Source organism: Bufo gargarizans, chromosome 1 (assembly GCF_014858855.1).
Source record: "Bufo gargarizans isolate SCDJY-AF-19 chromosome 1, ASM1485885v1, whole genome shotgun sequence".
Classification (NCBI taxonomy): Eukaryota; Metazoa; Chordata; class Amphibia; order Anura; family Bufonidae; genus Bufo; species Bufo gargarizans.
Genome location: NC_058080.1, coordinates 577,411,913 through 577,556,091, shown reverse-complemented (window position 1 = coordinate 577,556,091; position 144,179 = coordinate 577,411,913). Strand labels below are relative to the sequence as shown.

Genomic DNA, 144,179 nt, shown 5'->3' with positions numbered 1-144,179 from the left:
CCCCTTCCACAGCGCTTTGGGGGAGAGCCAACTCAGTGCCGAGGTTTCCTTAACCAGGTGGGCATTTATTTCGAGTTGCTGCCACATGCCTTTCCTACTGAGAGATCAAAGGTGGGCTTCTTGATCTCGCTGCTCTCGGACAAGGCCTTGGCCTGGGCCAGCCCTTTATGGGAGAACAACAATCCGGTGGTTGCCGAGTTTTCCGGTTTTGTTGCTTCTCTTCGGAAGGTATTCGATGTGCCGGCTCGTGCTGCCTCTGCTGCGAAGCTCCTTATGTCCATCAGACAGGGTTCACGATCCGTAGCTGAATACGCCATTGAGTTTCGTACCCTGGCAGCAGAGGTGGGCTGGAATAATGAGGCTCTGGTCGCTGCTTTCTCTCATGGTCTCTCGGATGCCTTGAAGGATGAGGTTGCAGCTAAGGACCTACCAGTGGAGCTCGAGTCTCTTATTTCTTTCCTGATTTTGATTGACACCAGACTCAGGGAGAGACCTTCCTTTAAGGAGAGCCTGCGGAGGTCTCCTAACAGATTGGCGCCTACGTTTGCTGTCCCACCCGTGCCTCCCTCTCCTCCCACGCCTCCTGGGGATGAATTGTCTGGGGGTGAACCCATGCAGCGGGGGTTTGCTCGCCTGTCCGAGGGGGAGAGGGCACTCCGGAGACGCGAGGGCCGATGCATGTACTGTGGTCTCGGTGGGCATTTTCGGTTGGCATGTCCGAACCGTCCGGGAGAACGCTCGCACCTGAGGTCCTGTCGGGGGCAGATCTTGGGTGGAGTCTCCTCGTCCCAGGTTTCCCGTGTTGACAAACCACTGATCACGGTTGTCCTCTCCTGGGTCGGGGGCTCGGTGACGACCCAGGCGTTGGTGGACTCTGGTGCTGGTGGTTTGTTCATTGATAGAGTGTTCGTTGCCGCCAATTCCATTCCTCTGCAGCCTCGAGGTTCCCCACTGGCTCTTGAGGCGATAGACGGCAGACCCCTTCTGCCGCCACACGTGACTCATGAGACCCTTCCAGTGGGGATAGCCATTGGTGCCGTTCACAGAGAGTCGGTCTGTCTCCAGGTTATTTCGTCTCCACACTACTCGGTGGTCTTGGGGTACCCCTGGCTCCAGAAGCATAATCCGACTTTCGATTGGAGATCGGTCGAGATCCTCTCGTGGTCACCGCAGTGTGGGGTTAGTTGCATCCATGGGCCTGTCAAGTTGCTGTGTACCTCCTCGGACTCTCTGTTGCCTCCTGAATACGAAGAGTACCGGGATGTATTCGATAAGGTGCGCGCGGTTGCCCTACCTCCGCACCGCCCATACGATTGTGCCATAGAGTTACAATCCGGTGCCGTTCCTCCTCGTGGCAAAGTCTATCCACTGTCGGTAGCGGAGAATGAGGCCATGGAGGAGTACGTGAGGGAGGCGCTTTCACGCGGACACATTCGCAAATCCTCGTCCCCGGCAGGGGCTGGATTTTTCTTTGTGAAAAAGAAGGGCGGTGAGTTGAGGCCTTGCATCGATTACAGGGGTCTCAATCGCATCACAATCAAGAACGCTTACCCGATACCCTTGATTTCCGAGCTGTTTGATCGCCTCAAAGGGGCCACGGTCTTTACCAAACTCGACCTGAGGGCGGCATATAACCTGGTAAGGATCAAGGCGGGCGATGAGTGGAAGACCGCGTTTAACACCAGGACCGATCATTATGAATCCTTGGTTATGCCCTTTGGGTTGTGCAATGCGCCCGCAGTCTTCCAGGAATTCATCAACGATCTTTTCCGTGACCTGTTGCAGCAGTGTGTGGTGGTCTATTTGGATGACATCTTGGTATATTCTGAATCCATGGAGGCCCACATTATGGATGTCAGACGAGTGTTGCAACGGTTACGAGAGAACAGGCTGTTCGGTAAGCTTGAGAAATGCGAATTTCACCGATCCCAGGTAACCTTCTTAGGTTACATCATTTCCGCTGAGGGGTTCTCCATGGATCCTGAGAAGGTTTCGGCTGTCTTACAGTGGCCCCAGCCCAGTGGTCTCCGTGCCCTGCAGCGCTTTTTGGGCTTCGCCAATTATTATCGGAAGTTCATCAGGGACTTTTCCATGCTAGCCAAGCCTCTCACGGATCTGACCAGGAAGGGCAGTAATTTCCAGGTCTGGCCGCTCGAGGCCATCCGAGCTTTTGAGGCTCTAAAGTCCGCCTTTGTGTCGGCTCCGATTCTGTCGCATCCCAACCCTGGGTTGCCCTTTGTCCTCGAGGTGGACGCGTCTGAGACGGGAGTAGGCGCCCTTCTGTCTCAGCGTAGAACACCAGAGGGTCCTCTGCTTCCCTGTGGGTTTTACTCCCGGAAACTGTCTTCCGCGGAGTGCAACTATCAGATTGGTGACAGGGAGTTATTGGTCATCGTGCAGGCCCTTAAAGAATGGAGGCACTTGCTCGAGGGCTCGGTGGTTCCGGTTCTCATCCTGACGGACCACAAGAATCTGACCTACCTTTCTGAGGCCAAGAGATTGACACCACGTCAGGCCAGATGGGCTCTGTTCTTGTCACGTTTTAATTACGTGGTCTCCTACCTACCCGGTTCCAAGAACATCAGAGCGGATGCCTTATCACGGCAGTACTCCGAGCTGTCCGGGGAGGAGTCGATTCCGACTTCGGACATACCTCCGAATCAGATCCTGGCCGCCATTCGCACCAGCCTGACCTCTCCCCTGGGTGAGCAGATTTTGGCGGCTCAATCTGGTGCTCCCTCTGGGAGACCCAACGGCAGGTGTTTTGTGCCTGAGGAGTTGCGCACTCGGTTGTTGCGAACCTACCATAACTCCAAGGCCGCGGGGCATCCTGGAAAGAACCAGCTGTCCTGGGCTGTTTCACGTCTGTTCTGGTGGCCTTCTCTACGTTCCGACATCGCCGCATATGTAGCGGCATGCTCCGTTTGTGCCCAGAGTAAGTCCCCTCGGCACCTTCCGTTGGGCCTTTTGCAACCCATAGCCACCGGGGAGCGCCCATGGTCACACCTGGGGATAGATTTCATTGTGGACCTCCCTGCATCCCGAGGCCATACGGTCATTCTCATGATTGTGGACCGGTTTTCCAAAATGTGCCACTGTGTTCCTCTCAAGAAGTTACCCTCTGCACAAGAGTTGGCCACGATTTTCGCCAGGGAGGTCTTCCGGTTGCACGGTTTGCCCAAGGAGATTGTGTCGGATCGGAGGAGTCAGTTTGTGTCCAGGTTCTGGCGCGCCTTTTGCTCCCAGTTGGGGATTCATCTCTCTTTCTCCTCGGCCTACCACCCTCAGTCCAATGGGGCCGCAGAACGATCTAATCAGGCCTTGGAGCAATTCCTTCGTTGCTATGTCTCCGATCACCAAGACAATTGGGTTGACCTCCTGCCTTGGGCTGAGTTTGCCAGGAACACGGCGGTGAACTCTTCCTCTGGGACGTCTCCCTTCATGGCCAATTATGGGTTCCAACCTGCCGTGTTACCGGAGGTATTCTCTCCCCAGGATACTCTGGCTGTGGAGGATCACCTTTCCGTCCTACGTGCTTCTTGGGTACAGATCCAGAGGTCCCTTGAGGTCTCTGCGCAGCGCCAGAGACTCCAGGCTGATCGCAGACGAGCGCCCGCTCCTTCCTACCAGGTCGGAGACCGTGTATGGTTGTCCACCCGCAACCTCAACCTTCGAGTGCCCACTCCCAAGCTGGCGCCTCGCTTTGTTGGTCCCTTCCGAGTGCTTCGCAGGGTAAACCCGGTAGCCTATGCCCTTGCGCTTCCTCCTGGCATGCGGATCTCCAACGTGTTTCATGTCTCCCTGTTGAAGCCGTTGGTGTGTAATCGTTTCACTTCCTCGGTTCCTCGGCCCCGTCCGGTCCAAGTGGGCAATCATGAGGAATATGAGGTGAGCAATATCCTGGACTCACGCCTGGTCCGCGGTCGGTTGCAGTTTTTGGTCCATTGGCGTGGTTATGGTCCAGAGGAGCGTTCCTGGGTTCCCTCCGCAGATGTCCATGCTCCTGCTTTGCTCCGAGCCTTCCACGCACGCTTCCCTCAGAAACCGTTCCTTACTCCGCGGAGGAGGGGCCCTTGAGGGGGAGGTACTGTCATGGTCTTACCTTCGTTTGACATGTGCTTGCGGCCATCTTGGTTTCTGGGTTTCTTGTAGCCTCCCACCCTGCGGCTTCTCCTTCCCACTGGGAGGAGCTGGATGCCCAGCTCATATATATAGAAGGTCTGTGGCTTCAGTTCCTTGCTTGGTCCTCCTGTGTTCACATGCTTCTAAGACTGCTGCTGCTTGTGGTTCCTGATCCTGGCCTCGTCTGACTACCCCGTTGGTTCCTGATCCTGGCTTCGTCTGACTACCCCGTTGGTTCCTGATCCTGGCTTCGTCTGACTACCCCGTTGGTTCCTGATCCTGGCTTCGTCTGACCACCCTCCTGGTTCCTGACCTCTGTCTACGCAAGACCCTGCTTCGGTTTAGCCATCCGTTTGGACTTTTGCTACGGCTTGATTTCCAATAAAGCCTTCTTATTTCCACTCATCTCTGTTGTACGTCTGGTTCATGGTTCCATGACACACATACCTGGGTCTGCAGTCAGGTGAAGGTCTGAGCTGAACGCCAACAGTAAAGATGACATCTTTTTAATGTCTTGCAAACTTTGTAGAACTATTTACATTCAGATTTATAATTGTTTTTAGTGTGAAAATTTGCATTTTTTCTCTTTCACCAGCCCTTTGAAATTCGGTACAAAGGGAGTGACTGCCATTCGAACACACTGGTGCAAATGCTCATCTGTGATCTGAGTGCGGTATCTGTTCTTCACCAGATTCATAGTGGAGAATGCAGATTCACAAGTGTATGTAGAACCAAACATAGTAAGGACATGGATTGCTATTTTTTGTATAAGTGGATATTTAGCTGGAATAACCAGTTTTGTCCAGAAGAAAACGGGGTCACAATCATTCAACTGAACTTATAAAACAGCATCTTCTTGCAGATCAATTAGCTCCATCTGCAGGGTAGCAGAATTTGCCCAGGTAAAAGCATGATGGGCCTCAGTAGCAAAACACTCAATGTTTTTTTTTACCAGATATGGATTTTTAATACATAGCAAAACTTCTTGGCCAATTGTGAAGTCTTGAAAGCGACTTTTAAAATTGTCAATTAGGCCTTGCATGAAGTCCCCATGGTTGGAGAATACACTTTCTTTGGTATTTTCTTGTTGGCTATATTCATCAAGCTTTGGAAAATGAAGCAAGTTCTCTTTTAGATCACTCTGAAAAACCTCTAATTTCTTCTGAAAAGCCCTCACTGCTTCCACAAGGTCAAAAATAGTTAGATTTTTGCCTTGTAGTTTTATATTTAAAGCATTTAAATTACTTGTAATATCTGCCAGGAAAGCAACGATTTCCATTTTGTCTTTGTTACTCATAAATGTCAAAAATGCTTTTGCTTTTTCTGTCTTCTGTTCAGCTAAAAACTTTTCCAGCTCTTTCTAAATACTCCAAAAGCGTTCTAAAACTCTGCCCTTACTAAGCCAACTTACATTGTTGTGGACAAGTAGATCACTGAAGGCAGCATTGACTTTAGTTAAAAATTCTTTCAGCAGACGATGTTGAAGTGCTGAAGAGGCCCAGAGAAAATTAATCAGCTTCATAACATTTTCCATGACATTTGCATATTTTTCTCCAAGGTTAGCACACAAGATAGACTGGTGTATTATACAATGGTAAGAAATCAAACTAGGATTGAGCACTTTCAAGCGTGGCACCAACCCTTTCTCGTTTCCTACCATAGCAGGAGCTCCATCCGTTACAACTGAAATAACTGAATTCAAGTTAATGTCCCTTTTCTTCAGCATTTCTGTAATTGCTCCATAAAGATCTTCACCTCTTGTGTGAGCATGGAGGGCAGTCATGCCAAGTAGATCTTCACAAAAATCTTTTTGTGTGTCGTCATAAAATCTAACAAATACCATGAGCTGGGCATTATCAGTTGCATCACATGATTCATCCACAGCTAATGAAATGCAAACTGCCTTTTTCATTTTCACCTCAAGCTGGGAGAGCAGATCTTCTGAAATTATTTCAGTTCGGCGTGCTGCCGTGGAATCAGACAAGGGAATTTGTTTGATTTTTCCTTGAAATTCTTCTTTCTGTTTACCCTCAAACATGGCGTCTACAACTTCAACCATATATTCTTTAACAATCTCTGCATCTGAAAATGTTTTTTTGTGTCTTCCTAAAATCCAAGCAACCCTCAGTGATGATTCAGTTGTTTTTTCCTGCTGGGACATTGAACTTTGTGGATAATTCTGTTCAAAACTTTTATGTTTTGTTTCATACTGTCGTTTTACATTACTACTTTTTATAAGGGCCACTGTTTCGTTGCATATTAAACACATTGGCTTTGGGTTGGCAACATTCATAAGAATGAAACAATATTTCGCAGTCCATTCATCTTTGAAATCTCAATTTTCTGAGTCTACTTTCTTTTTTTTGATGTGCTAGCCATGGCTTATTATATTGTGTTTGTAACAGTGAACAAATGTGGTGTCTATCTTGCCTGGGGCAGTGATGTATGGCTGGAGGATACCAGTCTCCTCGGCCAGAGTGTGGCTTGACTGGTAGGGCAATGCTTGGCTCAACTAGGCAACAATTGTTGTCTCCTACAGACCTGCTGCTAGATTTTCAAGTTGTTTCCTGAGCTGTCTTGTCTCTGTTGCTCCCCCTGGCAGCACTCTGATACTCCCCCTAGCAGCACTCTGATACTCCCCCTAGCAGCACTCTGATACTCCCCCTAGCAGCACTGTGCTACTCTGAAACTTTCCTGCTCCTTCTGTTGGTGTTCTATCTTAGGCTACATTCTCTCCCTCATAAGCCTAGGGCTGGATGATATGACCTAAAAATAAAATGTTGATGACCTTTAAATATTGCAACAGAATGAGATAATAGTACACTAAGGTCCCCATTAAAAATACACACTTGCTTATAATGGTTTTTATTTTTGGTTTGCGAATCCTATGGATTTCACGTGTTTTTCACAAATGTTTTAATTTATTTATATGTTCTTACATTTTTATTACAACGGATATGTCAAAAATTTCAAAAAGTATGATTTGGAGCATACTGCATTTTAAACATCTCCAAATGAACCAAATAAAAAAAGGTTATCCGGTTTCAGAAAGTATCCGGACAACACTGAAGATTAGCCTGAATAAAGAATAGAATGGTACTTACCCTGGAACTCTAGAACTGCCGCTCAAGTTTTCCAATCTGGGTTCTGTTTTCTCAGCTGCGATGGTGATGTCATGTCCATAACATGTGATCACTGCAGCCAAGCTGGCCTCTTGGCTGCAGCGGTCACTTGTGAAGTTGCTGTTGCACCCAAGTAAACAGAGCCTAGTAGGGAGAACCAGAACAGCAGTGCTGGATTTTCTAGGTAGGTACTGCTCTGTTCTTTATTGCATCCTATTCCTAAGTGTTGTCTGGTTTCTTATTCAAACTGAACAGCCCATTTAACCACCTCCGGACCGCCTAACGCAGATGTGCGGTCCGGAGGTGGCAGCCCTGCGCAGAGTCACGCATATATGCGTCATCTCACGAGGGCCGGGATTTCCTGTGAACGCGCGCACACAGGCGCGCGCGCTCACAGGAACGGAAGGTAAGCGAGTGGATCTCCAGCCTGCCAGCGGCGATCGCTCGCTGGCAGGCTGGAGATCCGAATTTTTTAACCCCTAACAGGTATATTAGACGCTGTTTTTATAACAGCGTCTAATATACCTCCTACCTGGTCCTCTGGTGGTCCCTTTTGTTAGGATCGACCACCAGAGGACACAGGTAGGTCAGTAAAGTCGCACCAAACACTACACTACACCCCCCCGTCACTTATTAACCCTTTATGAACCCCTGATCACCCATGATCACCCCATATAAACTCCCTGATCACCCCCCTGTCATTGATCACCCCCCTGTCATTGATCACCCCCCTGTCAGGCTCCGTTCAGACGTCCGTATGATTTTTACGGATCCACGGATACATGGATCGGATCCGCAAAACACATGCGGACGTCTGAATGGAGCCTTACAGGGGGGTGATCAATGACAGGCGGGTGATCACCCATATACACTCCCTGATCACCCCCTGTCATTGATCACCCCCCTGTCATTGATCACCCCCCTGTAAGGCTCCATTCAGACGTCCGTATGATTTTTACGGATCCATGGATACATGGATCGGATCCGCAAAACACATGCGGAGGTCTGAATGGAGCCTTACAGGGGGGTGATCAATGACAGGCGGGTGATCACCCATATACACTCCCTGATCACCCCCTGTCATTGATCACCCCCCTGTCATTGATCACCCCCTGTAAGGCTCCATTCAGACATCCGCATGATTTTTACGGATACATGGATCGGATCCGCAAAACACATGCGGACGTCTGAATGGAGCCTTACAGGGGGGTGATCAATGACAGGCGGGTGATCACCCATACACACTCCCTGATCACCCCCCTGTCATTGATCACCCCCTGTAAGGCTCCATTCAGACGTCCGCATGTGTTTTGCGGATCCGATCCATGTATCCATGGATCCGTAAAAATCATACGGACATCTGAATGGAGCCTTACAGGGGGGGTGATCAGTGTCAGGGGGGTGATCACCCTGATCACCCCCTGTCATTGATAACCCCCCTGTAAGGCTCCATTCAGACGTCCGCATGTGCTTTGCGGATCCGATCCATGTATCCATGGATCCGTAAAAATCATACGGACGTCTGAATGGAGCCTTACAGGGGGGGTGATCAGTGACAGGGGGGTGATCACCCTGATCACCCCCTGTCATTGATAACCCCCCTGTAAGGCTCCATTCAGACGTCCGCATGTGTTTTGCGGATCCGATCCATGTATCCGTAAAAATCATACGGACGTCTGAATGGAGCCTTACAGGGGGGTGATCAATGACAGGGGGGTGATCAGGGAGTCTATATGGGTGATCACCCCCCTGTCATTGATCACCCCCCTGTCATTGATCACCCCCCTGTAAGGCTCCATTCAGACGTCCGCATGTGTTTTGCGGATCCGATCCATGGATCCGTAAAAATTATACGGACGTCTGAATGGAGCCTTACCAGGGGGGTGATCAATGACAGGGGGGTGATCCGGGAGTCTATATGGGTGATCACCCCCCTGTCATTGATCACCCCGCTGTCATTGATCACCCCCCTGTCATTGATCACCCCCCTGTCATTGATCACCCCCCCCCCCCCCCCCCCCTGTAAGGCTCCATTCAGACATTTTTTTGGCACAAGTTAGCGGAAATTTTTTGTTTGTTTTTGTTTTTTCTTACTAAGTCTCATATTCCACTAACTTGTGTCAAAAAATAAAATCTCACATGAACTCACCATACCCCTCACGGAATCCAAATGCGTAAACATTTTTAGACATTTATATTCCAGACTTCTTCTCACGCTTTAGGGCCCCTAAAAAGCCAGGGCAGTATAAATACCCCACATGTGACCCCATTTTGGAAAGAAGACGCCCCAAGGTATTCCGTGAGGGGCATGGCGAGTCCATGAAAGATTGAAATTTTTGTCCTAAGTTAGCGGAAAGTGAGACTTTGTGAGAAAAAAACAAAAAAAATCAATATCCGCTAACTTATGCAAAAAAAAATATAATTTCTAGGAACTCGCCAGGCCCCTCATTGAATACCTTGGGGTGTCTTCTTTCCAAAGTGGGGTCACATGTGGGGTATTTATACTGCCCTGGCTTTTTAGGGGCCCGAAAGTGTGAGAAGAAGTCTGGGATCCAAATGTCTAAAAATGCCCTCCTAAAAGGAATTTGGGCCCCTTTGCGCATCTAGGCTGCAAAAAAGTGTCACACATCTGGTATCGCCGTACTCAGGAGAAGTTGGGCAATGTGTTTTGGGGTGTCATTTTACATATACCCATGCTGGGTGAGAAAAATATCTTGGTCAAATGCCAACTTTGTATAAAAAAATGGGAAAAGTTATCTTTTGCCAAGATATTTCTCTCACCCAGCATGGTTATATGTAAAATGACACCCCAAAACACATTCCCCAACTTCTCCTGAGTACGGCGATACCAGATGTGTGACACTATTTTGCAGCCAAGGTGGGCAAAGGGGCACATATTCCAAAGTGCACCTTTCGGATTTCGCAGGCCATTTTTTACACATTTTGATTGCAAGGTACTTCTTACACATTTGGGCCCCTAAATTGCCAGGGCAGTATAACTACGCCACAAGTGACCCCATTTTGGAAAGAAGACACCCCAAGGTATTCCGTGAGGGGCACGGCGAGTTCCTAGAATTTTTTATTTTTTGTCACAAGTTAGCGGAAAATGATGATTTTTCTTTTTTTTTCTTTTTTCCTTACAAAGTCTCATATTCCACTAACTTGCGACAAAAAAATAAAAATTCTAGGAACTCGCCGTGCCCCTCACGGAATACCTTGGGGTGTCTTCTTTCCAAAATGGGGTCACTTGTGGCGTAGTTATACTGCCCTGGCAATTTAGGGGCTCAAATGTGTAAGAAGTACCTTGCAATCAAAATGTGTAAAAAATGGACTGCGAAATCCGAAAGGTGCACTTTGGAATATGTGCCCCTTTGCCCACCTTGGCTGCAAAAAAGTGTCACACATCTGGTATCGCCATACTCAGGAGAAGTTGGGGAATGTGTTTTGGGGTGTCATTTTACATATACCCATGCTGGGTGAGAAAAATATCTTGGTCAAATGCCAACTTTGTATAAAAAAATTGGAAAAGTTGTCTTTTGCCAAGATATTTCTCTCACCCAGCATGGGTATATGTAAAATGACACCCCAAAACACATTCCCCAACTTCTCCTGAGTACGGCGATACCAGATGTGTGACACTTTTTTGCAGCCAAGGTGGGAAAAGGGGCACATATTCCAAAGTGCACCTTTCGGATTTCACCGGTCATTTTTTACACATTTCGATTGCAAAGTTCTTCTCACACATTTGGGCCCCTAAATTGCCAGGGCAGTATAACTACCCCACAAGTGACCCCATTTTGGAAAGAAGACACCCCAAGGTATTCCGTGAGGGGCATGGCTCGTTCCTAGAATTTTTTATTTTTTGTCGCAAGTTAGTGGAATATGAGACTTTGTAAGAAAAAAATAAAAATAAAAAATCATCATCATTTTCCGCTAACTTGTGACAAAAAATAAAAAGTTCTATGAACTCACTATGCCCATCAGCGAATACCTTAGGGTGTCTACTTTCCGAAATGGGGTCATTTGTGGGGTTTTTCTACTGTCTGGGCATTGTAGAACCTCAGGAATCATGACAGGTGCTCAGAAAGTCAGAGCTGCTTCAAAAAGCGGAAATTCACATTTTTGTACCATAGTTTGTAAACGCTATAACTTTTACCCAAACCATTTTTTTTTGCCCAAAGACATGTAGAACTATAAATTTAGCGAAAAATGTATATATGGATGTCGTTTTTTTTTGCAAAATTTTACAGCTGAAAGTGAAAAATGTCATTTTTTTGCAAAAAAATCGTTACATTTCGATTAATAACAAAAAAAGTAAAAATGTCAGCAGCAATAAAATACCACCAAATGAAAGCTCTATTAGTGAGAAGAAAAGGAGGTAAAATTCATTTGGGTGGTAAGTTGCATGACCGAGCGATAAACGGTGAAAGGAGTGTAGTGCCGAAGTGTAAAAAGTGCTCTGGTCATGAAGGGGGTTTCAGCTAGCGGGGCTGAAGTGGTTAATGGCCAGACACTTTTTTGTGATTTAGCGATTTTTATTTTTTTATTTTTACATGACTCAATTTTCTGTGACACTTTCTATGTTATTAAGTTTTATCACAGATTTTTTTTTTCTGCAGGGGGGGGGGAGACCAAATAATTTTTTATGTCTTTTAGAGTATTTTCACACCTGTGGCATGGCTATCCGGCAGGCTGTTCTGGCAGGTGAATAGCCCGCCGGATCCACCATGCCGCAAGTGCCCGTGTGCTGCCGCTCCGTCCCCATTGACTGTAATAGAGGCAGGGGGCGGAGCTACGGCAAAGCATGGCCAGAGATTGCTGGACTAAAAGTCCTGCATGTCCAACTTTTTAGTGTGGCGATCACTGCCGAGCTGCGCCATAGCTCCAGAGCGGCAGCACAGCAGTGCACGGGTAATTGCGGCATGGCGGATCCGGCGGATAGCCATGCCGATGGTGTGAAAGTACCCTTAGCTTGCAATCTGACACTAACAGTGCTTTAACACGCCAGATTTTGTGCCAGAAAATTTAGCGACTGAAAATCAGTTCCATTCATTTCAATGGGGCGGCAAGCACATGGATTTTTCCATGACTTCAGGTGGAACTGGTTTTCAGTCACGGAATTTTCTGCCACAAAATCTGCAACTTGTGTAGGTGCCCTATAATACATAATTAAAATAGGTTCCCTATTCTGTGTTGGTCATTTTGATATTTATGTAGTCTTGTGTGAATGGGGAGGATGTTTATTAAAGTTTTGGGGAATTTTTAGTTTTACTTTGTATGTGGTTCGACATGGTGCAGATTAGGTCAATTTCTGCACCTAAAGCAGAGTGTAAATGAAATTTGAGTAATCTAATTTACACTCTGGTGGTACTGTATTACGCTGTGGCTTATATGTATGAAAATCTGTGAGGAAAAAAACGCACTTAGGGTGCTTTCACACTTGCGTTGTGAGGATCCGGCAGGCTGTTCCGTCCCGCTGGATCCGTCACACCGCATGACAACTGAAAGCATTTGTAGACTGATCCGGCTTGCGGATCCATCTACAAATGCATTGCAAGTGCGGATCCGTCTCTCCTTTTACAGTTTTAAAGGTCTGTGCATGCGCAGACTGGATGGACGGATCCGTCCTTCAGTCTTTTCTTAATGCCGGATCCGGCGTTCAGTCATGTGTTCTGGCATTTCAGGACGGAGATAAAACCGCACCTTGCTGCGGTATTATTTCCGTCCTGGAATGTCAAAAAGACTGAACTGAAGACATCCTGATGCATCCTGAACGGATTGCTCTCCATTCAGAATGCGTGGGGATAATCCTAATCAGTTTCTTTCCGGCATAGAGACCCGAGGACAGATCTCTACGCCGGAAAAGAAAAACGCCAGTGTGAAAGTACCCTAAGGCCTCTTTCACATTGGCGTTTTTTTGTGAGGATCCGGCGTGCACTTCCGTCGCCGGAAATGCCCGCCGTATCTGTCACAACGCCACACACCTGAAAGCATTTGAAGACTGATCAGTCTTAAAAATGCTTTCAGTGTTACCATGGCAGCCAGGACGCTACTAAAGTCCCGGCTGCCATGGTAAAGTAGTGGGGAGCTGGGGGCGTGACCAACTTCCGGTATGAGCGCACGCTTCTGAGCGCCGCTCCGAGACCCGATTACAATCCTCATCCATCCTGATTTCTAAATAGCCGCAATCATAGAGTGGCAAGTGCAGAAACGGAGGGGGACCACTAGGAGAAGCAAAATGAGCCCAAGCAAGGCACAGGCAGCGGCGGAACGGCTCCGTGAATTCGCTAGAGCCGAGACTCAACATGGCGCTGCGTCTCCATCTACCCAGCGCGCGCATGTGACACGCGGTAATCCGGCCCTGCAACAGGATCCTCAGAGTGAGGAAGAAGCTGAGCTTTCACCTAAAGAAGCCCATGAGCAGCTCATGACAGCGATCTCTATGTGCCAGACCTCCCTTACCAGCAAAATTGAGGAGGTAAAGGTGGATGTAGGGCTCCTGAGGCATGATGTGCAGCAGCTGCGGGAAAGAGCGAGACAGACTGAGCACAGGGTGTCAGAGCTGGAAGACATCACCCGGCCGATGCAGGTCAAGCTGTCTGATCTGGAGCAGAAAGTACAGCTGTGGCAGCAAAAATGCGATGATTTGGAGAATAGATCCAGACGAAATAACGTCCGAATCTTGGGCCTTCCGGAACGGGCTGAAGGAATGGATCCTGCATCTTTCATGGAACATTGGTTCAAGACCACATTTCCTGGGGCAGCGTTCTCAGCAACATACGCGGTGGAGAGGGCCCATAGGGTCCCGGCGAGACCTCCCCCACCGGAGGCTCCCCCCAGACCTTTGCTGGCCAGGCTCTTGAACTGGAAGGACAGGGATCTGCTCCTTACCTTGGCTAGAACTGCACAGAACTTATCGTATAACAACTCCAGGATTTCGCTATTCCCTGATTTTTCGGCGGAGTTACAGAAAAAAAGATCCACCTTTGTGGCGGTCAAGAGGAAGCTACGCAAGCTGAATATCCAGTACTCCATGTCATACCCAGCGCGGCTCCGGGTTGTAGACGGCGGGAAATCCTTATTTTTCACGGACCCGAGGGAAGCCGATGAATGGATAGCCAGCAGACCGAGATAGTGATCTGAGGAACTTTGGGATTCTTACTACACTAACCTACTCTGAGTGGACTCGTGCAGGACTTTAATTTGTTTCTAGTTGGACTTCGCTCGCAGGAACACTCCATTGGTATCGTATGATCATCATGGTTTTCTTCTTAGGATATGCGGAGTGTTATGTACCCTGAAATGTTTTTTTGTTTTTCCTGCACTTGTGTTAGTTGGTATCTTGCTATTTAGTCTATATAGCCACGGGTCTCACCCGGCGATTACCTGCACTGGGTTAACATCTAGGTACACCATGCAGGTCCCCGTATACACGGTCACGAATGTTGCAGGCCTTGTGCCTGCTTTACATTTGATGTTACTGACATCTAGTTGTTACGTTATTTTTCTGTGTTTGTTCTGGTGGTATGCTATTATTCCCTGGGAATGTATGACGCAGATGTATGGAGTGGATGGCAGTGAGTGGGGCCCCGAGATTCTGTTTAGGGACACATTACTTATGATATCCATGGGATTCCAGATAGCATGGCGGGACTAACAGTTATGTCATGGAATGTGAGGGGTTTGGGCGGGCCTAGGAAGAGATTAGCGGTGTTTTCACATGTGCGTCGGCTAGCCCCACACATTCTGGGTTTGCAGGAGACCCACTTAACATTGGAGACGGGCAACAGAGTAAAGAAGTCATGGGTCCAGTGGAGCGCCAACGCATATGGGAACTCATACTCGAGAGGGGTGGCGGTCTTAGTACACAGTAGTCTACGATGGGAAATGCAGAGGCTCGTGGAGGACCCAGACGGTCGGTACATTTTTGTGCATGCGTATGTTAATTGCACCCCGTACGTCATCATTAATGTGTACAATCCCCCACCGGCCAGTGTGTCTGTCCTGCAGGCTGTGGTGAGCTTTGTGGTGCAGTATCCGAATGTCAGGCTGATCTGTATGGGGGACTTTAATATGCTAATGGATCCGGAGCTGGACCGTTTTCGGGGCCAGGCGGGAAGTATGGGGCCCGTTAGCTCAACTTCGGCACTCCTGAAAGTGGCCACTGAAATGGGCTGGCTGGACCTCTGGCGGGAGAGGCATCCCCTAGCGGTGCAGTACTCTTGCTTCACCCCGTCTAGAGGTGCCTTATCTAGGATAGATTACATCATGGGTAATGCACTAACCCTTACTGAACTGGAGAGCATTGAGTACTGTCCGCAGGGTCCCTCGGATCACGCCCCACTGTTGGCAAAGTTCTTGTTGTTGGATGGCCGGGAGAGAGGGAACAAGATGCGCATACATCCCTTCTGGCTCACCCTGATAGGGCCTAATGATCGGATTCCGGATCAACTCCGTATGTTTTTTGAGGTGCAGGGTGACACATCAGACGAACTACTAATCTGGGAAACGTTAAAAGCTTACTTACGGGGCTGTATTAAATTATCCATAGCTTATATTAAAAGGGAGTCCCACCGCAGGGAGGTAGAACTGCAGGAGACTTGTAAGGTAGCAGAAACTGCCTTTATTGGAGATCCCTCTGAGGCTAACAGGGTAGACTGGCTTCTTAAAGGGAGACAGTACATGCAACATCTGCAGGAAAAGAGTGACCGGAAACTTTTCTTTCTTAAACAGCAGTCTTTTGAACAGGGAGGCCAGGCAGGTAAGCTTTTGGCACATATTGCTCGGAATAATTCCTCAGCCCCCCCTGTCCTACGTATAAGAGGGTCGGACGGTGAGATAAAGGAAAGGTCACCTGACATTCTTGCTAGATTCCAGGAATTCTATCAAGAATTATATAGTTCGGTGTCACGATATTCATCCCAGGAACTCACGACATATTTACAGGAGGTGACGCATCCCCAATTAAGTGCTGAGGATAGGGAATCGCTTGAGAGAGATTTTACTTTGGAGGAAATACAGGATGCTATGCGAGGTCTAAATACTGGGAAAGCTCCCGGGCCGGATGGCATCCCGATCGAGGTGTACAATAGGTATGGTGACATTTTGGCCCCTAGAATGAGGAGTATGCTGCAGGCAGCTAAGTCTCAACAGAAACTGCCGGACTCCTTTTATGACGCCACCATTGTAATCATCTTGAAGCCGGATAAGGACCCCTTAGATTGTGGCTCATATAGGCCCATATCCTTGCTAAACCTAGATTATAAGGTTCTTACGAAAATGATTGCCAATAGATTGAATAGGGTCGTTGCCTCTATTGTACACCAGGATCAATCTGGATTCATACCCGGGAGGTCCACATCCAATAACATCAGGAGGGCGCAAGTTATAACGCAGATTGGGAGAGCTCTAGAACAGCCATGGGTCCTTGCTTCCTTGGACACGGCCAAGGCCTTTGATTCGGTGGAATGGCCGTATCTGCTGGAAGCGCTGAAATGCTTTGGCTTTGGTCCAGTATTTGCCCAGTGGGTACGAATGATATATAGACAGCCTAAAGCGAATATACTCGTGAATGGCTCGCACTCAGGTAGTTTTGGTCTGGGTAGAGGCACAAGACAAGGTTGCCCTCTGTCACCCCTTCTCTTTGCAGTCGCAATAGAACATTTAGCACTTCGACTGAGGCAGGATGGGGTCTACAGAGGAATATCCTTGGGGGATAGAGAGGACAGAGTCGGGTTATACGCTGACGACCTGATCCTTTTTATGGATAAAGCGGAGCAGTCGTTACCCAGGGCGATTGAGTTAATTGAAACTTTTGGCCGGTTCTCTGGATTGCATATTAATTGGACCAAGTCGGCCCTGATGCCCCTTCGGCCTGAGGGATGGCCAGCGACATATCACAATCTCCCTGTTGTGGATAGGTTTAAATACTTAGGTATTATAATAACTAGGGATCCTCCCTCAGCTTACGCTTTGAACATAGAGCCCTTAACTTTGTTTTTCACGAAGAAATTTGCAGCGTGGCGGTCTCTCCCTATCTCCCTGATGGGACGTCTGAACCTCATAAAGATGGTCCTTCTACCCAAAGCCTTATATTTATTGGAACATGCTAGTACGACTATCCCGAGACGGTTCTTTGACCGCCTCCACTCTATGATGTCCGTTTTTTATTTGGGGTAGGGCTAGAAGGAAGCTGGCGCTGCGCACTCTTCAGAGACCCAAGTTGCAGGGGGGTGCGGCGCTCCCGGACCTGTTCATGTACTTCCTAGCGGGTCAACTACGCTATCTAGCCTCCTGGGTTTCTTCGCAGCCTCTCCCCAATGCGGAATTCTATCTGCAGGACTTTCTCCAGCTACACTCCTTATGGCCGGTGCTGGAAGATATTAACCTTTTCCACGGTAAAACCCTCTTACTACATAGGCTGGCCCATCAGGTTTGGGAGGCAGCTAAATTGAAGGTATACTCTGATCTACCGGACGCAATACCCCTATGGGGAAACCCTATGTTTCCGCATTTGAGTAGTCATGACGGAGCTGCGATGTGGAGGGATCATGGGGTACTGACCCTGGGAGACTTATATGAGGGAGAATCCCTGAGGTCCTTTACTCAAATGCAGGATAAATATGGAATCCCGAGACACATGTTTTTTAGGTTTCTGAAGATCAGACACGCTCTCTCCGCACAGTTCGGAAGAGGATCTAGAAAGATTTCCAATTACCCGCTGATTGGAGTGCTATCCACACAAGGTCCCAGAGGACTCATATCGGCTATCTATACGCACCTCATAACCACGAAGATGATTGCCTCCCCTCTGGGTGTAGAGGACAAATGGAGGCTTAGCATCCCGTCCCTTTCTGAGACTGAATGGGCCGAGGCGCTGGCAGCTCCCACAAGAGTTTCCCCCTCGGTTAATAATAAGATGATACAGCTACATGTACTTCATAGGAGCTACCTCACACCGAGCAGGCTATTTCGAATGGGTAGGATGCAGAATGACTACTGCTTAAGATGTCAACAGCCCAATGCTAACTTCTGGCATATGATGTGGGAATGTAGAGCGATACAATGCTTTTGGAGGGATGTGACGGCCTTATTGTCTAACTTAGTGCCAGGTACTGTTCCTCTATGTCCCAAGATGTGCCTGTTGGGAGTTATTGATGAGGAGATGTGGTCTCATCACCACAGGATATTCCTGGAGGAAACTCTATTTCTGGCCAGGAAGGCGATAGCTCTTAGGTGGATGGCCGATAGGATGACTAATGTTAACCACTGGAAGCGGGTGGTGAACCAGATTATTCCTCTGGAGAAAGTGGTCTACATTCATAGGGGATGCCCCCAGAAATTTGAGAAAGTGTGGGGGGAGTGGTGCGCGTCCGCTAGTACGCTGAACTCTCGATAGCCTCTTATTTACGTTTAGCTATGCAGGCCTTGCTGGGAAATGTAGGTCTTCTCTGTAATTGCTTTATTATGCGTATATACCTTTTTTTTTCTCCTTTGATCTTAATTGCCATATATGATGTTGTCCCTGACATGAATGGTGGGAAATCATTTTCAGATTGGGGAATGGTGTCTGCCACGCAACCCTGCTGCGTCCAGGGGAAATAATTTTTGGGTTTATGTACCACGGAATGTTTGTTTCCTTTTGTTTGTTTAACGTCAACTTGCACGTTGACACTGTATACTCGCAATATTGACTTTATGGTCCGGTCAAACTGTCATGTATGACAATATTGCAACTTTATACTTCAATAAAACGAGTTAAAAAAAAAAAAAAAAGTAGTGGGGAGCTGGGGGAGAAGATACTTACCGTCTGTGCCGCTCCCGGGGTGCTCCAGAATTACGTCACAGCGCCCCTACGTCGCACGGATCACGTGATCCATGCGATCATGTGATCCATGCGCGTGGGGCACTCTGATGTTATAGTGGAGCGCCCCGGGTAAGTCCCAGAATTAGTAATGGCCACATTAGTGCCCCAGTAAGAATAATGTCCCCATTAGTGCACCCAGTAAGAGTAATGCCCCCATTAGTGCCCCCTTCTCTGCTTTTGCAAAAAAATAAAAATAAATTAGCATTCACCTGGCTGCGGTGAACATTCGCTGCTGACTGCAAGCTCAGGACCGGTGCTCCAACGTGATGACGTCTTGTATGTCCTGTCCTGAGCTTCTAGTCAGGGGGTGTTCTCCACAGCGTGAGCAAATGGAGGTGGAGGTACCGTTGTTTTTTTTTTTTTACTAGCACAAGTAGTGGGGGGGGGGGGTAAAGCCTGTACTAATGGGCTTTCCATGATGGAAGCGCTCATTAGTAAGGGTACTTTCACACTTGCAGCAGGACGGATCTGACAGGCTGCTCACCCTGTCAGATCCATCTTGCCACTACTTCGCCGTGCCGCTGCTCTGTGCCCATAGACTATAATGGGGATGGGGGCAGAGCTACGGCGCAGCACGGTGAGAGGCCGCCAGACTAAAAGTACTACATGTCCGACTTTTTCGTCTGGCGGCCTCACGCCGTGCACTGCCATGCTGCGCCGTAGCTCCACTCCCACTATAGTCAATGGGGAGTGGCAGTCCGGCGAAATAGCGGCAGGACGGATCTGACAGGGTGAACAGCCTGTCGGATCCGTCCTGCCGCAAGTGTGAAAGTAGCCTAACAGTCCTTACAGGAAAATTCTGGCACCGGCAAGGGAACTAAAATACCAGCCTTGCTGGTGAACTACTGGCCTGGTGGCAACCCAAGCCATAGAACAGACATATGATAGTTTTGTTCCGCATCCAATTTCATTATTGGGGGATTGGATGCGGACCCCTTAATTACAATGGGGCCACAAGAGATGCAGACAGCACACTGTGTGCTGTCTGCATCTTTTTCCGCTCCATTGAAACTAAGGGGTCCGCATCCAATGCCCCAATAATGGGAATTGGATGCGGAACAAAACTATCATGGTTTGATGGGGCTTAATCACTTTATTTAATCAGGTTACCTAAAGAAGATGTCCCAGGAGAGGGAACACGACACTGACTGGAGTCCTTTCCTGCAGTCAGTGACGTGTTCCCGCCTCTCTGTAGCCCTCTCCACGCCCCCCTTCCTTCCCAAATGGGACATTTATTTCATTGGTGGCAGTGGTGATGTCCCTCCCCTCTCCAGCAGCACGTAAGTGTTCTTTGGAGCTTGAAGCTCCCTTACGTGCTGCCGCTACTGCAGGAGAAAAGGGACCTGTGAGCGCACTGAGGGAGAAAGCTCCCTCCATGTGCAGGTGTCGGATGAAAGCGCTGGTGCCTGCATGTGGAGGGAGCCGTCTCTCACTGCGCCCCTGGGAAGGAGGAAGTGCGCCGGTAAGCTCCTCCTCCTGCACGTACCAGAGTGTGCAGGAGAGGAGGAGCGCTACATGTAGAGGGAGCCCTGTCTCACTGCGCTCAGCGCTCTGGGAGTGGGACAGGAGGAAGTGCGCCGGTAAGCTCCTCCTCCTGCACGGTACAGTGTGCAGGAGAGGAGGAGCGCTCTGAAGGATGGCCGGGGTCTGGACAACTGGAGGCCGCGGTCCGTATTTGGACCGCGGTCCGCCAGTTGAGTACCCCTGCCATAGACTATCATTATACAAATTGTCGCGCAACAAATGTTGCAGTGTAGTTGTGCCCTATCTGTCGCGCGACACATGTCGTCGTGTAGACCTAGCCTTAGTGATTGTGAGCCAAAACTAGCAGTGAAGCCTACTCAGAGATGAGGTATAGTAGATCTGCACCTGTTCTGTGCTTTTGACCTGCACCTGGTTTTGGCTCACAGTAACTGATGGAAATAAGGGTACTTTCACACTAGCGGTTTTCTTTTCCGGCACAGAGTTTCGTCAAAAGGGCTCAATGCCAGAAAAGAACTGATCAGTTTTATCCTAATGCATTCTGAATTGAGAGCATTCCGTTCAGGATGCATCAGGGTGTCTTCAGTTCAGTCGTTTTGACTAACCAGGCAAAAGATAGAACCGCAGCATGCTACGATTTTATCTCCGGCCCAAAAAACTGAAGACTTGCCTGAATTTCCATAGGAATGTATTAGTGCCAGATCCGGCATTCAAAATACCGGAATGCCGGATCCATCCTTCCGGTCTGCGCAGACCGAAAAAAAAAGGTGAAAAAAAAATAAATGCCGGATGACACCAGAAAGACGGATCTGGCATTTCAATGCAATTTTCTAACTGATCAGGCATTTTTAAGACTGATCAGGATCCTGATTACAATTGGATTAGTAGAACTACAGGTAACAGCACTCTGCTAGTCAATTGCACAAAGATATAAGCAAACACTGAAAGAATAAATACTTGGTGGTCATACTTACTGCAAATGCAGCTAGAAGCTCTTTGCAAATATAATTAATCAAAAATATTTCGGGCCCATCTACCAGTCGACAAGGTAGCTTCTAATCAGATGGGTCCTACTCTAACATACCTCTCCTGGGCTTACAGCCTACAATCTGGGCAAAGTAGTACCAAGCTGTATCCTACGCTTGCCTCTCCCAGGTTGTGAGCCTGCAGTATGGGCTGAGTAGAATACAGCTGTACAAGCTATCTAATTAAAAGCATATGGTAAATGGGCTGGTGGTGCACGGTTCAATCTCACCACCAGGGGGAGCCACCCCCCTAGTTGCAGTGACAATGTTGTCGACTGGTAGATGGGCCCGAAATATTTTTGATCAATTATATTCGCAAAGAGCTTCTAGCTGCATTTGCAGTAAGTATGACCACCAAGTATTTATTCTTTCAGTGTTTGCTTATATCTTTGTGCAATTGACTAGCAGAGTGCTGTTACCTGTAGTTCTACTAATCCAATTGTGTTTCAGCCAAGGTAGCGTGCACCTGCCTTCTCATATTCACTTATTATGGAGGTGCTGGTTCGTTTATTTTTCTTCCCCAGGATCCTGATCAGTCTTACAAATGCCATCAGTTGGCATACGTTTTGCTGGATCCGGCAGGCAGTTCCCGCGACAGAACTGCTTGTCGGATCACTCTGCCGCAAGTAGCCCAACAGCCTTAGGCCTCCTGCACACAAATGTGTGGCCCCGTGGCCGTGCTGCAGCGGATCACGGACCCATTCACTTTAATGGGTCTGCGATCCGCAAAAAGATAGAACATGGCTTTTGTAAAAAACTGAAGTACGGGACGAAACCCCACAGAAGCACTCCGTAGTGCTTCCGTGGGTTTCCATTACGTGCTTCCGTTTCGCATATCCAGATTTGCGGACCCATTGAAGTGAATGGTTCCGCATCCGTGATGCGAAATGCCCATGGAACGGCGCCCGTGTATTGCGGATCTTTCACACAGGCATCCCGGAATTGCTCCGGATGTGTCCCAAGTGCATTGCAGAAAACCTGTACGAGTAGGCACGCAATTGCAGTCAGTTTTGACTGCAATTGCGTTCAGATGTTCAGTTTTTTTTACGTGAGTGCAATGTGTTTTGCACGCACATGAGAAAAAAACTGAATGTGGTACCCAGACCCAAACCCGGACTTCTTCACTGAAGTTTGGGGTTCCATTCATTTTATTATTTTCCCTTATAACATGGTTATAAAGGAAAATAGCATTCTTAATACAGAATTCTTACAAAAATGTTGCTTAAGGGGTTAAAAAATTAAAAATAACTCGCCTCATCCTCGTGTTTGCGCAGCCAGCATAGTCTTTCAGGACCTGCAAAAGGACCTTTGATGACATAATCACGCTCACCACGTGGTGACGTCAGAGCAGGTCCTGCTGAATGAAGATAGAAGGATCTTCTATCCTCATTCAGAAGGACCTGCGCTGACGTCACTGCGCTCGCCACATGGTGAGCGCGATTACATCAAAGGTCCTTTGGCAGGTCCTGCAAGAAGAAGAAAGAAGACTATGCCGGCTGCGTGATTAAGTGGATGAGGTGAGTTATTTATTATTATTATTATTAAAGGGGTTATCCGAGTTATTTTTTTGTTCTTTCTATGTTCCTAACTAAGCAAATGTAACAGCTTTCCAATTCACTCACTTTATCTCCAGTGACTGGTTTCTCAGATTTCACTGAGGGTCACATGACCTGTGATGTCAGCTTCTCTCCCTGCTATGATAAAGGTCGTTTACAGAGCCGTCATTGTGCTGGCCACGCCCCCTTCACTGCCGTCTACTCTCTGCTAGGATTCTTAACCCCGTCAGCTGCACAGCTCTGCAGGCAAGGACAATTCTGGGCACTGGAGCTGATATACTAGAGAGAGCATTACACAAGAAGGTAGGGGGAAGTGTCATGGTCTTACCTCCTTGCTGTTCCCTTCGTTTGACATGTGCTGGCGGCCATCTTGGTTTCTGGGTTTTCTTGTAGCCTCCCACCCTGCGGCTCCTCCTTCCCACTGGGAGGAGCTGGATGCCCAGCTCATATATATAGGAGGTCTGTGGCTTCAGTTCCTTGCTTGGTCCTCCTGTGTTCACATGCTTCCAAGACTGCTGCTGCTTCTGGTTCCTGATCCTGGCCTCGTCTGACTACCCCGTTGGTTCCTGATTCCGGCTTCGTCTGACTACCCCGTTGGTTCCTGATTCCGGCTTCGTCTGACTACCCCGTTGGTTCCTGATTCCGGCTTCGTCTGACTACCCCGTTGGTTCCTGTTCCTGGCTTCGTCTGACTACCCTTCTGGTTCCTGACCTCTGTCTCCGCAAGACCCTGCTTCGGTTTAGCCATCCGTTCGGACTTTGCTTACGGCTTGCTCTTCAATAAAACCTTCTTATTTTCCACTTATCTCTTGTTGTACGTCTGGTTCATGGTTCCATGACATTAGGACCAAGCCATGAATTCTGACGGTACAGGGCCACCCTCGCTACCTACGCTGGTTGCCAGACTTGATCAGCAGGATCACCTGTTGGGTCGGTTCGCTGTGGCGTTGCAAACCCTGCTTGAACGCACAGCTCATTTAGCTTCCGTTGCCGATGGGTCGGTTGTCGCTCCTGGGCCCGCTCCTACTGCCGCTCCGGTTGTTGCGCCAGAGTCTACCCTGACACCTGTTGCTGCGCCTGTGGTGTTTCAGGGTATGACCGGTTCTGCCCCCCTTCCACAGCGCTTTGGGGGAGAGCCAACTCAGTGCCGAGGTTTCCTTAACCAGGTGGGCATTTACTTCGAGTTGCTGCCACATGCCTTTCCTACTGAGAGATCAAGGGTGGGCTTCTTGATCTCGCTGCTCTCGGACAAGGCCTTGGCCTGGGCCAGCCCTTTATGGGAGAACAACAATCCGGTGGTTGCCGAGTTTTCCGGTTTTGTTGCTTCTCTTCGGAAGGTATTCGATGTGCCGGCTCGTGCTGCCTCTGCTGCGAAGCTCCTTATGTCCATCAGACAGGGTTCACGATCCGTAGCTGAATACGCCATTGAGTTTCGTACCCTGGCAGCAGAGGTGGGCTGGAATAATGAGGCTCTGGTCGCTGCTTTCTCTCATGGTCTCTCGGATGCCTTGAAGGATGAGGTTGCAGCTAAGGACCTACCAGTGGAGCTCGAGTCTCTTATTTCTTTCCTGATTTTGATTGACACCAGACTCAGGGAGAGACCTTCCTTTAAGGAGAGCCTGCGGAGGTCTCCTAACAGATTGGCGCCTACGTTTGCTGTCCCACCCGTGCCTCCCTCTCCTCCCACGCCTCCTGGGGATGACTTGTCTGGGGGTGAACCCATGCAGCTGGGGTTTGCTCGCCTGTCTGAGGGGGAGAGGGTACTCCGGAGACGCGAGGGCCGATGCATGTACTGTGGTCTCGGTGGGCATTTTCGGTTGGCATGTCCGAACCGTCCGGGAGAACGCTCGCACCTGAGGTCCTGTCGGGGGCAGATCTTGGGTGGAGTCTCCTCGTCCCCGGTTTCCCGTGTTGACAAACCACTGATCACGGTTGTCCTCTCCTGGGTCGGGGGCTCGGTGACGACCCAGGCGTTGGTGGACTCTGGTGCTGGTGGTTTGTTCATTGATAGAGTGTTCGTTGCCGCCAATTCCATTCCTCTGCAGCCTCGAGGTTCCCCACTGGCTCTTGAGGCGATAGACGGCAGACCCCTTCTGCCGCCACACGTGACTCATGAGACCCTTCCAGTGGGGATAGCCATTGGTGCCGTTCACAGAGAGTCGGTCTGTCTCCAGGTTATTTCGTCTCCACACTACTCGGTGGTCTTGGGGTACCCCTGGCTCCAGAAGCATAATCCGACTTTCGATTGGAGATCGGTCGAGATCCTCTCGTGGTCACCGCAGTGTGGGGCTAGTTGCATCCATGGGCCTGTCAAGTTGCTGTGTACTTCCTCGGACTCTCTGTTGCCTCCTGAATACGAAGAGTACCGGGATGTATTCGATAAGGTGCGCGCGGTTGCCCTACCTCCGCACCGCCCATACGATTGTGCCATAGAGTTACAATCCGGTGCCGTTCCTCCTCGTGGCAAAGTCTATCCACTGTCGGTAGCGGAGAATGAGGCCATGGAGGAGTACGTGAGGGAGGCGCTTTCACGCGGACACATTCGCAAATCCTCGTCCCCGGCAGGGGCTGGATTTTTCTTTGTGAAAAAGAAGGGCGGCGAGTTGAGGCCTTGCATCGATTACAGGGGTCTCAATCGCATCACGATCAAGAACGCTTACCCGATACCCTTGATTTCCGAGCTGTTCGATCGCCTCAAAGGGGCCACGGTCTTTACCAAACTCGACCTGAGGGCGGCATATAACCTGGTAAGGATCAAGGCGGGCGATGAGTGGAAGACCGCGTTTAACACCAGGACCGGTCATTATGAATCCTTGGTTATGCCCTTTGGGTTGTGCAATGCGCCCGCAGTCTTCCAGGAATTCATCAACGATGTTTTCCGTGACCTGTTGCAGCAGTGTGTGGTGGTCTATTTGGATGACATCTTGGTATATTCTGCATCCATGGAGGCCCACATTCTGGATGTCAGACGAGTGTTGCAACGCTTACGAGAGAACAAGCTGTTCGGTAAGCTTGAGAAATGCGAATTTCACCGATCCCAGGTAACCTTCTTAGGTTACATCATTTCCGCTGAGGGGTTCTCCATGGATCCTGAGTAGGTTTCGGCTGTCTTACAGTGGCCCCAGCCCAGTGGGCTTCGTGCCCTGCAGCGCTTTTTGGGCTTCGCCAATTATTATCGGAAGTTCATCAGGGACTTTTCCATGCTAGCCAAGCCTCTCACGGATCTGACCAGGAAGGGCAGTAATCCTCAGGTCTGGCCGCTCGAGGCCATCCGAGCTTTTGAGGCTCTAAAGTCCGCCTTTGTGTCGGCTCCGATTCTGTCGCATCCCAACCCTGGGTTGCCTTTTGTCCTCGAGGTGGACGCGTCTGAGACGGGAGTAGGCGCCCTCCTGTCTCAGCGTAGAACACCAGAGGGTCCTCTGCTTCCTTGTGGGTTTTACTCCCGGAAACTGTCTTCCGCGGAGTGCAACTATCAGATTGGTGACAGGGAGTTATTGGCCATCGTGCAGGCCCTTAAAGAATGGAGGCACTTGCTCGAGGGCTCGGTGGTTCCGGTTCTCATCCTGACGGACCACAAGAATCTGACCTACCTCTCTGAGGCCAAGAGATTGACACCACGTCAGGCCAGATGGGCTCTGTTCTTGTCACGTTTTAATTACGTGGTCTCCTACCTACCCGGCTCCAAGAACATCAGAGCGGATGCCTTATCACGGCAGTACTCCGAGCTATCCGGGGAGGAGTCGATTCCGACTACGGTCATACCCCCGAATCAGATCCTGGCCGCTATTCGCACCAGCCTGACTTCTCCTCTGGGTGAGCAGATTTTGGCGGCTCAATCTGGTGCTCCCTCTGGGAGACCCAACGGCAGATGTTTTGTGCCTGAGGAGTTGCGCACTCGGTTGTTGCGAACCTACCATAACTCCAAGGCCGCGGGGCACCCTGGAAAGAATCAGCTGTCCTGGGCGGTTTCACGTCTGTTCTGGTGGCCTTCTCTACGTTCCGACATCGCCGCATATGTAGCGGCATGCTCCGTTTGTGCCCAGAGTAAGTCCCCTCGGCACCTTCCGTTGGGCCTTTTGCAACCCATAGCCACCGGGGAGCGTCCATGGTCACACCTGGGGATGGATTTCACCTGGGGATGGATTCTCCCTGCATCCCGAGGCCATACGGTCATTCTCATGATTGTGGATCGGTTTTCCAAAATGTGCCACTGTGTTCCTCTCAAGAAGTTACCCTCTGCACAAGAGTTGGCCTCGATTTTTGCCAGGGAGGTCTTCCGGTTGCACGGTTTGCCCAAGGAGATTGTGTCGGATCGGGGGAGTCAGTTTGTGTCCAGGTTCTGGCGCGCCTTTTGCTCCCAGTTGGGGATTCATCTCTCTTTCTCCTCGGCCTACCACCCTCAGTCCAATGGGGCCGCAGAACGATCCAATCAGGCCTTGGAGCAATTCCTTCGTTGCTATGTCTCCGATCACCAAGACAATTGGGTTGACCTCCTGCCTTGGGCTGAGTTTGCCAGGAACACGGCGGTGAACTCTTCCTCTGGGACGTCTCCCTTCATGGCCAATTATGGGTTCCAACCTGCCGTGTTACCGGAGGTATTCTCTCCCCAGGATATTCCGGCTGTGGAGGATCACCTTTCCGTCCTACGTGCTTCTTGGGTACGGATCCAGAGGTCCCTTGAGGTCTCTGCGCAGCGCCAGAAACTCCAGGCTGATCGCAGACGAGCGCCCGCTCCTTCCTACCAGGTCGGAGACCGCGTATGGTTGTCCACCCGCAACCTCAACCTTCGAGTGCCCACTCCCAAGCTGGCGCCTCGCTTTGTTGGTCCCTTCCGAGTGCTTCGCAGGGTAAACCCGGTAGCCTATGCCCTTGCGCTTCCTCCTGGCATGCGGATCTCCAACGTGTTTCATGTCTCCCTGTTGAAGCCACTGGTGTGTAATCGTTTCACTTCCTCGATTCCTCGGCCTCGTCCGGTCCAAGTGGGCAATCGTGAGGAGTATGAGGTGAGCAATATCCTGGACTCACGCCTGGTCCGCGGCCGGGTGCAGTTTTTGGTCCATTGGCGTGGTTATGGTCCAGAGGAGCGTTCCTGGGTTCCCTCCGCAGATGTCCATGCTCCTGTCTTGCTCCGAGCCTTCCACGCACGCTTCCCTCAGAAACCGTTCCTTACTCCGCGGAGGAGGGGCCCTTGAGGGGGAGGTACTGTCATGGTCTTACCTCCTTGCTGTTCCCTTCGTTTGACATGTGCTGGCGGCCATCTTGGTTTCTGGGTTTTCTTGTAGCCTCCCACCCTGCGGCTCCTCCTTCCCACTGGGAGGAGCTGGATGCCCAGCTCATATATATAGGAGGTCTGTGGCTTCAGTTCCTTGCTTGGTCCTCCTGTGTTCACATGCTTCCAAGACTGCTGCTGCTTCTGGTTCCTGATCCTGGCCTCGTCTGACTACCCCGTTGGTTCCTGATTCCGGCTTCGTCTGACTACCCCGTTGGTTCCTGATTCCGGCTTCGTCTGACTACCCCGTTGGTTCCTGATTCCGGCTTCGTCTGACTACCCCGTTGGTTCCTGTTCCTGGCTTCGTCTGACTACCCTTCTGGTTCCTGACCTCTGTCTCCGCAAGACCCTGCTTCGGTTTAGCCATCCGTTCGGACTTTGCTTACGGCTTGCTCTTCAATAAAACCTTCTTATTTTCCACTTATCTCTTGTTGTACGTCTGGTTCATGGTTCCATGACAGGAAGATCCTGTGTGTATTAGCAGTGTCATTATACAGGTGGGACATGTAGTTATACACATACAACATGCTGCAGAGTCTCCCTGCACTCAGGGCAGCTCTTGTATCCACTCCCTTAGCAGTGTCATTATACAGCTGGGACTTGTAGTCCTACACATACAACATACTGCAGAGTCTCCCAGCAGGCAGACATGTCACTCAGGGCAGCTCTTGTATCCACTCCCTTACCAGTGTCATTATACAGCTGGGACTTATAGTCCTACACATACAACATGCTGCGGAGTCTCCCAGCAGGCAGACATGTCACTCATGGCGGTACTTGTATTCACTCCCTTAGCAGAGTGGGGGAGGGGCAGAGAATTTATTGCATGTAAACAAAGGCCCAGAAAAAAACCAGGGAAATGAGGAAAAATATATATATTTTTTGCATAAAACTTGCTTAGCTCAGTTATATATCAGATTTTCAGTGCTATATTATTTTTTTTCATAACTCGGACAACCCCTTTAAGAGCGCGGTGACGTCAGCGCAGGTCCTGCTGAAAGAAGATAGAAGGTGGTGAGCGCGATTACGTCAAAGGTCCTTTTGCAGATCCTGAAAAAAGATGATGCTGGCTGCGCCAACAAGTGGATGAGGTGAGTAATTTTTTACCCTTCAAGCAACATTTTAGTAAGCATTCTGTATTAATAATGCTACTGTTTTCCTTTATAACCATGTTAAAAGGGAAAATACAGTAACTTGACTTTTATCAAGTTACTATCATCTCCTAGCAACCATGCGTGAAAAATCGCATTGCATCTGCACTTGCTTGCGGATGCTATACGATTTTCACGCATCCCTATTCACTTCTATGGGGCCTGCGTTGCGCGAAAAACGATGAATATAGAACATGCTGCGATTTTCACGCAACGCACAAGTAATGATTGGTAAATCACCGCTCATCTCAAAAGCCCCATTGAAGTGAATGGGTCCGGATTCAGTGCGGGTGCAATGAGTTCACCTCACGCATTGCACACGCGTGGAATTCTCGTCTGTGTGAAAGGGGCCTTAAGGTACTTTCACACTGGAGTTAAACTTTTCCTGATCAGTTTTATCCTAATGCATTCTGAATGCACAGCAATCCGTTCAGTATCCATAAGGATGTCTTCCGTTCAGTCACTGCGTGGTTTTTGGACGGAGAAGATACCGCAGCATGCTGCAGTATTTTCTCCATCCAAAGTCTAAGACACTTGCCGGCATTATTTTTCATTGAAATGCATTAATGCCGGATGCGGCCCCAAGTGTTCTGGAAAAACTGATCCGGTTTTGCGGTCTGCGCAGACCTTTAAAAATGTGAAAAAGATAAATACCGGATCCATTTTTCCGGATGACAACCGGAGAGACGGATCCGCATGTGGTTCCGTCTACAAATGGTATCCGTTTGCATACAGATTGCCAGTTCCGGCAGGCAGTTCTAGCGACGAACTGCCTGCCAGAATCCAACAACGCAAGTGTGAAAGTACACTTAAAAAAGTTGGGGGTAAAAAAATTATTAAATAATAAAAAAAAAACACCCAGAGGTCCATCATGCTCAACTTTTGAGAATATACATAGTAACATAGTACATAAGGCCGAAAAAAGACATTTGTCCATCCAGTTCGGGGAGTTTAGGGGAATAAAAAAATCCTTCCCGACTCCAATCAGAGTAACTCCCTGGAACAACGACCCCTCTCTAGTAGCTATAGCCTGTAATATTATTACACTACAGAAATACATCCAGGCCCCTCTTGAATTCCTTTATTGTACTCACCATCACCACCTCCTCAGGCAGAGAGTTCCATAGTCTCACTGCTCTTACCGTAAAGAATCCTCTTCTATGTTTGTGTACAAACCTTCTTTCCTCCAGACGCAGAGGATGTCCCCTTGTCACAGTCCTGGGGATAAATAGATGATGGGATAGATCTCTGTACTGACCCCTGATATATTTATACATAGTAATTAGATCTCCCCTCAGTTGTCTTTTTTTTAAAGTGAATAACCCTAATTTTGATAATCTTTCAGGGTACTGTAGTTGCCCTCCTCTGGACCCTCTCCAGCTCTGCTATGTCTGCCTTGTTCACAGGAGCCCAGAACTGTACACAGTATTCCATGTGTGGTCTGACTAGTGATTTGTAAAGTGGTAGGACTATGTTCTTATCACGGGCATCTATCCCCCTTTTGATGCAACCCATTATCTTATTGGCCTTGGCAGCAGCTGCCTGACACTGTTTTTTGCAGCTTAGTTTGCTGTTTATTAAAATTCCTAGATCCTTTTCCATGTCAGTGTTACCGAGTGTTTTACCATTTAGTATGTACAGGTGACTTGCATTATTCCTTCCCATGTGCATAACTTTACTCTTGTCAGTGTTAAACCTCATCTGCCACTTATCTGCCCAAGCCTCCAATCTATCCAGATCCCTCTGTAGTAGTATACTGTCCTCTTCAGTGTTAATTACTTTACACAGTTTAGTGTCCTCTGCGAAAATTTATATTTTACTATGCAAGCCTTCTACAAGATCATTAATAAATATATTGAAGAGAATAGGGCCTAATACTGACCTCTGAGGTACCCCACCAGTGACAGTGACCCAATCTGAGTGTGTACTGTTAATAACCACCCTCTGTTTTATATCACTCAGCCAGTTTTTTTACCCACATACAGACATTTTCTCCCAGTCCGAGCATTGTCATTTTATATACCAAAGTCCAGATATATACGCCGGAAAAAAATATTTAACAGCTTTGCTTTCTCCTCGTCGCTCTCTGCGACTCTCCCCTCATTACTCTTTAAAGGGCCGACACCTTCAGATTTATACTTTTTAACATTTATATAATTAAAGAACATTTTAGGGTTAGTTTTACTCTCTTTGGCAATTAATCTCTCGGTCTCTAGTTTGGCCGCTTTTATTAGTTTTTTTACATGTTCTCTTTTTTTTTCTTACAGTTTTTAAGTGCTTCCGTGCAACCCTCCTGTTTTAGTGATTTATATGCTTTCTTTTCGTCATTTATTGCTTTCTTTACAGTTCTATTAATCCACATTGGTTTCTTTTTGTTCCTTAACCTTTTATTCCCATACGGTATGTACCTCTCACAATTAGATTTTAGGATGCTTTTAAAGATAAGGAGATTTTTGTATAACTTACCAGTAAAATCTCTTTCTCTCTCTTCAGTGGGGGACACAGGAACCGTGGGTATAGCTATGTCCTCTAGGAGGTGTTGACACTAGTAAAAGCTGTTAGCTCCTCCCCCGGAAGCTATACCCCCTCCAGCCTGGAGAGAGAGCTTCAGTTTGTGTACAAGCAGTAGGAGAAGACACAGACCCATGGAAGCAAGTGTCCCTGCAGGCATCAAGAACTGTCGCCTGCAAGACCACGCGACCCAAGCAGCGACCGCCGATGCATAAGTATGCACCAGGTAATTTTATGTGAACATGTGTAAGGAGGACCAGTAGCCGCCTTACACAACTGTGCAGCCGAAGCGCGATTCCTCCGAGCCCAAGAAAACGCCCACCGCTGTGGTGGAGTGAGCCGTGACACCTAAGGGCGGAACCCTGCTCCGGCGAGGTATGCTTCAGCACTTGCAGACCGAATCCAATGTGCAATCGCTACCTTGGAGGCCGCCAATCCCTAGCGAGGACCCTCCGGATAAAAAAAGGGGTTCAGTACGCCGGAAGGGACTAGAGGCTGCCAATAATGATTAGAGCTCTGACAATATCCAATAATGTAACTCCCTTCCGTAGGGTGTGAAGGAGAGGGACAGTGAAGGAAAGACAATTTCTTCATTAATATGGAAGTCCGAGACCACTTTCGGGAGAAGGAAGGGGCTGGAGGACCGCCTTATCCTTATGAACAACCAGGGAGGGGATTTTGCAAGAGAGCACCCCCAACTTAGACACCCGTCTAATGGATGTGATAGCCACAAGAAAAACTACCTACTAGGACAGGAGCCACAAGGGCTCAAGGGGAGAAAACTGGAACGCTGAGAGAACTATATTCAGATCCCAAGGCAGTAAGGACGGTACGTAGGAACCGTATATGCCACTCCCTGAAGGAAGGTTTCCATAGGCACCAGGGAACGCTGGAAGCTGCCCTAGGACATAAGCGTCAACACCTGACCCATCAAGGAACAAAGGACTAAACTAAGGTCCAATTCTGATTGTAGAAAGGATAGGACCGTAGGGAGAGGAAAAAAAAACACAGAGGGAGGGGATGTCCTGGCTTTCACAGAAGCCCAGAAAGGACCTCCAGGTAACATAATAGATCCTGGGCAATACATGCTTCCTGGCCTGAATCATAGTGTGGATGACATCCACCAAAAACCCTTTCCATGTCAGAATGGCGGTGTCAATAGCCACGCCGTCATCTAAATGCTGATGTAAGACCGGACCTTGTGAAAGGAGGTCGACTCTGAGTGGCAGTGACCAAGGGACGTCTCCTAGAAGGAGAACGAGGTCTGCGTACCACGTGCGACGGGGGTCAATCCGGAGAGACTAGGATTTGTTAGAATGTCCTCCATCCTGGTCCTCCGTAGAACCCTGGGAAGGAGGGAAAGAAAACACGTAGGGAGGGAGAACTCCCCGCCAGGAAGAAATCAGGGCGTCCACGTTGCATGCTTCCGGAACTCTGGAGAGAAAGGTTGGAAGCTTTCGTGTACAGTCGTGGCCAAAAGTTTTGAGAATGACACAAATATTAGTTTTCACCAAGTTTGCTGCTAAACTGCTTTTAGATCTTTGTTTCAGTTGTTTCTGTGATGTAGTGAAATATAATTACACACACTTCATACGTTTCAAAGGCTTTTATCGACAATTACATGACATTTATGCAAAGAGTCAGTATTTGCAGTGTTGGCCCTTCTTTTTCAGGACCCCTGCAATTCGACTGGGCATGCTCTCAATCAACTTCTGGGCCAATTCCTGACTGATAGCAACCCATTCTTTCATAATCACTTCTTGGAGTTTGTCAGAATTAGTGGGTTTTTGTTTGTCCACCCGCCTCTTGAAGATTGACCACAAGTTCTCAATGGGATTAAGATCTGGGGAGTTTCCTGGCCATGGACCCAAAATGTCAACGTTTTGGCCCCCGAGCCACTTAGTTATCACTTTTGCCTTATGGCACGGTGCTCCATCGTGCTGGATAATGCATTGTTCTTCACCAAACTGTTGTTGGATTGTTGCTGTTGGAGGGTGTTTTGGTACCATTCTTTATTCATGGCTGTGTTTTTGGGCAAAATTGTGAGTGAGCCCACTCCCTTGGATGAGAAGCAACCCCACACATGAATGGTCTCAGGATGCTTTACTGTTGGCATGACACAGGACTGATGGTAGCGCTCACCTTTTCTTCTCCGGACAAGCCTTTTTCCTGATGCCCCAAACAATCTGAAAGAGGCTTCATTGGAGAATATGACTTTGCCCCAGTCCTCAGCAGTCCATTCACCATATTTTCTGCAGAAGATCAATCTGTCCCTTTTGGGAGAGAAGTGGCTTCTTTGCTGCCCTTCTTGACACCAGGCCATCTTCCAAAAGTCTTCGCCTCACTGTTTGTGCAGATGCGCTCACACCTGCCGCCATTCCTGAGCAAGCTCTGCACTGGTGGCACTCCGATCCCGCAGCTGAATCCTCTTTAGGAGACAATCCTGGCGCTTGCTGGACTTTCTTGGACGCCCTGAAGCCTTCTTAACAAGAATTGAACCTCTTTCCTTGAAGTTCTTGATGATCCTATAAATTGTTGATTGGGGTGCAATCTTAGTAGCCACAATATCCTTGCCTGTGAAGCCATTTTTATGCAACGCAATGATGGCTGCACACGTTTCTTTGCAGGTCACCATGGTTAACAATGGAAGAACAATGATTTCAAGCATCACCCTCCTTTTAACAGGTCAAGTCTGCCATGTTAACCCAATCAGCCTGACATAATGATCTCCAGCCTTGTGCTCGTCAACATTCTCACCTGAGTTAACAAGACGATTACTGAATTGATCTCAGCAGGTCCTTTAATGACAGCAATGAAATGCAGTGGAAAGGTTTTTTTGGGATTAAGTAAATTTTTATGGCAAAGAAGGACTATGCAATTCATCTGATCACTCTTCATAACATTTTGGAGTATATGCAAATTGCTATTATAAAAACTTAAGCAGCAACTTTTCCAATTTCCTATATTTATGTAATTCTCAAAACTTTTGGCCATGACTGTAGATACCGTTAGCACACCCGGACCAATGGAAGAGTCCCTGTAGAAGGAGGGATGTGGAGGGCGCCACAGCCCACCAGTTGGGACCAGAGCGTGCCTGGAATGGAAGGCCACCAAACGAATACCCTGTGCAATCCAGATGAGGGAAGGCAGTAACATAGTAACTACCAAGGCATGCGGGGTGGCTAAGAACCATTAGCCAGAGAGGAAAAGACAGGAGAAGAATAGGCTAGGTCTAAGCCCATTCCCCGTCTGAGACCGGCGCCTAACAGAAGTAGCCAAGGATTAAGTGGCTGTGCAAAAAACTCTGCCTGAGGAGGAAGCCAGGCAAGGGGAGTCACACTGTATTGCTAGCCCCATACCTGAGCAGGAGGGGGCCACCCGCAGAGGCCACCGAATTCAGTGCTAAAAAGAGTCCACCGCCTGATGAAAGAGCTGTGCAGTAAGAACCCAAGTATGTAATGGTAACGCAATACCGCTCCCACAGTAGTAGCCAGCGCTTTCACAGTCAGCGCAAAACTGAGGGGGAGGCCTAAGACTATCCGTAGAAGCCACGTACCATACTGCCCCAGTTAAGTAGAGCGAACCTTAAAAACTCTACCTGGAAGGGCGCTGAACAGGCGCAACTGCCAAGCTAGCGCCAGGGTAGGACCCCTAACTGAGGGGAATGTCACACTGCAGCAACCACGAACTCGAGCATTAGTTAAAAGCTGCACCTGTGGAGGAGAACAAGCTGTAGCAGCTAAACTTAGAGTGCCAGCATCACCACTTTCCCAAAGAAGGAGTGGTGGATAGAGAATAGAGTCAGTGAACACTCGACTCGCTGGAACGTACTCACCATATACAGGTCCTTCTAGCATATTGTGATAAAGTACATTATTTTCTGTAATGTACTGATAAACATTAGACTTTCATATATTTTAGATTCATTAAACACCAACTGAAGTAGTTCAAGCCTTTTATTGTTTTAATATTGATGATTTTGGCATACAGCTCATGAAAACCCAAATTTCCTATCTCAAAAAATTTGCATATTTCATCCGACCAATAAAAGAAAAGTGTTTTTAACACAAAAAAAGTCAACCTTCAAATAATTATGTTCAGTTATGCACTCAATACTTGGTCGGGAATCCTTTTGCAGAAATCACTGCTTCAATGCGGCGTGGCATGGAGGCAATCAGCCTGTGGCACTGCTGAGGTGTTATGGAGGCCCAGGATGCTTCGATAGCGGCCTTAAGCTCATCCACAGTGTTGGGTCTTGCGTCTCTCAACTTTCTCTTCCCAATATCCCACAGATTCTCTATGGGGTTCAGGTCAGGAGAGTTGGCAGGCCAATTGAGCACAGTAATACCATGGTCAGTAAACCATTTACCAGTGGTTTTGGCACTGTGAGCAGGTGCCAGGTCGTGCTGAAAAATGAAATCTTCATCTCCATAAAGCTTTTCAGCAGATGGAAGCATGAAGTGCTCCAAAATCTCCTGATAGCTAGCTGCATTGACCCTGCCCTTGATAAAACATAGTGGACCAACACCAGCAGCTGACATGGCACCCCAGACCATCACTGACTGTGGGTACTTGACACTGGACTTCAGGCGTTTTGGCATTTCCCTCTCCCCAGTCTTCCTCCAGACTCTGGCACCTTGATTTCCGAATGACATGCAACAGTCCAGTGCTGCTCCTCTGTAGCCCAGGACAGGCACTTCTGCCGCTGTTTCTGGTTCAAAAGTGGCTTGACCTGGGGAATGCGGCACCTGTAGCCCATTTCCTGCACACGCCTGTACACGGTGGCTCTGGATGTTTCTACTCCAGACTCAGTCCACTGCTTCCGCAGGTCCCCCAAGGTCTGGAATCGGTCCTTCTCCACAATCTTCCTCAGGGTCCGGTCACCTCTTCTCGTTGTGCAGTGTTTTCTGCCACACTTTTTCCTTCCCACAGACTTCCCACTGAGGTGCCTTGATACAGCACTCTGGGAACAGCCTATTCGTTCAGAAATTTCTTTCTGTGTCTTACCCTTGCTTGAGGGTGTCAATGATGGCCTTCTGGACAGCAGTCAGGTCGGCAGTCTTACCCATGATTGCGGTTTTGAGTAATGAACCAGGCTGGGAGTTTTTAAAAGCCTCAGGAATCTTTTGCAGGTGTTTAGAGTTAATTAGTTGATTCAGATGATTATGTTAATAGCTCGTTTAGAGAACCTTTTCATGATATACAAATTTTTTGAGATAGGAATTTTGGGTTTTCATGAGCTGTATGCCAAAATCATCAATATTAAAACAATAAAAGGTTTGAACTACTTCAGTTGGTGAGTAATGAATCTAAAATATATGAAAGTCTAATGTTTATCAGTACATTACAGAAAATAATGAACTTTATCATAATATGCTAATTTTTTTAGAAGGACCTGTATGTGCAATGGTGTACGCACTACGTATTGATGCGGATCATATCATGACCGACTGTAACAATGGAGGCCCATGGAGATGAGGGGTCTCTAGGACACATAAGTGATGCTAGGTAACCCCCTGCCCAAAACCAGCACCAAAAGGAAAAGGATACAATGAGGACTAGCCACCGTATCCACTGGCGGCACCCATATACCACTAGAGAGAGTAGCAGGCACCCACGGGTACTGACCGTTGCCACACCCACTTGTGAACTAAGCGAAGGCACCTAGAGCCGTGGCGCAGTTGAATTGCAGCATCCGAAGATGCTTAGATACTCCCCTGCTAGTGCATCACTTGTGGAAGGGGGAAATGCAACACTCCGCCTATGGAAGGATAGCGCAACAGTCGGACCGTATCCAATGGTGGTGCAGTTACCCTACCTATGGAAGGTGGAATGCATACAGCAAGTACCTAAGCCAGTGGTAGGGAAAATATTACACCTATGAAGTGGGTTAATGCCCATGGCGAGAACTAGTGCATGTGGCGAGTCCTGTACCCAAGTGGGAGTGCAATTAATGCACCTAAGTTAGGGGGTAATGTACACAGCACACATTGTAGCCAGTGATAATGGCATCGTGCCACCTAAGGAAGGGGCTAATGCATACGGCAGGTACTGAACCCAGTGGAGATGCAATTCCGCCATCTACAGAAGGGGGAAATCATACATCCGGCACTGAAACCGGTGTTACTATACTTTGTCCCCTGCCTCAAGGAAAGTACTGCATCCCGAAGTAGTGCATATATTCTGCCTATGGAAGGGCAACCAGTACCGCTGGCCACCGTAGACGCAATCTTGGGAGATTGCTTCAGATTCATGTCAGGGTCTGAATCAGTGATTCTTCCCCGCAGCCGACCCCCCCAGGTCGGAGGGTGTGTCTAAGCGTGATCCAGGGAGGAAGGGTGGGGTTACGAGGAGAAATTTGTGCTGTGGTTCGCACACGCATAGGTCTACCCCTCAGAATCTCACCCTTGGCAGTTGCAGACTGCGCAGCTGGGGACTCATCAACCAAATGACCCAGGGGGTGAAATGGGAATTCTAGAGGTCTGTCCACCGGATCGCGCAGGCAGTGCATTATCAAACGACTCCAGAGGGTGGAGAATTATCAACCAAACGACCCGGGAGGGTGGATTGGGAAGGTCAGAGGTCCTTAATTGAACAGCACCGGCGGAGAATTATCAACCAAACAACCCCAGAGGGTGGACTGGGAAGTTCCAGCGGGCCCCCGATAGATTGCGCAGCTGGGGAATTATCAACCAAACGACCCAGGGGGTGGATTGGGAATGTCAGAGGTCCCTTATCGAATGCGCTGGTGGAGAAGTATCAACCAAACGACCCAGGAGGGTGGATTGGGAATTCCAGAAGCTCTCCACTGTATTGCAGAGGTGGGGAATTATCTAACGGCCCCCAGAGGACGGATTAGAATCCTTCAGAGGTCCTTAACTGAACTGAATTGCGCAGGTGGAAATTATCAACCAAACGACCCAAAGGGTGGATTGGTAATACTTCAGCTGTCCTCCACAGGATCTGCAAAGGTGGAGAATTATCAACCAAATGGCCCCGGAGGGCGGATTGGGAACTATGAGAGGTCCTTCTTGTCAGATATGACACGGGCTCAGCGTGATACCACCAGACAGGGTGGTCCTGCGGTAGTGAGGGCAGAGGGGGGGGACCCGTATGGCGCACATTTTTTATTTTATAACTAAGATGCCAGCCTCAAGCGGACAAGAGGCAGGAAGGGGTTAAGTTTTTCCACATTACAAAACTAGAGTAGATCCCCAGATATGCCGGCCTAAGAGGTGACTGGGCAGAGAGGGTTAAGGCCAGTTGAGGACTGAGGGCGGAGCTCAGCATGTTTCTGGGGAGGGGGGGGGGGGGGAGTAGGGCAGGAAGAATTTGCGCCATAGAGGGCCCCCCCCTCCTCTCCAGGGGACAAAGTTTGAGAACCAAGCCCCTGCGCACAGCCGATGATTTCTGCATGCTAGCCCCTGGATCGGCCAGCCACAGAGAACAGAGCAGCGGGCGAATACAACGGACGGGGGCTGCACCCCGCGGGCCAGGTAAACAATATTGCGGCAGTTAACCCCCTCCAGAAAGGGGTGGCAATGAGGTAGGTGCAGCAATAGTGAACTCCCTTCCGTATGTGGAAGAATTGCTGACGGGGAGCAGGAGCCTCCTGCGCTCCCTCTGCATGTGCGCTCCGGATGGCGGTATTATTTCCCGGCTTGGAGGACAGAGGAGGGAAAAAACGGAATTAGACTTACCGGTAATTCAGTTTCCATGAAATCACCATGACGGCCACACAGGAGATTGACCCATGACCTCTGTGGGGGCAGGAAACAGAAGAGGTTAAATTGCCCCCTCCCACCACCACACCTCAGTGTTTCAAAGATATCAAGTGCCAGAACAAAAATTATTAGTATTTCCCAGATTACTTCTGAAGAACCTTTCGACCAAAGGAGAGGCCAGAAGTTCCAGATAAATCCAAGCGGTAATGTCTCACAAATGTGTGAATGCTAGACCAGGAGGCAGCCCTGCATATATCATCCAGGGAAGCCCCTGCTCTTTTAGCAAAAGTAGTGGAGACAGCTCTGGTAGAATGTGTCCGAATATTGGATGGAGGATCCAGATTTTGATTTCTATAGCATAGGGTAATGGTGTCTTTTATCCATCTTGCAATGGAGGATTTTGAGACCTTGGATCCCTTATTTTTCCCAGCAAACTGGACAAGCAGGCTGTCGGATTTTCTGAAATCTTTAGTGGCATCTAAATATTTAAGGACTGTACATCTAACATCAAGGGAATGAAATTTATTTTCCTCTTGATCCTTAGGATTGTTGAAGAAGGATAGAAGAAAGATCTCTTGGCCTCTGTTGCGGTCTGAGGCTACCTTTGGCAGGAAACCTGGGTCTAATTTTAGCACAATTTTATCCTCAGTGATGGAAAGGTATGGTTCACGAATAGAGAGCTTGAATCTCTCCTAGTCTTTTAGCGGAGGTAATTGCTATAAGGAAGGCGGTCTTAAATGAAAGTGACTTAATTGAACAGTTCTCCAACGGTTCGAACAGGGAACGCATAAGGTACCAGATTCAAGTCCTAGGTCGGGGTGCGAGATCTTAAGGTGGGTCTAAGTCTACGGGCAGCTCTTATAAACCGCTTAATCCATCTATGGTCTGCCAGGTTGGTATCAAAGAGGGCGCTTAATGCGGAAATCTGAACTTTTAAGGTAGATGGAGAGAGACCTAGTTCGAGCCAATTTTGTAGAAACTCCAGAATCTTTTGAATGTTAGGCCCTTCAAGGTTTGGATTCTTTTCACCTGACCATGAGCAGAACCTTTTCCAGATTTTCAAATATATCGCAGATGTCTCCTTTTTCCTGGAGCATCTTAAGCTGGCTATGACTTTGTCCGACAGGCCCTGAGACTTTAAGATGGAGACCTCAGGATCCAGGCAATGAGTTTCAGGAATTCCGGGTGAGGATGTCCCCTCTGAATGGGAGTCTCACCGGGTCGTCTACTGCCAGTCTCAGGAGCGGAGCAAACCAACTCCTCTTGGGCCAGAACGGGGTGATCAATATCACTGTGGTTCTTCCTTCCAGTATCTTCTGAATGACCCTCGGGATTAGAGGCATTGGAGGGAATGCGTATGCTAGATCCCAACACCATTTCAGAGAGAAGGCATCTATTCTCCAAGGATGGTCTCACGCATTCAGGGAGCAGAATGTTTGTAATTTCGTATTAATTTTTGTTGCAAAAAGGTCTATTGTAGGAAGTCTCCATCTCTGGGTTAGCATGTGAAAGACCTCTTGATTCAGAGCCCATTCTGTGTGGTCTATCTTTTGTCTGCTTAAAAAAGCCGCTTCTAGTTTTTGGGACCCCTTCAGGTGCATTGCTGAGATGGATCTTAGCTCTTTTTCTGCAAAGGAGAAAATTTCCTCTGTGATATTCTGGAGTCTCCTTGATCGAGTACCTCCCTGGCGTTTCAGGTAGGAGACCACGGTCGTGTTGTCTGATAGGACCTTCACATGCTGCCTTCTTATCAGCTGCCTGGCTCAAAGTAGAGCCTCCCTTACCGCGTACAGTTCCCTGAAATTTGAGGATTGGATAGATATGTGATGCTTCCAAGTTCCCTGGACATAAACTTTGTCGACTTTCTCTCCCCATCCAGATTTGCTGGCATCCCTGAAGATTGTTATTGACGGCGATTTGATCTATGGAACCCCATGGGAAAGATTCTTCTCCTTTGTCCACCAAGAAAGAGAAACCTTTACTGACCCTGGAATCCAAAGCTTGAAATCTAGAGAGCCCCGCTTCTTGTTCCATTGGGACAATAGCCAATTCTGTATTACACGACAGTGAGACTGCGCCCACTCCACTGAAGGTATACAGGAGGTTAGAAGGCCGAGAAGGCTCATCGCTTCTCTCACTGAGCATTTTTTCCGGTGTTGAAAGTGCCTCACCTTGCTTACCAGAGACTGGATCTTGATCTGTGGCAGGAAAGTCGACTGTGTTAGAGAGTCTAGTACAGGGGTGGCCAACCTGTGGCTCTTGAGCCACATGCGGCTCTTTGCTTCTTCAAGTGAGGCTCTAGCTGTGAAGCCAGGAAAGCTCACTCTCCACCCCATGCTCAGATCTCTTTTCCTGATAGGGCACTGTTACTACTTTGCAGCTCCAGCTCACTCTTCACTATGTCCTAAAGCACACAGTGTGAGAAGGTAGTATGTGGACACAAGCACTATGACCTGACATTGTGCTCATCAGGTCACAGTGGAGAGCGTGTCAGACCTGCAGAGTAGCAGGAGCCCAGTGCCTGATCAGGAGAGGGAAGATTTTTTATTTATTTATAGAACTGAGCGAAATGGGGGGTCTGATCTTAGCATGAGAGGTTCTGATCTGAGCATGGGGGGGGGGGGTCCTGATCTGGACAATGGGGGTATGATCTGAGCATGAGTGGAAAGATCGGAGCATGAGGGTTCAGATTTGAGCATGGGCAGATCTGATCATGGGGGTCTTGTTTGAGCATGGGTTGGTCAGGTCTGATCATGGGGGGGGGGTCAGATCTGAGAAGGGGAAGATTTGAGCATAGGGGGGGATCTGACACTGGGAGTCTGATTTCTGTTGCCTGATCCGAGCATTGAGGGTCTTATTTTGGAGGTCTGATGAGGTTTGGGGATCTTATTGTAGGTCAGATTAGGATTGGGGATCTGATTTAGGAGTCTGATCTAAGGTGTGATGAAAAATATATATATTTTTTTTCTCTGCTAATGAAAAATAAGAAAAAAAATATTTTTAGCAGACCTCAGATCGGATGAAAAATATTTATTTTATCTTATTTTTCTTTGTTAAAACCTAGGTGCATCTTGTAGGGCGAAAAATACAGTGACTCGTGTGTAATTGTATAGCTTTGGCTCCTGGTAGTCATATGTTGTTTTTTTTGGGCTCTTTGTGTATGTAAGGTTGGCCACCCCCGGTCTAGTATAACACGTAGTAATTTAATTCTCGTGGATGGTACCAACATTGACTTTGGTTTGTTCACAATCCATCCTAGCTCTGACAGACGGGATAAAAATATTTCTAAGTCTGACAGCAGGAGCTCCCTTGAGTCTGCTATAATTAAGAAATCGTCCAGGTACGCCACTATATTTAACCCTTCTTGTCCGAGTGGAGCTATCATTTCTATCACCAGTTTGGTGAATAGCCTTGGTGCAGCTGAAATCCCGAAGGGTAGCGCTATGAACTGGAAATGGAGAATCTGATTGAATGGGTCTGAGATCGCAAACCTTAGGTATTCCTGGTGATCTGGGTGAATGGGAACGTGCACGTAAGCGTCTTTCAGGTCAACCAAGCACATAAATGCTCCTAGCTTTATCAGAGGTACAATTGATTTCAGAGACTACATTTTGAATTTTCTGTAAAGAATAAACTTGTTCAGTTGTTTCAGGTTTATAATAGTTCGAAAGTCTCCTTCCTTCTTTTTTACTAAAAATAGAGTTGAATAGTACCCCTGACCTTTTGAGACGAGGGAACTGGGATTCCCTTACGTCCTCAACAGCAGCACAGATGGGGTTAACTGCCCCTGTGGACTGGTAGGACCGGCGGAATTTTAATGAGCCCAAGAACCAATAAACGATCTTCAGCTCCCTGAAAGGGAGGAGATCACCCCCCAGCCCACCGTGTTTTTTTCTGTCCTCTGGACAGGTGGACTGGCGTGTCGCTCCCTCTTTGGGAGCTGAAGATTGCTTAGGGGTTCTTTTTTCCCTCCTTAAAGCTTAGCTCGCTTTCTATGCATCTCAGTGCCTTTATTTTAGGCCTGATCATGGCGATTTCGGTCTGGGGTACCGTTGGGGAGGGGGGCGTCCCCTCCCCTCTTCTTTCATCATCTGTAGACGGTGCTCCGTTCCTCCGTTACCGCATGTGTGCGGCGCTATGGGCGCCGCCATTTCCCGGAAGTGACGCGCCTTAGGTGCGCTACGTCACTTCCGGTTTTCCGAAGCGATGCGGTGATGTATAAAACTCACCTTTTCTTAAACTGGCTCCCTAGAATGACATCCTGAACTTAGGATTAGTCTGGGGAGACAATTTTTCGTTTAGGTAGAGCCAGTATAGGCTCTGGTTTTTCTGAGTGCTTGCTTTGGCAGCACATATACAAAAAAAAAAAAAAAAAAGGGAGTGGTGCTGATCTCGTTTCAGGAACCCGCCCATTGGGCGGGGTTTCCTCCTTTTAAGCGCCCAGAGCCCATCAGTCAGTGCTCTGGTTGCGTTGCTTTCACAAGTTAGCTCCAGAGCTCTCCTGTGCTTTGTGATATTCCTGCAGTATTGCTTTGCTTGGGTTTTGTACTTCCTCTTCTTTCAGCTCTATTTCTTCGAGTGCTGGTGGGCCCCCTTAAGGTCTGGTTTTCTCCACCTCCTGATGTTGTAGGTGTTATGACCTGTTTTGTTTCTTCCATTACAGACTATGGCTTCCCCTAAGGAGGATCAGCGGAAGGCTGGGGCCAAGAGGAAGCATTTGGCATGTTACGAATGTAACACACCCCTAGTTGACAGCTGTCCTTACTCCAGATGTGAGAGTTGTCGCACAGCATCCACGGAACCCACGATGCAGGAGATGTTCCAATGGACCAAGACATATGTGGATGATTCCATCAAGGGAGTAGTTCAGCTACTTAATGAGAGGCTACCAGGTCCCTCTCAGACTCCCATGGAGGTGGTCGCACCGGTCGAAAGACCTACCCCCTGTTCAGTGGGGTCTTCTTCTTCTGAGGAAGAAGAATCTACTTCTTGCTTTTTTCCTCCAGAAAAGACGCAGAAGTTACTCAAGTCCATCAGGTCGGGGGACCAGGATGTTGACATGGGGGAGTCCTCCGATCCCGCCGGTCGGACACAGCGTGTCTTTAGAGCGGATGAGACCCTCCTCTCTGTGATGCGCACAGAGTGGAAGAAGCCTGAGAAGGGTCCAGTGCTTACCAGAAAATTCAGACTCATGTACCCGATGGCTAAACCCTTGGTGGAATCGTGGGGTTCCGTTCCCAAGGTGGACATGGCTATAGCCAAGTTGTCCCGGCGCACTCTAGTCCCTGCAGACGATGGGTCTAGCCTGCAGGACCCCCTAGACCGGAGGGCAGAGTGCACCCTTAGGAGGGGTTACGCGGCGGCCGCCGCCTCCGCATCTACTTCCATTGCGGCCACTGAGGTAGCCACCTATCTACGCTCTAGGCTTAATCAAATCCAGACGGATGTGGACCAGAGCGTATCAAGAGACGACATCCTGGCAGCCTTCAAGTCAGCCAACCTGGCTATGGACTTTTTAGTTGATTCCTCCCAGATGCAGCTAAAGCTGGCCGCCAAAACTATGGCCCTAGTTTCAGCTGCCCGCAGACCACTCTGGCTGAAACCGTGGATTGCGGATAACGCATCCAAGTTTAACCTTTGTGGGCTCCCCTTCGAACCAGATAGGTTATTCGGGTCCGAATTGGACAAAATAATGGAGGGGCTCTCCGATAAAAAAGGGAAGAGCCTCCCCCAGCAGCCCTTTCGGGGACGCCCCAGACAGGAAAAGAAGGGCGGAGGTCGTTCTGGGCAGCAGTCTAGGCGCAGAGATTGGGGGGGGCCATCTCGTAAATATCCGAGACGCCCCCGCAAACCCACCAGGGAGGCAAAACCCTCCTGACTATGGGCCTCCTCGAGGCTCTTGGATAAGCCCTGCTGCCCCTGCAGTGTCTCCTCTAGATTTTCCCGTACCCCTCCCCCAGATTCCCGTGGGGGGCCGTCTTACCCATTTCAAAGACTCTTGGAGCCGGTTGATTGCAGACCCCTGGGTCCAGGACATAGTTTCCGCCGGGTACCGGGTAGATCTTATCTCTCTCCCCCCAGAGAGATTCATCGCCACACGAAGCTTCGGGTCTGCCAAACAGGTGGTCCTAGAATCTTACATTCAGGACTATATTTCCAAGGGAGCCCTGGAGGAGGTACCGGCAGGGGAGAGGGGCCTAGGGATTTATTCACCAGTGTTCCTGGTTCCCAAGAAGACAGGAGATCTCCGGATGATCATCGATTTGAGATTCCTCAATCGATTTATAAGGAAAACAAGGTTTCGCATGGAAACCATAAGGTCAGTCAGCCATATCCTCAATTCTGGGGACGTCATGGCTACTCTGGACCTCAAGGATGCGTACCTTCACATTCCGATCCATTCCGCTTCCCGGAAACTCCTCAGGATCGCGGTCCAGATCTCAGGGGTTTGCAGGCACTTTCAGTTCGCCGTGCTTCCCTTCGGAATCTCTTCTGCCCCCCTCATCTTCACCAAGGTGGTGGTTTCGGTGGTGGCAGCTTTGAGACTCCAAGGACTGACTATTATTCCTTATCTGGACGATTGGCTTTTCATAGCCTCTTCAGTTCCGATCCTTACCCACCATCTTCAGGTCGCAGTCTCCTTTCTCTTCCGCCTAGGCTGGATTATCAACTGGCAGAAGTCGAATGTGAGCCCATCGACTTCAATCCATTACTTAGGATTCGTGGTCGACTCTGTGGAGATGTCCCTCCGGTTGACTCCAGAAAGGAGAGCGCGGATTCAGGACCTGGCAAAGGTCCTTTATGTCCCTCGTCGAGTCTCTATCCGGACTCTCATGAAGATGCTGGGGCTCATGTCAGCGGCTGCGGATGCGGTCCCTTGGGCGTTATGGCACCTCCGTCCTCTTCAGTCGGAGGTCTTACACCTATGGAACGGCAGCCCTGCGGGGCTAGATTCCCTGTGCTCCCTGTCCGGTCAAACCCGAAATTCCCTCAGATGGTGGTTTCAGCTACCAGCAGGGAAGTCTATGACCCAACCAGCTTGGGTCATATTGACTACAGACGCGTCCCTTGTAGGCTGGGGCGCTCACCTGGACGGATCCCCAATTCAGGGATCTTGGTCTCCTCTGGAGCGGCATCTTTCCTCCAATCTTCGCGAGATGCGAGCTATCCGGCTAGCCCTCCTTCACTTTGCGCCTCAGATCCGGGGCAAAGCAGTGAAAGTCCAGTCAGACAATATGACTGCTGTCCTCTATATAAACAAACAGGGAGGCACAAGATCATTGCCCCTTCTGTCAGAGATCGGGGTAATTCTTCGGTGGGCAGAGCTGAACCTTTCCCATCTATCTGCCGTTCATATTCGAGGCTCCCTCAATATGATAGCGGACCGCTTAAGTCGAGGATTACCGACCATGGAGTGGTCTCTGCATCCGGAGATCTTCAGGCAGCTAGTTCACAGATGGGGTATGCCAGAAGTGGATCTCATGGCAACCAGGTTCAACGCCAAGGTGATGAGGTTCTGTTCCCTCTACAGGGAAGACAACCCCCTGGCGATAGATGCTCTGTCAATACCGTGGAGGTTCAGGCTGGCTTACATCTTCCCTCCCTTTTCCATGATACCGAGGGTATTGATGAAAATCCGTCAGGATCAGGCCTCGGTAATAGCCATCATACCGTTTTGGCCCAGAAGATCCTGGTTTACCCAGCTCATTCAGATGAGTCGGGGACAATACTGGAGACTCCCCCCGGAGCAGACCCTGGTGTCGTGGGACACTCACCTCTGCCCAGATCTGCACAGGTTCAACCTGACAGCCTGGAGGTTGATCAGTCCCTTCCCAACATAGAAGGGCTTTCCGAGTCGGTCCTGAGAACTTTGTCGCATTCCCGAGCAGAGTCTACAAAGAAGGCCTACTCCAGGATCATGAGAATCTTCGAGGCATGGTGTGATTCCAGACAGGTGGCGTCTGCAGATCCGCCCCTTCCTGCGATACTTCAATTTCTTCAGGATGGATTAGATAGAGGCCTATCTCCAGCTACCTTGAAGGTACAGGTTTATGCCATCTCGGCCTGTCTCAACAGGCCACATTCTCGGGACCCACTCATCAAACGCTTCCTGAAGGGAGCTGAAAGACTAAAGCCTACTATACTGAAACCTATCCCCCAGTGGGATCTTTCAGTAGTGCTCAGGGGGCTAGCATCTCCCCCCTTCGAGCCCTTGGAGGAGGTAAATTTTAAATTTCTGACTTTAAAGATGGTCTTTCTTCTGGCTATAGCTTCAGCCAAAAGAGTTTCTGAATTGCAGGTTTTTTCCGCAAATCACCCGTACATTATTTTTCTACAGGATAGAGTACTCCTGAAGTTTTTACCTTACTTCAGGCCTAAGGTGCCTACTTTCCAGAACATCAATCAGGTAATATCTTTACCAGTTTTGTTTACAGCCTCCTCCTCTGATACTCCAGCTAGAGACCCGCTGGATATTTCAAGATGCCTCCAGATCTATGTGGATAGATCTAGTGAGTTCAGGAAAGATGAGAATCTTCTTATCCTGTTTGCCGGTAAGTCTAAAGGCCGTAAAGCGTCTAAAGCCACCATTAGTCGCTGGATCAAGGAGGCCATTTTGGAAGCTTTCGTCTCCCAATCCTTAGATCCTCCCGAGTTTGTGAGGGCCCATTCTACTAGGGCGGTCTCCACCTCGGTTGCGGAGAGAAGACTCCTCCCCTTAGAGTTGATCTGTAAGGCGGCCTCCTGGAGCTCTGAGTCAACCTTCATCTCCCATTATAGGATAGATGCTAGGATGGCAGAGTTTTCGGCTTTTGGGCAGACTGTTCTTAGTTCTGCCAGGCATGAGGACCCTCCCTAGGGGATTCTTCTTGCTATCTCCCCATCTGTGCTGCTGTTGAGGACGTAAGGGAATCGTTAATTTTTAACGATAATTTGTTTTCCCTTAGTCCTAACAGCAGCACACAAATATCCCACCCTAAATACATTATGCTTGTTAAAAACACGGTGGGCTGGGGGGTGATCTCCTCCCTTTCAGGGAGCTGAAGATCGTTTATTGGTTCTTGGGCTCATTAAAATTCCGCCGGTCCTACCAGTCCACAGGGGCAGTTAACCCCATCTGTGCTGCTGTTAGGACTAAGGGAAAACAAATTATCGTTAGAAATTAACGATTACTGCTCCCTTTTTCACCAGGTCCTGGACTCCCTGGAAAACATTCAGGTTGGAGGATCTGGAAGCCATCCTTGTTACAACAAATCTTGGAGGTGGAAGGGAGGTGAACTCGATCTTGTATCCTGACCGAATGATATCCAAGGCCCAAGGATTTTTTTTATGTAAGTGCCCATGGACCTAGGAAATCCTTCAGTCTCCCCCATACAATGGCGTCATTGCTTGTCTTTAGATTTAGTTTGGGGCTTAAGGAAGCCTCTTCCTTTACCCCCCCCCTTGGGATAAGCCCAACGGCCTGACTTGCCTTTCCCTCTACCAGCCTTATTTTGTCCACCATATGACCGAAAGGACTGGTTCCTTCTATAAGATCTTTCTTCAGGGAATCCTTTTTTCCTATCAGCCGCTTTCTCTAGTATTTTGTCTAGAACCGTCCCGAATACATATTCTCCTGAAAAAGGAATAGATACTAGCTTCTGTTTGGATATTCTAGGACTTCATCCATAAAGCCTGGCGAGCCGCATTGGAAAGTCCCGCCTCTTTAGCACCGAATCTAATAGATTCAGCTGAGGCGTCCGCAAGGAATCCTGTAGCTGACTTAAGTAGAGGGATAGACTGTAGGATTTCTTCCCTAGAAGTCTTGTTTCTCAGGTGATTTTCAAGCTCTCCTAGCCATAAACACATAGACCTAGCTACCGACGTGGCTGCAATGTTGGTCTTAATACTATACATCGAGGCCTCCCAAGACTTTCTCAGAAGGGAATCTGCTTTACGTTCCATAGCATCCCTTAATTGAGTGGCATCCTCAAATGGCAGGGCAGTCTTTTTATTTACTTTCGCCACCTGCACGTCAATCTTAGGGTCTCATCGAATAGTTTGGACTGAGAAAGGTCGAACAAGAACCAATTTTTGAATTCCTTGGATATTCCAAGTCTTTTCCCAGGTTCTGATCACTCTTCAAGAATCATATCTTTTATATTTTCGTTTATGGGGAAGACCCTGGATTTCTTCACTCTAAGGCCCCCAAACATTTCATCCTGTATAGATAGAGACCTAGGGGCTTCTCGAGTTTCTCCTGAACCACGGATCTAATACTATCCATAAGGGAGGGATGCTCCTGCCGGATCACATTAGAAATACACTCTTTACATAGCTTCTTTCCATATCCATCAGGCAGTCCTTTAGTGCAAGAAATGCAGCGAGGAGGTTTTTTTTAACCTTTTTCTGAGCCTCTTTAGCCTGAAATTAAGTAGATATGGAATAGAGGCATCAGTAGACACACCAGGCAGAAAACTTCGATTGAAATGACAAGCGGACCCCCAGAGGGATACCTACAGGAGGCAGCATCAAGCTCCATGGAAGTTTGCAGATCGGGACCTGACATGCTCTGGCAGTAGGGGACAGTATACACAGTACCAGTACTTACAGACCTCAGATCAGAGTTCCTTGGCCATCTCGCCTTTTATTCAAACACCTCTGCCCCCTGCGGTTGTGCTTCCGGGTTGCATCACATGACTGGACCCAGAAGTGACGTCCCAGACGCTGCACAGCCCATCCCATCGGGGAGGAGGAAGTTGCGGCCCGGGAGCAGGCTCCAGACCAGCCAGAGCAAGCCCTCCCGATACCCCTCAGTCCAGCATAAGCACGTGGCCGCTGGCGGACCTCTGACTTAAGCTTCAGGTAAACCAGGACACAGTCCTCGGACCCTCCTGGAGAAGAAAATAAAACCGGTTGTAGGGAAAAAAAAAAAAAAATAATTCGATTTCCCATCTTCATCTCCCTGCCAGCCCACAGGGAGACTCTTCTGACCCTGGCCACAGTGGGGACAGGAACACTGAGGTGTGGTGGTGGGAGGGGGCAATTTAATCTCTTCTGTTTCCTGCCCCCACAGAGGTCATGGGTCAATCTGTGTGGCCATCGTGGTGATTATATGGGAAAACTGAAGCTCTCTCCAGGATGGAGGGGTTATAGCTGCCAGTGGAGGAGCTAACAGCTTTTACTAGTGTCAACACCTCCTAGAGGACATAGCTATACCCACGGGACCTGTGTCCCCCAATGAATATGGGCGAGAAATGCCATTTTGTGGCTGTATTTTTATTTAAGGACTTTGTCCAAGTTAGTTAGGCCTATGGCCCCTCTTAGTTGGCTAAATTTAGCTTTTTTAAAGTCTGATATTTTTGTTCCTCCTTGTAGAAACGCTCTTTTGAATGATAATTGGAAGGTTATTACTTTATGGTCACTATTTCCCAGGTGTCCCCCAACCTGCACATCTGTTGTTCTGTCAGGCCTATTAAACAGTTTATTTTTAACTCTCAATGCAGTTTGCTATCAAACATCTAAACCTTTTTTTAAATTATGTCAAAGTATCTGCCATTACTACCTCTGGGGATAGGGTCTTCCAGAGTTTGACTGCTGTAACTGTCAAGAATCCTTTCCTGTATTTATGTTTGAACACCTTTCTTCCACACGTAATTAATGTCCCCTGGTCCTTAGAACAAATAAATCCTGTGCCAGTTCTTTGTACTGAACACACGTATATGTAAATGAGATCAGCTCTAAGGGCCTCTTTTTCAAGCTGAACAAGCCTTATTTTCTTAAGCCTCTCAGTATAAGATCATGCTATGTAAAAGGATTTTGAGATTTTTACCAATTACCTATCCTCATCAGTATCCGCTGCCTTCTCAAACAGCTGATCGGCGTGGGTTGATCATATACAGAGATAACCTATTCAGGAAATCCCCTTTAATAATCTAGTCACTCATCTGTTCTGAAGCTACAACACTAAGTATTCACCTTTCAGTTCTATAGGAGTTAAAAGAACAGCCTAGTAATGTTCATGTTGGGAGTTGTAGTTTCATAGAAGCTGAAATGCTGAAAGTTACAGATCCCTGCCCTAAACAAGGCTCTAGCCAGAGCCCAGGCTCCAGACCCAAGAGAGAGGTTGTCTGCTTTGATTAGGTGGCAAGTTCTGGCCTGACCCTCTTTCCACCTACAATACTGAAGAGGAAAAATTGAGACGAATCAAAGAAAAGGTGGCCTCTGTCAGTTTGACTTCATGGGAGATTTGGCCCCAAAATGTGTTTGGCTTTTGTTTCCCCCTCAATGCTACTCTCCAATTCATTGGCACCGTGATAAGGGTAACATTCTATCCGTGGTTACATGCACAACTGCAGCCATTCACTGGCCTCAGGAGTTTTGTCCCCAAGCAGTATGGCTGCTGTGGTCAGTCACTTGTGACACAGAGGCCAGAAAGTGGCTGTAGCATTGCACATGCCACCACACTTCTAGTTCACAGGGACCAGAGGCAGCAGGCATCCTTGTGATGGAACATAACACTGGTGAATAGGCGAGTGGCTTTATATATGCTAAACGGTACATCTGCTTACCTACAGTAAGCTTCAATGTAAAACTGAAAGACTAAATATAAGAAAAGTTATCAAAACATCTCAAAAATAGTTTAATTCTGTAACCAAATGGTTGTTTCACAAAACAAGAAGAACAAATTACACAAAAAGACATTATACAGCATAAGGTTAATATAAAAGGATTCAAAGTGTCTAGTCTATCAAGAGGTCCAAGGGCGATGCAAGAGTCTTCCGTCTCATTTAAGGGTTCCAACATCCAAAAAAAATTCCATAAATCGCAGCAAAAGCCAAGGCGTATGACCAAGATTGAACTTCTGATGTTAGTAGCCAGGAAGCATGTTGTGAGGAGATTTTCTATGGCCACGAGTGAAAGGCATTTGAAGCCAAAAGGTTTTGGCAAGGTTTCCTGTAAGCAGATGTGAAACACTCATCGTTTCACTCCAAGACACCTTCACAATGCAAAGACTAGTGCTGTAAAGGATGTCACCAGCTTTATTAAACAATAAAGACATATGCAAAAATATAATTTTGAATAAATAAGGAACTCCTGGTCGGATTGAAAACCAATCTGCAGGTTTTGCATTTAAAAAATGTGTAGTCTATCATATATAATTTATAAAATAAACCATAAGTAAACTGCCCAGAGGGTAAAACAGAGGTCAGTGAAGCACCACGCGCTGTGGGCCGAGTCCTGCTTCTGCTTGTGAATGCTATTGCTCTTCAGTTGGCTTTCTTCGTCGTCCACTGCAATTGGAAGGAAGGAGAACTGCATGTGACTTCAAGTGCATGAAAGGGGACACATCAGGTAGCATTCTGTGGAAACAAGCTATATCACAGGCATGGGTATAAAGGGGTTTACCAATATCTGATCGGTGGTGGGGTCCAACTCCTGGCACCTTCACTGTATAAAAGGAGTCTTTGCATATTAAACCATGTATAGTGCCTGGTAGACAGACTGCTGCGCAGTACAGCATCCAGTTCCTGCATAGGAGAGAAGAAACTAGATGCTCTACTGCACGTGCTCTGAAATGGTGGTGCACTATGGAAAACCAAAGGAGAAGCATTGCTTCCTGTCCACAGCATGGAACACCAAGTGCACCAAAGCCTGCCTGAGATGCACTAAACAGCACAGTAGCATATTTATATAAAGAGCTTTTTTTCACCAGAATATGTGACGGGCACCTGGAACAGAGCCTCCTCCAGTGCAGATGTGAACTTGCCCTCACATGGCATTTCTACAGCATAGTTGTAGTACCAAGCATGGAACCAAAGTGCTCACCCCCTTTAAAACAGCTGAAGTGAAACATGCCAGCTTCAATTACTAAAATTACAACACTAGAAGAAAACATACTTGTTCATTCAAATGCCATTTCTTGACTTTTCCTAACACAGCGAGCAACTTTTCTTTTGAATTCACCATTTGGATCTTCCCTCCATTCTTTCTGTTAATGAACAAATGTTAAAAGTCATTTTAACTTTCAAGAACAGGTACATGCCAATATATACCAGAGACCTACACCTTTGGCCCATTACATCAAACACATAATGAGAACTAAAACTACACTACAGCACACCACCACAGGGCATCTTAAAGGGGTTGTCTGGGCTTTTACCATTGATGACCTATCCTCAGGATAGTTATCAGCTTGGCAGTGGGCTGACACCTGGCACCCCCGCCGATTAGCTGTATGAGGAAACGCCTGTGCCATCTCTCCCTTGTCCACTACTGCAGTCTATGGAAGAGACGGGAGATTGCATGTGTTGGACCACTGCCAATTTAACTATCCTGCAGATAGGTCATCAATAGTTAAAGACTGGAGAACCCCTTTAATGTCCAGTTTACAGTGCTAGTTATAGAGAATGATATAGATCTTGGGCAGGTGAGAACTGGCAGTGACAAGTGTGCCACCACCTGCCAGCCACTGGAAAGCAAAATGAAGGAAGTTTTGCTTCTTAATTGATAGAAGGTTTTAAGATTAATCACTATTAGTCAAGCTATCAGCCGGCAGCCATCTCAAGTCTACTGCCATATTAAACATAACCACTTCAAACCTTTATGAGCTCCTGAACCCCGACATCACAATATAGCAGACAGCACAGAACTGGTCACTATTGTGTAGTATTGAGGTTTTCCAGAGGGGAATACAATCAATATATGGCATCCAGCTGAGCAGGCTGCAATTTCCCTTCATCTTACTACTAAATTTTTAATCCAGTTGTTGGATTGCGAGGGAGGGATGACTGATCCCACATCTAACTGGAGAGAGTATGACAAGACACTATGGAGGACTGCAGACCAGGGTTAGGAGTGGTACTCACTGCAGCGTCTACATTGGCTGGAGAGTCACTGTTTGGGTCAGCAAGCATAGAAATAACACTGATCATTATGGTCTCCACGGTGTGAATGGGTAACCAGCGTTCCTCAGGCTTCTCATAGCCAAATTTATCTTCACCGGGCTCGTGTAGAATGGATATACAAACATCACCGTTCTTTGCAACTGTAGATAAAGAGGATAGAGAAGGTGCTGAAACGCGGTAAAATACAAGTCTACTGCTAGTATACTGTTTGGGCTTCAGCACTTTTCTGGAGTGGCCAAAAAAAAAAGAAAGAAAAGTGGGCTTTGTGCAGCCCACCAGATATTCACCACAACGTACACCAGAAACATAATCTTCTGGTGCACAGACTGCCAGAGACCTGACTAATTTATTAAGAGACTTTTGAAAAAAATATAAAAAATAGTTTGTGGTAAAAAAGGTTTCCTAGAGTCAAATGCATCTGTGCAAGGCCCCTAAATCTAACCTTGAGTGGCTGATCATAAGGAGCAGATTAAACCGCACTGACAATACAGATTCACCTACCATTAGGATGCCAGATTTCAGTAATAAACTTCATTTTGGGAGGCCTCAGAGGATAGTCAACTGGGAAGGTAAGGTGCACTTTAAAGAATCCACCCTCACTTAAAAGAAAAATACATGGAAAGGTTAAAAGAAACACATGTGGGCATATCAAACACATCATGATATATCAAAGCTAGAGGGGCTGCCTCACCATAGGGAACCCATTCACTGTAAAAAGCCTGACACCCCAACACAGCTGATGCTCCAGTATAACTGGTTTGCAGCTCTTTGCTGTGGCTCCCCTCTGATGTCTACATGCACCAAAAAGGTCTATGGGTAGGAGTGGTCCTCAGACATCCTTTTATGCAGTACATCTATATAACATTTTCAAGGTCCCAAATATTAATCTTCAACTCTTCTAAATAAAGGGGCTGTCCAGCAAATAAAAATAAAACTCGCGCACTGAATTCCTGCTGCTCTCAGCTTCTTGGTCCCTCTTGACAGAGGCGGTCACTGCTGTGGTCTGGGCAGACATTTTCGGAACATAAAAGTGGGACCAGAGAGCAGCAAGGAACCCGGGCAGTGGTGGAATGAGTGGCAGGGAACTGGGAGGCTAAGTGTATTAAAAGTATGGCTATGCAATTCAGACATTGAGATGTGTCTATGCAATATATTTTTAAAATTTTTTAAAACTACATCTTTTTTTATTTTTTAACATACAGACTTGTGTAAGCAAGTCACATAGAACCAGGCACTTACAATAAAGTATCCTGTGGTCCAATAAGTAGCACCTCCCATTTGTAGATATCATTGTCGTCTATGAGTCCAGCAGAAAATCCCTCAACAGGGTTCTTGTTCAGTTCTGAAAAGTTATCCGTAAGAGTTATGTTAGCTTAAAGGGGTTGTCCCACAAAAATATTCTACAGTTTAAGCCAGCACCTGGATCTGAATCCTTTTGTAATTGCATTTAAATTAAAAATGTAGCATAGCCACTGAGATAGTCAATAAAATGTATCTGTATAGTGCCACCCGATGTTTGTTTTATTTCTATTTTTTGTCCTGCTCACCGACAAGGCCGCACATGCTCAGTTTCACCCTTCAACTGCTTCCAGAGCTGTGATAGGTAGAGCTGAGACATTCCTCCTTGAGCTGTGATAGGTAGAGCTGAGACACGCCTCCTGAGCTGTGATAGGTAGAGCGTAGACACGCCCCTTTAGCTGCAGCAGAAAAGACGCTCCCCTTGAGCCACAGCTTGATATAAATTTGGGGGGGGGGGGGGGGGGGGATCTCTGGATCCATGTGAGGTACAGGGCCGGTTCTAGCTTTGTTAGAAAGAGGTTGTCATGTTCTATATGACATAGGACATGAAACATCTTACAAATGTAAAAAAGAGTAAATCAAAAACACTTGAAGGGTGAAGGGTTTTCTGAGGTTCACTGGAGACCAGGAATAACATGACTAACATTTTAAAGGGACACTGACAGGCCCAATATATATATAGCCTGTCAGTGTCCCTTTAAAATGTTAGTCATGTTATTCCTGGTCTCCAGTGAACCTCAGAAAACCCTTCACACTTTTTTTTTTTACAAGTGTTTTTGATTTACTCTTTTTTACATTTGTAAGATGTTTCATGTCCTATAAAAAAATATATACAAATATGGAGGGCATACTGCATTTAAAGATGGAAAAAAAAAAAAAAAGTCCTCTGCTGCACAACGGGTCCATTTTGCAGCCCATAGACTTCTGTTATGACTGAATGAATAATGGAATGTCTCTAAAGGCATTGCGTTATGCATTCCATCATAGAATTGCGTTATGGTCCGTAATAACGGAATCTTTAACGCAATTTACCTTTTACCAGTAAACGAGTTGCGAATGAATGTCATAACCGGAAATTCGCTCATCTCTACTGGTCTCCAGACGGCCTGGAATCCCTGTGTTAGTTCCTGCAGCTGCCTGACTTGTGTTCTGGGAGTCAGACCCCCACTAACCCGCAGGGGCAGGCAGGCCATAGAGCATACAGGGAAATCTCTTGGTGGGCCGATACCCTGGGGGCCATCCAACCCCTCCTCTTGGCCGCCAGCCAAGTACATAAAGATCTGATGCTCAGCATTAATTAAAGGGGTTTTGCCATCTCTGACAATGGGAGCGTATCGCTAGGATATGCCACCTATTGTCTGATAGGTGCGGGTCCAACCTCTGGGACCCACACCTACAATGAGAACGGAGCCGGGAAATGAATGGAGGGTGCACTGCGCATGCGCAGCCACTCCACATTCATTTCTATCGGGCCACACTGTGCTGCACTGTGGTATGTGGTACTGCTGGGGCAGTATGTTGTGCTGCACTGTGGTATGTGGTACTGCTGGGGCACACGGGTGAGTGCCGCTGTTTTCATTTACCTCCGATTACGCTCACACTGAACTTTACCTGCGCAGCTGAGCACCACCGATCGTGTGCTGTCCTCTCCAGCCGTCAGGAACATATGATCCTTGTGCATGCAGCCGGGACAGTGGTGCCGCCCCCTACCTCACTCGTTACACTGCTGGGGCAGTATGTTGTGCTGCACTGTGGTATGTGGTACTGCTGGGGCAGTATGTTGTGCTGCACTGTGGTATGTGGTACTGCTGGGGCAGTATGTTGTGCTGCACTGTGGTATGTGGTACTGCTGGGGCAGTATGTTGTGCTGCACTGTGGTATGTGGTACTGCTGGGGCAGTATGTTGTGCTGCACTGTGGTATGTGGTACTGCTGGGGCAGTATGTTGTGCTGCACTGTGGTATGTGGTACTGCTGGGGCAGTATGTTGTGCTGCACTGTGGTATGTGGTACTGCTGGGGCAGTATGTTGTGCTGCACTGTGGTATGTGGTACTGCTGGGGCAGTATGTTGTGCTGCACTGTGGTATGTGGTACTGCTGGGGCAGTATGTTGTGCTGCACTGTGGTATGTGGTACTGCTGGGGCAGTATGTTGTGCTGCACTGTGGTATGTGGTACTGCTGGGGCAGTATGTTGTGCTGCACTGTGGTATGTGGTACTGCTGGGGCAGTATGTTGTGCTGCACTGTGGTATGTGGTACTGCTGGGGCAGTATGTTGTGCTGCACTGTGGTATGTGGTACTGCTGGGGCAGTATATTGTGCTGCACTGTGGTATGTGGTACTGCTGGGGCAGTATATTGTGCTGCACTGTGGTATGTGGTACTGCTGGGGCAGTATATTGTGCTGCACTGTGGTATGTGGTACTGCTGGGGCAGTATGTTGTGCTGCACTAAAGTATTGCTGGCCCCACCTCTAGAAAAACCCCTTTAGCAACAGCGTTGGGGAAGATGCGGTAAGGGCTCATTCACATGACCGTAGCATAGGCCGTCTGTGCCTGTATTGTGGATTACAAACAGAGGGTCCGCAATATACGGCACCGGCCGTGTGAATCCCATATCACGGATATGGACCCACCAACTTGAACGGGCCCGCCATCCGCAAGATTTGGCACAGAGACACAGATTGTGGACCCATTCAAGTCAACGGTCTGCACCACAAAACAAGCGATTCACACGGCCGGTGCTCACGCACTGTGGACTGCGGTCCGCAACACAGGCACAGGCGGTCTACGGTCGTGTAAATGGGCCCCAATACAAATGCTTGCTCTGCACATCTCATGGCCCAGTTCACACTTCAGTGATATTCATCAGTTATTGAGAGCCAAACCAAGGTGCGAGTAAAAAAATAATAAACATAGAACAGGGGGAAACCCTTCCCTTTCACCTGATCTCTGCACTGGCTCCACATCTGGTTTTGGCTCACAATCTGACAGAAATCACCAAGGTGTGAACTAGGCCTATATCTGAAGCCACCAGCACATTTCTGCTGGAGTTTCCATCTTCTTATTAGGTGGCAGTAATAGGAGTACTGGCAAACCCATTATAAGCCGTGGGGCCCATCAGGTGGTGTTGGTGCCAGTCATAGAACAGACAGAAGAGCCCAACTAGCTAGCGCTAATATTATATATATATTATATATATATATATATATATATATATATATATATATATATATATATATATATATATATATATATATATATATATATATATTTTTTTTTTACACACACAGGCCAGGGTCATTACCACACAGCTCTAGTCAGGCTAGTCAGGACACTGGCTGCTATACCCAGGACCAGCGCCTCTCTGAGGTGGCGCTATAACCACGCTGAGGGGACGGCAGCGGCCAGGCCTCCTATCCTTCCACAGCAATGTGCTTGTCCTGAGGGGCTGGTAGCCTCGTGGCCGGCCGGAAGCTACAGAACCCCGAAGTTTCCACACGACCAACACTCTCCAAACAATAGTGAAGCAGAGAGACAAAGACAAGCCATTAGCTAGCAGCGAGCGCCCGGCGGACATTACCTGCGAGCTGCTTCCTGAGCAGAAGGACAGACTGTTCTGACATCTTGAAACCACACAGCACCGCTCCCTGCTCTCCTCCGCCAACCTGTCACCACAATTCCCCCTTCTCACCCCTTGCCTTGCACCACTTCCGCCCTTATAGAGTTCAGTCCTCTCTCCGGAACGCATAAGCCCCGCCTCTGCCTTGGAACGCACGACTGAAGCCAGACTCGCCATTTTGGAGAAAGTAGCTGACCATGGTGCCTGTGCGGTTTACAGAGAGAAGTCATGCTTGCAGATAACAACCAGTAACGTTTCGTAGTGCGCAGTGCAGAGTTATAAACAGGGCAGGATACACGTGTGAATACGTGCAGTGTACCCATGGTTACCGCCCGAGTTGAAAGCCAGCAGGCGCAGCTTGGACGCCTATTTTTTTTTTATTTTTTTTCCTCAAGTTAAGTCGTCGGCGAGCGCCATCATTTAACGCGAGCAGCGCATCTGGGTGGAGCTGTCGTAGTGTACAGAGCACTGAAGGCTGCTGGAGCTGTGGCCGGAATGAGTGTGATAGATCATGTACGAGACATGGCTGCGGCCGGGCTGCACTCTAACGTGCGCCTACTGAGCAGTCTCCTGCTGACCATGAGCAACAACAACCCGTGAGTGACACTGATCCGCGTATTACATCCGTATACACCTGGTGACACATGTATAGTGGGGAGGGGGTTCTCACTAACAGTATGCAACTGTGCCGTATCCCATAGCAACCAAGCAGGACACAGCATAGCAATGGTACGGTATGGTATCCGTCTGAGAAATTAATTTAAAGGGGATTTCCAGGCCTCCTATATTGATGACCTATCTTCAGGATAGGACATCAGTACAGGGATGGAGTCCGCCAATCGCCTTTTTAAAGAGGACACATTGCTCGCTCTGACATCCTCGCAACATACCAAGCATAGAGCTGTACATTGTATAGCGGCTATCAACACCTTCAGAGGCGTTTTTTTTTAATTTATTATTATTGCATTTTACCCATTTTTGGCAAAAAATATTTCCAATTTGCCTTTTTTTTTTTTTTTATAATATTGAGGCGTTCTGTCACAAAGGCTTAACTGTTTTTCCAGCTGTGTGACTGATCGTTTCGTCTTCACTTTGTGCCGGTCATCTAATAACCATTATCTCTAAATTACTAATAGCTCAAAAACACTTATTTAAAGGGAACCTGTCACCGGGATATTGTGTATAGAGCTGAGGACATGGGTTGCTAGAAGGCCGCTAGCACATCCGCAATACCCAGTCCCCATAGCTCTGTGTGCTTTTATTGAGTAAAAAAAAATATTTGATACATATGCAAATTAACCTGAGATGAGTCCTGTACATGAGATGAGTCCGGGACAGGACTCCTCTCAGGTTAATTTGCATATGTATCAAATCAGTTTTTTTTTACACAATTAAGGCACACAGAGCTATGGGGACTGAGTATTGCGGATGTGCTAGCGGACATCTAGCAGCCCATGTCCTCAGCTCTATACACAAAATCCAGGTGACAGGTTCCCTTTAAGCCACGTTCTTATCAGTAAGAGAAGGCTTGAGCTGTAATGAGTGTTTGTTTATGTCAGAGATCAGAGATAAAGAGTCCGTCAGCTCCCTAGATGACGGGAAAGACAGGAAATCCACAGGCTGCCTCTACGGCACCTCAGCTCTGTACAGAAAACAGGGTTCCATATTTTATATAAAGACCAATTGAAAAAAATGATTTTTAGCTTAAAATAAATTTTAAAAAAATGCCCCCAAAGGTCTACATAGCCTTTAAAGTGGCCCAATATTGTGGGTGGCTGCAAACTGACATAAGCTGGGATAACACAAGTAGGAAGAGATGACAGGAGCAGCAATACTATAGTGCAGCACAAAATACCGCCTCAGCAAAACCAGATACCACAGTGCAGCATTAAATACCGCCCTATCATCATAGTGAAGACAGTAAGGCTACTTTCACACTAGCGTTCGATCGGATCCGTTCTGAACGGATCCGATCATAATAATGCAGACGGAGGCTCCGTTCAGAACGGATCCGTCTGCATTATTTTAGCATATAACAGCTAAGTGTGAAAATAGCCTCGTACGGATCCGTCCAGACTTTCAATGTAAAGTCAATAGGGGACGGATCCTCCTGAAGATTGAGCCATATTGTGGCATCTTCAAACGGATCCGTCCCCATTGACTTACATTGTAAGTCTGGACGGATCCGCACGGCCAGGCGGACACCCGAACGCTGCAAGCAGCGTTTAGCTGTCCGCCTGTCCGTGCGGAGGCGAGCGGAGCGGAGGCTGAACGCCGCCAGACTGATGCAGTCTGAGCGGATCCGCTCCATTCAGACTGCATCAGGGCTGGACGGCTGCGTTCGGGTCCGCTCGTGAGCTCCTTCAAACGGAGCTCACGAGCGGACCGACGAACGCTAGTGTGAAAGTAGCCTAATACAGTTGAATTCAGGAGGGCCCCTGTGGCAGATGCATATGTATCTGATGCTCCTACATTAATGCTGAGAGCATCAGGCCATTATGTACCTAGTCAGGGGCCGTGAGGAGAGCTCAGGTGGACCCTTGTAGGGTCTCTGGCCTGCCCACTCCTGGCCCTGTGGTTGATTATTGCAGCCAAGGCCTACTCACTTGAGTGAGACTCCGCTGCGCCTAGCCCACGTGACCGAAGAACGTGACATCACTGTCCTAGGAAGAGACTGCAACCCTCACCAGAGCGCCGTGGTCTCTTCTCATGGCTGATCGGTGCCTGTAGTTGGACACCACCGATCAGATATTGAGGACCTGTCCTAAAGATCCCAGAAAACCGCTTTAATGTATACCTAAATGTGGGACAAAAAAACATGATGTGAACATCTGTTCTCAGGGATTGTCCCATTAGGACAACCTTTCCCCCATCCACAGGTTTTGGAAACTAAATTTGCTATCCTTTAGGATGTGGGGGAAAGCAGGAGATTTCTGTAATGTTATTTTTCAGATGTGGATTTTCTTGCTTTCATCTAGGGAAATGTTTTCGCCATCCCAAAAGTACCAGCTGTTAGTATACCACGCAGACTCGCTCTTTCACGACAAGGAGTACAGAAACGCCGTCAGCAAGTACACCATGGCTCTACAGCAGAAGAAAGCATTAACCAAGACCTCTAAAGTCAGGCCTTCAACGGGGAATGCTGCTACAACGCCCCAAAATCAGGTACCACAGCGAGAGTTTAATAATCTGTCCACAGCCACCTTTTTATCGGATATTGTCATACCTTGTGCTATGTACCACCCCCCCCCCCCCCCCTTATAATCCACGATGCTCTTATCTTCTATGACTACGATCACTAAAGATGTCGACGTGAGTGCAGATCCAGACTGATCTCCCACGAGCAGCGAATTTATTTGTGACTGAATCTTTCATCTTAAAGGGAGTCTGTCACCAAAATTGGACGTTACGCACTGCTTACATGTGGCTCTAGCACAACTACCCATGATTCCAATGGTACCTTTTGTTCTTTTATTGTGACTTTCAGCAGCTGAAAAAACGCTGTTTAATCCATATGCAAATGGGGCTCGCAAGTGCCCAGGGGCGGGGTTCATGGTGTAGGTGCCCAAGCCGCTCTGCCTTCTTTTCACATTACTCCTCCTTAGCCTCTTGCTTGTCCCACCCCGTAAGTCTGTTGCGTCATCCCCAGTACCTTCCGGGATCCCGCGCATGCGCAGTTCACATATAAGCAGTGTGTTAAGTCCAATTATGGTGACAGATTTCCTTTTAATAACTGGATTGTCAAAATTTTCTTTTCTATACTTTACCTTTAACCCTTTCCCGCATTGTCACATACATGTACGTTGCTGCCTCCTCATGTAGATGTATGGCGCTCTGACTGGGCAGCACAGGAGCTTTGCGCGCCTGATCAGCGGCAGGGGCCCGTCTGTTACTGACAGCCATGCCCCTGCTGTATTCGCCTGCATCGCTGAAAACTCTGCCGGTGGGTTAACCCAAGGTCAATGCTGACCACAGCATCTAAGGAGTTTGCAGATGGCGGGAGCACCCACTCTCACCCATCGGCTTCCCGCAACAATTCAGTCGGAGGCCTATGAGGCCCAGCCCCTAGGCTGGATCTCTCAGGGAACTGTGAGTGTAAAACGGCATGCATTGTTCAGCTTTTGACAGTCTCATTCCTTTTCCAATGCAGAAGACCGTTAGTGGGATAAAAATGAAAAGTGAAAGTGTTGTCAAAAAATTGAAAAGCTTCAAGCTAAAAAAAAAGCACCCCTTTCCTCTCATTAAGCCATTTACAATGGAAAGAAAAAAATAGAAATTAGGTATCGCTGCATCCGTAACCACTGGCTCTATGAAGAAAAAAAAATGGTTGGGTGAACGCTGTAAAATAATAAATAAAAACTGTGCCATAACGGCCATCTTTTGGTCACCTCTAGTGAACTTGTGTTTTCTGCGTCCAAAGTTCGGGTAATCGAAGAATCCTGTTATGGATTCCAAATTCCATTATGGTCCGTGGTAGCGGATTCCATAACTGGATTCTTCGATAACCTGAGCCCGAACTTTGGACGCAGAACTTAAAACACAAGTTCGCTCAACACTAGTCAGCTCGCCTCACAAAATGTTTCGTATATCCCAAAACTTTACCAGTGAAAATGTCACCTCATCTCGCAAAAAACAAGCCCCCACACAACACAGTCCCCAGAATGATTAAAAAATAAAATAGTTCTCAGAAAATGGTGACACAAAAATGTTTTTTCCATTACGCCCCATGACAGAACCTGTGAGAGATCCTCCCCCTTCCGGACAGGAAACGGGAACTTCCCAGATCTTTAAATTGTCCCACTGCCTTCCACCACTCAGTTCTTTCCTGTTTCCTGTCCAAGACAGGAGGAGTTCTTCTCAGGTCTGTTTTTTGGCGCTGCAGGACCTCTAGGGTTAAAAGGCTGAAACCTATTGGAGGTACCTGTCGGCGTAAGTCTCCTCTAGGAGCCGCTGAGAAGCCCGGCGGTTTCCTTCTTCAGCGCCATGGGGGAATGCCTGGGGCTGGTTGTCCCTTGCCAGGCTGGCGAAGTTCGGCGTGAGGGGGGAGGAGTATCTTCTCCTCTCATTTGGCGGCAGGCAGAGTCTGGACGCGTGCGTCGCGCTGGAAGTGACCTGTGTGTTTCACCGGCCGGAAGGGGAGGAGCCTAAACATGGCAGGCGTGCGCTGCTCATTTGAAAAATGAAACGCCAGACAGCATGGAGGGAGCAGCGGCAAGATTTTTGGCCGGATGGCCAGATCTTCCCTCCATTGCCCCCTTGAAGCAGCATCATGCAGGAAGAAGGGGAAGTTCAACTGTGCGCAGACTGGCAGGAGCTGCATTCTGAATCCAGCATGGTATTCCTGGGGGTAAGAGGGGTTAACCCCCACCATCTCCCTTTGGGGAGTTTATTGTTATGGAGACTGATTGGGGATATTTATTAAATGCAGTTTAAAGAAGCCCCAAGGAAAGCTACCCACAAAACAAGAGCTAAAGAGTGTGGAATTTGCAAGTGAAAATTGAGCCCGTCCTACCCTAAGACATGTTGCCAACCTTGTCTGGATGAGTTAGTAGCAGAGGAGTCGCCATCTTTATTGCAAAACATCCAAGAGTTAGTTAAAAAGGAAGTTTGTTCTTCTGTGGAACATCTTAAAAAAAATCCCTGCCTAGCTCATCCAGACATAAGAAGGCTGACAATAGTGGAGGATACTTTGGATTCTGAGTCTGAGGAGGAGGGCGCCATTGCAAGTTCAGATTCCTCCTCTGAAGATTTGACAGGGAAGCCGTTATTCAGAGTGGAGGGTACGGATCTACTATTGAAAGTGGTTAGATCCACGAAGGAGCTGGATGGGGAAAAGGAGTCCTGGTCTAGGCCAGAACTCATGTTTGAAAGCCTGAAGCCAAAAAAGTCTAGGGTGTTCCCCATTCAGCATTGTGTCAAAGACCTGATTAAGCGTGAATGGGGAAAAGCCCGACAAAATATTCTTTCTCGCCCAATTCCTTGGGGGACACAGGAACTCTTGGGTATAGCTTATCTCCATAGGAGGCGTGACACTAAGTAAAAGACTGTTAAGCCCCTCCTCCAGCAGCTATACCCTCAGCCTGGAGAGAGAGACTTCCAGTTTTTTGCTTAGTGTCAAGGAGGCAAGACACTCTCTGCACTGCAGAGTTGTCTTTGTGAAGATTTTAATTTTTTGTTTTTTTCACTTAATTTTTTCCCACAGGGACAACAGAGTCGCAGCAGACTTCTCTGTTTTCCCGGGGTTGAGCTGCGCCAGGGCCGGTTATCCGCCCTGCTGCCTCCCCCACAGAAGAAAAGGAGGACCAGGGCAGCTCATGCTCCCCTGCATCCCGCCAGCACTGGGTCGCCCACCTGCAAGCCCCTCTCCAGCTGCTGCCACTTCTGTGTCAGTGGCTGAAGGGGCGTCCCAGCTGGATGGCATAGAGGGTGAAGTCGGCGAATGGTGAGGTGGCTGTACAGCCGTGCGCTCCCCTCCCCCCTCTCCTCCCCTCCTCCCCTCTCTTCTTTTCCCCGTTCTCGCTCCTGTCCCGTTAGCTGGCTCCTACCGTTGCGGGCCTCCGTTGCTCGATTCAGCTGGCCTATCTATCTATCGGCACTCTCTGGGCAGGCTGAGCGGCGTAATGAGGGAGGGTTACTGCTGTGGCGACGCGGATCCTCTCCGTCGGCTCCTGCCTTCAGAGACCCGTTGCGGGTCCGGAGGGGGACATCTCTGTAGGGGAGTGTCTGGATCAGCACGGGCGGCATTTTGTTCGCGCGCGCGCGAAATGTCTCGGCGGGGGGCGGAGTTTTCAGGCGCTTTGGGCTCTGGGTTCAATTAAGGGGCGGACGTCCTTTCTCCCGCTCCTCACCGGCCCCGCCCCCTCTCGTGCCTGCTTGTGTGCAGGACGGATCTTGCTGCTGTCTTCTGCTGTGCCGCGGTCGTCTGCTTGGAGCTAGTCGATTCACTGTGACCTGGTAGGACTGTTGAACCTCTCCATCTCTGCACCCCTCTGGCCTGGAATATATTTTCCAACCAACATGTCTGACCCCTTAGTGCCTGTGGGACCTTGGTATCATACCTGCACCGCATGTAAGGCGCCGTTCCCTCAAGGGCAGTCAGACCCACATTGCTCGGCTTGCAAAGACCCATTGCAGGGCCCGCCATCTGTTGTGTCACCCCCTGGCCTCTTGGATCCCCCTGATTGGGCTAGATCCCTGTCCCAGGCTGTGGTTAGTCTCACTAGCGTTGTGGGCCGACTTGCAGATGCGTTGCCGTTACCGCAGCCGGATGATTCCCCTGCTGGCCCCTCCGGGTCCGCTGTTGTGGTCGACCCGGCTGAGTCCCTCTCTGCAGGCGATTCCTCTAGAGCCCGTCAACCCCAGAAGCGGCCGAGGGTGGACCACCGGTCATCCTCAGATGCTTCGGTATCCCCCCCAAGGGTGCGTTCTCTGTCGGGTCCTTCCTCCCAACAGGATGGGCTCTCTGAAGGGGAACTAGTCGATTCCGATTGGGATATGGACTCGGCACTGCCCTCAAAGCTGGCCTCTGCCGTGGGCCACCTTATTAGCAATATCCGTGATACTTTTAAGATTCACGATGATCCCCCTGATCCTGAAAGGACCAGTGTTTCCTTTTTTCGCCAAAAACAGGCGTCTGCAGTTTTTCCCCTCCATGCTGACTTTTCGTCAGTGGTTTCTAAGGCCTGGGCCCGTCCTGACGCACGGTTTACCCCGCCAAAAAAGTTGGATGTCTGTTATCCGTTCCCGGCGGATTGCATTTCTAACTGGGCGTCACCCCCTAAGGTCGACCCCCCGGTGGCCCGTCTATCCAAGAGCACGGCTATTCCCGTTGCGGATGGTTCTTCCTTACAATCTACTGAGGATCGCCGCATAGAGACCCTTACAAAGGGTATCTTTGCGGCCTCCGGTTCCGCTCTTAGGCCGATTTTTGCCTCCGCTTGGGCTGGAAAAGCGGTTTCAGAATGGGCGTCTCAGCTGGATCTGGAGCTTGAGTCCGACGTCCCTATTCAAGACCTCCGTGCTCTGGCTCAACTTATCGTTCAGGCCGGTAAGTTTGTCTGTGAAGCATCCCTGGATGCCGGGGCTCTCGTTGCCCGTTCGTCTGCCCTGGCCGTTTCGGCTAGAAGGGAGCTTTGGTTAAAGGTTTGGTCGGCGGACGCCGCGTCAAAGCGGTCTCTTACTAGCCTTCCCTTTACTGGTTCTCGTTTGTTCGGGACTCGCTTGGATGAAATCATCTCTGAAGCCACAGGGGGGAAGAGTACTCATCTTCCCCAATCTAAGGCTAGAGGCGCCACTCGTGGTCGTCCCATCTTCCCCCGCTTCAGGTCTTCTCGTAGGGCTTCCGGTCCTCGCACCGCTTCAGGTCCATCCGCTAATCCGGTCCAGGACAGGCGTAAAAAACCCTTTTTTCGGACCCAGCCCTCCTGGCGCAAGTCACAACCTGCTCGCGCTCCTGCGACCAAGCAGGCCCCCGCCTGAAGGTGCGCCCCCACCCACCCGGGTGGGGGGACGTCTCCTCCTGTTCAGGGACTTCTGGCAGGCGCACGTCTCCGACGCCTGGACCCTCGAGGTTGTGTCTTCCGGGTACAAGCTCGAGTTTGCGTCCCTTCCCCCAGTTCGGTTCTTTCGTTCCCGGGTTCCCCTGGATCCCCGAGGGGCGGCCGATTTCTTTGCGGCCGTTCACACCCTTCTGGACAAGGGAGTCATCGCCCCGGTTCCTATGGGGGACAGGTTCAAGGGGTTCTATTCGAACCTTTTTGTGGTCCCCAAGAAAGAAGGTTCGGTACGTCCCATTCTGGATCTGAAGAGGCTGAACCGCTTCCTTCGTCTTCGGCGGTTCCGGATGGAGTCTCTCAGGTCGGTGGTGGCTTCTCTGGAACAGGGGGAGTTCCTGGCCTCCATCGATATCCAGGACGCCTATCTTCATATTCCAATCGCGCGTTGTCATCAATGCTTTCTGCGCTTTGCAGTGGGGTCCGACCACTACCAGTTCGTGGCTCTTCCCTTCGGGCTGGCGACGGCCCCTCGTGTGTTCACGAAGGTCCTTGCCCCCGTCCTCGCCTTACTTCGTTCCAGGGGAGTTTTTCTACTTCCGTATCTGGACGATCTCCTAATCAAGGCGCCTTCTCTGTCACAGACTTCCGCCAGTGTGGATCTCTCGCTGCAAACCTTGCGCCGCTTCGGTTGGATTATCAATCTGCCCAAATCCTCTCTTGTTCCTTCCCGGCAATTGGTCTTTCTGGGGATGCTGCTGGATACGGAGTCAGCGGTGGTTCGGCTTCCGTTGGAAAAGCGCCAGCTCCTTCACCGGTCGGTTCAGAGCCTTCTGTCCCACCGCCGCCCTTCCTTCCGGTTCAGCATGCGGGTCCTGGGACAGATGGTGTCCTGCTTCGAGGCGATTCCTTACGCACAGTTCCACTCCCGCATCTTTCAGACGGCCATTCTGTCCGCTTGGGACAAGTCCCAGGAGAGTCTGGATCGGCATTTTCCCCTTTCCCCCCAGGTTCGTTCCTCTCTCCTCTGGTGGCTGCGGACCCCTCTTCAGGGGAAGTCTTTCCTGCCAATGACTTGGCTGGTGATTACCACCGATGCCAGTCTGCGGGGTTGGGGGGGAGTGTTTCCTCCTCGGTCCGTCCAGGGCACTTGGTCTCCGTCGGAGTCCAGACTGCCGATCAATGTTCTGGAGCTGAGGGCCATCCTCTTCTCGCTCCGACACTGGACTTCGTTGCTTCAGGGTCGCCCTGTTCGGGTCCAATCGGACAATGCCACGGCTGTGGCGTACATAAATCACCAGGGGGGCACTCGCAGCGCGGCGGCGATGAGGGAAGTGTCTCTGATCCTTCGCTGGGCGGAGGTTCATGTTCCGGCCCTTTCGGCCATTTACATTCCGGGAGTGGACAATTGGGCGGCGGATTTCCTCAGTCGGACGATGATCGACCCGGGGGAGTGGTCTCTGCACCCCGACGTCTTCGAGTCTCTTTGTCTCCGTTGGGGTCGTCCGGACGTGGATCTCATGGCCTCCAGATTCAACTACAAACTTCCCATCTACGTGGCCAGGGCCAAAGATCCGGACGCTTACGGCGCGGACGCGCTCGTCCTCCCCTGGACGGAGTTTTCGCTCCTCTACGTGTTTCCGCCCCTGCCTCTTCTTCCGCGTGTCCTTCGGAAGATTGCAGCGGAGGGCACGACAGCAATCCTAATCGCCCCGGACTGGCCGCGTCGTCCGTGGTACGCCGACCTTATGTTGCTTCTGGCAGACGCTCCCTTGCCTCTGCCTCTCAGAGAAGACCTCCTCTCTCAGGGGCCGATCTTCCACCAGCATTTAGGGTCGCTACGTTTGACGGCGTGGCTATTGAAACCGCGGTCCTGACGCGGCGGGGGTTTTCGGCTGACGTGGTCCGTACCATGATTCGTGCACGAAAACCGGCCTCGGCCAGGATTTATTATCGTACCTGGCGGGCCTATTTGGCTTTCTGTGAGACCTTGGGGACTCCCCCTCTGAGGTTTTCCCTTCCTACGGTTTTATCCTTTTTGCAATCTGGTCTGGTTCTGGGCTTGGGTCTCAGTACCCTGAAGGGTCAGATTTCGGCTCTTTCGGTCCTTTTTCAGCGTCCTCTGGCTCCGCTCGGTCCGGTTAAGACCTTTCTTCAGGGGGTTGCTCACTGTGCTCCCCCCTATCGTCCTCCTGTTCCTGCTTGGGATCTTAACGTTGTGTTGGCGGCTCTCCAGTCTTCCCCTTTCGAGCCTCTGCGCAAGGTTTCCCCTCGCTTGTTGTCTTGCAAAGTTTTCTTTCTCGTCGCCATCACGTCTCTTCGGCGTGTGTCTGAGTTGGCGGCTCTTTCTTGCGTGGAGCCCTTCTTGGTTTTTCACCAGGACAAGGTGGTTCTCCGCCCTGTTCCGGAATTTCTTCCGAAGGTGGTGTCCGCCTTTCACCTGAATGAGGATATTGTCCTTCCTTCTCTGTGTCCGTCCCCGTCGCATCCCCGGGAGCGGGAGCTTCACCGTCTGGATGTTGTTCGGGCTCTCAGGATCTACCTGGATGTGACCAGACCCTTTCGACGCTCGGATTCTCTGTTTGTGATTCCGGAGGGTCCGCGCAGGGGGCTGGCGGCGTCTAAGGTGGTTGTTGCCCGCTTCCTCAAGATGGCTATCGTTGAGGCTTACCGTGCTCGGGGCAGGGATCCGCCCTTTGGTGTTACCGCTCATTCTACCAGAGCGGTCGGGGCTTCCTGGGCTCAGCGTAATCGTGCCTCGGCTGAACAACTGTGCAAGGCGGCCACCTGGTCTTCTTTGCACACGTTCACCAAGTTTTACAGGGTGAACACTTATGCCTCGGCGGATGCTGCTTTGGGCCGCTTGGTCTTGCAGGCGGCGGTGCCTTAATGTTTACGGTGCCTGGTTCGCTTTTGATTGTGGTCCCTCCCTGTTTGTGGACTGCTTTTGAACGTCCCAAGAGTTCCTGTGTCCCCCAAGGAATTGGGCGAGAAAACGAGATTTTTGTATAACTTACCAGTAAAATCTCTTTCTCGCTCTTCCTTGGGGGACACAGCGCCCGCCCATTGTTTTTTTGTTGGCCTTCGGGTGTTTTTTTCTGACTTGTTGGTATTGGTTTGGTTGCTCCTTGCCTTTGTCTTGCACTACTTGGGCACATAACTGGAAGTCTCTCTCTCCAGGCTGAGGGTATAGCTGCTGGAGGAGGGGCTTAACAGTCTTTTACTTAGTGTCACGCCTCCTATGGAGATAAGCTATACCCAAGAGTTCCTGTGTCCCCCAAGGAAGAGCGAGAAAGAGATTTTACTGGTAAGTTATACAAAAATCTCGTTTTATCCCTAGGGAGGTTAAGAGAAAGTACCCCTTTGATGATGAACAAGTATCAGGTTGGCAGGAGGTACCCAGGGTAGACGCCCCTGTAGCAAAAATAAATAAAAAGTCAGCTCTTCCGTTTGAGGACTTAGGATTTCTTAAGGATCCAATGGACAAAAGGGCAGATGCCTATTTAAAAAAAAATTGGGAGGCTTCCACATCAGCCTTCAAACCAAATATAGAAACTACTTCAGTGGCAAGGTCATTAAAAGTCTGGTTGGAGGAACTAGGGTCTCATATAGAGAACAAGACTCCTAGGGATCAGCTTCTGGAAGCTATCCCAACCATGTCAAGAGCAGTAGACTTTATTTTCCCCTCCCCCACGACAGCACCACTGAGAGATGGCTCCTCCTCCATGGACAGGAAACATGTAGCATAAAAAGGTGGAGCCACTCTCCCACCTCAGTGAGGTTTCCTGTCCCTGGAGCAGGAGACTTGTAGTGTTTTCTTTTCAGGGACCCATGGCTTGGAAATCCTAGGAAAGCCTAGAGAGCCATGGGTCACGCCAGCCCTTACCGGTGTTCCACTGAGGGACGGGAGTTGGTCCGGGCCAGCTGCTGATCCTGGGGCTGAGGGCACTGGTCCCTCAAAGGAGAGGCCCGAGTGCTGCCGCGAGGCAGGCGGCGAGGGGGAACAAGCCAAAGGGCTGTTATCCCCGGATGCGCACCCAGCGGGGACTGCGGGCGAAGGCCGGGCAGTGGAGCGTGTCGGAGCGCCAAACCGGAAGTCGCAGGAGTGACGTCAGCTTTGACGTGCGTTCCACTGACGACTTCCGGTTTCAGGCCGGATATGTAAGTACCCATGCGTTCCAGCAGATCGGAACACAGCAGGACGGAGGAGGATAGCTGTGCTCTCACCCGATTGCCGGAGCTTCTGCCAGTTTCTTTTTGCCTGCAGTAGACTGAGAGGTTGGCGACATCTTAAAGGCGCTCCCAGGGAACATGCGGAACTCTCAGAGGAGAGGTGCTGTTCCCTGCAGCATATTGATTTCCGTATTCTCTATACCTCCAGGATAAGTATGGAGGAGGAAAAGAGACCAGAGGAGACGGAACCAGAGAAGCAGCCGGTATAAGACAGACTCTGGATGGGGTAAGACAATTAGTTTTGTTAAATCACAGATTTGTGTCCCCTTGTTGGTTATAGATGGCAGCTAAAAAAGCCGCATCTAAGAGAAAGAACAAAGAGTGCGCTCTATATAGATGCCCTTTGTCCACATCCTATAATAAGAAGTTATGTCAGGACTGCATTGAAAGAACCTTGGCGGAGGAATCCCCCAATCTGATGCGGGACATTAAAAATCTCATTAAGGCCCCATGCACACGGCCGTTGTTCACGGCCGTGTGCGGGCCGTGGAACCGCGGCCTGGATCCCTCCTGAGAGCAGGAGCGCACGGCGTCACTGGTTGCTATGACGCCGTGCGCTCCCTGCTGCCGGCACAGTACAGTAATACACTGGTATAGATCATACCAGTGTATCACTGTATTGCGGCGGCAGCAGGGAGCGCACGGCGTCATAGCAACCAGTGACGCCGTGCGCTCCTGCTCTCAGGAGGGATCCAGGCCGCGGTTCCACGGCCGTGAACAACGGCCGTGTGCATGGGGCCTATGGCAGAGGTTAAGGAATCCCTTAAGACAGCGAAAAAGTCGAAGCCGGTAGATAGAACAGACTCAGAGCCGGAGTCGGTTAGCGAAAATGAGGGGGATGACAGATCAGAAGATTCATCATTCGCGGAGGAGGAACAGGAGAAGAAATTCCTGTTCCCAGTATCTGATACTGAAAAATTGTTAAAAACAATTAGAGCGACATTAGAGCTGGAAGACGTCAAAGAAGATAGGTCTGTTGCAGATGTAGTCTTTGAAGGATTACGGGAAAAGAAGAGAAGATGTTTCCCCTTGGAGGGCTTAAGGTTGCAGTTTCGGAGTCATTGTCCGCAGAGGTTTGTAGTAACAAAAGAGTCCAGACAGTTATCAAGTTATCTACTAATAGAAAAAAGTGTGTTAGTCCCGGTACCAAGAGCAGAGCAGGGAGTGGGTTTCTACTCCACGCTGTTCTTGGTCAAAAAACCAGACGGATCCTTCCGAACAATTATAAATTTGAAACATTTGAACAGATACCTAAGGATAAAAAAGTTCAAGATGGAGACCATAAAATCTGCGATTCATTTAGTTTTCCAGGGTTGTTTTATGGCGGTAGTAGATCTAAAGGATGCATATCTACATATCCCGATGCATCCCCTTTTTCAGAAGTTCCTAAGAGTGGCGGTTACGGAGGGTACCAGTATCAGACACCTTCAGTTCCAGGCCATGCCCTTCGGCCTATGTACGGCCCCGAGAACCTTTACCAAGGTGATGGCGGAAGTAGCGTCCTTCATTCGAAAGGAGAATGTCTTATTCCTCCCTTATCTGGACGACCTCTTGATTATTGCAGAATCACGGGAGACATGTCAGAAGTCAGTACGGACAGTGATTCGGATCCTGGAACAGCTGGGATGGATGATCAATTCCAAAAAATCCAGGTTGGAACCCAGCACAAGTCAGATATTTCTGGGACTTCGGTTGGATTCTCTACAGCAAAGGACTTTTCTTCCAGCAGAGAAGATAGGGAAGATCCAGAACGAAGCCGGGAGGGCTCGGCAGAACCCAGAAATGTCAGTCCGGAAAGCAATGTCTTTGTTAGGGTTAATGACGGCCTGTATTCCAGCAGTCCGTTGGGCTCAGTTTCATTCAAGGATATTGCAATGGGAAATATTGAATTGGACAAAACGAAAGGAGATAACGTTAGACTCCCAGATATGTCTCAGCCAGAGGACTCTGATCTCCCTCAATTGGTGGCTGGAGTTACGAAATTTAGACCAGGGTATTCCATGGAGTTACCCCAATCCAGTGGTGATCACTACGGATGCCAGCCCTTGGGGATGGGGGGCTCATTTCCAGGGTCAAGTGAGGCAGAGAATCTGGTCCCTGTTACAGAGACAGTTCTCGTCCAACAGGAAGGAATTAAGGGCAGTGTTGAAGGAATTAAGTGCAGGGAGGTACCAGATCCCTATCTTTAATGAGGGAGACAGGGATGATATTCTCAGAATTTCAGGAGGAACTAACCCACATATCCGCCCTACATATAAGGGGGGTAGAAAATGTCCAGGCCGACTTCCTGAGCCGTCATCGTTTAAAGCAGGGGGAGTGGTCCCTGAATCCGGCCATATTTGCAAAAATTGTGGATCTATGGGGGGTACCAGATATAGATCTATTTGCTACCAGGGAGAACAGACAGGTAGAAAGGTTTTGCTCCCTCAGTCCCTACGAATCCCCTTATGGGATAGATGCCTTTCTCCTGGATTGGAGATTCCGTCTGGGATATGCTTCCCCCCCCCCCCCCCCCCCCTACAGCTCCTACCCAGAGTTCTCAGGAAGATAAGGGAAGAGAGGTCAAACCTGATAGTCATCGCCCCCTTTTGGCCAAAGAGAGCCTGGTTCTCTCTACTCAGATCCATGTCAATAGCGGAGCCATGGGTTCTTCCCGACATTCCGGACCTCCTGAGGCAGGGCCCAGTGATACATCCAGAGGTAGGGTCCCTGCACCTTACGGCATGGAGATTGAGAGGGTGCACCTGATTAAGAAAGGCTTCTCTGAGGCCTTGACCTACACCATTCTTAATAGTAGGAAGAGGGTAACAAATACCATTTATGCAAGAATATGGAAGAGATTTCTTTCCTTTTCAGGTCGGGACACTGATGTTTGGCCTGAGAAGGTTTCCACTAAACAGGTCTTAGAATTTCTACAAAGAGGTCTGTCATTAGGTTTGGCCAAGAGCACTTTGAAGGTGCAGGTTTCGGCCCTCTCGGGCTTATGTGTTAGAAGTCTGGCTATGGATCCCTGGATAGTCAGGTTCTTTAAGGCAGTTGATAGGGTTGCGCCTGTTAGGGGTCCTAGGTTTCCCCCCTGGGATTTGAACTTAGTCTTAAAAGCCTTGACCAGTTCCCCCTTTGAGCCTATGATGGAAAGTTCTATTAAAAATCTTACTTTAAAGTTAGTCATGCTAATAGCATTAACTTCAGCCCGTAGAGTTAGCGAGCTTCAGGCACTGTCCATCAACTCCCCGTTTATGTCCATACGTAAGGATAGAGTGGTTCTTAGGCCAGATCCAAAGTTCATTCCCAAGGTACCTTCCAAGACTAACAGGTTGCAGGAAATTGTCTTGCCAGTCTTTTTTCCAGACCCTAAAACTGAGGAAGAAGATAGATGGCACTTACTGGATGTGAAAAGATGCCTGATCCATTATCTGGAGAAATCAAAAGATTGGAGGAAGACCTCTTCCTTGTTTGTATTATACGCTGGGGCTCGAAAAGGTAATACGGCCTCCAAGAGTACTATTGCTAGGTGGATACGAGAACTTATTTCTCTAGCCTACTCGTGTTCTGGTCTTTCCCCTCCACTGTCACTGAAGGCTCACTCTACCAGGGCAATGTCTACCTCCTGGGCAGAAAGATCTAATGTCTCTATTGACCAGATCTGCAGGGCAGCCACATGGGCTTCTCCTTCTACTTTCTATAAGCACTATAGGCTTCAACTCGACTCTGTTTCTGACCTCCTTTTTGGTACTAAGGTGTTAGAAGTGGTCACCCTCCCTTGAATTCTATGTAATCTCTCTCAGTGGTGCTGTCGTGGGGGAGGGGGAAAATGATGATTACACTTACCGGTAATCGGATTTTCCTGACCCCACGACAGCACCCGTCTAATTCCCTCCCTAAGGTGGTGGTGGGTGAAGAAATTCACGTGGTGATGCAAAAAAAAAGGTATATATTTGGTATTAATCAAAAGGGGAGTCCCTCTCATGCTCTGTAAACCCACTGAGGTGGGAGAGTGGCTCCACCTTTTTATGCTACAGGTTTCCTGTCCATGGAGGAGGAGCCATCTCTCAGTGGTGCTGTCGTGGGCAGGGCCGGCCTTTGGGGTGTGCGAGCTGTGCGGCCGCACAGGGCGCCATGGCAACAGGGGCGCCCGGCGGCCGACACAGCTCGCAGTCGGTCACTCTCTACACTCTCTTACACAGGCTACAGCAGCCAGCCGGCCCGACCCGAGATTGTGTTAGCGGCAGGGGCGTCGCTAGGTTAAAACATTCGGGGCCTGGGCACCGGATGTTTTGTCCCATGCCCCGAATGTCCTGCCTGCTTGATACAACTGTATTGCCGTACACAGAACGGCAATACAATTGAATCTAATACACAGGGAAGAGATGAAGGACCTGTGGTGACATCACAGGTCATGTGATCAGCAAAACAGGCTGTGATAGGATGACCTGGATGATGTCACCATCATGTGACCAGTGCAGGATTGGACCGGAGTGAAAAGGAGAAGGAGCCTAATGGTGATGTCTGTACATGAGGAGAGGTAAGTTAAAGGAGAGGCAGATGCTGGGAGTTGTAGTTATTTAACTAGGATGTATGTTAGGGCTGAAGGGAGGGATGTTATTGACATGGAACTGTGTGCTTGAGGTGGCTGGGGGAGGGAGTGATGTTATTTACATGGGACTGTATGTGGAAAGTTGATGGTGGGGGAGAATGATGTTTATGTACATGGGACTTGTTTAGGCTACGTTCACACTTGCGTTTGGGGATCCGCTTGTGAGATCCGTTTCAAGGCTCTCACAAGCAGCCCCAAATGCATCAGTTTAACCCCAATGCATTCTGAATGGATGCGGATCCATTCAGAATGCATTCATTCGGCTCCGTACCGCCCGCTGTTCCGTTTTGGAGGAGGACCCCAAAATGCTGCAAGTAGCGTTTTTGTGTCCGCATGGCCTTGCGGAGCCAAATGGATCCGTCCTCACTTACAATGTAAGTCAATGGGGACGGATCCCTTTGCATTGACACAAAATGGTGCAATTGTAAACGGATCCGTCCCCCATTGACTTTCAATGTAAGTCAGGACGGATCCATATTGGGACTTAGAAATTCAAATCTAATACAAACGAATCGGTCCTGAACGGATGCATTCGTTTGTATTATCTGTGCGGATCCGTCCTGTACAAGTACAGGACAGATCTGCACAAACGCAAGTGTGAAAGTAGCCTTAGGGTGTGATGTTTACATGGGATTGTGCGTTGGAGGCGGCTGGGGAGGAGGTGATGTTATTTACTTGGGACTGTATGGTGGAGGGAGGATTATAACTGCAGGGGGCACTGCAGATCCAGTGGACATTAGGCATTCTTATTACTACTGGGGGCTCTATAGGAGGGTCTTATAGATCCTCCTTATTTCTACTAAGCGCACTATGGGGGCCTTATTACTACTGAGGGGTCTGTAGAGAGCTTTATTACCACTGGGGGAACAATAGGGGCCTTATTTCTACTGGGGACTCTGGGAGGGTATTATTAATATGGGAGGGCTCTTCTAATAATGGGGCATTGTTGAGGAGCATTATCACGGTTGGGGCAGTGTTACTAATGAGGGCATTCTAGAAGGAATTACTATTGGTGGGACTATGAGGAGCACTATTACTATGGTGGGCAGTAATGTTTCTTCAGGATAGTATTTGGGGGTATTGGGGGGGGGGGCAGAGGCGTAACTAAAGGCTCATGGTCCCCGGTGCAAGAGTTCAGCTTGAGCTCCCCTTCCCTCAGTGCTTTATGTGTCTTCTTATGCGGCACAAGTGTCTTTGGGCCCCTTCAGGCTCCTGGGCCCAGTAGCGACTGCTACCTCTGCACCCCCTATAGATACACCCCTGGGGGGGGGGACACAGCAAGCAGCAGGATAAGACTGTGGGGACTCCAGTTGGGGGATAATAATAGAATGTGAGGAAGCTAAGATGTCTGTGTGTCACACTCTTCAGAGACAAGGCGGCTGAGAGAAGTGTCCGGACCGAGTGGAGAAGATCTACAAAGAAGAAGATGACAGAGAGGAGACGTCACCTGGAGGCCCTGGATGTGACAGGTAAGTGCTGCTGTATAGTAAGTACAGCAAAGTGCGGGGGGGGGCAACATATTTATTGGGGCTTGTGCCCCGGATCTTTTGAGACCCTAGCAGCGCCCCTGGTTAGCGGTGAGGCGACTAGGTGAGCCTGGGCCTGGTGAGTGGCGAGCTGAGCCGCTGGTTCTGGAGCGTGGAGGAAGAGCTTAGGGGCGCAGGCGCAGCGCCCAAGTGCTTTGGCCTGCACCTTCACAGAGACTAGCCAAGAAGGATCCGCTGCTCAATGTGTGACTGCAGCCGGACCGGCGGTGTGCCTCTGTAGACAGGGGGCAGGGAGCAGTCGCAGAAGACAGACAGTGTCAGTGAGTACCTACCTGGCTGTTCTTATTGTTTTTTTTTTAAAACCAAATATCTTTAAGACTTTCATTAAATGGGGCCTGGGGGCAGGGTCTAATTAAGGGGGGCAGCCGGGCAGGGGACTACTGGATAAGGGTGACAGACACTGCGGTATGATTAAGGGGGCAGGGGACTGGATCTGGATAAGGTGGGTGACAGTCACTGGGTATGATTAAGGGGGCAGGGGACTGGATAAGGCCTAAGGGTGACACTGGGTATGATTAAGGGGCAGGGGAGTGGATCTGGATAAGGTGGGTGACAGTCACTGGGTATGATTAAGGGGGCAGGGGACTGGATAAGGCCTAAGGTTGACACTGGGTATGATTAAGGGGCAGGGGAGTGGCTTTGGTTGACACTGGGTATGATTAAGGGGGGTAGGGGACTTGGTAAAGGTGACAGGGTATGATTAAGGCTCTTAATCATACCCAGTGTCACCCTTACCCAGTCCCCTGCCCCCCTAATCATACCCTGTCACCTTTACCCAGTCCCCTGCCATTCTTAATCATACCCAGTGTCAACCGAAGCCAGTCCCCTGCCCCTTAATCATACCCAGTGTCTGTCACCCCCCTTATCCAGTCCCCTGCCCCCTCAATTAGACCCTTCACCCCCTAATCATACCCAGTGTCACCCATATAGCCAGTCCCCTGCGGCTTAATCATACCCAGTTTTACCCTTAGGCCTTTTCCAGTCCCCTGCCCCCTTAATCATACCCAGTGACTGTCACCCACCTTATCCAGATCCAGTCCCCTGCCCCCTTAATCATACCGCAGTGTCTGTCACCCTTATCCAGTAGTCCCCTGCCCGGCTGCCCCCCTTAATTAGACCCTGCGGCAGGGGACTGGCTATATGGGTGACACTGAGTATGATTAGGGGGTGAAGGGTCTAATTGAGGGGGCAGGGGACTGGATAAGGTGGGTGACAGACACTGGGTATTAAGGGGGGTAGGGGACTGGGCAAAGGTGACAGGATATGATTAAGGGGGCAGGAGACTGGCTATAGGTGACACTGGGTATGATTAAGAAAGGCAGGGGACTGAGTAAGGGTGACAGGGTATGATTAAGGGGGCAGGGGACTGGCTCTGGTTGAGACTGGGTACGATTAAGGGGGGCAGGGGACTGGGTATGGGTGACAGGGTATGATTAAAGGGAGCAGGGGTCTGATTAAGGGGTGCAAATGGTTGATGAAGGGATGCAGCCTGGGGATTGATGAAGGGGTGCAGCCTGGGGATTGATGAAGGGGACAGGGTCTGATGAATAGAGGCAGTATCTGTTGAAGGGGGGCCAGTGTCTGATGAAGGGGGCAGGGTTTTTATTGAAGGAGTGGCCAAGAGTTTTGGTGAAGGGGGTGAAGGCGGCATATGGTGTGCCTGAAATTGTCTAGAGGGGGCCAAACAAAGACTTGGGTTGAAGAAATGAGGGAGAGGCTATACATGCTTAGTGTTGAAAAATGGTTAAATATAGTGTACTGACAACATTGCTCTTGTTTCTACAATACATAAACTGACTTTGTGGATTATACTATTAAAGTGGCACTGTCACTGTCTGGGAAACAGTTTGTTACAAAGATTGATTTCCTCTTTGTGTATGTTTAGGTGAAACGGTGGGGGGGGGGGGGGGCGCCACAAGATTATCTCGCACAGGGCGCCTGAACACTTAAGGCCGGCCCTGGTCGTGGGGTCAGGAAAATCCGATTACCGGTAAGTGTAATCATAATTTTCTGATTCCTCCGCTGATGCACTGAGACTATCTGCTAGAGCGGCTGCTCTATCTAATTCAGCCAGAAGGTCCCTATGGTTGGAAGGGCAATGTGGCATCAAAGTCTAAGCTATGCGCCCTTCCTTGTCAAGGAAATTTTTAGTTTGGGTCATCTTTAGACAACATTTTAGATAACGCATCGGAAAAGCAAAAGATTTCCAACGCCATTCTTTCCTAAACAGGGGAAGCCATTTCAGTATAGCGAGAAAAAGAGGGGTTTGGGGGATCAAAGGTAAATAAGAGAATGGAGATCGGATAAATCAAAAAGCGTGCTGTTTAAATCCAGACCTCAGACTTTGAATTCCTCTCAGCAATGACGCCAGACCCCAGGTAGGCGGTCGTCTTTCTTTGTTTTCTCCTGCCTGGTGAAATATTACCGCAAGCACCTGGGTAAGGAGTGTTCTAGAGGAAGGCTACCGCCTAGACTTCAAAAAGCTTCCACCCAGGACATTAAAAATCACATCCATAAACAAACATTCTCCAAAACAGGTGGCTCTTATGGAAGAAATAAACAGCCTCCTGGCCAAAACATATTACCGGTAAGAGTAATTTTAACAAACCCCAAAAAGCAATGACAGAATTGTTGCCTTTTCTCTATCCTGCTTCCCAAAAAGTGAAATAAAAAGTCAGGTGTACCCCAAAATAGAACCAGTGATAATGGCAAATATTCTGCAAAATATAATCCCTCACACGCTACATTGAAAGAGGAAAAAATAAATAATTTGGTTCTCGGAGAATAGCTGTAGCCAGAACTGTGACAAATGAAAGAAGGCATCTGGTTGCTATGTTCTACTTTACACCAGTTTAATTAATCTCCCCCTAATTTTTACTGCTGAAATGGGGGCGAACCACAATGAAGAAACTTTATTCCTAGCAACGGCCATCAATGGTTCAGTTAGTGGAATACAAGCTCCTTGTACTCTGCCATGGTATAGCACATGTTCTATCATGGATCAGTTTGGTACAGAGCCATATTAGGTCTGCCATAAATTGTAGATGTACCTCTGTACGCCGCAGGTTTCATGCTGAGATTGTTTTTGTCAGGGTCAGTAGGACTCTGACAAAAATATTGCATTATGCTCCCCTGGACTTTTTTTTTGTCAACTTTGGGCCACAGATGTGTGGTTGTCATTATTATAATTATTTTTTTAATAATTATAATTATTTATTTTTGTAAAAAAATTTCTTCCAGTGCTTACAAAAATCGGGCAAGAAAAAAACATTAAAAAGAAACCCACCCATGTACAGTAAATATACCCAACGTTGATACCCGAGTTTGATTATTGGTACATTGTAACATCACCCCTGCTTGCTTCTTGCGCAAACAAGCAGCAGTACAATATTCCTGTATTCAGTAAGGGGAGTCGGCATACAGTCAGAGAATTTTATCTTTCTGTAGATCTTATTCATTCCCTCACTCCTCACCAGGGGTGGACTGGGAACTTAAAGTGGCCCTGGAAAAAAACTTAAGTGGCTCCATGTCATAGGCGGATCCAGATGGACAGAAGGCGGACAATACAAGTAGGCAGGGACAGCAGAAGCTGGCGGGGGCAGCAGTACCTTAGTGCAGCACAATATTCTGCCCCAGCAGTACCAAATACCACAGTGCAGCATAAAATACCGCCCCAGCAGAACCAAATGCCACAGTGCAGCATAAAATATCGCCCCAGCAGAACCAAATGCCACAGTGCAGCATAAAGTACCGCCCCAGCATAACCAAATGCCACAGTGCAGCATAAAGTACCGCCCCAGCAGAACCAAATACTGCCGTCCACGTGGCAGTATTCAACTGTATCACTGTCCTAAGGATGGTGATGCATTTAAATTCAGGAGGGCACATGTGGATGCTGGCCAGGTGCAGAAGTACTTGATGCAGCAGATCATTATGTACCCAGCCCAGGGCTGTGGAGTCATTACACCAAAGGTCAGACTCTGGCGCCTTCATAAATGGCCAATAATTAGTAATAACAAATTTCCTGTAGTAAAATGGCAGTATCAAGCTTTTTCTCTCCATTATACCAATAATCGGCTGCTTAGATAGAACTTAAAGCAGCTTTGTTGAAATACAGTTTCTGAACAAATAACTTGCTTTTTTGCTGCTGTGATGGCGTGAATAATGCGTATTCCCATATTAGAAAACATAGTTGCAGGGCTACCTCCGGCTGCTTCATCCCAACCTGTGGACACTGGGAGGCCAGGGAATGCCAAAGCAGCGCAGTTGCACAATTTGGTAACTCTCATTGACCTGAATGGAAGTTGCACAAATGGCGTAGCCCCAGAAGCCATGCTGTTTACATAACCCTCAACGACCTCTTCACGTTCCCGGGTCGGGACAAACAGGCCAGAGAGGACATGTTTTTACAAAATGGAAATGCCCCTTAAATTCCCCGGCCCAACGCCTCTCTCGGCTATGCTGCACCACCCTCTCCATCCTCTCCCTTCATGATTGATGGACAGAGTTCACCGAGCCCTACTGAAAACCTATGTGTGCACCGTCGGTGACAGGGAGATGCAGCAGAGAGTTAAGAGCAGGTCCAGAGCGAGCGGTATTTGTCACTGACGGCACATGCGTGGAGTGGAGAGAGACCGTGGAGGCCGGGGGCACTTCCATGCTTCGTTCACGCCTCGGACCCTTTACAGCGACAATAAAAATAATTTTTTTTAGAAGGCTGCAGCCTACATACAATGAGGGTAGGGGTAGACTCACTGCTTCTGTAGACATGTCATTAGTTTTGTTCGTGTTTTCAAGGTGACAGTTTCCCTTTAAATTTCTGTAAGTAAATATGCAATAACTGGAAAACTTTTGTTTTTTTATTCTTTTTAATTATAAGAAATCGATTAAATATAGTCAGATCCTCCTCCTTGGGATGCCCCGAGAGCAGAGACAACCTCTCTACTACTCTCTGTAGGTGGCACAGAAATATTTTATTAACGTTCCTAAACTTCCTACGAAAGTTACATTTAATTGTGCAATATTAATGAGATTTTTCTTTTTAAGCTGGAGTCGGTGCCTTTTTTCTGACTCCAGCCAAAAATAGTCCTGACTCCGACTCCTCATCCATGTCCCAGCCGGCGGCCCCCTGGGAAAATTCCCTGTAGGGTCTATGGTCCTTTTGCTTCCCACAAGCGTGACTGGATAACTTCTTGTCAAGCTCTTCCAGACACAAGCGACATTGGAGGTGTCCAGTAATTTGCCCTGGTTTTGTCAAAGTTACCCTCACCCCTGACCTGCTACAGTACTGTACATGCCATATTGCAGAGGTATTCTTCCCCCTATGGCTGGCAGAAGGAGGCCCACCCAGATTTCTGTGTGCATAAGCCCTAGAGCAGGCATCCTCAATAGGGATCGACCGATTATCGGATTTACCGATATTATCGGCCGATATTCAGGATTTTGAACGTTATCGGTATCGGCATTTATTTTGCCGATATTCCGATAACGTCCTGGGAACACAGATCGCGCTGCTGACAGCGCTCTCCGTGTTCCCTCAGCAGCAGCACAGGGAAGAAGGAGCAGTGTCTCCTCCCCCTGTGCTGCTGCTGCCGCTCCAGCCAATGGGAGGACAGGGGACAAGAGGAGGGGAGGAGCTATGGCCACTGCGCCACCAATGAAGCTTAATCTCACATTAATTCATATACAGGAGGCGGGAGCTGCAGGATCACATAGCCGGCTCCCGGCCTCTGAGCTGTAGCTGCGATCTGCGGTAGTTAACTCCTCAGGTGCCGCGGATCGCAGCTACAGCTCATAGAGGTCGGGAGCCGGCTATGTGATCCTGCAGCCAGCTCCCGCCTCCTGTATATGAATAAATGTGGGATTAAGCTTCATTGGTGGCGCAGTGCACCCCCCAAGCCCCCCAGTATCAGACATTGGTGGCGCAGTGCGCCCCCCCTCCCCCCCCCAATATTAGGCATTGGTGGCGCAGTGCGCCCCCCCTCCCCCCCAGTATTAAGCAGTGGTGCGCCCCCCCCCCCCCCCCTCCTACCCCAGTCGCAGTGCGCCCCCCACAGGATTCCCTCTCCCCTGCTCCTCCGATCGGAGCCCCAGCAGTGTAATGCTGGGGCTCCGATCGGTTACCATGGCAGCCAGGACGCTATTGAAGCCCTGGCTGTCATGGTAAGCTCCATGCTGCTGTGTGCACAAAGCACACAGCAGCAGGGACAGTGTGAGCTCCTATTCACCCTGATAGATCTCTATCAGGGTGAATAGGACAAGGGTTCTAGTCCCTAAGGGGGCTAAAAGTTAGTTAAAAAAAAAAAAAAAGTAATAAAAATAAAAACACCAAAATATTAAATATAAATGAAAAAGAAAGATTTACAAAAAATAAAAATACCCATTAACAATAAACATTAATTTTCAGCAGATTTGTGGGAATTTTATTTTATTTTTTTCAAAAATGAAAATTCCCAGAATATCGGTATAAATTATCGGCTATCGGCCTGAATGTTCACAAATTATCGGTATCGGTATCGGCCCTAAAAAATCTATATCGGTCGATCCCTAATCCTCAAACTGCGGCCCTCCAGCTGTTGCAAAACTACAACTCCCAGCATGCCTGAACAGCCTACAGATATCAGCCTACAGCAGGGCATGGTGGGAGTTGTAGTTTTACAACAGCTGGAGGGCCGCAGTTTGAGGATGCCTGTAGTAGAGCCTCTTTCACAGGAACCATACGGATCTGTTCAGGGGAAAAAAACGGATGGTTTGGCACGCAAGTTCAGTCAGTTTTGTCTGCGAATTGTGTTCAGTGTTTCAGTTCAGGTTTTTTTATGTGGTGTTGTGTGTGTGTGTGTGTTTTTTTTTTTTTTTTTTTTTTTTTTTTTTCTCCCCTCACCCATTTCCCTTGGGGGACACAGGAGACCTTGGGTATAGCTCATCTCCCTAGGAGGCGTGACACTAAGTGAAAACTGTTAAGCCCCTCCTCCACAGCTATCCCCTCAGCCTAGAGAGAGAGAGACTGACAGTTTTTGCTTAGTGTCCAAGGAGGCAAGACACTCAGCAGGGCTGTTTTCTCCTTGTTTAATTTTTGATTTTTACTTTTTACCTTTTTCTTGCAGACCATCAGGGACAACAGAGACGCAATAGACCTCTCTTTCTCCCGGGGTCGAGCTGCGCCAGTGCCGGTCACCTGCACTGCTGCCTCCCCCACAGAAGGCAAGGTGGACCAGGGCAGCCTAGCTCCCCTGCATCCTGCCAGCGCAAGGGTCACCCGCACGCCAAGTCTCTCTTCCAGCGTCTTGCCACTACGGTGCCAGTAGCTGAAGGGGCGACCCTGCTGGAACGGACCGAGGGTGAAGACGGCTGATGGTGAGAGAGTGGCTTCTCCAGCCCCCCCCTCCCCCCCAGTCTCCTGCGTGCCTGACCCCCATACTGGTGCCTCTGGACCCTTCCCCTGCTGGACCTGGGGTGCCGCAGGGCAGCAATCTGCTCCCTCTCCTCCTCTCCTAGCCTCCATAGGACATTGCAGCTGTCTGCCTAGGTTCAGCCGCATTGCCTCCCTTCTCCTGCCGGAGTCCCTTCTATCCTCACGGGCACCCGGTCTCGGGTTCCCCCATCCCCTTACCGGTGCGCTGCTCAGGGCCTGGGTCCCCTCCTGACGGCCGTGGCGTAAGGCCTCGCCAGCGCGGTGGGCACCCGCGGCCGGCATGGACATTCTAGTCAGCTGGGTGCTGCAAACTTTGGCCCAAGCTTCCCGGCCTGCTGGGTCGCACATCCAGCGCTCCTTCCCGGGTCCCTGACTCTTCCGGCCCACGGAGTGGGCACCCGCAGCCGGCATTGGACTTGAGCGCGATGCTCCAACAGGCCCATTCCGGGCGGCCAGGCGCCGCAAAGGCTTCGCGGCCTGCTGGGCCGCAATTCCGGCGCTCCTTCCCGGGTCCCTGACTCTTCCGGCCTGCGGTATGTACATGCGCCACTCCGGCTCAGGTCCCGGCCAGTACCTCGGATACTGTGCGGCCCCGGTCGGCACCTCAAAAATTTAGGCCCCGGCTTCGCGGCCTACTAGGCCGCAAAATTGTAGCCTCGGTTGGAGGGGGCGGGAACTTCTCCAGGCGATAAAATGTATGTAATTGATTGCCAATACTTATTTAGTTTTATTGGAATAAATATGTTGGACCCAATATGTAGTGCCAGATATTGAGTGCCCACTATATACATCCATTTTATCGCTATCCTCTATTGTGGTTAGGGTGAACCACAACTTAGTGAGAGCACCTGTCTGTGCTAACAGGAGGGGTGAGCCACTATATACATTAATTAGCAAATTCTTCCCGCCTGGAGGTTCCCCCGCCCCCAGGGGATCGCAGCGCCACCCCCAGGCCGATCCCTGTTAACCCTTTGGGTACCGGCCGGCTCCCATTTCGAGGAGACCCTCTAAGATCTGGGTTTCCTCATGGGCCTGTATGGCTGGCCCCTTTCCTGCCTCAGAGAGGCTTATTAAAAAAAAAAAAAACTGATTTCTTGTGGGATGCGCAGGACGCTGCAGCCTCATCTCAGTAGTGCTGCCTGTATGCATGCCCCCCTTCCATAGGCGGCATGTCGCGCTCCCCAGCTGCAGCGCTGGCCAGGTGCATGTTCCCCTTCTAGGCGGTTTCTTGCCCTCTCCCGGGATACGGCGCTGGCCAACTGCATGCGGCCCTTTCTATAGGCAGAATTAGTCACCCTCTCCAGTTGTGGTGCCTGCCATGTGCATGACCCTCCTTCCTAGGCGGGATACTACACTCTCCCTGGCTGCGGGCTCTCCTTGTGCATGACCCCCTTCTATAGGCGGAATACTGCACTCTCACCTGATACGGTGCTGGCCATGTGCACGACCCCCTTCCATAGTCTGAACGCTGCACTCTCACTGGATTCGCTGCCGGCCATAGGCATGACCCCCTTCCGTAGACGGAATTCTGCACTCTCACTGGATTCGCTGCCGGCCATAGGCATGACCCCCTTCCGTAGACGGAATTCTGCACTCTCACTGGATTCGCTGCCGGCCATGTGCATGACACCCTTCCATAGGCAGTATGCTGCACTCTCATTGGATTTCGCTGCTGGCCTTGGGCATGCCTCCTTCCCTCAGGCGGCATACATACACTCTCACTGGCTGGGGTTGTTCTCTCGCCGGTAAGTTGCTGGCCATGTGCATGACCCCCATCCATGACGAGGTGCTCGCACTCTCCCTGGATGTGATGCTGGCCATGTGCATGACCCCCCTTTCTGGGTGGCATACTGCACTCTCACCGAATACGTTGCTGGCCATGAGCATGACCCTCTAACATGGGTGGAATGCTTGCACTCCCATTGGATACAGTGCTGGCCTTGTGCATGACCACCCCTCATTCCATGGGCGGTATTTTGCACGCTCACGAGATTCACAGCTGTCCTTTATATATGCTGTGCTGGACTTGTGCATGTCCCCCTTCTTTGGCGGAGTAGTTGCACTCTCACGAAATTCAGTGTTGGATGGATTATTGCACAATCACTTAATGCTAGGATAACCCTGTGCATGTCCCCCTTTCACTAGGTGGACTTCCTGCTGGATACTGTGTGGCCATGTGCATGGCCCCCTTCTGGGGGGAATATGGTAGGTACTGGCCTTGGGCATCACCCCCCCCTCTTTGGTGCGGGCCTTTGCACTCTTGCCGACTGCAGTGTTTGCCAGGTACATTTCCCCCCTTTCTGGGCGGACTGCTTGCGTTCCATCTCATGCCGTACTGGTCTTGTGTATAACTCCCTTTCAGGTTGCACTTTGCACTTCCGTAGATACTGTGGGACTCTGTGGCTGGCCCCCTTCACTGAGTGACTATTTTGCAGTGAGCGGACGTTCTTGTGCGTTGTTTGGGCCGTGTATGCCTTCTCCTCCCGTGGGTGGGTTGGCCTTCTCACCGCTTACGGGGCTGCTCGTACGTATGCCTCCCTTCCTCCTGCAACATACTTTTTTTTTTTTTTTTTTTCTCTTGGGATACGATGCTTGCCACAAGCCTTGTGAAAAAGAACAAGGATTCCAGCTCTTCACAATAAAAGGCTTCTTTATTCCACTTCTTTAAAAACAGACATCAAAAGCAGAGTAGTATGCTGTGATGCTGTGGCCAAGAATATACCCAAAGGGGAGATGTTGAGGGCATGTCGAAATTGCTCATCTTTGGATTTATTTACGAAAGAGGCATCCGATATTTCAGCTAGGTTGCAGATCAGGGGATATTCGAGAGAAAATATTCGAAAAGCCAAGAATTATGCTATTTCGGTGGATAGGGAGTCGCTTATATTTGCTTGAGTAAAGAATGCGAATAAAAAGAAGAGAAAAAAAGAAAAATATTCAAGTCCGCACTCAAGATTCGAGCAATCCTGCAACTTTTGTCATTAGTTTTAGTGTAGTGTACCCCCTTATCTGCAACATTCTGCGCAAGCACTTTCAAGTGATAGGCTTTGATGAAGGCTGGGGGGAAATTGCAGAGGCAGGTATTGCATCGCGAAAAAAGCACCAACTATAGGACAAAAAGTAAGTCCTAGTTTATTTATGGAAAACGCAAGGTGTGAACCGGTTTGGCTGAAGGGAAACTTCAAATGTGGAAGTAAAAAATGTATATGTTGCACGCACATGTCAGTAAGTAAAGATATTGTATCTACATCAAATAACGGCATACATAAAATGCGGCAATATATTAATTGCAATACAGAATATTTAGTTTATGTCATCACATGTCGTGCTTGCACGTTGCAATATGTGGGATGTACGATCAACCAGCTCAAAGTGAGAATTCGTAAGCATCTGAGCGACATCCCCCATATTGCAACAGGCAATGTCTCAGCGGCCACATCACATTTTGCGATAGTACATAAGGGCGATATCTCTGCGTTTTGTGTGCAAGGAGTTGAGTCACGGCCCCAGTCAGGGGAGGAGACCGTAGGCAGAAATTATACAGTCGTGAAACATACTGGATGTTCAATTTAGGAACATGTATACCTAAAGGATTGAATAGGAAGCATGATCTAACTTTACAATATAAATTAAGTGTTTTTTCTGAAGCTGTGGATCCCTTCCCACCTGATTGGAATTGTTTCTCCCTGTGATTAACAGGTCAGGAACACCTGACATTGGTTAGCTTCCATACCCTAAGACAATCATATGGGAGAGGAGGTTCCTCACTGTGTACAAAAAGGAGATTCTAAGTTTGTTTATTTGTCTTAAAGGGGTTGTCCGGGTTCAGAGCTGAACCCGGACATACCCTTATTCTCACCCCGGCAGCCCCCCTGAGCCTAGCATCGGAGCATCTTGTGCTCCGATGCGCTCCCGTGCCCTGCGCTAAATCGCGCAGGGCACGGGCTCTTTTGTTTTCAATAACACACTGCCGGGTGGTAACTTCCGCCCGGCAGTGTGTTCGGTGACGTCACCGGCTCTGAGGGGCGGGCTTTAGCTCTGCCCTAGCCATTTTACTGGCTAGGGCAGAGCTAAATCCCGCCCTTCAGTGCGTCACAGCATACTACTCTGCTTTTGATGTCCGTTTTTAAAGAAGTGGAATAAGGAAGCCTTTTATTGTGAAGAGCTGGAATCCTTGTTCTTTTTCACATTTTTGCTCCAGACTGAGTCCAGGTCTGTATATCCGTGCTCTACTAGGAGGTGAGAGCTGCAGCAATCTCCATATCTGTTTACTTTCGTTACCACAAGCCTTGCACTCTTCTCTGAAGAGATCATTCTGTCCACCTGACCCGGACGGGCTCTACTTGCCCTCTACTGCACCGAGCTGGGTGGTACTCATTCTTGGGTTTTGATTGTATATTGCTGTTCCGTTGTGGCGGTATCCAACATGTTCGTTGGCCCTACCACCTGGGGAGTATTCGTGGTTCCTAGATGCGTACCCATTCATCCTCCCGCGGCATTGCTTCCCTGCGCAAGCGTTCACATGGTCGAGAGTGCTCTCTGCAGCGCCCCTCGAATTCTACGTTGGTTCTGGCGGGACTACGGTTCCCTCGCCTACTACCATTTCCTCCTCTTCGGATGCAGTGTGGTATGAGTCCTTCCTATTGGCACCCTCTGCGCTTCAGTCTGATCTGCTATCAGGTTCGGGACGCTCTTCTCGGGAAGGTCATCCGACTTCTCTTAGGTGCTCGATTTATCCAGGTCCGGGGGACCTCCACTTTGGGTTCTTCAGGGTATTCGCCTTCTGCGAGGTGGTCAGCCGGGCGTCTCGCAGAGTAGCGGGGGGGTTCTGCTTTTGAGCTGTCCTGTGACTTCCCTGTTGCCCACTCCTCCTTTCGGTTGGAGGGTGTTATGCCGGCCTCTGTCTCGACTGCTTCTTCTCGCCGGCTCTGTTTTGGCTCCCGCTTGGGGCATATCACTCCGATGTGGCTTCTGCCCCGGCCAGGCTTCAGAGGATGTTCCTTCACTGCCCTGCCCTCTGGGGAGAGCATGGTTGTTCACTTGGCTGGTTCCGGTCTTCCTTGTGGCCTCTTATCGTCTCCCTCGTTCACACTGGCAGTTCTAGTTGTGTGCCTATTTACCGTGTCTACCGCGTTCTCGGTAACTTGGGAGGACTACCCTTTGGTCAAGATTGTCCTTAGATCTCCCATACCGGGACTGTAGAACACCTTCCTGGTGGCAACATCAACATGGACTTAAGCCTGTCTTGTCCTGGCATCTGTCGGATGCTGGGCGGATCCTTTCGGTTCCTCCAGTCTGTCCTTCTGCTCCCCCACTCTGGGTGGATACGGGACGACGTTGCTCGGGGGCCGACGGGACCAGTTTTGCCGACCCTTCTGCCCATGTTACTGGTCTGCGCCTGATCACATTGGGTTTTCTCCCGCTTTCCCAGGTGATTCCAGCGGGCGCGCTAGTGTTCGCTCCCGGCCGTGCTTCGTCCAGGATCTGTTGTCGGACTTGGGGTTCTTACCTGGGGTTCTGTGGGAAGCTGGGCATTCCCCCACTCTGCCTTTTTCTCTCCCCATTCTATCTTTCTCCAGTCTGGCCTGGACCTGGGACTCTGTTCCTTGAAGTGTCAAGTGTCGGCACTGTCCTTCCTCATCCAGCGTTCCTTGGGCCTGTCAAGACCTTCTTCCACGGAGTGGCTCTTTGGTTCCTCTGTACCGTTCCCCGGTACCGCCCTGGGAACTACATACGGAGCTCTCAGCGCTCCAAGCTTTCCCTTGGAGCCGTTACAAAAGTTCTCTCTACTCCTTCTGTCCTGTACAGTTGTGTTTCTGTAGCCATCGTGTCTCTCAGACGGGTGTCTGAATGGTGGCCCTTCTTGTTCCGAGCCTTCTGTCCTTCCCCAGGACAGGGCTGTTCTCCATCCCATCCCTTCCTTCCTTCCTTCCTTCCTTCCTTCTGAAGGTGGTATCTGCCTTTCATCTCAACAAGGCTATCGTCCTCCCCTTCCCACCCCCGGGAACGGACACTTCACCGATTGGACGTTGTTTGGGCCTTGCAGTTTTACTTGGAGATCTCAGACTCTTGTCGACGCTCGGTCTCTTGTGTTTCCAGGAGGTCCGCGCAAAGGTTTGATGGCCTCCAGGGTGGCTTTCCTCCGCTTCATCAGAATGGCAATTGCTGAGGTTACCGCACCAAGGGCAGGGTTCCACCTTTGGTGTCACCGTTCATTTCACCAGAGCTGTCGGTGCCTCCTGGGCCGGAGGCATTGGGCTTCGGCCATGCAATTGTGCAAGGCGGCCACTGGTCTTCCTTGCACGCCTTACCAAATTCTACAGGGTGCATACTCTGGCTTCGGCGGATGCTGCCTTGGGCCGCCTGGGTTTGCAGGTGGCGGTTCCTTGATGTCTTCGGGTGCTTCGCCTTGGAGCTGTGGTTCCCCCCCCCCCCCTCTTCCTCTTGGACTGCTCTCGGACGGCCCAAGGTCTTCTGTGTCCCCCAAGCAAAATGGGCGAGAAAACGAGATTTTTGTATAACTTACCAGTAAAATCTTTCTCGCTCTTCCTTGGGGGGGACAGCACCCACCCATTCATTGTTGTGTTTTTTTTTTTTTTTTTTTTTCTACACTGTTTCCGAATTTGGTTTGCCCCGTTGGGTAGTTGGCTTGTTGGTTCCACTTGTTGGACATTGCCTTTTCTCACTACTTGGACACGCAACTGGCAGTCTCTCTCTCTCTCTCCAGGCTGAGGGTATAGCTGTGGAGGAGGGGCTTAACAGTTTTCACTTAGTGTCACGCCTCGTAGGGAGCTGAGCTATACCCAAGGTCTTCTGTATCCCCGCAAGGAAGAGAGAGAAAGAGATTTTACTGGTAAGTTGTACAAAAATCTTGTTTTCACACAGGTGAAAAAAAAAAACTGAAGAAAACCATGTACATATCCTAGCATCCATCAGTGAAAAATGCATTGCGTCCGGATGCCTTCTGTTTTTCACTGAAGCCACATTCACTTCTGCGCTTTTCATGCAGCTCTGGCTCTCTAGAACATAGAACATGCTGCGATTTTTATATATATTTTTTTCTTTTATTTTTTTCTTCCCCTGAACACAGAAATGATGCATGAAAAAAACTTTGTTAAGGTGGTTGTCCAGGATTAGAAAAAACATAACATGTATGCCTTCTTTTAACCCCTCAAGGACTTATGACGTACTGGTATGGCATGTTTCCCGAGTCCTTAAGGACCATGACATACCGGTACATCATAACTTTAAAACTAGCTCGCGGCGGGGGTTAATAGGAACAGGATGTCAGCTGAAATCATTCAGCGGGCATCCTGTCACAACGCCGGGGTGGGGTCATGTGACCTCAATTCAGACCTGCGGTTTGCGGCTTTTCTATGGTGTGGCGGCCGGCGCAGGTGCCATCGGGTCCCCATGCGGCTGTAGGGGGGACCCGATGGCATGGAAGGCAGAGCGATGCCTTCCTGAGGCATCGCCGCTGCCTTCCTGTGACGTGCCTGTGAGATCCAGCCCCCTGGATCTCACAGGCCGGAAGCTGTATGAGTAATACACACAGTATTACTCATACAGCCAATGCATTCCAATACAGAAGTATTGGAGTGCATTTGTAAAGGGGATTAGACCCCCAAAAGTTCAAGTCCCAAAGTGGGACAAAAAATTAAGTTTTCCCCCCCAAAAATTAAGTTTCAAGTAAAAACGAAAACAAAAACGTCATTTTCCCCAAATAAAGTTTTAAAAAATAGGGGAAAAAAAAGTATACATATTAGGTATCGCTGTGTCCGTATCGACCGGCTCTATAAACATATCACATGACCTAGCCCCTCAGATGAACACCGTAAGAAAAAAAACTGTTCTAAATAAACAATTTTTTTTGTCACCTTACATCACAAAAGGTACAACAGCAAGCGATCAAAAAGGCGTTTGCCCACCAAAATAGTACCAATCTAACAGTCACCTCATCCCGCAAAAAATGAGCTCCTACCTGAGACAATCGCCCAAAATAATAAAAAATCTATGGCTCAGAATATGGAGACACTAAAACATCATTTTTTTTTTTTGTTTGAAAAAAGCTGTTATTGTGTAAAACTTGCATAAATAAAAAAAAAGTATACATATTAGGTAATGCCGCCTCTGTATCAACCAGCTCTATAAAAATATCTCATGACCTAACCCCTCAGATAAACACCGTAAAAAAAAAAAAAAAAAGCTAAATATACCATTTTTTTTGTCACCGTACATCGCAAAAAGTGTAATAGCAAGGGATCAAAAAGTCACATGCACCCCAAAATAGTGCCAATAAAACAGTCATCTCATCCTGCAAAAATCATATCCTACCCAAGGTAATCGCCCAAAAACTGAAAAAAATATGGCTCTCAGACTATGGAAACACTAAAACATGATTTTTTTTTTTTATTTTTTTTTTTATTATATTTTTTTTTTTGCTTCAAAAATGAAATCATTGTGTAAAACGTACATAAATAAAAAAAAAAAAAAATGTATACATATTAGGTATCGCAGCGTCCGTGACAACCTGGTCTATAAAAATATCACATGATCTAACCTGTCAGATGAATGTTGTAAGTAGCAAAAAATAAAAACGGTGCCAAGACAGCTATTTCTTGTTACCTTGCCTCACAAAAAGTGTAATATAGAGCAACCAAAAATCATATGTACCCTAAACTAGTACCAACAATACTGCCACCCTATCCCGTAGTTTCTAAAATGGGGTCACTTTTGGGGAATTTCTACTCTAGGGGTGCAACAGGGGACATGGTGCAAAATCTGCCTTCCAAAAACCGTATGGCATTCCTTTCCTTCTGCGCCCTGCTGTGTGCCCGTACAGCGGTTTGCGACCACATATGGGGTGTTTCTGTAATCTACAGAATCCGGGCCATAAATATAGAGTTTGGTTTGGCTGTTAACCCTTGCTTTGTAACTGGAAAAAAAAATATTAAAATGGAAAATCTGCCAAAAAAGTGAAATTTTGAAATTGTATCTCTATTTTCCATTAATTCTTGTGGAACACCTAAAGGGTTAACTGCGTTTGTAAAATCAGTTTTGAATACCTTGAGGGGTGTAGTTTCTAGAATGGGGTCATTTTTGGGTGGTTTCTATTGTGTAAGCCTCGCAAAGTGACTTCAGACCTGAACTGGTCCCTAAAAATTGGGTTTTTGAAAATTTCTGAAAAACTTCAAGATTTGCTTCTAAGCCTTGTAACATCCCCAAAAAATAAAATATCATTCCCAAAATGATCCAAACATGAAGTAGACATATGGGGAATGTAAAGTAATAACTATTTTTGGAGGTATTACTATGTATTATAGAAGTAGAGAAATTGAAACTTGGAAATTTGCAATTTTTTACAAATTTTTGGTAAATTTGGTATTGTGTGTGTATATGTGTATATATATATATATATATATATATATATATATATATATATATATATATATATATATATAATTTTTTTTTTTTTTTTTTTTCTTCTTCTTCATTTTACCAGTGTCATGAAGTACAATATGTGACGAAAAAAAACTATCTCCGAATGGCCTGGATAAGTCAAAGCGTTTTAAAGTTATCAGCACTTAAAGGGGTTGTCCGGGTTCAGAGCTGAACCCGGACATCCCTCCATTTTCACCCTGGCAGCCCCCCTGACTTGAGCATCGGAGCAGTTCATGCTCCGATGCTCTCCTTTGCCCTGCGCTAAATTGCACAGGGCAAAGGCATTTTTAGGAGTTCCGGTGACGTACCGGGGCTCTCCATGGGGCTGACAGGAACCCCAGTGACGTCACCGGCACTGATGGGCGGGATTTGGCTCTGCCCTAGCCAGTAAAACGGCTAGGGCAGAGCTAAAGCCCGCCCCTCAGAGCCGGTGACGTCACCGAACACACTGCCGGGCGGAAGTTACCGCCCGGCAGTGTGTTATTGAAAACACAAGAGCCTGTGCCCTGCGCGATCTAGCGCAGGGCACGGGAGCGCATCGGAGCATGAGATGCTCCGATGCCAGGCTCAGGAGGGCTGCCGGGGTGAAAATAAGGGTATGTCCGGGTTCAGCTCTGAACCCGGACAACCCCTTTAAAGTGCCACTGGTCAGATTTGCAAAAAATGGCTCCGTACAGTATTCTAACAAAGTTTTATGCGAATCGACTTCACTCCTCCCTAGTCACATCTATTCACAATCAGGCAATTATCAGGAATGTTCGTTTAGTTTCTGATCATTGCTTGTCATTCAGCCGTGTAAAGTCAATTTCACACGGGAGTACTCAGTCTGGGAAATACTCTCCAAGTGACAGCAGTATTTCCCGGAATGAAGACAGCTTTTGTGACAAGAACTCCCAGCATTATAATGATTTCCTGCCTGACCTCCGCTTTATTAAATTGTACTCGCATTATGCTGTCAGTACAATTCAGTACTGCCGAGGTCTGACTGGAAGACATGGTATTATAAGTCATTAAAAATGCCGTAGTTTGTGTCACAAGAGCAGCGTTTAGTCTGGGAAATACTTCTGTCATATGGAGCGTATTTCACGGACTGTAGACGTGCCCGTTAAGTTTACAATGTCTAAAACGTACAAGATTATTAAGTCCGCCTTAGTGTGTGTCTGTTCATGGCAGGGTATTCACGTTCAGGGCTTGTTTTATTGACTACACACCCTAGAAGGCAAATTACAGACCAAGCTCTGTCCAAACGTTGTGACAACAGGGATGCTGGGTGATTGAAGCTGTGCGATCTGTGGATTCTGCACAGCAAGGGTACAGCAACACGGCATGATGGCGTCACGGTGTCCGAGTACTGCTGTGGTCTTCTGGGTGGCAGCGGGCTCTAATTTAACTAATGTGGTTCGTAACGTTCAGTGGGTCTGTATTGTGCCTTCAATACTGCGCGGCCATTAACAATACAGACCCACTAAACGGTGCAATCTTATTAGTCTAATTAGAGCCCAATGCGGCCCGTACGACCACAGCAGTACTCGAACACAGCCGCATGGTCATACCCTAACTTTTTTTTAAGTTTTTGTAGATGTCACATAGGTGAGCCTTTGCTATAAACCAGCTATTTTGTTGCACCCAAGTCCTCAGTGTATAATGTTGATTCTTTCCCATTACTTCTACCTCACGGCCGCTTGTTCTTGTTGCTTTTCTCTGCAGAGTCTCCCATCAGAGATTGAAGTAAAGTATAAAATGGCAGAATGTTACACCATGCTCAAACAAGATAAAGATGCTGTTGCCATATTGGATGGCATCCCTTCCCGACAAAGAACTCCAAAGGTAAATTGATGCCATAAAAATGTAGGTCATACTTCCCTACATTTTTTATTTATTTTTTTCCTTCAAAAAATAGCCTCCGCACATGTGTTTGAGTGTGCAAATGGACTGGGGGGCATGTATCAATAATGGCGTAATATGCGGCAATAAAATACTAACATTACAAATCAAAAGTTGTGATGTTATTTCACCTCATATATCACAAGGCGCACGCCACCTTTTAAAATGTGATTTTTATAAATATAAACTTGATTATCCGCCTATGGCACTAAAATGTGACATTTTAAAACTAAAAATGCGCCATTTCAGCCGCCCCTGCCAGACCACACTTGCGACTTTTAAAATTATATTTGCGACATTTGAAGCGTATTTGCAACATTTTCTCTGGCTTAAAGTGATAGTCCGAGTTCAGAGCTGAACCCGGACATACCTCCATTTTCACCCAGGCAGCCCCCCTGACACGAGCATTGGAGCAGTTCATGCTCCGATGCTCTCCTTTGCCCTGCGCTAAATCGCACAGGGCAAAGGCATTTTTTGGAGATCCAGTGACATACTGGGGGCTCTCCATGCGGCTGCAAGAAAGCCCGGTGACGTCACTAACACTGATGGGTTGTATTTAGCGCTGCCCTAGCCAGTAAAACGGCTAAGGCAGCGCTAAAGCCCGGCCATCAATGCTGGTGATGTCACCGAACACACTGCCGGGTGAAAACAAGAGACCGTGCCCTGCGTGATCTAGCGCAGGGTAAGGGAGCGCATTGGAGCATGAGATGCGAGCCTCAGGGGGGCTGCCTGGGTGAAAATAAGGGTATGTCCGGGTTCAGCTCTGAACCTAGACAACCCCTTTAACTGTCGCAACAATTAGAGCTATTCCTGTGGATAAGTGAGGCGTAATATGCGCCAATTTGATAACCCCATCCACTTTTACATTTTATAGCTAATTTCTGGTGTGATGCATTCTTTATGGTGAAAATGCTGGAGAGAACATTTAGTATATTTGGGTCAAATCAAAACGGCATTCTTTTTGACACGTTTTACGCCATAATTCCGGCGCAACATGCTAAGGGTACTTTCACACTAGGGTTATTCTTTTCTGCCACTGAGTTCCATCTTAGGGGCTTAATACTGGAAAAGAACTGATCAGTTTTATCCTAATGCATTCTGAATGGAGAGTAATCCGGTCAGGATGTCTTCAGTTCAGTCTTTTTTTCCTTTTCAGGATGGAGATAATACCGCAGCATGCTTCGGTTTTATCTCCGTCCAAACTTGCCGTAGTGCCAGATCCAGCATTTTTTCCTATTGAAATGCATTAATGCAGACTCTGGCCCTGAGTGTTCCGGCAATACGGATCCGCATGCTCAAACCGCCCCAAAAAATGCCGGATCCGTTTTTCCGGATGACACCGGAGAGACTGATCCGGCATTTCAATGCATTTGTCATACAGATCAGGATTCTGATCCGTCTGACAAATGCCATCAGTTTGCATGCATTTTGAGACGGATCCAGCAGGCAGGTCCGGCGACGGAACTGCCTGCCGGAATCCTCTGCCGCAAGTGTGAAAGTAGCCTTAGTAAGTGTTCCCCATTGGGGCAGATTTACTTTTTAAAGGGAACCTGTCACCGGGATTTTGTGTATAGAGCTGAGGACATGGGTTGCTAGATGGCCGCTAGCACATCCGCAATACCCAGTCCCCATAGCTCTGTGTGCTTTTATTGTGTCAAAAAAACAATTTGATACATATGCAAATTAACCCGAGATGAGTCCTGTCCCTGACTCATCTCACGCACAGGACTCATCTCAGGTTATTTTCCATATGTATCAAATCGTTTTTTTGACACAATAAAAGCACACAGAGCTTTGGGGACTGGATATTGTGGATGTGCTAGCGGCCATCTAGCAACCGATGTCCTCAGCTCTATACACAAAATCCCGGTGACAGGTTCCCTTTAAAGGGGTTGTCCAGGAATACCAAATTTTTAACCGATGCTTGCAGCCTGCCGCTACTATCGAAACATTCATATATACCTGCCCCTTGCCGCTCTGGTCCTCCACGCTGGCTCCTGTGTGTCCATCTTCCGGCCCCTGGCTTGTTTACCATGGGCATGGTCGCCTCCTCACAGCAGCCAACCACTGGCCACAGCAGTGATGTCTCTTGTGGACACTACTGAAATGTTAAAGGTGTTTTATTACTGCAGCTACTGTATTATAACTTTCCTTATCTTGCAGATCAATATGATGCTAGCCAATTTGTACAAGAAGGCCGGGCAAGAACGATCTGCTGTGACAAGTTACAAGGAAGTGTTGAGACAGTGTCCTTTGGCGCTAGATGCCATTTTAGGTGTGAATTAACGTCATTTTCTCTTTCTTTATTTCCCCTCAACATGAGATTTGATGGTAAAACCCCAGTTTGCTTTTCTTAGTTTGCATGTTGGAAAGAGTCTCAAGAAATGCACATGCTCCATACTTTTTTATATTTTCAGTAGCTTAAAATAAATGTTATATATTTTTTTCTGTTTTGGAAGGATTAAAATGGCCGTGCCACCTTCTCTCAGCTCAAATTGAACAAAACCTGTAATTGGGAACTATTGACTTCCTCTTCACGTGGACATTTTTGCCTGCATGGAGAGAGAGAAAAAATAAAGTTTTAATTCAGCCGTGCAATTAAAGCTGGAGAGAAGCTGTGCCTCATTGAAGGATCTGAAAAGTCTGGTGCCAAGTAGGGTTTGACACAAGAGCTCCTATTGTGAAGATGCGGAGTATTGATTGATCTGTGGGCAATACAGTGAGATTTAATTTTAGAATGCAATGGCTTGCACTGTTGGGAATGAGTCATATGCATAGTGGGTGCAATGGCAACACCGTATCAAGGCAAAAGGAACAGATGAAAAATTACTAGCAGGTTATTGAAAGTCATCCTCGCTCCTAGGGTGGTTTTGAATTAACAGATGATTAAATACATTTTTTTTTTGTGAAGTTTCATAACCTGACTAATTTTGCAAGTGTATTGAATTTGAAAAATATATTAAAAATGTTCATGTTCTCCTGACTATGGAACACTCTGGACCATAGGACCCAACCATAATTAGAAGCATAAAATGGAAAAACATGATTTTTACTAGGGATCGACTGATATTGATTTTTTTTTTTTTTTTTTTTAGAACCGATAATCGGTGAACTTTCAGGCTGATGGCCGATAATTTATACTGATATTTTATATATTATATTAGTTGGTAGTCACTGAGGTGATGGAAATTTTGGCTTTTGGCACTAGTATATTATAAATTAAATTAATAGAGCCCTTAGTTGGTAGTCAATTTATAATATACTAGTGCCAAATGCCACACTATCCTCCCCTTGTCACTGACTTTATTAACTCCTATCAGACCTCAGATGAATAAAAATAAAAAAAATACTCGCCTCTCCTGCGCCGCGGCTCCTCTTCCTCTCCGGGTCCACCGTCTCGCTCCCCTGTGTTCTCAGGCCCGCGCTGCTGTCACCTGACAGTTTGCACCGTCAGGTCATAGTGTGTGCATTACGTCCTGACACTGTACATGGTCAGCACAGTGCAGCGCGGGCCCCATCAAAGACCAAGGAGGGGGAGTATCAGAAGCGCTTGCTGCGCTTCTTTCCTGCTCCCGGCACCCGATGCATACTAGTGAGCACTTTCATAAGCGCTCACTAGTATTCGCATTATCTGCATATCTGCAATGTTAGATGCCAATACTGATAATGTGTAAAATCCTTAAAGGGAGCCTGTCACTGGGCTTTTGTGTATAGAGCTGAGGCCATGGGTTGCTAGATGGCCGCTAGCACATCCACAATACCCAGTCCCCATAGCTCTGTGTGCTTTTATTGTGTAAAAAAACCCGATTTGATACATATGCAAATTAACCTGAGATGAGTCCTGTATGTGAGATGAATCAGGGACAGGACTCATCTCGGGTTAATTTGCATATGTATCAAATCTATACACAAAATCCTGGTGACATCGGCCTTTAATATTGGCTGATAATATCGGTACTTCCGATAATTGGTTGATCCCTAATTTTTACAGTACACTTTCTATGGGCAATATTCAGATGGAATAGTTTAAAGGGTTCTACAAGACTTAAAGGCTATGTACACCTTCAGAGGCAATTTTTGTTTGACTATCACAAAGGGTTAACTGTCTTCTAATAACTCTCATCTCTAAACTACGGTACTAAAGCCCCATTCACACTTAGAGTAGAATCTTGAGCTTACCTGGAGGGGGCTGTATGTGTGAACGCAAACATCCCAGATATCTGTCCCTGACTTCCCAGGCTTTTTCTCGCCAGAGCCCTAGTACTAGCCCATGCCTAAAGTTCCCGCCCTTGCCTAGGGATCTGGAACATTTTTCTCTAGTGAGAATGCACCAAATATAGAACATCTCCAGGGTGGTTGCTACATGTGTTGAAGTCCAACTTCAGTAAATCATCAGACCTGATCATCCAGAAATATTCCGGAGTTTAGGTGTGAAAACAGCTTAAGAGGACATAAAGACTTTAAGACACATTCTTATCGGCAAGATAAGAACTGAGCTATAATGAGTGTTTATAAGGTCAGAGAGAAGGAGCCTATCAGCTCCCCAACTGACGGAAAAGAGAGAAAATCCAGAGGCTGCTTCTAGTGCTTCTCAGCTATGTACAGGAAAAAAAGGACTCCATATTTTTAATAAAGACCAATTAAAAAGATTTTTAGCTCAAAATGAATACAATGCAATAAAAAATAAAATAAAATTTCCCCCCAAAGGTGCACATAGCACTTCAAAGTGGCCGACCTGTAGTGGCGTTCATACTTACTTGATTCCCACAGCTGGGTTCCGACTACATTTCTCCCCGTCTGTCTCTGCAGCTCTGCGATTCTCTGGCATCAACATCCTGTTGACTGGCACCACATGACTGCTGCATTCAATCAGTGATGCCTGTCGATCGCGGAGCTGCAAGAACAGCCGGGGTGAAATGGAGCCAGTACCCAGCGGTGAGGACCAGGTAAGTATGAACCCCACCGCAGGTCGGCCACTCTCAGGTCTTTTTAAGTCCTGGATACCCCTTTAAGTCTTTTAAGATATTGTATCACAGTGCCACACCACCATGCCAGCCACGGCTAGAACATCCTGGCAGAATAGAAACTGCAGTTTGAAGCCGGCCATACGGTCATCCATGGGATTGTTTGTACAAATGATCTGACCAGGAACATAGATGAGACTGGCTGATCAAGGAAACCTGTTTAGATAAAAAGATAAAATGCCCTGGGCTTTCATAAAATGGTGAATTTGGCCGTTCACGTCAATTGTTTTTGGCCAACCATGGACACATTTTTCCAGCCAGACATTACATCTTTGGCAGATAGCATTCTGCTGCCGGCCATTGAAAATATTGTTTGCTTTACATTTTCAAATATTCTTCATCTGAAATGACCAAAACCAGCCACATTAGCTGATTTTGTGTATGGGCAGCTTTACTTTGCAGTGGTTACAAATGAAATAAAAGAAACTAAGGCTACTTTCACACTAGCGTTCGGGCGGATCCGTTCTGAACGGATCCGCTCATAATAATGCAGACGGAGGCTCCGTTCAGAACGGATCCGTCTGCATTAAAATGGCAAAAAAAAAGCTAAGTGTGAAAATAGCCTGAGCGGATCCGTCCAGACTTTCAATGTAAAGTCAATGGGGGACGGATCCGCTTGAAGATTGAGCCACATTGTGGCATCTTCAAACGGATCCGTCCCCATTGACTTACATTGTAAGTCTGGACGGATCCGCACGCCTCCGCACGGCCCGGCGGACACCCGAACGCTGCAAGCAGCGTTCAGCTGTCCGCCTGTCCGTGCGGAGGCGAGCGGAGCGGAGGCTGAACGCCGCCAGACTGATGCAGTCTGAGCGGATCCGCTCCATTCAGACTGCATCAGGGCTGGACGGCTGCGTTCGGGTCCGCTCGTGAGCTCCTTCAAACGGAGCTCACGAGCGGACCAGCGAACGCTAGTGTGAAAGGAGCCTAAAAGAGCTCACCATGTTCCCTGTCAGAGATTACATGTCTTCATTATACTAGAGTGCTAGTAAAACTTGGTGGTTTTAGGTCCAGAACTTCTGGATTAAAAATTGATCCTTTTATTGAGTTTCCATTAGTAAGACTATCATGTGAAAAGTTTTATGCTTATGCTTTGACTAAGAACTCTGTGTGATATGTGTAAGTGTATTACTGTTCACCTGTTGGTGCATTTTTATTGGAAACCCAATAAATCCAGAAGTGTTGAGGACCACCTCATTTTTGTATGTGTACAAATGTCTAGGTTATCTATTCATTGAACAGTCAGATTTTACAGAAGTTGGTGTAGATGGAGACTTGATGGGACAATACCATAGAAAACCATGAGATTCTGGAATCCGTTTTCCTCCAGAAACTCCAGAGGGAATAAAACTGTCCAACATGTATATGGGAACTCAGCCTAATATGTGACCTTTCACTTGGACATTTTGTACACACAGCTAAGAACAGGCTGCTTCCAGAACATTGCACTACCAAAACCATAGATACACATGGACTAAGATACACAGATTTACTCCGGCAGGTGTTTGGACTTCAGATTTGCACATCGGATGTGCCAGAAAATGGCTGCAGTTTTTTTTGTTTAGTTTTTTTGTAGCAAAAAGTGTCAAAGTTCAAAAATATTTAATATTAATACATAGATAAGCTTACCATGGAGCCACCTGCTGCTCCATGATGCTGTGTTTGTGTCTAAGCAGAAGTGATCACAGATTAGCATAGCCACAGTGACGTTCTGGTACTATAGATGATCACCACCCTGTGCATAGTGGGCGGTTGTCACTGTGGAGACACTGGTGTCCTCTAATGTATTATCTTCATCAGTAGCAAAAGAAGATTGCAGCACTTTCCAGTGGATAAAACTCGGTTCTTGAATCCATTTTGTTACAGAGACCCGCTTCAAGACCTCAGGTAGCCTCTGTATGGTGTCGAGACATAAGTTTTATGCACTGCTGAGTGCCGCAATCTTCCTAGCAGTCCTTTGCTATATTGCGTGTGCAGTTGAGTTCTTTGCTGTGTTAATATGTAGTCTCTTTTCTATTTGCAGGTCTGTTGTCCCTTTCTGTAAAAGGTGCAGAAGTAGCCTCCATGACACTGAATGTTATTCAGAGCATTTCCAATCTGGACTGGCTCTCTGCCTGGATCAAAGCGTATGCCTTTGTGCACACAGGGGACAACACCAGAGCAATTAATACAATCTGGTAAGTCTACAGTGTATTAAGAGAAAACTGTGACCCCAACTAAGAAAATATATTTTGAGGCAATTGAGTTGCTTTAATAGTTGCTAGATGTGTTTTAAGTACACCACTTAAAGGGGTTAAAGTTTTTTGCTATCTCAGCCTTTCATGGCACGACCACAATAGGGGGTAGGGGAACCACCGCCCAGAGGCAGGGCACTCCAAAACTGTGTCATGTGCTACGACTGTGATCTGCATTTAACAGCATAAAAAATGGCAAACATTTGCGATAAAAAGCTATAATAATTGCAATACAATGTACATTCAATGACATAAAGAATGCCCAATGTATGATCTTATGTATATAGGGAGTTCCAGCTGGAACATGTTATTTACATAATTAACCCCTTAGCGACATAACCGTAGTGCAGCCAATCATTTCATAACCGTAGTTTAACTAGTTTTCACACTTATGCGATTGAAAAAGTAGTTGTTCCTTTGAGAGGTGGTGATATGAAGAAGGTTTTGCAGCGGGAGGCATGTTGGATATTCGGACTGAATACCAGATATCCTCAGGGTCTCAATCTGAGGAAAGAACTGATGTATTTTTATTAATCCAACATGCATAAGTGAATAATGGCCATTATTTAGTTCCACCGATAGCTACATGAGAATGTCCTAGTAATTTAGATGTCTTCTTATTTTTATACCTATTTTTCATATTTGACTTCTTATCCCATTCACACTATGCATTTTTAAAAAAAAATACTTGAGTCTAGAGTTCTGATTCAGGACAAGTGCTGTATTAGAAATAGATCATGCCCTGGAAATGTGCTTTTGTATTTTGTATCCTGTATTTTATACTTTGTATCTTGTGGGATTTAACACACATATATTTTTTATGCTGTTAAAGAGGACCTTTCATGGGTCCAAAGAATATGCACTTAGTAGCAGGCTGCATAGAGCGGCGCCCAGGGATCTAAGTGCACTTACTATTATTCCTGGGCGCCGCTCCGTTCGCCCACTGTGGCCCCCGGTAATTTCTCAGCTTTCGGTCCAAGTAGGAGGAGACGCCAGTGTCTCTCCTTTTTCCCTGACAGCAGCACTGTCCAATCACAGCGCAGAGCTCAGAGCCAGGGAGGTTTTTTTTTTTTCTCCCTGGCTCTGAGCTCTGCGCTGTGATTGGACAGCGCTGCTGTCGGGGAGAAGGAGAGACACTGGAGTTTCCTCCTACTTGGACCGAATGTTGAGAAATTACCGGGGAACGGAGCGGCGCCCAGGAATAATAGTAAGTGCACTTAGATCCCTGGGCGCCGCTCTATGTAGGCTGCTACTAAGTGCATATTCTTTGGACCCATGAAAGGTCCTCTTTAAATGCAGAAATGCAGATCACAGGTGTAGCACATGACAGAGTTTGAAACGCGTCGATTGTGCGGTGGTGTAAGGTGGAGGCCACGCGCTGTAATTTGTTACCGAAAATAAAGACGAAGCAACAAAACTATTTACAAGTGCTGGAACTTTCTTTACGTCATACATCAGCCTGCCAGAGGGAGTAGTGCGATTCATCACTCCACAGAACATGTTTCCACTGCTCCAGAGTCCAGTGGTGGCGTGCGTTACCACTCCGTCCAGCGTATGGCATTTTTCATTGGTGATATAAGGCTTGCATGCAGCTGCTCAGCCGTATCGTGAAGCTCCAGGCAGTAGTACACAGTTTTTGTGCTGATGTTAATGCCAGAGGAGGTTTGGGCCTCTGCAATTTGCAGTCTGCAGATCGTTGGGGACATAAGTGAGCTCTTTAGAAGGACCCAAGTCTTTGTAAAGGCAGATTGCATGCTAGGTGCTGGATTTTATACACCCGCGGCAATGAGACTGAATGAGACTCCTTAATTCAGTGATTAACAGGAGTATCCCAGTACCTTTGCCTATATATTGGGTGTGGGCATGCTTAGATGCAGTTCAAGACAAAAATTGTTTGATTATTCTTTATTTTTTTTATTCCCTCAGTGTCTGTAAGTGGCCTTAAAGTGATGACTTATAATTATTGAACAAATACGTATACAGTGGGGAAAATAAATATTTGATAAACTGGGGATTTGGCAAGTTTTCCCACCTACAAAGAATAGAGGCACAGAATCTTAAAAAAAAAAAATCCAGAAAATCACATTGTATGAATTTGCCTTTTATTGCAAGAAATAGGTATTTGATACAATAGAAAAACAGAACTTAGAGGACCTTTTACTACAATAAAAAATCTAAACTAAGCATACAGACATGGAGAGCGGCGCCCAGGGATCTCCCTGCACTTATTATTATCCCTGGGCGCCGCTCCGTTCTCCCGGTATCTTCAGATTTTCGGCTCAACTGGGAGGAGCCTGCTGGCGTCCTTCTCCCAGGCTGTAGCGCTGGCCAATCGCAGCGCTCAGCTCATAGGCTGAGAGTTTTTTTTTTTTCTCTCAGGCTATGAGCTGAGAGCTGCGATTGGCCAGCGCTACAAGCCTGGGAGAAGACTACGCCGGCAGGCTCCTCCCAGTTGAGCCGAAAATCTGATGATACCGGCGGAGCCTATACCAGGAGAATGGAGCAGCGTGCAGGGAGATCCCTGGGCGCCGCTCTCCATGTCTGTATTCTTAGTTTAGATTTTTTATTGTAGTGAAAGGTCCTCTTTAATATTTGGTACAGAAACCTTAGTTTACAATTACAGAGGTCAGAAGTTTCCTGTAGTTCTTGACCAAGTTTGCGCACACTGCAGCAGGGATTTTGGCCCATTCCTCCACACATTATCTTTCAGGTTTTGGAGCAGTCGCTGGGTACATTGAGTCAGCTTCCTCGAAAGATTTTCGATTGGGTTCAGGTCTGGAGACTGGCTAGGCCACCCCAGGACCTTTGAAATGCTTGCTTACTGAGCCACTCCTTAGTTGCCCTGGCTGTGTGTTTCGAGTCATTGTCATGCTGGAAGACCCAGCCACGACCAGTCTTCAATGCTCTTACTGAGGGATGGAGGTTGTTGGCCAAAATCTCACGATACATGGCCCCATCCATCTTCCCTTCAATACAGTACAGTCATCCTGTCCCCTTTGCAGAAAAGCACCCCCCAAAGTATGAGTCCTGAAAGAAGAAAGAAGATTATGCCGGCTACGCGAACAAGTGGATGAGGTGAGTTATGTTTTTATTATGTTTTAACCTTCAATTGACATTATACTTAGCATTCTGTATTAAAGAACGGGTTTAGGATCGGTGTTCTGTAGATTTTATTATTTTCCATTAGAACATGGTTATAATGGAAAAAAAAAGCATTCTTTAATACAGAATGCCAAGTATGTCAATTGAGGATTAAAACATAACTCGCCTCATCCACTTGTTCGCGCAGCCGTCATTGTCTTCTTTCAGGACGTGCAAAAGGACCTTTGACGTTATCGCACTCACCACGTGGTGAGCGTGGTGACGTCAGCGCAGGTCCTGCTGAATGAAGATAGAAGGCTCTTCTATCCTCATTCAGAAGGACCTGCGCTGACATCACTGTGCTCGCCACGTGGTGAGTGCGATTACGTCAAAGGTCCTTTTGCAGGTCCTGCAAGAAGAAAAAAGAAGACTTTGCCGGCTGCGTGATTAAGTGGATGAGGTGAGTATTATTATTATTATTATTATTATTATTATTATTATTATTAATAATAAAAAATACAAATATTTATATAAAATAATAAAAATATTATTTTTATTATTAATAATAATAAAAATATTATATATATATATATATATATATATATATTATTTTTTTATTTATTTTTTACCCCCTCAAGGGACATTTTACTTAGCATTCTGTATTAAGAATGCTATGCTTTTCCCTTATAACAATGTTATAAGGGAAAATAATACAGTGAATAGACTTTAATGGGGTTCGGGGTTGCTCTTCCCTATCATCTCCTAGCAACCATGCGTGAAACTCGCACCACATCTGCACTTGCTTGCGGATGCTTGCGATTTTCATGTAGCCCCATTCATTTCCATGGGGCCTGCGTTGCGTGAAAAACGCTGAATATAGAACATGCTGCGATTTCCACGCAGCGCACAAGTGATGCGTGAAAATCACCGCTCCTCTGCACAGCCCCATTGAAGTGAATTGGTCTGGATTCAGTGCAGGTGCAACACGTTCACCTCACGCATTGCACCCACGCGGAATTCTCGCCCGCGTGAAAGGGGCCTAACAGGTCTGTGAGACCCAGAATTCTTGCTGGTTGGTAGGTGATCAAATGCTTATTTCATGCAATAAAATGCAAATTAATTACTTAAGAATCATACAATGTGGTTTTTCTGGATTTTTATTTTTTTAGATTCTGTCTCACAATTGAAGTGCACCTACGTAAAAAATTACAGACCTCAAATACCATCAAATACTTATTTTACCCACTGTATAGCACTGATGTCCCCTAAACAAGCTGCACTATAAAGCTTGGAACGTTCGCTTTATCGGTAAAGATTAGATGTTGGCTGATCATCTCGGGTAAATGGGGTCTCCCAACTGCAAACATTGGCAGGAGATGAGAATGGGCAAGTTTGAATTCCACTGCCGCTCCTTTTGTTCTCAGGGAGATGAGTCGTTGCTAGAGGAGTCTAGCATGTCTCTTCCTACTGAGAACATCTGCTTACTTGGCTGGGCTGAGCAGGTGTGTGCACATGGGGGTTGAGATTTAATTTCCAAATTACATACAAGCAATAATTTGGCTTCTCAGTAGGACGTTAATGGGTTTTACAGCTTTGCAACCACCCTTTCATACTGGTCTATTCCATCTAGTGAAATCGCTGTGTAGTCTCTTCCATTTCTACTGCTTTCTGGTAATTGAAGACTGTCAGTATATGTGCCAGGTTAGGCTCTGTTCATATCTGCACTTACCTCCTTTGACGGTTTCATTAGAGAAATAGAAAAACTACAAAATATAACGGCGGTGTCAAACGTGTCACATGACTGATGGACCCCATTGACTCTAAAGGTTTTAGTTTTTTGTTTTTTTCCTTCCTCTTTCCCCTCCTCCCTAACAAAGCCTCTGACACAGATATGAACACTGACTTTAAGGGTTGTCTCACTTCAGCAAATGGCATTTATCACGTACAGAAAGTTAATACAAGGCACTTACTAATGTACTGTGATTGGCCATATTGCTCCTTTGCTGGCTGGATTCATTTTTCCATCACATTGTGCACTGCTCATATCCAGGGGTTATGACTACCCTACAATCCAGCAGTCGTGGTCGTGCTTGCACTCTATAGGAAAAAGTCCTGGTCACCAGAGAGGCAGGCAATTTTTCCTATGGTGTACAAGCACGACCACGACTGCTGGATTGCAGGGTGGTCGTAACCCCTGGATATGAGCAGTGTATAATGTGATGGAAAAATGAAGCCAGCCAGCAAAGGAGGCAATATGGACAATCGCAATACATTAGTAAGTGCCTTGTATTAACTGTGTCTACATGATCAATGCCATTTGCTGAAGTGAGACAACCCCTTTAAGGGCTCACTCAGACAAGTCATGTAAAACTCGTCCATGTTCTGTCCACTAAAAGTGGACAATTTTACATCTGTGTTGAATTAGGTTGGTGTCCGACTGTGTTCTGTTTGTCCATTTTTATTTTATTTTTTCCATCCTTATGACATCAGTAGGTCATCTGGGTTTCACGTCTGTTAAATACACTTGAAGAATGCCAAGAAACTGGCGTAAATAATAGCCTGGGCTGATGACCCCACCACTCCCCATTGTCCAGGGCAGCAGTAAAACCCTGCTTGTGCCTAAATTTGAGGCGCAGGGACATTTTAAAAGTTGTACAATTGAGACGTGACTTTTTTTTTTTTTTTTTTCTATAGTGACAGTACAATTCCCAAAATTAGAGGACCTGTCACCAAAAATGCTATCTGCAGGCAACATGTTACAGAGCAGGAGCTGAACAGATTTTATATGTTTTTGTGGGAAAAGATTCTGTAAAACTTGTAATTTTTACTTTTACATCTGCAGCCCTGTGAAGATCTATCGGTACAGGGGAGAGGAGTTATCAGTGACTGACTGACGGCTATCCCTGCATGCACACTTATACACCTGTACCAGTAGGTATTCACAGGAGGTTTAAAAAGCAAAGATATAAATATTTACAGGTTTTACAGAATCTTTTCCTACAAAACTATTTGTCAATCTGCTCGTTTCTCCTGCCCTGTAACATGGTGTTCTCAGATTGCATTGCTTTTTTTGGTGACAGATCCTCTTTTTAAGGCTTTTACATCAGCGTTTTTGCAGATCCGTCAGGGATCCGCAAAAAACGCTTCCGTTACAATAATACAACCGCATGCATCCATCATGAATGGATCCGTCTGTATTATGTCTTCTATAGCCATGACGGATCCATCATGAACACCATTGAAAGTCAATGGGGGACGGATCCGTTTTCTATTGTGTCAGAGAAAACTGATCCGCCACCATTGACTTACATTGAGTGTAAGTTTTTTTTCTGTCCACAATGGGGACGCAACCGAACGGAATGCATTCTGGTGCACTCCGTGTCGTTCAGTTCAGTTTTGTCCCCATTGACAATGAATGGGAACAAAACTGAAGCGTTTTCATCCGCTATTGAGATCCTATGACTGATCTCAATAACGCAATTGAAAACGCTAATGTGAACGTAGCCTAAATTTACAACTACAAGCTCTGTGCAGCGACTGCACAAACCGGAAATTCTGGCAGGTTTTAGCACTGTGGACCACAGAATTGTGAATGCAGATATGGAGTATCGGCTGTACCGCCCTATTTTTTTACTTTTTTATTGCTCCTAATGCACTATAAACTTTTATTCATATTTTTTAACATAAAAAAACAACTTTGTTCCTCAGCTCTTTAGAGAAGAAATCGTTGCTGAGAGACAATGTGGACCTGCTGGGGAGCTTGGCTGACCTATATTTTCGGGTAGGCGATAATAAAAATGCCATTCTGAAGTTTGAGCAGGCCCAGATGTTGGACCCTTATTTGATTAAAGGTATTTATCCAGTACTTTTGTTGTTTTTTTGTTTTCCTTTCTGTCATATCTTTGTGCTGTCCTTTTTAAAGGGGTTGTTCAGCCAGTAATTATAGGTAATCATTATCTGATCGGTGGGGGTCTGACTCCCAGCACCCCGCCGATCAGCTGTTTGAAGAGAAGGCGGCCCTCCTACTTCCATGTCAAGCTTACATTGTGCGCCCTCTCTCTTGCAGTGGCGTTGCAGTGTAATTACAAGTGCTTGGTACACTATGGCACAGAGCCAACGCACAGTGTAATCTTGAAAGGGAAGCCGGGCTCGGGCGAAATGTGCCGCTGATCGGCCGGCGTTCTGGGAGTCAGATATTGATGACCTGTCCTGAGGATAGGTCATCAATATAACTGGCAGCACAACCCCTCTAAAGACAGTCTATGTACATGGTAGGATGTAGACCGTGCACCTGTCCCTGAGCAGACCTGGAGAAGCCATGTTGCTGGACTCTTACATGGCTAGCTGTTACACTGTACAGTAAGATTAACATGACAAATCCTGATACAGGAGGCTGGGCCTCATTTATAAACCCTAGTGTCAACAAAATTTGGTGTTGCCCATGATAACTGGTCAGATCAGATGTCTTTTTCTAAGGTGCACTAGAAAAATGAAAACTGGATTTGGTTGCTATAGGTAGTGCCTGTATAGTATCTCTTATTTTTTACATGTTCCTGTGTGCTTTCTAGCAATGTATAAATATTCTCATTTGCCTGTGTGTATATACCTGAGACCGTATAACGCCACACAAGAATCGATAGAGTAAATGAAACATCATCATTGGGCCTCATGCACACACCAAGCCCCGCAAAAAAGGATAAAACACGTTTTGCAGACAAGGATAGGACATTTCTACCGGAGTAAAAAAAAAAGTCTGTATGCACACTGTGAGGATCCATGTTTTCTGGCCCACAATTTACGGACATGGTCGTGCCTTGGGACAGAGACTCGGCCAGAGGTGTTAGGTGCCACCTGTGGTCGGTATTTAGCTTTAACTTCTTTTTGTACTACCACAACACTAGCTAATATATTGGTGTTTTGGGGGTGGATGGTTATTGGAAGTGTATATTGTGTGTACTCTCTCATTAATTGGTAAATGTATTATCCACGATGGCAATCTTATGTACAATTTTGGTGATTTGTTTAGTGCCCAATAGTAGTAATGTCCCCCACAGTGCCACCTCCAGTATTAATTTCCCCCACAGAATTGTCCCTTGGGACTTGTGGACACCATATATTATAATATATGTACCTGGTGCTCCCATTGTTAATTAATGCGGGCAGCCCAATCATTATATACCCAGCCAGCAGTCGTTCGTGAAGGTTCAGATGGCTCAATGGGCATCGGCCTGGCGTCCCCCTAACTTCCTTGTAGGCACGTGCCTTTGGGTGCAGCATCCACATGCTGCTGAAATTTTCCACACAGAAATTGACTTGCAGTGCAAATTAAATCTGCAGTATATATCAAGCAGAGAAAAACAGAACTGGATCGCACATCCACAATGCTATGCTTGGATCTGAATAAACTCTCTTCTCAGCGCAATATTGAAGTGTACAGCCCCCTATACTGCATGCTGTACAAGAGGCATTGGTGTACATTTTGATCAAAAGGCATAAGCCCTCTCGCCACGTCAAGGTTGCCTCTTAGAGTGGGACCTACTCTGACAAAATCAGCAGCGTGTCCATCCATGTTGTGTCCATAAGAAAATCTGACCCATATGAACCCCAATAACAGTGATTCATTTTTATCTATAAACTCGCTTATCAAAATTCACTTGATTTTTAAAGCAGTTCTTCAGGAGTTTAATATTAAAGGGGTATTCCTATCTCAGACACTGATGGCATATTGACGTCAGATAGTTGTGGGTCCCAGAATGGTGCCCCCGAAGTGCTGGGAATACAGCCTTGCATGTGCAGCCGACATTTGTTCTCCGCTATGGGAGTTACTAAACTATCAGAGCACTGGCTCGGCTACTTCCAACAGTCTCATAACTGAATGGAAAGGTGACCGCGCTTGCTCTGCATTCGCCGCTACGGGATGTCTGAAAACGGGCAAGTGAGTTCGCTTGGCTGTTGGAACTGCAAAGCATTTGAATGGAGTTCAAGCCACACAAGTGTGGTGTGTTCTTCTTCACTTTGGAGGCGCCTCCTGGACATAGGGTCCCACCTTGTCGCAATATGCCACCTTCATCAGGAGTGGACAAACATTTTCAGCGTGGCATCTATGTTTTTGTTGAAAATTGTGGAATCCGGTGATCTACTGGGGTACAGGGACTTGTGGCACGCAGCGCACACCGCTTCATTTTTTATTTTATTTAAAATTAAAAAAAATATATATATATATTTTTTTTTTTTTTTTTTTTGCATGCCACTTTTATACACAAATGGCACTGATTGAGACTAACAAGTCCCTATATGAGTTGCCAATATGAGCATTTCACTATAGAAGGCTGCAACACACTGAAACACCTATGAGGATGCAGTTCTCCTACCTCTGTGAGGCCAGCACCAGAGTAGCCTGACTGCTAACCTAAAGATCGTATGTCCTCCGGGGGACAGTGTATTTGGCCACCACTATCTTCTCTGTAACTTACAAAATCCTGTTCTTGTACTTGAGTGAGCTATTTTAAATCAAAGTCTAATTTTGTATGTATATTTATTTTACTAACGGGGGTGGGTTGCACAATCTTGTCCTATCTCTCTCTCTATAGGAATGGATATATACGGATATTTGCTAGCTCGAGAAGGGAGGTTGGAGGATGTGGAGAGCCTTGGCTGTAGATTATTCAATATATCTGACCAACACGCTGAGCCTTGGGTGGTGTCGGGGTAAGAATCTTTTATATACACTGTGTTCAAGATAAACCTTTTTTTACATGGCAAATAACTGATAACGTTTAAACTAGTAGTCCGTATTTTTAAGATTCACTGATGGAAATTTAAGGCAGGTGGTAATTTCTCTATTTTGCTGAGAAATCGGTAGACCCTGGTACTGACATCTGTAGTATATAATTGTGATGTAGGATGCATACTTTCATAAAAGATAATTCAATATCCTATACTCATCACTCGATGCCCCACGGTTTCCAGAGCTACCTTCTGGTCTGTGTTTATGGGCTGTAGAGGTCCCTTCAGCTAATCGCTGGCCTAAGCTGTTTATGGCTGCCAGTGATTGGCTGCAGCGGTCACATGCTGTATACCGCTACATCACAGCTGCAGCCTGTAAACATAGACCGAAGGTGCGATCAGAGCAACAGTGTCGGAAACTGTGAGGGATTAAAGGGATTCTGTCACCAAGTTTTGGGCTATAGAGATGCGGACATGCACGGCTAGATCGCCGCTAGCATGTCCGCAATATACCTGTCCTATAGGACTGTGTGCTTTTATTTTCTTTAAAAAAGGATTTTAGAGATATGTAAATTAGTCTTGTAGGTGCCTAAGGGGCGGCTTTACGATGCGCGAGCTCGCGCATGCGCAGTTCTTTCCCTGAGGCTGATGCCAGCACAGGGAAGGAACACTATACTGGCACTGCGCATGCACGAGATGACGCATCGTGAGATTATGGCAATCTATCGTTGATGAAAGGAGGAGATTCGGAGGACATGGGCGGTGCTGGGCTCCTTCACAGGCGGTCGTGACTGGGCACGGCTGGGCACCAGGAAGGTTCGTATAGCCCCTTGAGCACCTACAAGACTAATTTACATATCTCTAAAATCCTTTTTTAAAGAAAATAAAAGCACACAGCCCTATAGGACAGGTATATTGCGGACATGCTAGCGGCGATCTAGCCGTGCATGTCCGCATCTCTATAGCCCAAAACTTGGTGACATAATCCCTTTAAAGGAGTTGACTGGTTTTCTATACTGATGACCTATACTCAGGATAGGTCATCGACAGGAGTTCAACTCCCGGTACCACCACCGATCAGTTGTTTGAAGAGAACACAGTGCTCGTACGAGCGATGTGTTCTCTTCACTGTTTACCTGCTTGCTGTTGACATCACAGCAGTGAGCAGGTGTAATTACAACTCCACCGTCCCATTCATTTCAATGGGAAGGAGCAGTCACACTCGGTCTACTCCTTCCCATTGAGGTGAATGAGACGAGGGAGATGTAGTTACACTGCTCGCCTCTGCAATGTAAACGGTGAAGAGAAGGCAGGTCTCATATGAGCACTTCGTTCTCTTCAAACAGCCGATCAGTGGGGGTACTGGGAGATGGACCCCCGCAGATCAGATATTGATGACCTATCATCAATATAGGAAACCACAAGCCAACCTCTTATTTGTTTTTTATTTTATCACATTTAGAGGCTCTGGGAGATTTTGAAATAAGTCTGACAACTTCTTTGATATTAGAGAATTGGTTTATCCTTTTATATATATATATATATATAGATATAGATATAGATATAGATATAGATATAGATATAGATATAGATATAGATATAGATAGAGAGAGAGATATAGATATAGATATAGATATAGATAGAGAGAGAGATATATATAGAGAGAGAGATATAGATATAGATATATATATAGAGAGAGAGATATAGATATAGATCTATCTCTCTCAAGGAATGTGGGCAGCACCACTATCAGAATAGTACTGGCGGAGTGCCAGCGGCTGAGTCGGCGATCCACCTCCAAACGGTATAAAAAAAAAAATGAACTCCGCGGCACATCCAAGTCGTGAAAAAGTAAAAGAAATTTTAATCGGACATCTGTAGTGTTTTGCGGAACAGAAAACACTGACACCGCACATGTCCGGAACTATATATAGGATTCCTATTGTCCGCAACTGCGGACAAGAATAGGACATGCTCTATTTTTTTGCTGAGCCGCAGACCGGAAATGCGAATGCGGACAGCACACTGCCCTATTGAAAATAAATGGGTCCGCACCTGTTCCGCATAATTGCGGAATGGATCCAGACCATGTGAATGGACCCTAATGAAAGAAAATTGCCTACAACTACAAAAGAACACTTAACCACAAAATCATTGATATAAGTAAACTAGATTGTCTTGCTTTCACTGTCTGCAGGATTGTAGAAATCCTCACAGAATACAGGGGTACATTTCTGCTGATCTGTTTTCAGGTGGGGGGGCAGACAGGGCAGTAAGGGGAGGCTTCTGCTGCAGCAAGTAGCCTTGAGCTAGACACTGCATTGTAAGGAGGAGGGGGAACTAGCTGTGAAGACCTGCAATACATGAAGAAGGTCTTTGTAAGTTTTGATGACACAAAATATGCGTGGGGAAGGAAAAAAGATTAAGGGGGGGGATGTGTTGTGTTTTTTTTTTTTTCTTTTGTTTTTATTGTGTAGTTTTTATGTTGTGTTCTTTTTAAAGGGAACCTGTCATCCATTTGCATGCCCAAACCACAGGCAGCATGAAATCCTAACACGCTCCTTCATGACTGACGGCTATGTTTTCCCCGAAACTCTTCAGCATTTTAAAAACATACTTTAAAAACCTTCTGGGAAGATGTATAGATTTTTTATTTATTTTTTCCTTTTCCTTTTTGTCTTCACTCCAGGTGTCACAGCTTCTACACAAAGAGACATTCCAGGGCTCTGTATTTGGGAGCCAAAGCAATCCAACTCAACAGCAACAGTGTGCAGGCTTTGTTATTGAAGGGGGCAGCTTTGAGAAACATGGGTAGAGTGCAAGAGGCAATCATTCACTTTCGAGAAGCAATCCGCCTAGCACCCTGTCGATTGGACTGTTGTGAAGGTACATGATGGTGAAATTGTATAGCTAGACTTGGACTCTTACTTAAGTGAATACTAACCTGGTTTTCTTTGTATGGTCACGTTACCATTACCTTAAGCGTGGTGCTTTTTGAAATGCGTAGTTTTTTTTTGGGGGGGGGGGGGGGGTTGGGGTTGTCATTACAATTGTTTGAGGTCCAGGGAATACATTTAATATGATTTAGGGTCCATTCACACGTCCGTAATTTGGGTCCACATTCGTTCCGCAATTTGCGGACCCATTCACTTTCAATGGAGACTGGAACGGATGCAAATCTGCATCCGTTTTTTCAGGATCCGCAATTTCGTTCCTGAAAAAAATAGAACATGTCCTATTCTTGTCCGCAATTGCGGACCAGAAAAGGTGTTTTCTATTATAGTGTCTGTAATGTGCTGTCCGCAAATTGCGGATTGCACACTGCAGGTGTCGCACATTGCAAATTGCGGATTCGCAAAACACTTACGGACGTGTGAATGGACCCTTAGCTTGAGGATGGTTATGATTTATGATTAACCTCATCATGACATCTGATGTAGATGGAAGAGGTGTATGTACAGGCCAAGGAGCGGAGTCCACTCCATAGGTGGGGGCTGCCGGCTGTGTAACACAGGTGATACCCCTGCAGTGACCAGGATAAAAGATGAATCTAATCTCCAGTTTTATTTAACCATTCAGAATTGGGGCAGTCAATAATGACCGCGGCATCAGAGTGGTTAAATAGAGGGAGGGGTGTAATAGGAGATCAGTAAAATCAGCGTACAGAAATATCTGCTTTTCAATACAGTAGATGGGTCATTGAATGTCGCCATTAGCCCCTTCTTGAAGGAGTAATTTTCATTTTTTTTCCTTCCTTCCTTCCTTCCTTCCCGAAGCCATAACATTTGTTATTTTTCCTTTCCTTTCATTTATTGCTATACAGCATGAGACATAGCAGATTGAAATAGCACCTCCACAGGCTGGGATCTCTGACAGCATGGAGGGGGAGAGGGGCAATTGGGACACAAGCAGACAGGCTGTATAGAGAGGAGGAAAGGCATATATCCTCCTCTCCTTGCACAGCTGTACATAACCCTAGGGGGAGGGCTCGCATGGATTTCTGTACATGTTCTTTCCCTCTGCCTCTGTCGGGGAGCATACTTGTTCTCTGTCACATACATGGAGGTTTTGTTCCAGAATAGTAGTGATGAGATCTAATTACCCCTTAAGCTTAATTAGGACATTAAAGAGGACCTTTCACTGATTATGACACTGTGAACTAAGTATACAGACATGGAGAGTGGCGCTCGGGGATCTCGCTGCACTTACTATTGTCCCTGGGCGCCGCTCCGTTCTCCCGCTATGCCCTCCGGTATCTCCGGCCACTAAGTTATAGTAAGCGGAGATTTCAGTCACTAAGTTATGGTAGGCGGAGTCTGCCCTTGTTCTGCTCTAGCGCTGGCCAATCACAGCGCAGAGCTCACAGCCTGGGAGGTTATTTTCTCCCAGGCTGTGAGCTCTGCAATGCGATTGGCCAGCGCTAGAGCAGAACAAGGGCAGACTCCGCCTACCATAACTTAGTGACTGGAGATACCGGAGGCATAGCAGGAGAACGGAGCGGCGCCCAGGGATAATAGTAAGTGCAGTGAGATCCCCGGGCGCCGCTCTCCATGTCTGTATTCTTAGTTCACAGTGTAATAATCGGTGAAAGGTCTTCTTTAAATGACTCAACAAACTGGATGTTTACAAGCCTCTGGGTCATAGCCTCATATAATTAGCTTTGAATACTTGCACCACAAAAAACACTAAAGTTTACTTTTTACATTGTCCCTATCCTGTCCATTACCGATCTTTAGTGTAAAATACGGTGTGTTGACCACTTCTGCAGCGATACCAGTAAGGCTACTTTCACACTAGCGTTCGAGCGGATCCGTTCAGAACGGATCCGCTCATATTAATGCAGACGGTGGCTCCGTTCAGAACGGATCCGTCTGCATTATAACTTAGAAAAATTTCTAAGTGTGAAAGTAGCCTGAGCGGATCCGTTCAGACTTTACATTGAAAGTCAATGGGGGACGGATCCGCTTGACGATTGAGCCATATGGTGTCATCTTCAAGCGGATCTGTCCCCATTGACTTCCATTATAAGTCGGAACGGATCCGCTCACCTCCGCACGGCCAGGCGGACACCCGAACGCTGCTTGCAGCGTTCAGGTGTCCCCGCTCACTGAGCGGAGCGGAGGCTGAGCGCTGGCAGGCGGATGCATTCTCAGTGGATCCGCCTCCACTGAGAATGCATTAGGGCCAGACGGCTGCGTTCAGGGCCGCTTGTGAGCCCCTTCAAACGGAGCTCACGAGCGGACACCTGAACGCAGGTGTGAAAGTAGCCTAATGGTGATAAAAAAAAATATCACCAGAGAAGAATATCTATTTCTGGGAAATGAAAATCTTTTCCATCAGTCAGAAAAGCCATTGTTGCTCACAGACTGTCTCCATATAAAGTCGTTTTCGATTAGTTGTACAAAAAACCCCAGTATGCAGCAGTAAAATGTAGTTGTGTGATTTGTATGAACTCATCACATTTTGCTGTTTGTTAGTTTTTTCTAGCGTATATTTTATTCGCATAAGGACTATGCTAGAGTATGCATTTTACTTTTTTTTTTTTTTTTTTTATTATAATCACTGCTGCAAAATTGCGTTAAGGTAGTTGTGTGTATCAATTTCCTATCACCATGAAAATGCAATGTAAGTTACTAGCAGCATGTTATAGAGCAGGAGGAGCTGAGCAGATTGATATAGTTTGTGGGTAAAGATTCAGTATAACTTATGTTTTATCCATTTAAATTCCTGCCCATTCTGGGCTTTGAAGTCCAGGAGGCGGTCCTATCAGTGATTGACAGCTATCTCTGTATACACAGTCATAGAGGGAAGGCTGTCAGTCACTGATAGGACTGCCCAGAGTGAGCAGGAATATAAATGAAAGTATAAATTTTACTGAATCGTATCGCTCTTCCTGCTCTATAACATGCTGCCTTCAGCTCAGACACTATGTTTGGGTGGGAGCTGGTGGGCGGTATGTACCGTACGGTATATAAAAAATAATAATAATAATTATATATATATATATATATATATATATATATAGTCTATCCTAAATGTATGTTCATCTCCCTGCCATTTCTCACTGATCAGCATGACCAGTTCTATCAGTGAGTGATTGTAGTGTTTCCCTGGCGTGCTGAATAACCGGCCGCCAGGAGGTACATGATGACGAGAAGTAAGCGCTCGCTACTGTAAATGCAGGGAGAAGCTATTCTGCAGTATCTAGGGACAGTTTATATACTGTCATTTATATACTATAATTGTCCTTATATACTGTAGAATAGCTTCTCCCTGCATTCACAATAGCGAGTGCTTACTGCTTGCTGTCATGTATCTACCGGTGGCTGGTAAATTACTGAGCGCATCGGGGATACAGCAGGATCGCTCACTGTTAGTGCTGATTAGTGTGAAATAGTAGGAATGTGAACACTTTATACATATTTAGGGTACACACAGTAATATACTGTACAGTATGTGAGGAACCAGTGAGGGCGTCAGCTGGGAGTCCAGCTTTCTTCATGGTCATTGTACTATACTAGGAAGATGGCTATGCTTTAGCAACGCTCAGAGAGCACTACTAAGGGACATTTCTGGGCAATGAACAACTTCACTAAATAAATAAACTGCTAGAAATGTAACTTCACAAAATAAATTCATATTCTGTAGAATATTAATTCTATAGAATTAAACTGACATCTTTGTCAGTATAATTCTGTAACCGTAAGGTCATGCAGCGACACAGTATTATAAATCGGTATAATGCCGTGTGCTCCTGTGAAACGAGTAGTGTCCACAACCGGAAACCGCGCTGTGTGAGGACACACTCGCCTGAAACAGGCCTTACACTTTAAAACAAGACTTTTGTTCTTTCCTGATCTGATGATTTTAAGAATGTGTATGCATGTAACTTTAGACCTAAGAGGTATGAACTCCTCTTCATGAGCACATGTCCAGCTTTGTTTCACCAAATCTGTGCTCTTCTATTCCTGTTCAGCTGCATAATAGTGACTGCAGCTGAACAGCAGAAGAAGCACTTGTCCAGTCTGAATGGCACATCACATGCCACAGCGCATGCATGCCAGCATAACCCGTGTTATACTGATCTAGATTATATCATGGTAATGCATTCTGGTAGAGTCATTCATATTATTGTATTATTTTTGGGTGTTTTCCGCATTTGGAGACTAAAAGCAGCATGGTTGCTGGGGGTTATTTAGTGGATCCATGAACCCAAGTTTGGCTCGTCCAGTTTGGCACATTCCTTTTACGTACTTTGAATAATGTGATTTCCATGTGCACCCATTATGCATATTTAGAGGTTTTTTACTTGCTAGTCTCTGAATTGCTTCTGTGATTGTTTCCATGTCTCATTGTAATGCAGAATGCGCCTCATTTTAGACAGTAGACTGTTCTGCATGCGGGAAACCGTATCTGGTGATTTACTGAGTGACGGAGCGGAGGCATTGTTCTGCACTGCTGGTCTGTACTGTATAATTTTTGCTTTTATCTGAGGTTGGCATGTAACACGGAGGCCTGGCACTGCTGCCTTAACCATTTCCTCAGAGTAGCTACCAAGTTAATGCTCTTCTGACAGAGAGTCTTTGTTCTTCTCTTTTACCAGGGCTCATTGAATGTTATCTGGCATCTAATAGTGTCCGGGAAGCTATGGTCATGGCCAATAATGTTTACAAGACTCTTGGAGCCAATGCGCAGACACTGACTCTACTGGCAACTGTGTGCTTGGAAGATCCAGTAACTCAAGAAAAGGCAAAAACCCTTCTAGACAAAGCACTTTTACAAAGGCCAGATTACATAAAGGCGGTCGTAAAGAAAGCTGAACTACTCAGTAAGTAATTCGGTCAGACCAGTAGTTGTGTGTAAAATACCTGATCACATTATAAAGAAAAGTTCATATGGAGTTATGTGGAGCTCTGACATTCCCTGCATTGTGGTGGTGTCATCAACCAGCTGCCACAATGTAGAAACCATGCAGAAACGCATATAAGGGTAGATTAATCCCTATCCTACCACTGAAACAGAATGGCTGCAATGCCTGACGCGTCCACATACATACTCGGCCAGCTGAAATGGGTCCGCCACTAATAAGCAGAAGACCTACAGTACCTGACACCTCAGCATCCATATGTGTGATACTGTAAGTTAAAGGAGTTCTCTGGGAATTAAGTAAATGAAAATACTTAAAGTAATATTTATTATAAATATATTCTTAACTACCTTTCATTAGTTATATTGGCTCGTTTTGTCAGTTATAAACGAGCTATTATAACTAATGAAAAAAGGTATTTGGGACTATGTTTATAATAAAGTAATATTTTAAATATTTTCATATTCTTAATTCCTTGAGAACCCAATCAACCCTGTTCACTAGAACGGTGCAGGAGTACCAGAAACATCCATTTAAATGCACTGCAGTTATGCGCCATGTTGCTCCAGCAAGCAGTGCTGCTACTTTTGTCTGCTGATGGCCTGGGTTAGGGACCTCTGTTGATCCCACGTTGATGGCCTATAACAAGGATAGACTATCAATGTAAAATCTTAAGACTCTTTAAAATGCAGTGCAATTTGCAGGCAGCATGGTATCGTGCTGGAGGAGCTGAATAGACTTTCATTAAAATGCCTGCTTTTTCTAGGCTCCATAATACACAGGGCTGTCTTATCAGTAATAGACAAACTTTCCTGTATAGCTGTCAATCACTGATAGGGATGCCCACATGGCTTTTGAGCTAAGACAGAGCAGATCTATATGAATAAATTGCATGTTTTGCTAGTTTCCCATAAAACTGTGTCTGTCTGCCCAGCTCCTTCTGCTGTATCATTTGCTGCCTGTATATTGCACTGCATTTTCTTTGTGACAGATTTCCTTTAAAGGAATACTCCAAGTAAAACTTGATCTAGGGGCAGTGCTTGACTTCTCCGTTTGGTGTTCTTTTGAACTCTTTCGACCTCATTGGATCCTTATTTTTGCCCACTTTATCATACCATGTGAAAACTAGATTTTTGTACTTGCCGTAAAATCTGTTTCTCTTCCGTTCATAGGCTTGACCATGGGTAAAGCTGTTGCCGCTAGGAGGCTGACACTAAGCACACAGTGTGAGCTCCTCCCCTTCAGCTATACCCTTTCTACAGGGACCAAGCTAAATCAGTTAGTGCAAAAGCAGTAGGAGAAGAAACTGAAAAAAATCACACTATGTACAAACCCAGAACCACACAGGTCCAAAAAGCCCCCTAAACGAAAGAATGGGTGGGAGCTGTGTCCCCCAATGAACCGAAGAGAAACAGATTTTACGGTAAGTACAAAAATCTAGTTTTCTCATTCGTATCATTGGGGTACACAGGCTTGGCCATGGGACGTTACAGAGCAGTCCTCAAGGGCATAACAAGCAACCCCCCCCCCCCCCCCACCCGTCAATCAGAACTGCCATATGCAAAACTCTACATCCCAGAGAAGCGTCAGAAGACTCAAAGGTGTGCACTCTATAAAACTTGGAAAAAGTATGCAAAGACTACCAGGTAGCCGCCTTGCACACCTGAAGAGCGGAAGCCCCGTGATGCACTGCCCAAGAGGCCCCCACTGCCCGAGCTGAATGAGCAGTCACCCAGAAGGGTGGGGCCCGGCCATTAATTAGGTACGCTTCCACAATGGCCAAACAAATCCAGCGGGAAATGGAAGACTCTGACGCCAGCCCTTGTCTCGGCCCCTCTGGATTTACGAACAGGGAATCCTTCCGCCGGAAAGATGCCGTCTGGGACAGAGACTCAAACTGCTCGTACCAAATCCAGGGTATGGTGCAACTGCTCCCGAGGATGAGACTGGTCCGGAAAAAGTGAAGGGAGAATAATCTCCTCATTTAGATGGAATTCCGACACCACCCTCAGCAGGAAGGACTGCACAGGGCGAAGGACCACCTTATCCTGATGAAGGATCAGAAAAGGTGACCGACATGAAAGAGCCGTGAGTTCCAACACCCTACGGATGGACATGATTGCCACCAAAATCACCACCTTGTAAGATGCGAAGCGACACCTGCTGCAAGGGCTCAAACTGAGAAAAGACTGGAGAGCGTTGAGCACTAGATTAAGACCCCAAGGATCCAACAAAGGATGGAAAGGGGGAGCAGCATGCACCACCCCCTGCAGAAAAGTCTGAACCGCCGAAAGTGAAGCCAAATTCTGCTGAAGAAACGCAGAGAGCTGAAACTTGCCCTTTGAGGGATCTGAGAGCCAGCCCCAAGTCCATGCCCGACTGCAGGAAAGCCAAGAGTCATGGCAAAGAGAACCGAACGGGAGGCAGCTGATGCCGCTCGCACCAACTAAAGTAGGACTTCCAGGTCCAGTGGTAGAATCTGGAAGACAACGGCTTCCTGGCTTGAATCATGGTCTGGACTATCTCATCCCCCCCCCCCCCCCCCCCAAAAAAAAAAAGCCTTCAGTACGACTGCTTCAACAGCCATGCAACTAAATGTAACTACCTTAAATTTGGGTGGAAGACTACCCCTTGCGATAGAAGGTCCTCCCGAAGAGGCAACAGCTATACCCATGGTCAAGCCTGTGTCGTCGTGTCCCCCCCCAATAATACGGATAAAACGATTTTACTCAGAGTTCTGTGAGTACTTGGGTAGCAGGTGAGCAGAGTGCATCCACACTCTCATCAATCACCGTCTGAATTATATATTGGCTGAATATTGGGGCCCAGCTTCCTTTCTCCATTGTAGTTTGCATTATTTCCGTGATGTGGTGCTCTTTTCCAGGATACAATAGCACTCACAAGGCTTTGGTACATTTGAAACAACTTGTCTTTTTATCCAAATTTACTCTTTAGTGCTCTTCTTTCTCTGGCAGATAGGGTCAACCTAGCTTGGGTTACTCCAAGACCTGTGGTATTAGGATGCTAACAGTAGAAGATACATGACTGCAACTAACCTGAGCCACAAAGATGCATTTGAGTGCTTTGGAAATGTATTCAAAAGTATATACTTAATGAAGCAATTCCACAAAAAGTTTTATTCTCTGGCTCATTCTCTCAACTACAGCCACTGTTAAAAATATTACCTTTATTACAATTTACATAATGTATGTTTCTAATGGGCCGGAGATTAAAAAATGTTTGTGCGAGTGGTTCTTTAAAGGGCCACAAAACCCAGAATCCAAACAAAGTAAAAAGAACAACCAACAAAATGTAACAATCTCCTTATGAGTCTTTGTTATTTGCTTTTTCTTAAGATGTCACAATTGCAGCCAGTAAAAAATCGAATAGAAAAACAGTGCATTGTTCTCTCAGGTTGCAGCCATGTCTTCTCTCCCCTCTCTAATGCTAGTGCATGCAAGCCAAAAAGTAGGAGGGGGCTGCATGTAGTCTGGATAATTGTTATCTGCACAGTGAGCATGGCCCTTTTGTTGGAAGAAATTTCATACTTAACAATAAAATGAATGTGTTAGTATCAACCATATAACATACCGCTGAATAGTAAATTTTCCTAGTTGTGCAGTGATAATTCCTTCCTTAACTGCATGTACAGCTTTGCCTTTCAGCCGCTTTAGAAAGCCGGGTGGCATGTGGAGGTATGCTGAAGACCAAATTACATATATAGTATATACTAATGGTTGTCCAGATATTATATTTATATATAGGGGGACATTTATTAAGACCAGCGTTTTCCTTGCTTGTCTCAAGTCCCTCTGTGCTGCAGAAGGAGGCACTAAAGTAATATAGAGGCACAGGCCACACGTTTGGCGCTTCGTCAGGCAGGCCCTGATACAGACTTGGGGTCCATTCACACGTCTGCAAATTGTGAATCCGCAAAACACTGACACTGGCCATGTGCGTTCCGCATTTTGCGGACCGTACATGGCCGGCACTATAATATAAATGCCTTTTCTTGTCTGTGGATACGGCCAAGAATAGGACATGTTCTGTTTTTTGTGCGGAGCCGCAGAATGGAAGTGCAGATGCGGACAGCACAATGTGTGCTGTCCACATCTTCTGCGGTCCCATTGAAAAATGCAGACCCATTTTGCGGATGTGTGAATGGACCCTTAACTCTATGCCATCCTTCTTGCTGGCGTAGATTTAAAGGGAACCTGTCACCGGGATTTTGTGTATAGAGCTCTGTGTGCTTTTATTGTGTAAAAAAAAATCGATTTGATACATATGCAAATTAACCTGAGAGGAGTCCTGTCCCTGACTCCTCTCAGGTTAATTTGAATATGTATCAAATCGGGTTTTCTTACACAATAAAAGCACACAGAGCTATGGGGACTGGATATTGCAGATGTGCTAACGGCCATCTAGCAACCCATGTCCTCAGCTCTATACACAAAATCCTGGTGATAGGTTCCCTTTAAGCCATTTTCCACTCCAAAAACCAATGTGGAAAATTGCAAATGAGGCTGGCCCAGCTGCTTCCCTGCCACTCCCCTTATTCTCGCCACTTTGGAAAAGTGATGTGAGCGGGAGAAAGTCTCAAGTTTTCCTGCACGTAAACTGTGCACCTAGACTTTTATGCCACTTTTGGCATTATAAATGTCCCCCATAGTGTATACAGAATGTATGTAACAAGTGTGACCTCCATAACATCTCTGTAGAGGTTATCTAGCATTTTCCTGCTGGTGAAAGTCAGAAGAAAATTACAAAGGCACCATTTGAATCATGGATAGGTGTGCTAGAGAGCCATGTAAGTGGTGTATAACGTCATATTTTGGTGACAGACTCCCTTTAAAGTGTATTTGCCTCTCTGAGTGGCGGTCACGTGATTACGTCGTTATGTGGGCGGGCCGGTGATGTGTTTCACAGCCTAAGACCCTTTGCAGATGAGCGTGTCCAGATGCGTTGCTGATGCGTTCAGTGAAAACTGCGCAATTTTGCAAACAAAGCCATTCAGTTTTGTTTGCGATTGCGTTCAGTTTTTATTGCGCAGGTGCAATGTGATTTACTGTGTTTTGCACGCGCGTGATAAAAAAACGGAATGTTTACAAACAACATCTCTTAGCAACCATCCGTGAAAATCGCATCCGCACTTGCTTGCGGATGCGATGGGATTTTCACGCAGCCCCATTTACCTCTATGCGGCCAGCGTTTCGTGAAAATCGCAGAATATACAACATGCTGTGATTTTTCATGAAACGCAAAAGTGATGCGTGAAAACCACCGCTCATGTACACAGACCATTTTAAATGAATGGGTCCGGATTCCGTGCGGGCGCAATGCGTTCGCATCACACATTGCACCCGCACGGAATTCTCGCTCGTGTGAAAGGGGTCTAATGTGCTAGATTCCGACCTCTGTGTGTGGTGTATGGGCTCTATTGACTGCGGTCACATGATAATGTTGCCATGTGATACGGGTGGTGTAGAGGATGTGTTCCACAGTGTCATGTGATATGTTCCACTAGTAAAAAATGTGTGGGCTATAGTAGGAAGTTGTGGTATATGTAGATAGAGCAAAATAATAAACTAGTTATGGAGAACAAAATGAAATAAAATAAATATCATTATGTGACCGCAACTCGATAGAGCCCATACACCGCACATAGAGGTCAGAATCTAGCATATTGGGCTGTGGAACGCATCACCGGCGCTCAGAGAAGCCAATACACTTTAAATAGACGCCAGATCTGTCTGAAAATGCGATCCAGATGTCCCTTTATCTCTGACCACAGGTATTGTACGTACTTTTGCCTACCTGTATGCAGCTCTTTACATCCCTCTACCTTCACTATATTACCGACATCTCTGTATTCTTATTTACGGTGCTTATTATACTACCTTGTCTTTTATTTCACATTCTATATATAGCTATACTTCATACAACCACCATACTGCTACATACCATTTACCAGCTACCACCTCTAATATTGTCCAATACATATACTATACTATATCTTCCTTACACCCCCACACCGGATTCCTCCCATACTCTTTCCACCACATTCTATATATTGGCCTTTTATCCTCATTATGTATATAATCAAGTGTGTGTGTATATATCCATATTCATTTATCACAAAGGGTTCAGATACCTCATTATAGATGTGCTATTATTTTCCTATAGAAACTCCAAGCCGCTGCAGAAGGTCCCTATGGACCGAAATGTCCGGCTCATATATGGATCGAGGTTACGCAGCATTTAATTTCCTAAAAACTGGATCATGAACCTCCTTATTGTGAAAATCACAACAACAAAAAAAATTGCCTTTTAAATTGCAAAAAATATTCTGTGTGCCGCATATTTATACTATTATGCACTGTGTATTTTGTATAACCAATATGCCTCCATCACTTCCCCATAGACATTGTTACCTAGCTTTCCCAGACTGCTGAATGCCAGATCAGCTGATTCATGAATTGGTAAGTTCCTAATATTGTGGGATCCCAAGCAGGGCCTGGAAAAGCGGAGTAAAATTCCCCATGACAAATCCTCCATGCTGTAGCATAGCTAGGCAGATTTGTTATTTAGAGTCCCGGGAATGCACATTATATGGACTGGTAATGGGAACAGCTAAATATTAAGTCTGCCTCAATAAATCCATCTCCTCACTCCCAAATAATGCTTTTGCTAGGCAGATTTGCCTTTCAGGGGCCTCCTGGGAAAGCTGAGTCACCGCCATGTGGAACTCTAATAGACTGCAGAATGCCAAATCTACCAAGATAAATCCCCCTCCCCATTCCTGAATAGTGCCAAAGCTAGGAAGTTTTTTCATGTTCCTGGGAAAGCTGGGTTACAACCATGTGGAACTGTAATACCCACTGTAGAATACCAAATCTACCAAGATAAATCCTATTCCCTGCTCTTAAATAGTGCCATAGCTAGGCAGATGTGCCTTTCACGGTCCTGGGAAAGCTGGTTTATGTGTACAATCGAAGGGTAACATCCGGACCGTGTGTACAAATCCATAAGGTTTGTAATCTAGCTTTTCCCACACTGGTGGATGTCAGATTTGCCTAGACCAGGGATCAGCAACCTTCGGCACTCCAGCTGTGTTGAAACTACAACTCCCAGCATGCACACCTCCATGGCTGTTCTCAGAACTCCCAGAGAAGTGAATGAAGCATGCTGGGAGTCGTAGTTTCACCACAGCTGGAGTGCCGGAGATAGCTGATCCCTGGCCTAGACAGTGAGAAATCCTTTCTGCCTATATAGGCAAACTTGACATTCAGGCACCTGGAAAAGCTAGGTAGCACTTTCTGTACTGTATGGTATACCTGCAGACACAGGGGAAAGATTTTTTTTTTTAAAGAAATTGCTAAGTTTTGCAGTTCCCAGACCTTTCAATGCAGCCCAGTGCTCTGAGTGTCTATTGACCTGTCCCACCCTTTTCCCAAACTTGCTGTGAGGTCATGCTAGTGCACATAAATGGATAGCAGCCCGTCTCCAGCCGAAGATGGAGGGGCAGTAATGGAGGAGACACTTGCCGGCTGCAGGAAATCTCCTAAAATGCTTTCTGTAGATATCTAAACAGAAAATGGTAAAAACAAACTTTTTTTTTTGTCTTTTCTATCAGGGTTTAGTGTCCCTTTAGAAATCACTGACTGGTTCTTTATTTACGTCTCCTCATTTTCAGTAATGTCTCCTCAGTTTTACGATTAAATAAAAATGTTATACTTACAGGCCGAGAACAGAAGTATGAAGAAGGCATAGCTCTGCTACGAAGTACTCTTGCAAATCAAAGCGACTGTGTCCTGCATCGTATGCTGGGTGACTTCCTTGTTGCTGTGAATGAATTTCAGGAAGCTATGGACCAGTACAGCATTGCTCTCAGGTACTCTCATTATGTGCATTTCTGTGCCTGTGTAACAAACCATGTCTCCTCTACACGAGTGGCCTTTAAATAATCAACCTATGGATATATAAAAATTCCACCTAGGAGTGGCGGGCCCCTTGTTTCCACAGGATTTCCATCTGAAAACTTGTAGCTGGTCACATGCTCGTCCTGTGAAATAAAGAACTGCTAAAGGATAGCATCCCAGAACAGGCAACTGAATAACATGGAGTAGTTTGGTTGGGTCATGGCAGATAAATGATACTGTTTGGAAAATTGCTTTTATTTGGCAACATTGTTTATCTTGCAAATAGAGAACCATCAGCATATAGATACTTGTTTTATGCTGGTCGTATATTAGTAAATGAAAAGTGAACTTGAAGGGGTTGGCCAGGATAAGCCATCAATTGGGGTCTGCCACCCTGCACCTTCGCTGATCAGTTCTACATGGCTCAATTAAAGTAATCTTCAGTACACAGTCCCCACAGACTCTCTACACAACTGCTCGGTCCTCTTCTCGCAAAACCCACTTCTCTACCATTACAGAAGAAAAACTCTCCACTCTACTCTCCAGATCACATCTCGCCACCTGTGCATTTGACCCAATCCCATCCCACCTCATCCCTAACCTCACCACAGTGTTTATCCCAGCCCTAACTCCTCTATCAACCTATCACTAACCTCTGGTGTCTTCCCCTCTGCTTTTAAACATGCTACCATTACACCCATCCTCAAAAAGCCTTCACTTGACCCATCTTCTTTGTTCAGTTATCACCCCATATCACTTCTTCCGTATGCCACAAAGCTACTTGAACAACATGTCCATTCTGAACTATCCTCTTACCTCTCCTCCTGCTCCCTCTTTGACCGCCTACAATCTGGCTTCCGACCCCACCACTCGACTGAGACTGCCCTTACCCAAGTCGCCAATGACCTACTAACAGCCAAAACCGAAAAGCATTACTTTGTCATCCTTCTCCTTGACCTGATCTCTGCCTTTGACACGGTCGACCACTCCCTTCTGTTGCAAACTCTCTCATCTCTTGGCATCACTGACCTGGCCCTTTCCTGGATCACATCATACCTTACAGACCGAACGTTTAGCGTCTCCCCCTCTCGCACCACCTCCTCGTCTCATTCCCTCTCTGTTGGTGTCCCGCAAAGGTTCTATCCTAAGACCCCTGCTCTTCTCCATTTACACTTTTGGCCTCTGACATCTCAGAGTCCCATGGCTTTCAGTATCACCTTTATGCTGATGACACACAAATTTACCTCTCTGGTCCAGACATCACCACCCTATTATCCAGAATCCCACAATGTCTATCTTATATATCTTCCTTCTCCTCTTGCTTTCTAAAACTTAACGTGGATAAAACCAAATTCATCATCTTTCCCCCATCTTGCTCAACCACCCAACCCCCCCCCCCCCCCCCCCAACAGACCTATCTATCATGATCAATGGTTGCACACTCTCCCCGGTCAACAGTCTGCTGCCTTGGAGTGACCTTGGATTCTGCCCTCTCCTTCCGACCGCACATCCAAGCCCTTTCCACCACCTGCCGCCTCCAACTCAAAAATCTCTCCCGCATCCGTGCTTTCCTTAACGTTGAATCTGCGAAAATGCTTGTACATGCCCCCATCATCTCATAGAATGTGTCGGCAGATGAGAACCATTTGGCCCATCTAGTCTGCCAAATATACTGAATACTATGGATAGCCCCTGTCCCTATCTTATATGAAGGAAGGCCTTATGCCTATCCCATGCATGCTTAAACTCCTTCACTGTATTTGCAGCTCCCACTTCTGCAGGAAGGCTATCCCATGCATCCACTACTCTCTCAGTAAAGTAATACTTTCTGATATTACTTTTTAACCTTTGCCCCTCTAATTTAAAACGATGTCCTCTTGTAGCAGTTTTTCTTCTTTTAAATATTCTCTCCTATTTTACCTTGTTGATTCCCTTTATGTATTTAAAAGTCTCTATCATATCCTCTCTGTCTCGTCTTTCTTCCAAGCTATACGTGTTAAGGTCCTTTAATCTTTCCTGGTAAGTTTTATCCTGCAATCCATGTACTAGTTTAGTAGCTCTTCTCTGAACTGTCTCCAAAGTATAAATATCCTTCTGGAGATATGTTCTCCAGTACTGCGCACAATACTCCAAATGAGGTCTCACTAGTGCTCTGTAGAGCGGCATGAGCGCCTCCCTCTTCCTACTGGTAATTCTTCTCCCTATACACCCAAGCATTCTGCTAGCATTTCCTGCTGCTCTATGACACTGTCTGCCTAGCTTTTTAAGTCTTCTGAAATAATGATCCCTAAATCCCTTTCCTCAGATACTACTTCCTCAGACTACTGCAACATTCTCCTCTGTGGCCTTCCATCTAGCACTCTCGCACCCCTCTAATCTATCCTAAACTCTGCTACCCGACTAATCCACCTCTCACCCTATTACTCCTCTGCCTCTCCCCTCTGCCAATCCCTTCACTGGCTCCCCATTGCGCAGCGAATTCAGTTCAAAATACTAACAAATACATACAAGGCCGTCCACAACCTGCTCCTTTCCCGATACATCCCCACACGCAATCTCCGATCCTCACAAGACCTTCTCTCCTCTTATCACTTCCCACAATCGCCTCCAAGATTTCTCCCGTGCATCCCCCACACTCTGGAACTCGCTACCCCAACATATCAGACTCTCACCTACAGTGGAATCCTTCAAAAGAAACTGAAAAAACTCACGTCTTCAGACAAGCCTACAACCAGTGACCTTGCTGCCTCTATACGGCCATGACCAACTTCACCCTCACCTAATGTGTCCTTCTCCCATACCATGTAGATTGTAAGCCCTCACAGGCAGGGCCCTCTCTCCTTCTGTACTAGTTTGTAACTAGTCTTGTTTATGCTTAGTGCAATTGTTTATATTATGTATGTATACCCCTTTTCATATGTACAGCGCTATGGAATGAATGGCACTTTAATAATAAATAATAATCCACTGTGTTGAGGTAAATGGGAGCAGGACGGGCAGTACCCAGCTCCAACCACTACACAGTCCCGCGTCGGCGCTACAGTTAAAGTGTAACTGTCATGTTTTCGTCAAATAAAATCAATTTTAGCATATGTTATTGCTGTTGTAGCATTATGCATAAAGCAGTCTTTAGTTTCTTCACATACCACTGTTTTCCTTGAGGTTTTTACCTTAGTTTATGGCTGTTTTAACCTCTACAATAATGAGGATCTTCTCAAGATGCCTCCTCTTCCAGTTCTCTGAGGCAAAAACTGCCTTCCCATACACACTTGCTGTAGACAGCAGTTTTCTGTCAGCCAATCAGATTGTATTACTGAGACACACCTCCTCATTCTGCAAACATGCAGTTTGAAGGACCGCCCCTCTACCTTCTGTTTACACTAAAGGGAAGACAGACAAACCCTAGCAACAGTCTTTTAAAGGACCAATGGAAAAGGGACAGGGGATATTAATGAAGCTGTTTGACAATCATTGACAGACTAAGGCTACTTTCACACCTGCGTTCGATCGGATCCGTTCTGAACGGATCCGCTCATATTAATGCAGACGGTGGCTCCGTTCAGAACGGATCCGTCTGCATTATAACTTAGAAAATTTTTCTAAGTGTGAAAGTAGTCTGAGCGGATCCGTTCAGACTTTACATTGAAAGTCAATGGTGGACGGATCCGCTTGAAGATTGAGCCATATGGTGTCATCTTCAAGCGGATCCGTCCCCATTGACTTGCATTGTAAGTCGGAACGGATCCGCTCGCCTCCGCACGGCCAGGCGGACACCTGAACGCTGCTTGCAGCGTTCAGGTGTCCGCTCACTGAGCGGAGGCTGAGCGCTGGCAGACGGATGCATTCTCAGTGGATCCGCCTCCACTGAGAATGCATTAGGGCCAGACGGCTGCGTTCAGGGCCGCTTGTGAGCCCCTTCAAACGGAGCTCACGAGCTGACACCTGAACGCAGGTGTGAAAGGAGCCTAACTCAGGTATACATGCCTAGCTCTAATAAACTAGCAAATAAAAATAAAAATCTGACAGTTACACTTTAAACACCTGTTGAGCGGGGGTTTGGGGTATTGGACCTCCATTGATAAGAATTGATGAGACTGAGGATAAGACCTCAATTGTACATTCCTGGACAAACCCTTTAAAGGTTTACATTTTGTTACAGGGATATTTGATAATCATGTTACTTTCTTTAATGGACCCCCCCCCCCCCCCCTCCTCCTTATAAAATGGCGTAGCTTATGGTATTCTATGCAGCAACTAAGTATGTGAATGGAGCCTAATATACATTTTCTGTGCAGCATAAAGCTGTTTGTTGTTTATAGTGTTCATCACTGGAACTGAACAAGAGTAAGATAATGTCTATCCCTATGATTATATCCCTAGCTGTTTAACAGCTTTCTGTATAAGATCCACTTATATAGGAATCTCTTTATACAAACATTGTTCTCTGCAGTACTCTCTTCCGATGTTCCAGTTCACACAGGCAGGAGGGCATATTATGCCTTTAAGAAAAAAGCTGTAAAGTAATCAGGGTTAAAAAAAAAAAAAAAAAGTCGATTAGTATTTTCCTCCTCGTATAGTTTATAGCTAAAGGCGCTAGAAGAACTGTTGTAAACTAGCTTGCTTGTAAATGCCTTTTACCTTTCTTTGTACTTCTTTGTTCTTAGTTTTTTTTATGGGTTAAAATCTGTAGTTGGTGTATACATTTGTGCCAATGTCATAAAGAGCCAGTTGAAAAATGAAGGCGATGCTCAGACTATAGAGGTGGCCTGTTATAGCTCTTGGCTGTGCAGGGAATAGGCTTCCCTATGTAAACCTCACTGTAATGCAGCATCCTGCAGCAAAGTGTGGAGCATGTGCATTGCATAGCACGCTGCAGCAGAACACTTCTAGGAGACATCCACGTGTCATTTTATGGTTTTAATTTTTTTTTTTCAAAAAAATGAACAAAATGTAAATCTCCGTCACTTTGAGTTGTAGTGGAGACATTTGCACATTGAAAGAATATAGATGCAATATATGCAGCATCTGTGCAATGGTCCAGCTTATGATATGAAGAGTGTAAGAATATTCGCGTCTTGTTTTTGGTAATTATAGTGCGTTCATTCCAGGGCTATTGTGAGTTTGAGAAACCCAGTGCTTTTTGATGAATCCTAGTCTCAAGGACAAACAATGGTATACTACCATCGAGCTTTCATTTCTAAGGCTACTTTCACACTAGCGTTCGGGCGGATCCGTTCAGAACGGATCCGCCCATAATAATGCAGACGGAGGCTCCGTTCAGTACGGATCCGTCTGCATTATTTTAGCAAAAAAAAGCTAAGTGTGGAAATAGCCTGGGACGGATCCGTCCAGACTTTCAATGTAAAGTCAATGGGGGACGGATCCGCTTGAAGATTGAGCCACATTGTGGCATCTTCAAACGGATCCGTCCCCATTGACTTACATTGTAAGTCTGGACGGATCCGCACGCCTCCGCACGGCCAGGCGGACACCCGAACGCTGCAAGCAGCGTTCAGCTGTCCGCCTGTCCGTGCGGAGGCGAGCGGAGCGGAGGCTGAACGCCACCAGACTGATGCAGTCTGAGCGGATCCGCCTCCATTCAGACTGCATCAGGGGTGGACGGCTGCGTTCGGGTCCGCTCGTGAGCTCCTTCAAACGGAGCTCACGAACGGAATACCGAACGCTAGTGTGAAAGTAGCCTTAAAGGGGTTATCCCATGATTAATGTAAAAAGTGAAAATCGGAAAGCTCTTTCTAACAAAGCTAGAACCAGTCCTGTACCGCACATGGATATCTCCTCATTGCTCCAATTGCTAGATTTATTTCAAGCTGGCAGCTCAGGGGGTGTGCCCATTCTCAGGGGGCATGTACTGTCTGCAGCTGGTGGCAGTCATCTCTGTTCTATAGCCCAATACTTTGGGGGGGGGGGGGGGGGGGGGGGATTTATTAAGATTGGCATTCCCTATACCAGTCTTAAACAACAACAAAAAAACATACTCCGTAAAAATTGTGAAGTATCTTGGGAGATCCATGTGGCAAAATATGAAATCTGCACTGCAAAGAGCTGGTGTACATTTCTGGTTTAAAGTACGCCAGTTTTCTAGCATAAGTATTGCTAAATGTATTGGTCTGTGTAGGCTCCTCCTGCTGAGCCACTTTAAAAAAAATAAATGCTGAGCAAGAAGGGGAAAGTCAGAAATTTTTGCATAAACCCAGACTTGCCAAAAGTTTTTCCTTCCATGCATTAAAGGGCCTCTGTCACCCCACTAAGCTGTGTGTTTTTTTTTTTTGTTGTTTACTTATAATCCCTACACTGCGATTTGTGCCTACATAATCTAATTAATCATTTTGGTCCAGTAGACGTTTGTTTAAAACGTGCTTTTAAAATATGCAAATTACCTTGCTACCAGCAAGTAGGGCGGCTACTTGCTGGTAGCAGCCGCATTCTCCGATCCTAAAGACGCCCCCTCCGCATGTTGATTGACAGGGCCAGGGAACGGGATCGTCCTCTGGCTTGCCCTGTCTACTATCAAGAACTCGCGCCTGCGCAGTAACGGTATTTAGTCGGCACAGGCGCACTGAGAGGCGGCCGCTTGCTCTGCCTCTCCATCCTCAATGCGCCTGCGCCGATGACGTCACATCTACACCCGGCGCAGGCGCATTGAGGATGGAGCAGCCGCCTCTCAGTGCGCCTGCGCCGATTGAACACGGGTACGGCGCAGGCGCGAGATTTTTAATGCAAACAGGGCCAGCAGAGAACGTTCCCTGGCCCTGTCAATCAACATGCTGAGGGGGCGTCTTTAGGATCGGAGGATGCGGCTGCTACCAGCAAGTAGCCGCCCTACTTGCTGGTAGCAAGGTAATTTGCATATTTAAAAGCACGTTTTAAACAAAATCTACTGGACCAAAATGATTAATTAGATTATGTAGGCACAAATCGCAGTGTAGGGATTATAAGTAAACAAATAAAGAAAAAAAGGTTTAGTGGGGTGACAGAAGCCCTTTAATTAATTCCCCCCTTTATCTACAAAATCCCAGAAATTTGACAAGCTTGCCTGCTAGAATAACGGTACACTATGATAATCCATAAACCTAAGTCTGTACATATAATTTATAGACTTTTTGTTTATAAGACCTCCAAGGAGAAGAAGAAACTGTTGCATGAATGATATGTCTCCTTTAAGATTTTGCTATACACAGCACATGACTGATTTTGTTTTTTCTTAGTCTGGATCCAAATGATCAGAAGTCACTCGAGGGAATGCAAAAAATGGAGAAGGAAGAGAGTCCAACAGATGCTACTCAAGACGAAGATGTGGATGACATGGAGGGTAGTGGAGAAGAAGGAGACTTGGAAGGAAGTGACAGTGAGGCAGCCCAGTGGGCAGATCAAGAGCAGTGGTTTGGGATGCAGTGAGTTGGTACAATAAATGGATGTATGTGTCCTCCAATTTTTTTTTTTTAGGACCTACAATCCATATCCAAGCAAGATGATGCAGGAGCCATATGGAGTCAGACTGGTCAACTTTAGAATGTCTTGTTATGTAGAAAGTACAGTTTTCATTTCTGCATAGACAGATGTAATAGTTACTGGGGCGGTTGCATTATAATGGGTAGGATTTCTTTTTCTCATTTTTATGGGTTGAATGATCTGGATGCAGAACCCCTTCACCTGGCTTATAAAACTGATTTGAGAAGAAAATATGCATTTATTGTTTTGTTCTCCCCCCCCCCCCCCCCCCCCCCCCCAAAAAAAGTATATATTTTGACAGTGTCTGCATTTGGTGATAAGAGTTGTGGCTCTCCATGGCATCATGTCTACGTAACGATGAGGTAGATGATTTTAAGATCTCTGATCTGTATATAGCAGCCTGGGTGGATTGATGCTTTTTACATATTGATCTGTCTCCTCCTTAAAATGTAAGCATGCATCTTTTTTTTTTTTTTTTTTTGTTTATTTGCGTATCCTTGAGTTTTTAAAATTCAGTGTCTTTGTGTATGTACGTAGCATATGAATATTTTTGCTTGTACATTTTCACGTGAGATACATGTTGGTGTATTAGGAATAGAATTAAAAAGAACAAGGACTGTGCAGTTGTATACAATGTATACCAGACATGTACACCAGAAAGTTGCTTTTCTATACAATAAAAAACAACCTTTTTATGTGAGTTTTTATTGACGTATCCATTATGACGATTTGTGAATAACTGTTCTATAAACTTTTCTGTAAGATTTTCAGGAACTTAAATCGGGGTATTCTGGGATGTTAATATTGATGGTTTATCTTCAGGATAGACCGTCCATATCTAATTGGCAGTGGACCGGTGCGACCCCTTGCACCCCTGCCGCTCTTCTGTTCTTGTGTAGTTTCGGTGTTGGAATTATTCTGGAACAGCTGACTGTCGGGTGCATGGCATATTCAAAGCAGTGAATTAAAATAAATAGATTCTGTAATTTAGGATAACTACATAAGCTGTGGATTTGTATTCAGAAAATCTGCACCAAAACTACTTAAAAAAAAAAATGCACATAAATGCCCACTTTTTATTGTGGATTTTCTGTTTAACAATTGAAGTTTATGGGGAAAATCCCTCTACATAAGATGCAGAATCGCACAAACAATTGACATGCTGGACTTCAAAATGCTCACGACAGGTCAGTTTCCACACTTACAAAATAAGCTGGAACTGTATTCTTTGCTAATATGTTATACGATGGGAATTCCTCTTTCTATCTGCCTACCTTAGTTTATGTCCTGAAATAAATGTTCTTCTCTCTTCACTGCCCTTCCTGAAAACTGTAAATTCTTCAAGAGGTTGTAAGGTGATCATGATCTAGCTTACCATGATGCCAGGCACACTCTAGAGGGGGTGGGGGAGCTTGCTGAGCTTGTGAGTATGCCAGCTTTAAGGCTGCAGTGAGGCTCGATGGACTTGGCAGCCAGCTTATTAGCATATTGGGCACAAACATTTTGCAACATTTCGAGAAAAACAGCTTCCTTCGGATGATGTTCTAGAGTCAAATTAAGATTTCACTCTAGAACATCATCCGAAGGAAGCTGTTTTTCTCTATCTGCATCTGAATAGTGTCAATAATAGAATTATGACGACTTCCTGATGACTACCCTAAGAAACTATGCAGGGATTGCATTGCTAAAATTGTCCGGGAGGAACAACCGTCCCTCATGGACGAGATTAAGTCCATGATGCAGGAAGAGATTAAATCCTCTTTCGCGACTTTTTCCTCTCTTCAAAGAGAGAAACCTGTGGAGCGGCCCTGTCCTGTGGTCTCGGAGCCCCCCGCTAAACGCCACAAATCGGACGATGATGTTTCATCCGACTCTGAGGTTTATGGGGGTTCAGCTTCCTCCTCTAAACATATGGAGGATGAAGACAAGCTCTCTGAGCGGGATTTTTCTGAGAACAGAAGGAAATTTTATTTCTCCTCGGAGGATATGCCCGAGCTCTTAAAAGCCGTCAGAGCTACGATGGGAGTAGAGGAGGTGCCTTCTACGCCATCAGTACAGGATGAAATGTTTGGTGGTCTCAGGGTAAAGAAGTCCAGAGTCTTCCCCATTAACGACAACATCAAAGGGATGATTTTGGATGAATGGGCAGATCCGGAGAAGCGGCTAGGTGTCGCCAGATCTTTCCAAAACCGGCTTCTCTTTGATCAGGAAGAAGCTAAAACATTTAATACCATCCCTAAGATTGACGCCCAGATAGCTAGGGTCAATAAGAAAACCAGCCTACCATTTGAGGATGCTTCTCGGCTCAGAGATCCACTGGATAGAAAGGCCGACGGCCTGCTGAAAAGATCCTGGGAAGCGGCTATGTTCACACTTAAATCGAACATAGCAGCCACATCAGTCGCTAGATCTATGTTCATCTGGCTCTCTGAGTTAGAGAATAGGGCCTCCAATGATTCCTCAACAAATGAGATTGTGAGCGCCATTCCCCTGTTAAAATCCGCTACAGCTTTTTTGGCAGACGCCTCTGCGGAGTCGGTACGGTTTTCAGCAAAGGATGCTGGTCTGTCCAATGCAGCTCGCCGGGCCTTGTGGGTGAAGTGCTGGTCGGGGGACAAAGTATCAAAGTCCAGATTATGTGGTATCCCTTTTTCTGGAGAGTATATCTTCGGACCTGAACTAGAGAAAATCCTAGAAAGGGCCTCCGATAAAAAGAAGGGCTTTCCAGAGGAAAAGGTCTATAAAAGGAAGTATCCCTTTCGTGCCCCTTCCAACCAAGGTAGTCAATACACTGGTAAAGGCAAGTCAGGCCGTTTCAGTTACCCCAAGGGGGGAGAGGTAGGGCTCCCGCTTCTGTCCCCCAAAAAGGAAATGGAAACCAATGACATTGGGGTGGGGGGGAGATTGAGGATGTTTTTTCCCCGCTGGGAGGAAATATCCTCAAACTCCTGGGCTCTGAGGATTATAAGGTCGGGTTACAGAATACAGTTCTCGGATTCTCCCCCAAAGAGGTTTCTAGTCACCAAGGTGGCAATCCCAGACTCCAATCATCCCATTTACGTGGGCATCCGGGAATTACTCGCAAAAGGGGTAGTGATGGAAGTACCTCAATCCGAAAGGGGAGGGGGTTTCTATTCAAACCTCTTCCTAGTGAAGAAGGTGGAGGGTTCCTACCGCACTATAATAAACTTAAAGCGCCTGAACAGATACATCACCTACCAGAAATTCAGGATGGAGACCCTAAGATCTATAGTCCCTTTGCTCCAGAGCAATTCAGTAATGTGCTCGGTCGATCTGACCGACGCCTACTATCATGTACCAATACATCCCAGCTCTCAGCGGTTCTTAAGGTTCGCGGTCAGAGACCATCAGGGCAAGATTCTTCATTACCAATTCACCTCTCTCCCCTTCGGCATATCTTCAGTCCCTCGAGTTTTTACAAAGCTAATGATTGAGGTAGTGGCTTATCTAAGAAAGAAAGGTCTGACTGTTTTTCCGTACTTAGACGACTTCCTGATTTCAAACAGCTCCGCTCATCTCCTGCTGAGAGATCTAAGTTTCTTCCGTCAGACCCTAGAGGGTCTGGGTTGGTTGATCAACATAAAAAAATCTCAGTTGGATCCGACAACAAAGATCCAGTTCCTGGGGGTTATTCTGGATTCCCAGAAACGGATAACCTGCTTACCTCAGAGCAAGATACAGGACATCCAGAGGAAGATCTCCATCTTCAAATCAAGGAATCTCTATTCCATCAGAGACTCAATGAGTCTACTGGGGATCCTCACATCCTGCATTCCGTCCGTTCAGTGGTGTCAGATCCACTTTCGAACCCTACAGATGTGGATCCTCAGGGTTTGGGACAGAAGAGAATCTTCCTTAGACCAAAAGGTGATCATCCCTCAAAGAGTAAAGACCTCCCTTCTTTGGTGGAAGGACAAGCTAAAAATCTCCAAGGGGGGTGCAGTGGTCAAGGAATCCCTATGCCCAGATCACCACAGACGCAAGCCAGTACGGTTGGGGAGCAAAGGTCGGAGAAGCTTATTACCAGGGAGTCTGGCCCAAATCTTTCAGCCTTCAGTCATCAAATCTCCGAGAATTGATGGCAGTCTGGAAAACTCTAAAGCAGGCAAAGATTCATCTTCAGGGCCATCATGTAAGATTCCTGTCAGACAATACGACAGTGATAAGATATTTAAACCAGGGGGCGTGGTCTGGCTGCCGAGGCGCGCGGATGTAGTGTGCTGCAGCTCCGGAGTTAGCACTGTAATCAGCGACAAAAACAGCGACGATACCCATGGTGAACACACCGAAACTGAACAGACGAGGTACCGAACACTCCCTGAGCATGACCGGGAGAAAGAAAAAGGCGCAGAAACACCTGCAACTGACGAAGTTTTACTTCACTCGAGAGGCAGGAAGATTCCAAGATGGCGCCGGAGAAGAGAGCGCCGCAGACAGTGACAAGGAGGAAGACGCTCGATCAACCAGCCACCCAGACCCTGTGGAGGAACTAACCACACCGAAGCCCCAGAGACCTGCAATCGGAATCAAAGATTCACACATCGGGCAAGAAGGAGCTTGTGGCACAGCAGCGGCCAGCCGTTCACAAAGAGGAGACGCGACAACGGAAGCAGCGGAATCTCCGCACTCCACTCCTCTGAAAGGCTCTCCCGAGGCAGGAATTGCCACCGCAGGTACTTTGGGATCTAATGGGGACTTGCAGACTGCAGGAGAGGCAGAATTTTTAGCACAGCACTGTCGCTAACGTTGCCCTGACAGACACTGCCATGAGGGACATGCTGCTAATACAGAGACGCTCTCTTCTGCATGATATGCGTCTGATAGTGGCTCCCATGAGAAGAGAGGTGGAGGAGTTAGGGGCCAGAACTGACCATCTGGAACGCAAATTCGGGGAGTTTGCAGGCTCCCATAACGACCTCATAGATGCTCACTATGCCTTGGAGGCGGAGGTGGAAGCTTTAAAAAGCAAAATGGCGGATCTAGAGGATCGTAGCAGACGCAACAACATAAAGCTAAGGGGCATCCCAGAGAGCGTGGTGGCTAAAGATATTCCTCTATACGTTAAAGAGCTGATTAAGTGCGTTCTACCTCACTGCAAGGAGGGGGATTTAGAGATTGACCGGGCACACAGAGTGCCGCGTCCCAGATATATGGATGAATCTGTGCCTAGGGATGTTCTTGCGAGAGTTCATTTTTATACTGTAAAGGAGCAGCTGATGTCTTCCGCCAGAAAAAATGGTGGTCTACCTGCACCGTACCACAAAATCTCTCTATATGCGGATCTATCGGCCACCACGCTTAGGCAAAGAAGGGCCCTGATACCCATCACATCGGCTCTACAAAAAGCCAAAATCCAGTATAGGTGGGGGTTCCCAGTGCGCCTTCTAATCCTTCATATGGGAGAACTGTTTATCATTAAAACAATAGAGGAAGGGAAGAAAGTTCTGCAGAGCTGGGACATTCCTATTGATCCGCAGACAGAGCAACGCCGGGGGCACCCTGAAAAAATCCGGAAAGATTGGGACACTGTCAATTGATGAGAATCACCGGAGGGTGGTTTAACCTTCAGTGCTACTGACCGGAGTGGTGATTCGCCGAACAGGCTTTCACCGAGGCTTCAGACGGGACTTTGATACCCCAAGTTATTTGGGTTCACGGGGAGCCTATTGGTTCTCACGGATGCACCTATAGGTTATGTTCTTGTTTACATGTTATTATTATTATTCTTATTCTTTTCTTTTTTCAGCAATACTGTGGGAAAATACGTCCATGATTGGGGGTAAACCTTTGCCTAAATTATGTTCCACCATCTTCTTGATATGGCTGCAGGCGCGCTGGCTGGGAGGCGTCTTGCACCTTCTTTACAGTTTAATGTGCGACTTTCATACCTTGCGTTTTACACTGCTTTACTATGGTAATATCTTTTGCAAGTATCAATGTTAATGGTCTAAATAGCCCAATGCGCAGATCACATATGTGGAGGGAAGTCAAATCCCTTAATTGTGATGTATTAGGACTGCAAGAAACCCATTTATTAGAGAAAGATGCCCATAGATTACAAAATATCCAGTTCCCCCATATCTTTCAAGCACATGCTAACTCCAAAACAAAGGGAGTGATGATAGCTATCAGAAATACCCTGGCATTCACATTGCTGGAACACATAAGTGACATAGCAGGGAGATATGTAATGCTGATTTGCACTTTGAACAACTCCCCCTTCACTCTGGTATCAATATACGCACCTAATAAAGGCCAGACTAGATTTGTAAAAAAGGTGTTGAAAATAGTCAACAAGAAAAAAAAGGGGGCAACTACTGATATTTGGGGACTTCAATCTGACCATAGACCCTGAAATGGATTCGACATCTTCTTCTCGTAGATCAGTTCAGTCCTTAAGTGATGCTATATGGAAGGCGGAGTTGTTTGACGTATGGCGTATTAAACATCCTGCGGATAGAGAGTTTACGTTCCATTCAGGGGTACATAATGTATATTCTCGTATAGATATGTTTTGGGGGGACAGGACGACATTATCTAAAGTGACAGAGGCGGAGATAGGGCAGATTAAATGGTCTGATCATGCTGCTATTACACTGAAACT

At 47.2% G+C, this 144,179-nt stretch overlaps 2 protein-coding genes across 2 annotated transcripts; one reads left to right on the top strand and one right to left on the bottom strand.

The window, feature by feature from the left end:
* Nucleotides 1–52,430: 52,430 nt before the first annotated feature.
* Nucleotides 52,431–59,732, bottom strand: LOC122934912 (ubiquitin-conjugating enzyme E2 G1-like). The gene is made up of 6 exons (XM_044290576.1): nt 59,590–59,732; nt 55,952–56,054; nt 55,214–55,311; nt 54,674–54,852; nt 53,706–53,796; nt 52,431–53,098 (listed from the first exon to the last, which is right to left on the bottom strand). The coding sequence occupies exons 1-5, from the start codon at nt 59,630–59,632 to the stop codon at nt 53,710–53,712; spliced, it is 510 nt and encodes a 169-aa protein (XP_044146511.1). The 5' UTR covers nt 59,633–59,732; the 3' UTR covers nt 52,431–53,098; nt 53,706–53,709.
* A 297-nt stretch (nt 59,733–60,029) lies between these two features.
* ANAPC7 (anaphase promoting complex subunit 7) lies at nt 60,030–138,247 on the top strand. The gene is made up of 11 exons (XM_044275762.1): nt 60,030–60,224; nt 62,607–62,793; nt 97,057–97,176; nt 99,397–99,508; nt 104,281–104,434; nt 111,281–111,423; nt 114,163–114,280; nt 116,988–117,184; nt 121,902–122,126; nt 129,906–130,056; nt 137,311–138,247. Exons 1-11 carry the CDS (start codon nt 60,124–60,126, stop codon nt 137,498–137,500), a joined length of 1,698 nt encoding a protein of 565 aa, XP_044131697.1. The 5' UTR covers nt 60,030–60,123; the 3' UTR covers nt 137,501–138,247.
* Nucleotides 138,248–144,179: the final 5,932 nt, after the last annotated feature.

Excerpts from the sequence above, each read along its gene's own strand:
- ANAPC7 (XM_044275762.1), top strand. The coding sequence starts at position 60,124 with ATGAGTGTGATAGATCATGTACGAGACATGGCTGCGGCCGGGCTGCAC. Across the intron at positions 111,424-114,162 it reads GGACCCTTATTTGATTAAAG|GAATGGATATATACGGATAT; the intron begins GTATTTATCCAG and ends CTCTCTCTATAG. Across the intron at positions 114,281-116,987 it reads GAGCCTTGGGTGGTGTCGGG|GTGTCACAGCTTCTACACAA; the intron begins GTAAGAATCTTT and ends TCTTCACTCCAG.
- LOC122934912 (XM_044290576.1), bottom strand. The coding sequence starts at position 59,632 with ATGTCAGAACAGTCTGTCCTTCTGCTCAGGAAGCAGCTCGCAG. Across the intron at positions 56,055-59,589 it reads GCTCAGGAAGCAGCTCGCAG|AACTGAACAAGAACCCTGTT; the intron begins GTAATGTCCGCC and ends ATAACTTTTCAG. Across the intron at positions 54,853-55,213 it reads TGAAATCTGGCATCCTAATG|TTGCAAAGAACGGTGATGTT; the intron begins GTAGGTGAATCT and ends CTTTATCTACAG.